Source organism: Anabrus simplex, chromosome 5, assembly GCF_040414725.1.
Source record: "Anabrus simplex isolate iqAnaSimp1 chromosome 5, ASM4041472v1, whole genome shotgun sequence".
Taxonomy (NCBI): Eukaryota; Metazoa; Arthropoda; class Insecta; order Orthoptera; family Tettigoniidae; genus Anabrus; species Anabrus simplex.
This window is the reverse complement of record NC_090269.1, coordinates 98,741,432-98,885,610: the sequence shown is the minus strand read 5'-3', so window position 1 is coordinate 98,885,610 and position 144,179 is coordinate 98,741,432. Positions and strand designations below refer to the sequence as shown.

Sequence of the window (144,179 nt, the reverse complement as noted above, 5' to 3'; positions counted from 1 at the left end):
TACAGTAAACCCCAGAGCAATGGATTACGTCGTAATTACACTAAAAGTGTTGAAGGTACAGTCAAGTGAATCAGTGAGGGAAATATTTCGTATAAATTGTTAAATGTCCGGTCAAGAAGAATTCAAATTCATGCCTAGTTTCAGTCAGTTGCAATGTCATAATTTCATATTCTCATCTGTTTTATCGCAACATGACTCACTATTTTTTGATATATTATTTAAAGAATATATATTGTTCTATCAAACGAATTCAGAGTTTCATTTCATTGACAGTAAAATATCTTAACCTCAAAATTAATGGGGAAACCGAACGCCAATCTCCATTTCCCAGAACTTATATGGTATGTTGTCAAAAGTAAGCTTATTACCCCACACCCTAGAGATGGTCAAGAGTCTCGTTCTATTATTGCTGTACTGAGTGACAGCTGGCGCCCTTCAAATAACGTATGTGTAAGTAAGCAGGTAACAAGTAAGTGTGAGTACAGGGTTCGACGAGTGTGTATTTTATTTAATGAATGTTAATTTTCATAATTTCCATTTTAAATGCAGATATTCAGATTTTTCAAATTAAATTCAGATTTATATGTTTGTAAATTTAGTCAGCAATTTAAGAAAACTCTCAAGGTGGACGACAGCAGTGATGACAACTGCAGTGCGAAAGAGACTGAGAATCCCTATGATATCTTTTCATAAAATACCCCTAGTCATCTGTCGCGATACGAAATCGTACTTATCGATGTTATAAAAGTTTTTTTTAAAGCCAAAAACTACTTGTTACCGTGTAAATGACAAGACTAAAATAAAATATTTTTGACCAAGAATAAGTGGGTTTGGTTCCACTGTGCGTTGGAAGCGGGTTTATTCAACAGTACAGCTGGTCTGCCACGTTCGAAGGCACGGCGCACAGCTCCAGTTCACCCAGCTTCTTTATGCGAGCACTAGGGATCAGCGGTAGAGTGTCGGCCTCCGGATCCCAAGATAGCGGGTTCAAACCCGGCAGAGGTAGTCGGATTTTTGAAGGGCGGAAAAAAGTCCATTCGACACTCCATGTCGTACGATGTCGGCATGTAGAAGATCTCTGGTGGCACATTTGGTGTTCACCCGACAAAATTCATTAAATCTCACCCATAGACGCCCAAGAGAGTTTCGGTTTACTTGGTCTGCTATCTAGTGGGCCTAGAGTAGAACGGAACGTCGAAATTGACGAGCAGACAGCCAGATGGCGTCAAATTGAAATGTCTGCACACGGTAGCTGAGGCCATACGATTATTATTATTATTATTATTATTATTATTATTATTATTATTATTATTATTATTATTATTATTATTATTATTATTAGGGATGAGAATTATTTCAGGCAGAGTCCGGCTGCGAAAATCTCGAAATTCCCATTGTACCGGAAGGTACACTCGCCCCGTTTATTCAAATAAAGCACGTTGAAAAATGTAATCTTAAATCTAAAACTTGCAACAACTAGCGCAAGAATCTTGGACTTTTCTCTACAGATGTCTCTACTAGAAAAGACTGTTGTTATACCCTCTGGTGTGAAGAGGAATTATTAAAATTGTTAAGTATTTTTTTATTTTAAGGTTTACTACACTGAGTTGATTATTCATTGTTTTTGGTATGCTAAAGTTGACAATACTTCGATCTCTTCCCACCAACTTAGGATGCTGGCCAGTAGAAAATTTTGTATACTTATTTTTCAACCAATTACATCTATCTTGTATCTATTTAATTAATCAATGGAAATTGGGTTTGTGTCAGGCCTTAGCCCATAGCTCTCTAGAAACTTCCTCTCGGGTATAAAAGCTAGCACAATTTTCTACCAGGGGCTCCTATTCATCGCTCCAGTCTAGTGTGTGTATAGAGGAGGCGAGGAGCCTCGTCCATCGCAGAGTAATCCATCAGCTCAAGGTAATGGCAGTCCTATCTAAGTGATAGTCTTTGAAAGCTAGCTCGAGGGGAAGGTTTCCAATCTTTACTAATGTAAGTTTAATTTTCTAAAATGTAACTTTCAAACAAGCCAATAGAACTTAGCCGAAATCAGGGAATAGAGAGTGTGGTACCCTCTCTTGTTCCCTATCAACTTGATTTTGAGGTGACTATGATTTGACACTGCTTCAGTTTGAAATCCTTGTAATTTAAATTTTCTCTCCATCTAGTCACCTCGGTAGTTTAGGCTTAGCCTCTGTAACTTCGGGTCAGAAGCCCAAATAGGGTTTTAACCTTTTAATTGCAAATTTTAAGGAGTGCAAGTGTCCGCTCCATATCATTTTGATTTTTGGGCCAGTAACTTTAACCTGTTGTTTTCCTCAAAGGCCCGGTAGAATGGGTATTCGATACCCCTGTAAAATACATTTTTTTAATGTTAAGAAGTTAGACTGTAGAGAAGGGGTTCCCAACCTGGGGGGCGCGCCACCCTAAGGGGGCATGGGGCTTTATCAAGGGGGCGTGAAGTGATTTTCAAATTAATTTTTTTAAACTCGAATATTACAATTTGGTGTAATAAACATTTTTCGAATCTCTCCAAGTGACAGTCGTGCCAAGTCAATCGCTCAAAAGCACTGGTAACTGCAAACTGTCGGCACAAACCTCTGCGGAGCCGCGAGGTTGGAGGTGAAATAAGGAATTTGCTGTGTTGTGAGGAGCAAAATGAAGCCTGAGAGCGGGTGCGGGAACAAGACCACTCAACGCATGTTTAATTGCACACTTTGTGAACCTACTTGTGTGAAAGTAAACTATGACCATACGCGACATGTTTCAAGTCATCGACGGAGTAGTTGCTTTCATTTTCCAGTATTATTGTTACATACTGTACAAGGTTTTTCTCATAAACAAAATATTTTACATGAAGGAGGTACTCATGTCGTATTATATCATATTGATCTAGTAGCGAGAACAACAGGAGATAAGGCAATAATAGTAGGCTGAATTATAATAAATTTATTTGATATAACATGTTAGGCTTTCACGGGTAGCGTGAAATTCTATGTAGGCCTACTGGTATTTTGGGCTACAACGAATTAATGTTTAACCACAGCAATTAATGAAACAGTGACATTTTCTCACCAAGGATCTTAACTGACAATAAGTCACTACAGTCAGGAGTTGGCATTAACTCTGAAGAACAAAGAATATCGGAGTTTCAGAAGCAACAAATGAAGTGGAAGTTCCTCCTTCCCTCTCACTCTGCGGCATATAGGCTCGTTTTGTGGGTAGCTCGTCCTTGAATGCTCTGTTCCCACCCCTACACATTATAATTCTTCCCTTGCAGTCAAATTGGCGAGAGCTTCATAGTACAGCTGTCCCATCAGAGATGGCGCAGTAATGGCCATGACAACACATCGCCGATAGACCATCAGTGGCCAGGCCCTTCGACTGTTGATTCAGTGCCTCATATACTTTAGCAGTGGACGTATCTGTCAAGTTGTTTATTGTGAGTATTGTGTATGCTTCGCTGTAACATTGCGACTGTGTGAATTGTGTTATTTAATATTGTGACTTTTAAAAAATTGATAACGATGTCCAAGAAGAGACTGTACAATGATGACTATATTAAATATGGCTTGACAGTCGTTGAACGGAACGGAATACAACAGCCTCAAAGCGTATTTGCCATTGTGTTCTGAGTAACGATGCGGTGATGCCTGTGCGTTTAGAGAGACATTTAAACACGAATCATTCAGACAAACCCACAGAATTTTTGCAGTAAACTCAACTCACTTAAAACGTATGAAATTAGATTCATCGGGTATTTTTAGCCGAGAAAATGAGAAAGTAGTGGAAGCATCATATGAACTAGCTCTTATGATGGCCAAAGACAAAAAAGCACACACAATTGGGGAAACATTAGTAAAGCCATGTATGTTATTAGCCGCAAATATAATTTTGGGTGAAGGGAGTCGATAGAAATTGTCCAAAATTTCTCTTTCTGATAACTGCAGACTTCAAAAACTGTCAGAAGACATTAAAATGCAAATTTTGGAGAAGGTGAAAGCATCTCCAGTATTTTCAATTCCGTGTGATGAAACAACTGATTTGGCCCATGTTGTCAACTGATTGTATGTTGTAGATTTGTCGACAGTGGAATTTTAAGAGAAGAAATGTTACTCTCCCAATGTTTGAAAACAACTTCGAAAGCTTGCGATGTGTTTTCTGCCATCTATAGTTTTTTCCAAGAACATGTACTTTCCTGGGAAAATGTAGTGGATGTATATGCGGATGGTGCACCTGCTATGATTGGGTCACCTTCTAGGTTTCTCAAATCGGCCAAAGATAAAATTCCAAACATCATGGAAACCCACTGTATAATTCACATGCAGGCTTTGGCGGCCGAAACCTTGCCACAAGATTTTAAATAACACTCTAAAAGTGGCTATTAGAATTGTGAACTCTGTGAAGACAAGTTCTTTACGGACAAGATTATTTGAAGCCCGTTGTGTTGACCTTCAAGCCGATCAGAAAACTCTCCTTTTCCACACAGAGGTTCGCTGGCTATCAAAAGGGAACATGTTGGCTCGGCTGTTTCAATTAAAGTCGGGAGTTGAAATTTTTCTTCTTGATGAAGATAAGAACGATCTGTATGAAGTGTTTACTGATGCCAATTTTATCGTCTCACTGGCATATCTTTGCGATTGTTTGAAACTTTGAACAGTTTGAAATTAAAGCTTGAAGGCAGAAACTCCAATATTATGCTTGCTTATGATGCCATCAGAGCTGTCCTCAAAAACAAATACAGTTATGGAAACGCCGGCTTCAGTTGAACAACTTCTCAACCTTTCACCGCCTTAATGAAATTTTGCCGGAAAATGAACATGATCGTAACAAACTTAAGTTGCTAATTCAGTCGAATTTGGGTTCCTTGGCACAAGAACTCAATTTCTACTTTACTGATATCACGTCAGATGAATGGTCCTGGATGTTAACAAGAAATCCGTTTGTCATTGACATTGTAGCACTGCCAACACAACTTCAAGAAGGAGCTATAGATTTGAAGTGCGATTCAAAGCTAAAAGATTATTACAAAATATTAGGACTGGGCGACTTTTGGGTAAACTCTCTTGCAGTGTATTCTGAAATAGCCAAAGTAGCACTGCGTGTCATTGTCCCATTTTCAACGACATATTTATGCGAGTCAAAATTTTCAACGCTAAGTGTTTCACAGCTAAAAGATGATTACAAAATATTAAGACTGGGCGACTTTGGGGTAAACTGTCCTGTAGTGTATTCTGAAATAGCCAAAGTAGCACTGCGTGTCATTGTCCCATTTTTAACGACATATTTATGCGAGTCAGGATTTTCAACGCTGAGTGTCATAAAAACAAAGCAGCGCTGTCGGCTTGATGTTACAAGTGATCCCCGCTGTGCTCTGTCAAATATCAAACCAAACAAACCGAATCTTGCCGAGAAAAAACAGTGTCAACCCTCTCACTGACATTTGTTGACTAATTTAAGGATTTATTATAAAAGTGTGTTCTTTATATTGTGCTAAAATGAAGTTAGTATGTCATAGATATAAAGACCGTACTTCATATCTTTTTTTCATAAATAATTGAATTTTGGAATAATTCATTATGTAGTGTCATTAGTTTAGGTCTATATCCTCCACGTCAGTATATCGGAGAAGTTATAGAAGAGATGGAGGGTGGGGGGCGATGACCACCCGTATCTGAAAAGGGGGGCATCAGCTGGCAAAGGTTGGGAACTACTGCTATAGAGTATCTAAGACAGTGAATACTGTTTGAATTGTAAAATGTAGGTTGTGCTTTGGATAGGCCTGGATCTTTCTGGAAATAGGTTTCCAAGTGTAAAATTTTAATAGAGCAAAGTCGCTCTTTCTCTGTAATAGTTAAATGGTGCCTTCGGAAGGCCGGTGTGGTATAATGTTTGGAGAGTAGTCACCCAGATAATTTTGTGGAGCAAAAGGGGCTCTGGAAACATTGTATAATTTAAATACTCTGTAAAAGAAATTGCGAGGTCCGCCTCCTTGATTGTTTTTTAAGGATCCGCAGCGCTCATGGAGAGTGTATTATCAGGGAGCTTCAAGCTCAAGGTTGTTGTTATTCGATACTACGCGCATGTAAAAGCGACCCATGGTGTGGTGGTTGTAATTACATGTAGTTCCGTGGTTCTAATTCGATCATACCTTGGTCGCCCCTTTAAGTCGCCTCTTACGACAAGCAGGGGATACCGTGAGTGTATTATTCGTCTGTGGGCCCCACCCACAGGGGGTTGTGTGTTTGGTCCGCAAGAACTATTTTATTTCCCTCCAGTCCGCCGGCAAGCCGCTTAGAACCCCCTATCCGCCACCTGGGACACACCACGTGGGAATATCACCTCTCCCCCTGCTACACCAACGTAGTAGGTTCGTGGGGGTTTCAATTTGTGAACAGTATGAAGTGCAGGGACGTAACAAATGTGATACGGGCCCGCCTGCCAAAATAAAAATTCGGCCCCCCTCATATAAAATAATATAAATGTAATTACAGCAGGCGTAAGTAATGAAATGCATTGTCAAATCATATGAACAAATCGATTGATCGTTATTGTAGGATTAACCATATATTAAAAAGAGTTTACTGAAAACAGATTTGGCAAGTCCGTCCGTTCTACTAGACCGATTTGCTTCAGTTTTGTTTTATTCTCTCCGAAATTATCTGCCAGTGAATCATGAAACCTTGATAGGTCTCTAAGTGCAGCCAACTTTGTGTAATCATAAAATCAAACCATTAACCGATCACTCCAAGCGAAGGCTTACCCTAACCCGCAACATATTCTGTATTACCCGACAAAGGCGAGTGGATCCGCGGAAAGAATGTGAACTATCGCCGTGACATTGTCGCAGCGCATGGAATCAGGTTCAACGAACTAGAATAACATACAGAGGCAGAAGCGCTGCCTGGCTGAAGCTAACTGAACGAACGTCCGCCATGTTTCCAGTGGTCACATAAGCAAGAATGACCAAAAATGTTGAAAATGCTCATTATGGAATCGCCGGTGCAAAATTAAAGACCGTTAGCTCCTTGATCCGTTTAGATGATATGCTGTCTGAGCATTTACGTTGTGACGTTCTTTGACATGCTGTGTTTGTTCGGAGAACTTGAGACATTTGAGGCTGATTTATCTAAACCCATGTGTATCAGTTTTATTGAAAGAGCAGGCATATGATCTATATATTGGAGTGTTTGAATAAATAACCAAGAAAAAGAAATAAACGCGCTGACACGTTCGGACACTCTGCTCGGTCTTCACATCCTAATAACAATTTTATATTTCTCCTAGTGAAGCAGTATTCTGAAAATACTCTTGAACTTCGTCACTCGTCACATTAACACTCACTAATATCGATGGAATATCTACACTAGGTTTTGAGAACACTTAATATCTTTCATAATCACGTAGAACGGGCTCACATTCTTATTGTGAAAGTATGAAATTAGCTTCTTCGTTCCAACGATTAAACTCTTCTTCGTCTCTCTGTAGCTCTTTAGGGTACTTTTCTCCTTGAGGTAAATTAATGTTGTTATGCGAAAGCTAATTGTCGAATACGGTTGAATATGTTTCAGGTGACAATTTAAGATATTTTCGGGAATGCGAATTGGTTCACTATTCTCAACGGGAAAAATATATTTTCGGACAATTAACGTAAGTGTTAAATGTTTGATTCACAGGACAGTTTCATTATACAGTAAAATTCTTGCGATGAATGCACCGAATCTATTTCTCTCGAAATCCTTATCCTTGCATTAGGGCAGAAATACCGAAGAATTTCCCATTTTTGACTTACAGAGAGTTACACTACACGATCGATCCATGCTAACTACATTATATACCAACACTCAAACACAATTATAAAAAAACACTTAACCTGTACGGTACTACGTGCAAACCTCCAGGTATTTTAAGCTTCCACGTAAAAGCACCTAGCGACTCACAAACCTCAAATACATCTTTATCAGTATTGAAAATCACGAAGTACGATCACAAGCAGACTCGAAATAATTATTACTTTAAACTAGTAACAGCCATCAAATATTATATAACCCATGCATGGCCCGCCTTCACGGCCACATTACCGCTAATCGAAACCTGTCTTAAAGTCTGAGTATTGTAGCCGGTCTTTGTTAGTGCTCCAGTTATTCTCCTTGGCTGACTGTACTGCGATGACGTCATGTTTGTTACTAGAGTAGAACGCAGTCCGGAAGGCGGTTTGAAGAGGGTTGCGCAGTAACATTCGCGCGCTTTGTAGTATGACGTGTTTTCCGCTGAGCCAATAGCATCATTTCAGTAAGAGGTGCCTGTTTGTGCGGGTCACGAGTGAATGTTTCGAGTTTTATTTGTGAATATCATAATCAACGAATTTAGGGAACTATTTGCGTGTGTACAATAGATCCAGGAAGAGCAAAAAGACAAGTATTCCGTCGACAGGCGAGGGAAATTGTATTTAAAGTGTATTTGTATTTGGTAAGCATGCAGCAGCAGGCGTTCATAGGCGGACGAAGAAGACAGCACTCGCGTATGGTATCGGCCTGCAAACAGTACAGAAGATAAAACAAGCTTCGGAAATAAAAATAATGCGGTGTTCAGGTCGCCAGAGAAGAACCCTTAGAGGAAGAAGCCAGTGACGGTCCTCGATGATTTCATTAAAAATGTTCTGCGTACAACAATATTTGATATGTATAAAAACGGCGAATATCCTACGGCATTGAAACTGGACCGTCCATTTACCTTCCTTAATATCTCAAAACTTTTCCTCAACACTTTCTCGAGGTTTGATGTTAAAAATTAATTTGGACTTTCACGAAAGTTTTAAGCCCACAAAAAATATAGGTCATCGCTTTGGAATTAAAGATATAACTGGATGAAAAAAATGTTTACACATACATGCTGTTATGAGTAGCCACATTGGCATCACCGCACTTCATACTTCTGTCTCTCTCTGCGCAACGAAACCGCCTTCCGGGCTGCGTTCTACTCTAGTGACGCTGTGCTGTGCAGGACTCCCCTCGCCCTGGTAGGATAATACTTGAAATGAAATGGCGTATGGCTTTTAGTGCCGGGAGTGTCCGAGGACAAGTTCGGCTCGCCAGATGCAAGTCTGTTGATTTGACTCCCGTAGGCGACCTGCGCGCCGTGATGAAGATGAAATGATGATGAAGACGTCACATACACCCAGCCCCCGTGCCAGCGAAATTAACCAATTATGGTTAAAATTCCCGACCCTGCCGGGAATCGAACCCGGGACCCCTGTGGCCAAAGGCCAGCACGCTAACCATTTAGCCATGGAGCCGGACAGGATAATACTTAGCAGGTTGCTATGCGACTGACACTTCCATTAATATTCTGATATATGTGATTGTCATCCTTAGTAACGCCATTGCATCCAGCCATGTTTGATTACTATCTGTCAAACCAGAGAGTACACGTTTCATCTGATGACGGAAGAATACTGTTCCCTGCTACATACTCTTCGATTCTCTAACCTTTCCCAACTTCCAGATATATTTAACAGATGGCAGAGCGTCCCTAATAACTTACAAACTGCTAAGAGAAAAAAGTCTATGAACAAACAGACCCCCATCATGACATATGCCTTAAGCCGCGTATACACTTGAGCATTCGCCCCGAATGAGCATGCGTTTGCCCAGTTTTGCTCAGATGAGTACAGGGCGAACAGAATAGATCCGCATGCCTCAGCCCGATCCGAATGTTGTCGGTACCTCAAAGTGAGCACGTGCTCTGTTCGTGCTCAGTGTGGATGGTTGATGACTAGTGGGGTAGCCCGAACAGTATGAGCCGACTGCTTCCGCTATAAATATGCGATCTCGCGCATGCAAGTGAAGTGAAGGAAGAGTGTGAAAGATAATTGCAAGTTGAAATGGAATTGTCCCAGAATATTTCTCTTATCCTCCTGGGGTACTACCACAAGTGTACCGTTCTGTGGAACCCCAAGAACGACTTCTATTACAGTACCTTAGAAAAGGACGATGCTTGGAGGGATATTGCTGCCCTCATGCAATTTCCAAAGATGAGTGCCGCAAGAAAATCGAAAGCCTGAAGGGTTCCTACCGAAGGGAAAAGGCAAGAATGAAAAGAAGCAACATGACTGGATGGAGTAAATACTGTAGCGTTTCTTTGTTCTTGCAGCTGTGTTAAACAGAATAAATAAATAAAACTAAACTTCCGGAACTTTTGAAATCAATGACATTTGCTTCATCACATTAACGGCTTGTATCAAAAATTTGAAGAGGTACTGCAAACTTGTGTAGGAGTCTCCTGTAGCCAGAAATCGCAAAATCACAGCTAGGCGTTCCTCGGCAGATATGGCTTTCTTAAATGTTGTGTCATCTCCCTCAATCGTAGCCCTGATACTATGCAATATCCATTCAAAATCCTCGGATGACATTCTCGTAAATTTTTTAAATTTTTTATCTGTTTCATATCCGATCATTTTTAACAATTGAGCATTGCATCTCTCTTCATACAGTTTTCTTTGCCACCACCGCTTTCTCGTTTTTGTTTTCAAGGAATGCAATAAATACATATAACAATAACTGGCAACGATTAATTTTTGATTCACCATTGTAGCCTCAGGTCAGACAAAACACTACACTACACCTAAACACAGACGGTGTTCTCGGTCCGCACGAGGTCCGATCACAGTGGAAACTTGCTCAACAGATTGGCATGCGGGTCGTGCTTGTGCGCTCCCGCATCGGCAACGCATGCTCATTCGGGGCGAATGCTCAAGTGTATACGCGGCTTTAGACATTATCTGGAAAAATCTATTGCAGGATAATCAAGCTACGCTAGAGAGAGTGAAGGCCGTGTATCTTAAAAATGTTCTCTGCCTGGCGAAAAAAGAAAGCTCCTTCGAGACTAACCTGTGAATTCACAAGACAACCGTTCTATACAGTAGAACTGCGATTAAAAATACCATTGACTTTTACATCAAGAACTGCAGGATAAAAAAGCGAATATATTGAACCCAATTGGTTTCAATGTCATTGGCATATAAACAAGATGTGATGAAAATAAAATATTGGGAAGAATATTTCGTATTGAGACAGGATGAGTGGAAAAATCCGGCAGCCGAATCATGTCTCCTGAGCTATACGTGTAAAGGAATGGCGGATGTTGCATCATATAGGTCACTAGAAATTAGTTGCTAAGCGACTAACACTTTCTGATATATGTGATTTTCATTCTAAGTAATGTCATTGCATGCAGCCATGTTTGATTACTACTTGTCAAGCCAGAGAGTATACACTTTCTATGATCACGGAAGAATACTATTCCCTGCTAGATACTCTTCGATTCTCCAACCTTTCCCAGCTTCCAAATGCACTCAACAGAGCGGTCCAAATAACTTAAATGTGCTGAGAGGAAAATTCTACGTCCAGACACCACCACATACGCTTTGGACATTATCTGGGAACACCTATCGAAGGATAATCTAGCTATGCAAGTAAAAGTGGAGGCCATGTATCTTTAAAAAAATCTCTGCCTGACAAAAAACGCTCCTTCGAGACTAACCTACGAGCTCACTGGACAACCATTCTATATAGAACTGCCATTGCCTTCTACAGCACAATACCAAGCTTTACGCCCAGAACTGCAGGATTTTTACCAGAATTCAGAATGGATGAATTGTGACTAAGAACTTCGGCATATCACAACGCTCTTCTTATGAAATGTTCATAAAACAATTGAAAAGGGCAGGTAAAAGACTACGACAGATATATCAAGACAAATAATCTGACCTGTTTATTACGAATGGTGTAGAGCAGCACGAGTCCTCTAGTTATTAAAGAATGTTTAATAAGGTTATTTACTGCCTCCGTAGTTTAACTGCTATACACTGCTGAACAGCCAACATGAATCACTTACAGTAGTTGTTCGTACTTAACTTTAATTTGTTATATTTTCCAGTAATTATAGAACTATACTGTCCCCTTTATTGCCAAGCTAAGCCAAGCAGTGAGCGAGAGATCCCAAGGGGGACCGTTCGTTCATGGTTTTCTGTTTTCTAGAGGCATTTAAGGGTAAGAGGTGACGACCAAGCAAAAAAAAATTATAAAACAACATTCTGACATTTATTAACATAAGCATTCATTAAAACAAAAACAAAATATCCTTGCTGAAGTTGAATACATTTGTTCTTTCATGTTGTCTTGACTTCCAGTATTACAATAACAACAACAAATCGATCACCGTCCTTGCAGACAACGGTTAGGCTCTGAAATCAAATAATATCAAAAGGATTAGGCCTTTACTGCCTTAAAAGATTTTTAAATGGAAATATAACTTGAGCCTCCTATAATTCATAATAGCATTTACAAAAATAATCAGCTGGCAGCTATCTCGTCTATTATTTCAGTAACAAAATTTTAACTGAATTTTCCATTAATTCATTAGAACACGTGGTTACTGTTAGCTAATGATCACTTACGTTACTTAAGGTAGGTAACATTCGCTAAATGAAATTCGTAGAAACTCTACTATTATGAGTCAACTCCAAAGTCGTAATTTTTTATTATTATTATTATTATTATTATTATTATTATTATTATTATTATTATTATTATTATTATTATTATTATTATTATTTTCAGTAGATTATCTGGGTAAAATTTTCTTCGATTATCACACGATCGTATTCAAGAAATGTATGCATTTCATTAGATAAACTCTCAATCTAACCATGACACACTTGTCAAATCAATTAATTATTTAATTATTATCATTATTACTCGTTACCTCCTTAACTCACAAATTAAATATGTCGTTTGTAGACGTCTAATTTCTATATTCACAGCATTTAAAGCTTTAGAAATCAGTTAGAAATGCTTCGAAAATTTAATTATAAATGCATTGAAAAACGTTTTTATAACCAGGTGCGAAATTAGTCGAAAACTTATCAATAAAACGCTTGCCTTTACTGATACGTGAACTAAATGTTCTTTCGTCTAAATCAGCATTAAATGAAAATTAAATTCTAATCTAGTCTTACTTGACGTTATTCTCTGCAAATTTTTCCTTAAAGTACACCAAGTAAATTATCATGGTGGCAAATCAACGCTGAAAATAATCTGTGTCGTCGCGATGAACGCACGACCAGATTAAAGCACAATGAACAATTGGACACGTGAAAATATTCCTAACTACATCACACACACACACATCTCATTCACACAAGGGTAACACGTATTTTATGTACAATATTTACAACGAATCCTGACTTAATTTTTTTTATTATTTTTAACATGGTCGCGTCAATAAGATTCCGTAGATAAACTCATGTCCGGTAACATTAGCAACTTAATGAGTGACTAGTGATCGAATTAGAGTTATCACTTTAATTGAAATAATCTTTAAAGAACAACGGAGATCCATCTAGATTTCAGAAATTAACTCGAAGATTCTAATAGAATTCAATAATAATGACCATCACATGGGTTAACAAGTCGCAAGTCTAGCATTCATGAGCCTTAATAACTTTATTATTATTCTCTAAACTCATGAAATGCATTCAACACGTGCTCCGCATTTATTATAATTAACTGTGTTCCAGAGACACAAGCAACAAATTATTCAAATAATATCCCGCAGGATCACCAATTATTCCAGGTGCAATTACGAACAGAGCACATCAATTATTATACGAGAATATTCTAAGTCAGTTTATAGCTCACGACCATTAAATTACATTTTAACCCGGTCTTCTGCTTGAATTTGTTATTATTGTTATTATGAGGGATTATTAGGTCTATCAGTCCTCCTGAAATGTCGTGAAATTAGATGGCACGATCCTAAAGAATTGCAAGCAAATTTCGATGGCACTCAATTCGACACTACTTCTCAAATTTTAGGTACAATTCCATATTAAGATATTTCAAATATCACACGTAAGCAAGTGAAGTTTACCGCGTGGTCAGTGATTTTTACATGGATAAATCCTGCACTTGAGATTTCATTCAAAGAACGACTACAGCAGCTAGTCTAATATATCTCAAATTTCAGTCACACATGTAACTCAACTACCATGACTCCGTGAGAATGAAAAATGGAAATACTCAAACTACCGCAAAAACTAATAGAACTACGATCTAGGGAAGAAAGATCATCGAATTTTACATAGATGAGAAAGATATTAGACAATTAAAAATGGTACTCAAATATTAGCTGATGTTCGATTCCAGGTTGAGGTCCATCATTCCGGCATTTCCCGTCCGTCACCTTCTTCAGCCAGAAATGCCTTACATGTTTAGCAGGTCATGGAAATACAGCAGTAGACGTCCCACGATGAATTTACGGTGAATCTTGTAGAAGAAGAATTCAACTTGAGGTTGATGACGATCCGTTGGGCTGAGTCTTCGCCACGTGCCGGTAGTGGTAAGCTGCAACTAATACAATAAGCATTAAAATTTGCGCACACCAGTTGGAATGTTAAATATTCGCGTGGAGAAATGAACTTGACTTGGATCCACTAAATTCGAAGTACACTTCGTAAAGCTCTATCGTAAATAACTGCAGTCAGTTAGCAGATTAGATTCTCGTCTACGAGGCTGAATTAATTTCCACGTGGTCCTGACGAACAGCAAGTACGTAGTCAGCAGCACAGCGCAGAATAAGCAGGAATAAGAAGAGAAAGATTTAATGCGAGCACGAGGTTTTATAGCTTTAGCTCGGGGGCGTGTCGCTTTTAAAGACGTTCATTGGTTCGCAGTGTCTCTTGTAATTGGTTGTGACTATTCGAGAAAGATTGTGGCTTGCTCGCCCGCTGGTCGGTACACACGCACTTCTCACTCGGGGAACCAGTCTGTCACGTGATCTACCCCTGCACTCAATCGAAGACGGATCAAGACTCGCTCCCTCTGAATTGAGAAAAACAGTCTGGTGCACTAACCCAGCTTTCCAAATGATAAAATCTAACTCTTGGCGAAAAGTACATATACCTGTAGTAAATGATCTAATAATGACCAAATTTGTCGGGGATAATACCTAGTGATGGGCAGTCTGAGGCGAGATCTCGAGATTTCTCGAGACTAGCGCAGGCACCATTTCTCGCGAGAAATTTCGAGAAATCTCGAGAGCGTTGGCCCCCCGCATTGCGTGGCGAGCAGTGTGTCGTGGGCCTACAGGTAGACGGAGCTGAATGTTTGCGCCGAGCAAGCGAATAGCAAACCACGCACCTTCTCCATTCCGTAAATACTTATCAACAAGCGACTAGGGCTTCCATTTCTACCGAACTCTATTTTGACGCAGTATACGAGGTGTGTTCAAAAAAAGACCGAACTTTGTAAATTGCGCGCAAACCGCATTGTCCATCACGAGTTTGTACCCCGAGGCCAGACAGTGAACAAAGAACTGTACTAGAATGTTTTAACGCATTTGAGAGATGCTGTGCGCAGGAAGAGGCCTGAACTGTGGGAAAACAAATCCTGGATGTTGCACCATGACAATGCGCCAGCACATGCCTCTCTCTCGGTCCGCAGTTATCGGGCAAAACACCAAATTCCTGTTGTGCCCCATCCACCCTATTCTCCCGACTTGGCTCCAGCAGACTTTTTCATATTCCCCAAATTGAAAACCACCATGAAAGGACATCGTTTCCAAGACATTGAAGATATCAAGGAGAATGCGACGAGGCAACTTCGCGCCATCAAAGAAAGTGCATTCCAGGAAGCATTCCAAAAGTGGAAGAAACTTTGGCAACACGCTGTTGATAGTGCAGGGGACTATTTTGAAGGGGACAGTCTGTGAAATGATGTAAGCTACATAATAAAGTTTTTCTAGCCACAGTTCGGTCTTTTTTGAACACACCTTGTAACATAATTATAAGGGATACGCATTCTGACATTGTATGCAGTGATAAATACACGAATGAGTAGGCAAAGTACAGAAACTGACGGCTACTGTAGGTACACCTACCTGGATACTGGAGGCGTGCATTATTCGAACTCGAGACGAGGCAAGATCCGCGCTGCTGAATATGCAACCACCATTACGTATGAGTGGTATGTGTAATCTAAAATGCTTGAGTTTGTTCCAATTCTTTCGACAGGTAGGTGTATATCGTTATCAGACCCCACATTCAATATCGTATTATGACCAATACTTGTGTTTACCTATATTTTGGTGACGATGGAAATAATTCCTTACAATGTTATAGAGTATTCGCGTCATGTGTAAAGTTAACACAATTATCCAAGAACAACAAGAGTACAGCAAGCAATTCCATGGGAAGAAAATATTACAAGAAATACTACTAATTTAACATGCTAAATTCGACATTATCATTCACAAATTCAGCATTTCCAGTGCTTAACACTACAGCTTACATTACTATTGGTAGAACTTACTACTAGCTCAACACTACAAGTGGTATTAAAGTAAAGTTAAAACATAACTACCCAACAACTACAGCAAGAGTACAAAAATCAATTCCATGGGCGAAAAATATATTGCAAGAAATATTACCAATTTAACATTCTAAATCCACACACAACTTAAGTATTTCCAGTACTTAAAACCATGGCTTACAATACTATAGGTAGAGATTACTACTAGCTTAACATTACAAGTGATGATAAAGTAAAGTTAAATACATAATTATCCAAACTACAACATTACGAGTACAACAAGCAATTCCATGCAGAGAAAAATATTAGAAGAAATACTACTAGTTTAACATTCTGAATCCAGCAAAAGATCACAAATTCAGTGTCCGTAGTTCACACCTTTTATTTTCACTTTACACTAGCACTACTGGTAATCATCTTCTTAAACGTTTTGATACCGGAAAGGAATCTATCAAAGACTGCTGCAGGTAATTTATTCCATTCCCTTATAGTCCCGTTTACGGAGGAAAACTTGCCCACATCAGTATGCTGTGTATTATTACACTACTGTAAGTGACCATTGCCACCGGAATATTTCCCATTTGTGATGTATTTGTTAATAATAATAATAATAATAACTGTGCCGTAACTCTACCGGCAGGACGACCCAAAGGAGAGCGGGCCAGGGATATGAATTAATAAACGTAAGGGCCAACTTAACCCGTTTCCATCATTCATCCTAGGTAAAACTGAAAGGTAATCCTCTGCTCCCACAAGAGAGCTAACGTGAACACAAACTATTCGACTTGGTACCGGATAAACTTCAAACATATCACTACCAGGCTGCTATGTATACACACTTCACCAGCTACCCCGTCTAAGGTGAACATCAAGTTAACATCCCTTTCGGGTACTATAGCAAACGTAAAACATCCCTTCTCGAACTAAACACCCAGAACATTCTGGAACCTTCATATCATTTGCGTGAGTTCTTTCCTTGGCTCCTACCTTGATTACAAACTAATATCGATAACGCAGGCTCTAGTGGCCACCGATAGCTTACGATACAAGAAACATAGAAATTAAGGGCCATAACACTTCAAGTTCATTACTCAATAATATCTCTGCTGTGCTCTGTTGTGAGTTCACAAACTAAAGTCGCCAGATACATGGCTTTACATATCCGTATCCTAGTTCCTCCCATCATCCTACCAACATATAGAAAACCTGAAGATCTTACCTCCCATGCCCCCCTCACGGTCCTTGGTTCGATGAAGAGAAGTGCTCTGCTCCAAGAGCAGCAGGCGAGTAATTCCGTCCACCGCCCGGCGAGCCGCCCAAGCTCGTTGGGAGGGGAAGGACTCAAGACCAACGTCAGCACGTCCCCTCTCTCGGAGACGCTGGGAGGGGATAAGCGCACGCGAGGGGGCATGGCAGAAGATCGACATCCGAAGAGAAAGGCGAGAACGGAGGGACACCCCAGGACGGAACGAATTCCTTGCCCATGGAGCCATAAGTGAGGAAAAGGGAGCGAACACATTTATTACAACACCTCAATGGCCAAGATAGACAGAAACACGCACAATTAATTACAATAAATTTCAATGAGATCACTAGGAGCGCCGCACATATCAAGTTCGTTAAGGCGGGGGGAGATAAAACTCACGGTTCAGACCTCCCTCACCCAAAACACCAACCTAGGGTTGGAAAACGGTTTTCCCACACAAAAACCAGCCTCGTAAAGTTCAATATCTTGGATACTTGCTGGATATAAAATAGTATTCATGCTTTACAATAAATAATTATGTATAAAAGTAACATCTTGCTGCACATAAAAATGAAGAAGCGAGTCCTTGCCAAGATTATCTATGAAATTAACATTCTTGCTGTACGTCAAAAATGAAGGAGGGAGTCCTTGCCAAGATTATCCATGAAATTAACATTCTTGCTACACATAAAAATGAAGAAGCGAGGCCTTGCCAAGATTATCCCGGGATATGGCAAGAAAATCACGTAGATTAAGTTCAATGAAGATGTCCCCAGCTATCGCCAGGGGAAAGGTGGGCCACCAGGGCCGGCAACACACATAGTTGGGATACAACTCAAACATTGAGCGGCATGCATGGCACTCAGCCGCAGGACAATGGCCACAGTAGCAGACCGCCTCGGAGCCTCCTTAGGCAAATCAGACGCTGGAAAACACAATCCTTCTGAACTAGGTAGCCGTAAGACGCGGCGGCTGGAGTCGATGATCGCCAAGAATCGCAGACATGAGGGGCCCTTCTCATGGAGCAGTGGGCGTAGGTGGATACTCCAGTACACTGCAAAATAAAGCAGAAAGCCAGCAAAGGTGTCGAAAGATATCCATCCACCGCTACAGGGTACAGGGGGCCAAGGCAGTGCAGGTAACCGGACCGGGGGGGGGGTGCATGGGAGCAGTACGGGTACGATAGGACTCCGGGAGGACTCGCATTAAATAATACATCTAGTTTTAAAAAAAAGAACAATCTTAAGCTAACTAAGGGGAGAGCACATCTCCGACGAGAATGAAATTGAGTCAAAACTCCCCAGATAACCAGGTTAGAGCCTCATACCACATGAAACCATGATAACCGTAGCCGAGACAGACTGCCATGCAGCAGTACCGAAATAAAAACGCTAAGCAGGCTTCACCTGCGAAAGATGAACTCGGAAGACTCTCTCCGTCTCCGGATCCTTTACCAACAAGGTGACCGGAGTTAAGAAATCAATAATTTCATACGGTCCTCGGAATCGAGGAGCGAGCTTCCCGGAAGGCACGAAATTCTTAACACAAACATTATCTCCTACAGCGAGATCGGTCGGTCGGCGCCCCTCATTGTAACGTTCTCTCTTCTTCTCATAGGACACCTTAAGGTTTTCCTTAGACTTTTTCCAAATTGCCCTGATGTTAAGGGGGTCAATCCTTTCTGGTAACAGCTCATCAATGTTCCAAAGATTACTGAGTGGAGAGTTGGGAACGAAGGAGAACATAAGAGACACAGGAGAAGACTGATGCGCTTCATGAACAGCGGAATTAAATGCAAAGGAGAGCCATGGCAACGAAGTGTCCCATCTCAAAACATCGTCATGATGGAAGGCGATGAGAGCGGACCGCAAATTACGGTTGACTCTCTCCGCATAAGAGGGTTGGGGGTAATACGGGAACGTTGTCACATGGGTAATGGACAGGCTAAAGCAAAACTTCCTGAATAAATTCCACGTGAACGCCCTCGCATTATCGGACACCAAGTACTGGCTCGGACCAAAAGATGAAAATATGATTTTTAAACACCTTATGGTGGATTCTGCAGTGGCTAACCTGGTCGGAAAAACCAAGAAAAACGAGTGAAGCCGTCTACACAAAAAAAATATAAATCTATTGCCGTCCGTCCTTGGCTTGTGGAGGGGTCATACATAATCTATAAATAGACGTTGCATGGGTCGCGTAGCCCGGGTAGAAGACAACAGGCCGACCCGAGTATTTAAGGAAGGCTTGCTTACCCTACAAATCTTACACGCTTTGACCAATTCACGGACTTCAGCATCACGCCCCTTCCAAATAAAGTTTTCTCAGATTTTCTCCCTGGTCTTAAACACTCCCAGATGACCAGCCAAAGGAGTTTCATGGAAATATTTAAACATCATAGGTACTAATACTGACGGAACAACAACATTCATTTTGTGATCAGAGCGGGAGGGACAGCAAAGGACACCGTTCCTTAACACATATGGGTTAACAATCTTGCCTTCTTTCAACTGCTGGACAATAGTCCCTAAGATAGGATCTTCCACTTGGAATTTAGCAAGATCATGGTATAACAACGGGGCATCAGTCAAGATCGCTCCAGCAAGGGGTAATGAAGTTAGGAACTCAGGGTCAGAGATACATCATCCTGAACAGGCTGATCAGTGAACATGCGGCTAAGAGAATCGGCCACAACATTGTCCGAGCCTCGAATGTGCCGTACATCGAACTGAAACGCCGAGATTCTTATTGCCCACCGAGCTAGACGGCCCGTTTTCCTAGGTTTGCCCAGGACCCAGCTCAACGCTTGGTTATCGGTTTCAAGCTCGAATTTTACATGCTCTAAATACATTCGAAACCTCTCTAAGGTAAACAACACCGCCAAACCCTGTAACTCATAGACTGAGTATTTACTTTCAAGAGGAGTCAAGGTCCTGGAAGCGTAAGCAATAGGTCGTCTGCCCAGGTCGAATTCCTGCAATAAGACAGCTGCAACCACCGAGGCTGAAGCATCGGTCTGAACAATGAAGGTTTTTGAAAAATCGGGCATCGCGAGTATCGGAGTGTTAGCTATAGCCAACTTCAGATCCTCGAAGGCCGCTTGTTGTGAAGTACCCCATTCAAACTTAACCCCTCTACGACGGAGGGCGTTAAGAGGCCCAGCACGCTTAACAAAGTTAGGAATAAACTTACGGAAGAAGTTTACCATCCCGATGAAGCGGGCGACGCCTTTAACGTCCTGTGGGGGTCTGAACTCATCAATGGCTCGGGTGCGAGACTGGTCGACTGAAACTCCATTAGATGACACTATATGTCCTACAAAGGACATCTGCGGCTTTGCAAAGGACACCTTGGACAATTTAACCGTCATCCCAGCGTTACGCAGTCTAGACAACACTTCGCGTAGGTGGTCAAGATGCTCCTCAAAAGTTTCCGAATAGATCACGACTTCATCAAGATAATGATAAATATAACTGAATTTAATATCCGAAAACAATTGATCTAGAAGCCTACTAAGCACAGCAGCGCCAAAGGGCAGACGAAAAATTCGTAGAGATTCCAATCGGTTGCGAAGGCTGTCAAATGACGGGACTCCTCTGCCAAAGGGATTTGATAATATGCCTGGTTTTTAAGTCCAGGACGGTAAAATACCTAGCCTTTCTGAACCACGAAAAGCAGGAATGCAAGTCTGGGAGCGGAACAGATTGCAATACCACCTTAGTCAATGCCCTATAATCCAAAACCGGACGGTAACCTCCCTGAGGCTTACACACGAGAAATACGGGTGATGAGTAAGCTGACGTAGAAGGTCGAATTATTCCCTCATGCAAAATCTTATCGATCTCTTTCAATGCTCGCATTTTTGGGGGAGAAAGACGGTAGGGCGGACTCCTAACAGGAATAGAATCAGAGACCTCATTCTTGTACTCCAACAAGTTAGTCATCCCTAATTTCTCCGTAAGAACATCGGGAAAGGCATCACACAACTCCCTAATGCGCCTGGCCTGATCCTCGGACAAATGGCTAAGATCGTAGCCCTTTTCGTCCTCAGAGGACACCACGGCAAAAGAAGAAACCGAGTTAGACCGCAATACAGGAATTCTAACATCACGACAAAATTCGAACCAGCAGGACCCTTCCTGCATATCCAAAACCAAGTCTGAGTAAGCCAAGAAATCTGATCCAAGGATTACAGGACACGGTAAATCCTTGGCCACATACAAAGGAAATTTCCACGAAAAATTTGCAACACGAATCTTACACTTCACAACTCCCAAAACCCCAACTCGAGAAGAATTAGCTGCCACACAGGTAAAGGAATCCGGGGGGACGACGGGAAATTTACACACAGATTTATGCAGACCAAACCACTTCTCGCTTACAAAGGAAGCAACACTTCTAGTTTCTAAGAGTGCCGTCACTGGCTCATTATTAATCTCGGCCTTGACAAATGGGGCCACCCCTTATTCTCGACCGTTATCTGCAAACATTCGGCGGGGCAGGATGACAAACGTTCACCTGGAGTCGTGCAATGCTTTTGACTAGTCGACGGCGAATTAATGAGCCTGTCCCTGGCATTTTCTCGGACTAGTCAGTTACCTTTCGGCCCTTGCGTGCAATCCCTCGCCACATGACCTGGGGTCCCACAGCGAAAACATACAACATTCGAAACCCTAGGCGGCACCTCGGTGCTCGAACCACGGCTAGGCCCTTGTGCCTGAAGAGATCGAGAAGAGGCATCAAATACAGGCCTAATTGTGATCATATTAGACTCATTACTGGCGGTGAGGGAGGCAGTGACTATAATTCTTGCCGGCTGAGGGTATAATTTCCACTATACCACCCCGCAGCCATTCATAAAAGACTTCATCGAATTCTTCCAACTTACCAATAGTTTCCAGGTTTTAGCTTACTCAATCTCTTCTCAGCTAGATTCTAGTTGACCGGGCGAGTTGGCCGTGCGCGTAGAGGCGCGCGGCTGTGAGCTTGCATCCGGGAGATAGTAGGTTCGAATCCCACTATCGGCAGCCCTGAAGATGGTTTTCCGTGGTTTCCCATTTTCACACCAGGCAAATGCTGGGGCTGTACCTTAATTAAGGCCACGGCCGCTTCCTTCCAACTCCTAGGCCTTTCCTATCCCATCGTCGCCATAAGACCTATCTGTGTCGGTGCGACGTAAAGCAAATAGCAAAAAAAAAAAAAAAAAAGATTCTAGTTGTCCCACAGCTGCGGATGCACCTCCTTCCAGGGTAGGCATACCCCGTATCTTCCTTCTTGGTCAATTTTCACAGCCTTTCCGAAGAATTCAAGTAACTTTGCTACAAGGATTTCTTTGGTTTTGACTTCTGCCGGGTCGCTAATACCTGACTTCCGGATGCTACAAATTAGCTACATCGAAACCTACCATACACAAATGTTAGTTACTGCATTGCAATTGAGTATTCTACGCTACCCCATCGCCGTCCAACATAGTTTCGAGAGAAACCATTGTGCCATCTACCTACTCTGCACCATGTTAGCAGGTGTCCAATTATGTCCACCCCAAGTAATACCTTTACCTCGAGAACATCACAGCCTACATCCGGTATGGTTTCGAAGCACTTGGTGTACAAAGTCACACAAAAATTGCTCTTGATCCAACATAAGAATGGTGCACTCAAATTTTTCATCTAAGCTTGCAAGTCATCTCAAATACCATACACCTTTTGCCCTGTCTACTCCACCAAACAAATTATGTATTCATGTTTCTTCCCCCGTCTTTTTCAGCCCAAGCTTATGAACACTGTCCTTTGTGATGTATGCTCTTTGAGATCGGGAGTCTAGTAATACTCTTGCCAACTTAACAACCATGCTTACGTTTTCTGTTCTACCTGTTTCATTTCCTTTCTCGACTGGAATTACATCCGTTAAGCCCTTGCACTTAGGATGATGCCCCTTACAACAAATCAAGGACTTAAGTACAGCCTTGCACGTTTCTGCACTATGGCCCACCGTGAGGCAATGGAAATTTGCTCCTTTTTCAAGACGTTTTTCTCTGTAGTGAGTCCCTACCTTTAAAACAATTCTGAGACGTGTAGTTCCCTTCATCGCACCAAATACATGCCCTATCACTACTGACCTCTTCACTCGAGAAAATGACTGCTGCTGTGTGTAACATATCTGTTGCAATGAGATGTCCCCCACAGCCACCAAGGAAGTTGGTACGAGCCAGACGTTCTTCACTTTCTATCTCTTGTATCAGAAATATCTCCAGAGAATGTGATTCGTCACCTTTGTTAAATGCCTGCGATGTAAGAGACCATTCCAACGCTTTCAATATGCCATCTGGTAGGGCTGATTCTACAAGTGGGTAAAGCATTGCAGCATACTTGTAACTCCTAGCGACTCTAGTGCCCTTAACTGTGTGTCTAGTTTATCAAAAAGACTATGTAAACCGATATAATTTAGGATGCTACTCTTCTGTAGTAGTCACTGCAAGAGGTAATGAACATAAATCTAAAACAAAAGCTCATTTCATACAAAACTCATATTTTAACTACTCCAGGACTTTCTGATAATTTGATGCCAAGGGTGGGAAAATTTCCGAAAGTTCTCAAGCTGATCCCGGTCTCTCCATATGAGATTTGTGCTAGAAAAAGCGGAGGCGGGACACGTTTTTCTCCGGGTACTCCGGTTTTCCCTGTCATCTTTCATTCATTTCATTTCATTTGAGCTCTATAGGGAAACTGAAGTAATAGATGGTATTAGTAATCGTGAAGCTGTTTTTGTGGTAGTTAAAAATAAATGCGATAGAAAGGAAGGTCTTAAAAGTAGGACTGTTAGGCAGTACCATATGGCTGATAAAGCAGGTATGAGGCAGTTTCTAAAAAGTAACTATGATCGGTGGAAAACGGTAAATAAAAATGTAAACAGACTCTGGGATGGGTTTAAAGAAATTGTTGAGGAATGCGAAAACAGGTTTGTACCTTTAAGGGTGGTAAGGAATGGTAAAGACCCACCTTATTATAATAGAGAAATAAAGAGACTAAGAAGGAGGTGCAGACTGGAAAGAAATAGAGTTAGAAATGGCTGTGGGAGTAAGGAGAAATTGAAGGAACTTACTAGAAAATTGAATCTAGCAAAGAAGGCAGCTAAGGATAACATGATGGCAAGCATAATTGGCAGTCATACAAATTTTAATGAAAAATGGAAGGGTATGTATAGGTATTTTAAGGCAGAAACAGGTTCCAAGAAGGACATTCCAGGAATAATTAATGAACAAGGGGAGTGTGTATGTGAGGATCTTCAAAAGGCGGAAGTATTCAGTCAGCAGTATCTAAAGATTGTTGGTTACAAGGATAATGTCGAGATAGAGGAAGAGACTAAGCCCAAAGAAGTAATAAAATTTACATATGATAACAATGACATTTACAATAAGATACAAAAGTTGAAAACTAGAAAAGCGGCTGGAATTGATCAGATTTCTGGTGATATACTAAAGGCAATGAGTTGGAATATAGTACCATATCTGAAGTACTTATTTGATTATTGTTTGGCCGAAGGAGCTATACCAGATGAATGGAGAGTTGCTATAGTAGCCCCTGTGTATAAAGGAAAGGGTGATAGACAAAGCTGAAAATTACAGGCCAGTAAGTTTGACATGCATTGTATGTAAGCTTTGGGAAGGCATTCTTTCTGATTATATTAGACATGTTTGTGAAATTAATAACTGGTTCGATAGAAGGCAATTCGGTTTTAGGAAAGGTTATTCCACTGAAGCTCAACTTGTAGGATTCCAGCAAGATATAGCAGATATCTTGGATTCTGGAGGTCAAATGGACTGTATCGCGATTGACATGTCTAAAGCATTTGATAGGGTGGATCATGGGAGACTACTGGCAAAAATGAGTGCAATTGGACTAGACAAAAGAGTGACTGAATGGGTTGCTATATTTCTAGAAAATAGATCTCAGAGAGTTAGAGTAGGTGAAGCTTTGTCTGACCCTGTAATAGTTGAGAGGGGAGTTCCTCAGGGCAGCGTTATCGGACCTTTATGTTTTCTTATATATATAAATGATATGAGTAAAGGAGTGGAATCAGAGGTAAGGCTTTTTGCGGATGATGTTATTCTCTATAGAGTGATAAATAAGTTACAAGATTGTGAGCAACTGCAACGTGACCTCGAAAATGTTGTGAGATGGACAGCAGACAATGGTATGTTGATAAACGGGGCTAAAAGTCAGGTTGAGTTTCACAAATAGGAAAAGTCCTCTCAGTTTTAATTACTGCATTGATGGGGTGAAAGTTCCTTTTGGGGATCATTTTAAGTATCTAGGTGTTAATATAAGGAAAGATCTTCACTGGGGTAATCACATAAATGGGATTGTAAATAAAGGGTACCGATCTCTGCACATGGTTATGAGGGTGTTGAGGGGTTGTAGTAAGGATGTAAAGGAGAGTGCATATAAGTCTCTGGTAAGACCCCAACTAGAGTATGGTTCCAGTGTATGGGACCCTCACCAGGATTACCTGATTCAAGAACTGGAAAAAATCCAAAGAAAAGCAGCTCGATTTGTTCTGGGTGATTTCCGACAAAAGAGTAGCGTTACAAAAATGTTGCAATGTTTGGGTTGGGAAGAATTGAGAGAAAGAAGAAGAGCTGCTCGACTAAGTGGTATGTTCCGAGCTGTCAGCGGAGAGATGGCGTGGAATGACAGTAGACGAATAGGTTTGAATGGCGTTTATAAAAGTAGGAAAGATCACAATATGAAGATAAAGTTGGAATTCAAGAGGACAAACTGGGGCAAATATTCATTTATAGGAAGAGGAGTTAGGGATTGGAATAACTTACCAAGGGAGATGTTCAATAAATTTCCAATTTCTTTGAAATCATTTCGGAAAGGGCTAGGAAAGCAACAGATAGGGAATCTGCCACCTGGGCGACTGCCCTAAATGCAGATCAGTATTGATTGATTGATTTTCCAGCAACACACTCCATTATCTTTTCATTTCACCTGTCATCCATTAATCATTGTCCCAGAGGAGTGCAACAGGCTTCGGTAGCCGGCACAGTTCCTATCCTCGCCGCGAAATTGGGGCTTCATTCATTCCATTGCTGATCCGGTCGAATGACTGGAAACAGACTGTGGATTTTAATTTTTCTCTAGCTGACGTCCCAGATACAGTAGTCTGGCGATGTACTGGAATTTATCCTCTTCCTCGATTTAGTCATCCTGCATCGAACTGTTTTCTAGTTTAGGCAATATTTTTTTCACTTCTGGGTGTACCAGAACCAGCAACATATTTGCTCCATTATCACCGAGTATCATTATGCAAACAATTTTTATACCTGGTCTTTAAGGTTAGCCACCTATCATGGTACCCCTCCACGATTTCCTGTTCGGCAAGGGTGCCTTCTTCGTGCCAGACGGAGTACTACACCCCACGAATTCTTTCATCGAGCCCGAATAACCATTCAGTTTTGTCCTCTAAGATCATGAATTATGCAGAAACCTCTTCTCTTGTGGGTTGTTCTACATTTAGTTTCTGCTCTGAGTCATTACCAGCCCATATGAACAATCGGTGCAATTGTGTTCAATCACTTTTCAACTTCTCAATTTCTGCCATATTTACGCAGAAACCTATCCTGTCACTATCGCCAGACGTTGAGGAAAGTGCTTATAATGTAATATGATTTAACCCGCGGTTACTCGCATGGTGAGCGCGGCGCTCACCTTCATAGTATATTGCTTCTTGTTGGAATATTACAAAACCTCCACCTTTGTAAGTCCCTGTACCTTTGTAACAGATTATTATGAAGGGGATGTGTCAGTCATTTTCATTATCTTTGAAGATAAACACCCGCAATTCATTATTAGGCACGGCAGTGTATGTTTGGTGAGCGGTGCGCTCAGTAGCGAGGAACTGTGCTACTTATATTTCGCTCATTGTAATAAGTCAGGTTTTGTTTTATGCTAGTGTTTAATGTGAAATGTTTATACTGTGAGTGTTGTTCGACAATATTTACAAGTTATTGTGGCATCCTGTGATCAGATACTTTCGTGGTTGTGTGGAACGAAGGAGGGAAGGTCTTGAACATCGAGACTGATGGTATGAAACAGATGAGGTTTACGGAAGTGTTTCAGAGTGTCTGCAAGTTCTGGGGAAGGAGAGGAACTTTAGTTTATAGCAAACTGTGATAACAATGTACATAGCTTGTTTTACGACCGGATGCCCTTCCTGACGCCAACCTCAGTAGAAGAGCTAATAAAGATTAAATAAATGATGGTGAACGAAGTTGGCTAAACAGGTGTAAGGAATCGGCTGTAGTCTGTGAATAGAAACTGCCTCGGTATTTGCCTGGAAGCGTAAACAGAAAACCATTCTCAGGACAGCTAACGGTGGGGATCAAACTCGCGCATCTCCCGAATGTTGAGCTTGCCTCCATAGCCACTCCACTCGGCCGTGTTCCTAAATAAATAACTATCTCAACTGGACATATTGAAAATACCTCCATATTCATATGGACATATTATAGCCTTTAGACATAAAGATGAGCGCTGCGCTCACCAGCGAGTAATGGCGCACGTAAAGACCTAGCGAGTAATGCTGGGTTAATATTAACACAGTTGATTCAATATAAACACTAGCTGGTGTCCTTAGCAACGTCCATAGGACGCCATGGGCACAGCCGATGGAATAAATGGTGTTTCTAAACACATCTTAAATAAGTGCTATAAACATTCAGCCACAGAATGATACAGAATTGTGTCAATGCCATGTCAAAGTCATGCCAGTTGACAAAGTACCAACACTGAAAGTAAGTTTACTTAATTCAAGCAATATCTTTAATATTGTGAAGAGTTTAAAGAGTAAATCAACAGAGTGTGAAACAGCAGGTTCACAGAGCCTGATTCTTAATTGAACAATTCATTATAATTGTTATCCACTGTATAGGTTTAAGCATAAATCTGTAAAATGTATTATTTTTCAATAAACAAGGGATAGTGGGAGTCTATCGAGAGAGTGCGGAGCGCACATTTAATACGGCATCTGCGCCAGAAACACATACTAAGCAATTCCCATTACAAATGTATTAGACATACTTAACAAATATTACGTCCTTAAAATTGATGTTTTGATATTCCACGACGTAAGAACTGCTTTGTTTAGCTGATAATCCTCCGGGGGTTAGGAATGAAATAACCACTTAGTTTAATGATCTTAAAAATAATTGAATCAAGTTTTGTTCTGTCATTCCTTTCTGTAAAGCAGCAATCTTCATATGATATGGGGTCAAAGCAAATATTGTGTGTGTTCCATGGCAGATAAATAAAAAAATTTAAAACATGAATTCCACGCTTCTAGCAAGAAGTTCAACACCAACATTTCACTGAAATTCGTAAAAACGTTCGATAGAGGGCAGCTCTCTCTCAAGATGCTTTGAGATTCAAGATGTTGTCTATTTGTCTAGAATTTTGAGCAAGAGAAATGTCCATCTCTGCTGTTCAGTAACTTTAAATGGGAAATAAAGCAGAGGAGTGATTGTTAACAAAGAGCTATTCTCCAGTGACCAACGTTCAGGAGACAAGAGCAGGGGTGCTTATATACGAGTATAACTTGCTGTAAAACTTGCGATATTTCAATTATTTCATTCCCTTGCAGAAACTGTTCAACGCAGCCATCCACTGCAGGCATTCCAACTACCCTTGTTTATTAGCCACCAAGTGTAATTTAGGTATATCAAAAAGAATCAATTGTGATTAATTTTCAAGCACTGCTGTCTAAAAACTCGAGTATGTCTACTCCGTCTTTCAATTTTTTCATTCTGAACTAATACTACAATAAAAATAATGCAAAAGCTACAGGAATAATTGATATTCACAGAAAGTGTTGTGTATGGTCAGCACAACCTAGTCTCCAGCCATTGATCTCATTTTACTAGTTCTACTGCATACTTCAATCCATCCAATTAAGATTTTAAATATTAAGTAAAAGATGTTTTTTTTTTTTTTTTTGACAAAATTGTCTATTAAGACTACCTTATAGAATTTTTCCCAAAATGTTAGAGGAAAATGTAGTGCAGCCATTACAGAAATACAATACCTACAAAAGAAAGCTGTCCAATAAAAAGTTCCACCCACCAAGTTCTCCATTTATTATTGTTTCATAATACAATACACCATTTACAATAAGCAAGTAAAAAATACGTAGAACAAAAACATTTCACGATTATGTGTTTGTATAAATCTTAAAAGAAAATCTGCAAAAAAGAACTAGCCTGAATGAAACAGACAAGTTGAAAATAAATTTTGACTTTTGGATATCTGTTATAGTAGGTGTGTTACAGTGAAGGTACAATGCTGTTCTTCTGTTTTGTCGAGTGTATGACATAACAGAAGTACAGGACTGTACTTCATGCATGCTTATCTGCAGCACCAGAACACTCCATCAAACATCAGCATTGTGTGCTTCATACAGATGCTAGTTTCCCACTGCAGCAGATCTACATGCAGCGATGACATTAATGAAACAACAAACGTGACATTAACCATGTATTTCAAAGTTCGATGGATAATGTGACACACGGCATCACCTAATGCAAATAGAGAAACTTAAGCCTGTCCAACCAACAAGTCGCATTAAATAACAAAACTAGCTTTGTCAAGTACTTGTACTATCATAAGTTACTACCGACTAATTCACTTGATCAATCCCTTGGCTCTGAACACATCTCTCATGAGTCCCTTAAGGTACTTTATCTCACGGGCCAAGTCACTCACTTTCTGGCGCAGTTCGTTGTTCTTATCCTCCAGTCCCTTCTCTTCATTCAAAATTACTTCTATTTCAGCTTTCTTCTTCTGGCGGTATCTTGTAGCAGCATTCTTGTTTTGCTCCTTCTTACGCATGCGCTTCTCCTCCTGCCCAGCACGAGCATAAGGCTTACTGCGCTTGCGACTGTTTGGGGTCTTCTGATTTCCAGGAGCTGGAGACTGCGCAGAAGGAATCCATTCAGAGTCTTCAACTAATTCATCCGAACTTTCAAAGCTGCTGTTTGAGCTGGTACAGGGACTGGGGGGTGCAAGAGAAGATAGTTCAGAAGAACAGGAGTCAACAGACGATGTGGTTACGCTCCATGCATCAGACACCGGCAAACTTGTTTCCAGATCTTCCACACAGGTACGTACAAGTTCATCTACATCTAACTCCTCGCGCACCAGATCAGGTACAATGGTGGTGACTGGTACCATCTGCTCCAACGTAATCAGAGATTCCTTCTTCGGAGGAAGTCTTATGGGAACCACCTGCTGCAATGTAGTGATGAGTAGCTGGCCCCCATTACCATCTTGAGCAAGGATATTCTGATACGAAGGCAGAGTTGGACTCTGAGGAGGCGTAAGCGTACCATTGTTCAGTTCAACTTCTCCATATACAGACTCGAACTCTTGTAGAAGAGCTTGAGTGTCATCGGGGACCATAAGCTGAGGTGGTTGTGGTGGTGGTAGTACAGTATTGCCCTTCGCCTCCACTTCAGCCAATAGTCTAACAGCCTCATTTGTTTCTCTCGAAAAGTGGCCAAATGTATGGGACTCCACTGCAGGCAAGTCCTCAAAAATAGGTAGATTGATTTTCTCCTCCAGCCAATCGGAAAAAGGCTCTGAAACAAAAGACAAATGTTCTCTCAAACTAAAATATCTAGATAAAAACAGGAGAATACTGTACACCAGATAGGTCTCTAGCATTACACTAATTCCATACATTTTATTTCACTCCAACAATAAGGTCTCAGGGAAGTATCATATCTGCTAAGAAAATGTACCTCCAACATACAAATTTCCTTTCTTGCATGCAATGGGAAGAGTTTGAAGTGTTTTGTATGTTCATTCACTGGCTTAAGCAAAAGGTCATAGAATTTTAGAACAAAATATTTTTACTTCACCCTACTATTTCCAAAACTCCTTAAAGATCAATATTGCAGTGATTACTGTAGTTTGTACATTCCTAGTTCACTCAAGGTCATTAAGTTTTCATCATAGTCAAATTTCAATTTTTCTGATAATTCTATCCATTTGAACACTACAAGAAAAAACAAAATGTAGCTTTGAATGATATCAATCTCATTTATGGTTCTGAGTACAAATGGTGATAAGGTACAGTATGTGTGGTATCATGCATTGGAAACTAGTATAATCTGTAGTATGGTTCAGGGAAGAAACCAAAACACTCCAGTTAACCAGATGATATCCAGGGCTGAACACAAATCTAAACATTGTTATGACAGACAGGACAGACAGTAAGGAACCATATACAGCCCAATAGTTCAGAAATTAAATTTGCAGTCCATGGTGACAGCAGACATCATTTGGAGGGTGACAATTACAGGCAATCATAACATGTATTGTACTCAAGTTTCTAAATGATCAACATGGATTTATAATGAACCTCCATCAAACATTTCACGTATGACTAATTATGGTGACTATGTCTTCGTATGAGCTATAACAGGAAGAAAGCTCCAACAAATTCCGTTAAGAGGGCCTAGGATTCAATTCCCAAATGGGCTGGAATTTATGCATGACTGACTAAATGCTCTTGCTAAGGAACTAGGCGATTTGGTTCGTCTTAACATACACCTCTTCATTATTAGTTCGGTACACTCCAGCTCACTCCCAGGGAGGGAGAGATTTCCCCCTACAAAGAAAATATTTAATTACTTGCTTAAAAACTACTTTAGACTAAAATGAACTATATAAGTGCCCTAACAAATATTTAATTGTTGAAAAATCCGGCTTTAATATTTCAATGCAGTACTTTGTACAAGAGCATACGAAGTGCTATCATGCTGTGATACAGAGCTTGTTTCTTCCTAATAACAAAGCTCTGGTTTTCGTTCATACAGTAACTTATACCTTAATACTGCGAGCCGTTTCCCAACAATCTCTGCCTGCACATAACTTTTTTTGTGTACAGGTAAACAGTAATTTACGAAGTTTACACATACTTAAGAGATTTAGAATATAAATTATAATACACTATTTTCTGTTAGGCTGGTTACAGCTTTTGAGGGATATAGTTGATATATGTACAGTTAATAGGTGACGGACTAAATCGCACTACATTACAGGTAATACCTACAGTCTTCACAGTGTTATGTCTTTTACAGCTGTTCATTATGATTGATGGTTATGAATTTCATGTTTTTGGTCCGTATTGAACAATAAATAAGTAATAATAATAATAACTTAAATGTTTCCACCTTTTCAATACAATATATTCACAAAATTACAAAATTATACCCCTAGATGGGTCGAAACTAGTACCGTATAATTTTGTAAATATATTGTATTGAAAAGGTGGAAACATTTAAGTTATTATTATTATTATTACTTATTGTTCATTATGATGCACAAGGAAGCAGATCATTACACACCCTGTCCCGGCTTTGCATAATTTGTGCGATTGAAATAAAAATCGTGTAGGTTCTACCTTGTTCAATACAAACACACTGTTAGATGGTTTTTGCAAGATATTTTTTTTTTATTGCAGAGCTAGTTTCGGCGCTCATTTAGACACCATCATCAGCTGCATAATAAGTAAAGAAAAACTTGGAGATATACCAAAATAAAACAACATATTGATATAATTAACTCCTTAATATCTATTTAATGTTAAGTTTAAAAACTCTAATTTACAACAAGATAACCCTTGTGAGTCAAATATAAAATATAATCTTTAAGTGATGAGTTGTCTTCAATATTCAGTGATGGCTATAATTCTGTACACTTGTAAACATCAAGTTCAAATACAATCTTAAAATGGGAATAATTAGAGCTGAATCAAGTCCTATAATGTTAAAATGTTCATTTCACAGATGCATTGCTAGCCTTGTGTTCATTAAATTGCTAAATTGCACAGTCTTCTGAAGTTTGATATGTGGAATTTTAGTTCTTATATGAAAGCCAAATGTTAATAAAAAGAAGGAAAAATTGATAAAAACCTGACTGGATCAAACTATTCGTGAAGAGGAGTCACCTCAACGACTGTACTTGGTGCAGCGACTGCATCACACCAGGTGTGTCTGCTCATGTCATGTACTAATGAAGCGCTAAGGGGAATGTTTCCGGAACGATGGCAATGTAGGAGAGGGTCTGGGGGGGGGGGGCGTTGTGGACGAAGGCAGTAGTATGAAAAACTTACGTAGAGTTAAAAAGACCCTTGAATTTTCTGGAATTCTTAGCTTGTCAAGTAACAGAATCTTTTTTAGGGGCTTTACGTCGCACCGACACAGATAGGTCTTATGACGACGATGGTATAGGAAAGGCCTAGGAGTTGGAAGGAAGCGGCCGTGGCCTTAATTAAGGTACAGCCCCAGCATTTGCCTGGTGTGAAAATGGGAAACCAAGGAAAACCATCTTCAGGGCTGCCGATAGTGGGATTCGAACCTACTATCTCCCGGATGCAAGCTCACAGCTCCGCGCCTCTACGCGCACGGCCAACTCACCCGGTAGTAACAGAATCAAGCAATCGTATAATACTTCGGGTTTCTCCAAAATTTCATTCAAATTTAGTTTAGCGTTATAATACTCGTCTAAATGTATTAGACACACTTCTGTAATGTCAAGCCTCTGTCTCGTAGCGAGTGTTTCTATGATTGAAATAATAACATTAAGTTATTTATTAGACCACCTAATACAAAATCGTCTTGGATTTTGTATTGATTAGGTGGTCTAATAAATAACTTAATGTTATTATTTCAATCAAATATCATCAATACGGACCAAAAATGATATTTATTACATGTAATGTTTCTATGATCTCAAGATCGTGATCTACGTCTGAATTTAGGTTTGTATTCATGGAAATTTTGGCCTATGGCTGAAAATCGATATTTCACAGCGTTTAGGTGTTCTTGATATCCGACATTAAAGCTACGTCCAGTATGCCCTATATATCTGCTCCCACAGTCTTTGCATTCAAACCCATATACACCTGATTTAGAGTATGGGTTGACCTTATTAACAGTTGTTGCATTATGCAAAACTTCTGTACTTCTGATATCTGTTTTGAACGCAATCCTAATATTACACTTCTTGAAAATATTCGTAACTCTATAAACTGCTTTATTGAATGTGAAGGTCATGATTTCTTTTACTTCTTGTTTAACTTTAGTCAGGGTTGTGTGAGGGCGATATTTAAATTTACTTATTCGCTCTATAAAATTCCCTTTAAAGCCATTAGCCTTAGCCATAGACCAAATAACGTTCAGTTCCTTGTCCAGGTCTCACTTGGACATTGGTACACTAAATGCGCGATTAACCAAGCTGTTATAGGTCGCGCATTTGTGAGCTGTCATATTGTAACAAGTTTGTGCAGGCTTCCTGTAAATGCTAAAAGAAACTGAAGAGGAATAATGCCTACTGATCTTTAGGTCAAGATAATTAATGGATTTTTCTATTTCAGATTCCAAAGTAAATTTTATATCAGTGTCTATTGTGTTGAGATTACTCAGACTCACAAGGGTTATCTTGTTGTAAATTAGAGTTTTTAAACTCAACATTCAACAGATATTAAGGAGTTGCTTATATCAACATGTTTTATATTGTTAAATCTTCAAGTCTTTCTTTACTTATTATGCAGCTGATGATGTCTAAATGAGCGCCGAAACTAGTTCTGCAATAAATAAAAAAGTATATGTTGTAAAACCAACATAACAGTATTTGTATTTAACAAGGTGGAACCTACAAGATTTTTATTCCAATTGTAATCTCAGTTCAATACGGGCAAGTAAGATGAATTTCGTCATGCTTAATAATTTTTACGATGTCATTCTGAAACATCTTTTTTTTGGTATGTGAACTTCCCAACCTACCCACACTTTCCATAAGAAGAGGTTCTCATCAATTGAGACTGCCATCAGGCGTATAAGCTCCAAACATTGTGCTCCAGGTGGTAAAATACTGGCTTTGTCTTGGTAAATTTAGGAAGAAATTAGTCCATTATAGCCTCACTGATAGAGGAATGTAAATAAAACGCTGAGGAGGAGGAACCTCTTCTCTATCATCACCTCATAGAAAATAGACGTAGCCAACAAGTGACTGCGAGGAAAATAATTTCCTAATTTAGGTTTCTGTACAATCCCCTACAGCAGCAGTATGCCCATAAGAAGCTTTATTTCGTCCTTATTTGTCGCGAATCAGTCTTGATCTCTACTCCTTCGTTTCATCTTGTTAAACTGGGGTTTATGTGCGACTTTCTGCTGAGCAAAAAGAATTTGTCTGTTCAACTCAGTCATAAAAAAAATTCAAATATTTTGCTCTGTTTTGTATTCCCTAACAACTCCGCCTTTACCCCATGATGGAATTTTGGATCAAAGCGGGACCTTTTTCCATTTTCGGTCAAATTTGACAAAGAACTTGCATTGGTTGGAATATCAGTATTACCATCACTACTGTCACTGTCATGATAGCTACTTGAACTGGAATCGAATATGTGTTCTCTTTCGCGACTGCTGCTCATTTGCATAAGCTGGGCCCGAACCCTGTACATTCGAGCCAGCAGTACTTGTTCCAGGTAAATTCCTGTCAACTGCAAAATCTCCCTTCAGCAGAACTTACTTCACTAAGATCACTATCCTCTGCACTAAATTCCAACATTTCATTTAATGTTGGCTCATAATAATCCTCTAACAGTGCTGTCCGGTAATTCCTTTTATGCATTTTAGCAAAAAAATGTAAGAAAGTTAGGAAGGAAATCATGAATTGTGCCTGGATCACAGAACACATGCGTGTGATAATGTTATGTAAATTGCAGTAAATACACACTTGTGTTGTGAAGGAAGAACTCAAGCCTGAGGATAATAAATTAAGTCACAATTCTAATGTGTCATCATGAGAAGTTTGTTTAGTATAATTTATGTCCAGAAATCCCTTCTATAGCAATATTATTGCATTCAAGGGATTATACATTGGTACTGGAAGACCATACTTGAAAAAATTCACATCAGAGGGCAGACTCATCCAGAACACGAGGCTGAAAAAGAAACAAACCCCTCCAGGTAGGCAGCTAAGAAAAAGAATCTGCGGATATATATCTGCATTCCGCACTGAGCAAGACTTGTAGCCACAGATCCCGTCGCATCACCCACAGAAAGGGTTAACCACTGATCAAACACGCAATAAGGAATGCATCCCTCAATATAGGATTGTCTGGAAGTGCATCCAGCTTTCAAAATTGGACAAATCCACAAAGTGCCGAACAGAATTATTTCTATTACTGAATCATTTTGTGAAAATTTTCTGCTCAGAAATTTTACTGTGAAATTAGAATCCATATATCTTTCATATTAAATTAAACGTTACACGTACAATTACTCACTATACTAAACCAAATCAAACCAAACCAAGTCCTATCAAGAGACTGCTGCCCAGCCTGAAGACTTGTACATTGTCAGTGATTCAGAGTTAGCAAGAAAAATCCTCTTGGCAGTTATTCTAGGCCTTCTTAATGGGGGTAGGTAAAATTATAATTTAAAAAATCTAAATGAGTAGGAATTTGACATAAAAATGTAGTTTTCAAGATTTGTATTTTTAATCCATTTTTAATGCCCATACTGTAAATGGAAGTACAATATGAAAACTACCAAAATCTACCTTTGCTACTCAAGCACCATCATATGATGGTGACAGTTTCAATTCCTCTCTCAACACAAACAGAAAATAAAAATATTTAGCCAACAAACAAATTTTGAAAATGAGGGAACAATAATAAAACAAATTATCTTAAAAAAGCCAAAATGGACACACATGCATCAAAAGAGAATGCCAGGTACCTGAGTAGAGAACACTTTAAATTTATATGCACTTGCAGAACCCCTTTAACAGAAAGAAGTTGAATGGAAACGCTTCCTTAAAAATGTAGAGGAATTAATTGAAGAGCAGCTTGTCGTAAAAATGAATCGTGAAGGGCTTGAAACATACTGGGTGGGTCTACTTAGCCATTCCCTTCTTCTGCATACATTTTCAAGACTGTTCAGGTAACGTAGTGTACTAAAGGCTAGCATTTAACTCCAGTTTTTGTGCATATAGCAGCACTTCAAACACATACCACACATTACACTACCGATCACCACACAAACACATGAGAGTGAATACATCTTTCAACCTAGGGTAGGCAACAGAAGAGGTAGTGGGGGTGGTGTTGATTGTTTTAAGAGGAAGTACAACTAGGCAACCATCCTCTATATAACACAAAGAGAAAAATGGAAGGGATCCGACACTTCGAAAAATTTAGGTATCGGCCAAAGAAAGATACGGGCCACGAAGGGCATGAAAACGGAACACTCCCCAGCCTTCGGATACCTCATAGCGCCGGGGTCGGAAAAGAAGAGTTGACCAAGGGTGGTTGGATAGGATAGACGAAAATGAGGAGCCTGGCACAAGTAAGTGGAAGCAATGCTACGACTCAGCTAAGGGCCCCATGGTACCAACCCACACTCCAAAGTTCAGAGGCACTGGGGACCCTTTTAGTCTCCTCTTACGGCAGGCAGGGGATATCGTGGATGTCATTCTACCACCCCCACCCACAGGAAGATCGTCTTGTCATTAAACAGGAGCAAGCCCACATGTACAACACTGTTTGCACCCATGACCCCCACCAGGATGTGGGAAAAGCAGTAGCAGAAGGTGATTTGTTACCCTACCTGAAGCCTACAATAAGCAAAATGACCTGTGTATCATATAGTTCAGGTCTTCCTGCAAAGTGAAGACAAAACAAAGATCCCATACTGAGGTAGAATTATGCTAAACCAGGAAATCAATCAGGACAACAGACAGCTAACCAAACCACTTTAACATTAGCGTTAAATCAAACTAAGAGGGTCACTTTCCAACCCAAAGCTACTTAAGACATTAAGAATCTACAGAAGCACTCACAATTCAAACATTTTTTTGAGAATTATTAGAACAGGGTTCAAAATGTGTGTTTATTAGAAATCATGAATTGGTTAGTTCCAGGAAATGAATATTTAAGGATTTCTACACAGTTAAGAACACCACTAAAAAGGGAAGGTCTTCAATTTTTAAAGTTCACCTTCGAACTAAATGCCAACCCCTATTCCTTTTAGTTTCAAGATGGAGAAAAAACGTAATATTACGAAATGGCAAGAGGGTGGTATTGACGGCAGTAGAACTTCTGAATCATTATTTGTTTTTCACTATCACTGAAATAAGTCTTCATACCTTCGTGTGATATACCGACGCATAAAGGAATGAAAAAACAGAGGAAATGCCCAAATCCACAATATGTCACAAAATAGTCTCAAGTTTTACTGTAACTGCTCAGTGACAAAAAAAATGTAGCAATAACACAGCATAACATAAATAATCTTAATTCTTTTGTGAAAAGAAAATGCATGTCTGGAATGAGCACATTTCAAAAAACTTCTAAAAACAGGGTCATAATTATTATGGATTAAACTCAGGCTGCCATGAAAATATCTAGTTTCAATTTTTTCTTTTAGAAAAAATATTCATAATTGGTTAATTGTTGTAAAAAGTAGTTACAACCTGTTTAATGGGACCGGTTTCAACACATTTAGAGTGTCATCATCAGCCAATTAGCCAATTGCCACGATGTGATACAATGTTAATATTTTGCCTATGTTTAATATGTTAGTTATTGTTAAGATCTTCGCTAATTGGCTGATGACACTCTAAATGTGTTGAAACCGGTCCCATTAAACAGGTTGTAACTACTTTTTACTACGGAGTATTGAAAGGTGGATCCTTCCCTATAATTTTGTACATCTTATTTTCTCTATTCAATACGGAACAATCATGAAGTTTTTAACTTTAAATGGTTAATTGTTGGCAAGTACATTCTAGAAGTCTTCATGTTGATATTTTCTACAAATCAGTTACACCACAACAGTATAATCAACCTAAATAATATACACTTTCACTGTTCTAGCAGTCACTAAATTTAAAATCTGCTATTTTGACACATACTTTGCTGTGTAGCTGGTAGTAGGTAGGGACCCCTCTTCAGAGGCAACCCTGCCCAGGGAGTGGCGCCCCTGCCTATGCGAGTCCCAGAGCACACTGACCGAGTGTGTAACATCTGATATGGGTCCCGGATCAGGGTTACTAGTGAAGACCTCAACGGCATCTCCGACAGAGAAGTGGACTTCAGTATGGTGGAGATGGCGGCAGGGGCAAACCTGTAGCGTCTGTACTCCAGAGGAGTCTCCATGTTAGGGGCGGCCTAATTTTGAACCTGGCAGTAGGTATAAAATGCCTTAGGGTATGGCGAGCCCATCGTAACAATGGCCTATATGGATAAAGCAGATAGGGTGCCTCGGAAAAGGTTAGGGCGCCCCCTGCTAAAAGCGACGTGCAGCTCTTTGGGTGTTGGGGGAACTGTGAGCAGCGGGCAACCAGCACCAAACTACATCAAGATTGCAACAGCAAATGTCCTGACACTGACGGGAAAGACAGAAGGACTGGTTGACTTCATGAAAGAAAAAGATACAGCCACACCTGGACTGTGAGTCCAAGAAGAGGGGTACGGAAGAGATAACTCCGAAAGGATACAGGCTGTATTACAGCGGAGGACCTGAGGCAAAAAATGGAGTGGCCATCAAACTTGAAAAGAAATCCATGAATGTGGAATATACAAAACGCATCAGCGATAGGATGATAAGTCATGAGACTCCATTTTGAAAATGGAATGAGAGATCTATTTCAGTTGTATGAACATCTAGAAAATTTTTTAGAGGACATGGAGAGACAGATAAAAGATAAGGAAGTGCTACTGATGCAAGATCTAAATGCAAAAGTTGGAATGAAAAGACAAGGAAAGGAAGATGTTGTAGGGCCCTTTGGATATGGAAATGTAAATCCAGATGGCAAGTTGTTGTTGGATTTTTTGAATGAGGAACCAAATGATTGTTGGAAACACCTGGTTTAAGAAGAACAGTCAGAAGATTACAAGGTATGGTTGGGGAGACAAACAAAGACCATCATTGATTATATAATCATACAGAAAGAACACCAGAAAAACCTTTTAGATGTTCAGCCATGCCTCAAGAAGCCTTTGGGGGAGATCATAAGAGTTATGATGGGAAAACAAAGTGGGAATGATTGAAAAAAACTCATTAAGAAGAAAGAAAAGAAAGTATGGAATATGAAGGAGAAAATCATACAAGAAGAATTTCAAAGGGAAATAATACCCTTGATACCCAGAACGGAGATGGGAAATGTTGAAGATTAATGGAAAAGATTTAAGGAAGCACTGGTTGGATGTGCAGAAAGGATATGTGGTAGAACATCGGGTAATGTGAAAGACAAAGAGGCACACTGGTGGAATGATAGGCTAAAGATTAACCCTTAACACCCGACTGTCCACTTTGCTTTCCGGTCCTTAACGCCCGAAAGCGCCTGGTTACATTATCTGCACACGTGTGCGATATATGCGAAAGTTTTGTACTTTTTTCTGCAGTGAATTGTTTATAAGGCATTTATGAACATGCAGTAAAATCTACATGGCTTAGGAAATGAAAGAGCGATAATCTGTCTTGAAGTTGTCTAGGCAAAACGGTCTTGAACTTCCGCGAGCGCGAGTCAGCTATTTCATACGTAAACACGACAGGATTGAATACTGCAGATATTGAAACTGAGCTGAATACAGGCGAAACTATGACACAGAATCGTTGAGTAGGGGTGGAGGTGAATTTTTAATGAGTAAATAACATATCAACACATAATTTTAGTGATAACAGTGATATAAGTGAAAACCGATATGGAGAATTCAGACATGATGGCGATGTGGCAGCAGTTCAAGTAACACAAACATTTCGTTTCGTTATTCCAAATGATTATATGGATGATGTTGAGCCTGTCCATAATTTTGAAATAGTATTATGGGAAAAAAGATTATTTTTACAAACGTTAGGAGGAGATAATATATTCAATGATATAACCAATTACGTATATATCAAAGCAGCAATCAAACAGGTGCATTCCAGTAAAATAGATATAGAATTGGAAGGCACTTGCTCAGAGGAAATAAAGGCTGATATACATGATCACCATTTCACTTCCAGAATTACATGATTATTGGTTTAGGGCGATTCAGACATGAGAATGTGGCAAATACAGCCTACCACAGTGTCAAGTATCACCAGCAGGTGATGGAGGTTTGAACCAACAACGCTGACTCGAATAGAGAAATGGATGCGATGGTAAGTTTTCTAATATTTGAAAATGTGAATATATTGTGATCAATAGTTTTTATAATATTAAACTTTTTCTGAAACAATGTGCTCTGCTTTAATGTTTCCTAAATAATAGGTTGAAACCTGGGGATAACTGGAGTGAAAATGGGGGCAGGAAAGGGTTAAAGTGAAGGAAAAGAAAATGGCATGGAAAGCACGGAAAACATCTAAGACTGACGAAAAGTAGAAGAAAATATGTGCAGGCAAAGAATTTAACCAAAAAAGTAGCAGAGGAAGAAAAGTGGGGCCTTATTCGCACAGAAATTGAGAGATGACATGCAGGGCAGCAAGAAATTACTGTATGGTAATTTAAGAAACAAGAGATTTGTGAAAGATGAAGGTGGCATAATATTAACAAAGCTAAAAGAAATAATAGATGGAGAGAGTACTTTCAGAAGTTGCTGAACAGGAGAACTAGCCTAATGACAGTCATTCAATGGACAACCAGGAAAGGCAATTAGTTGATGAAGAAATGGATAAAGAAATTACAATGAATGAAATTGAAATGGCAGTAAGAAAGATGAAGAATGAAAAAAACTGCTGGAATAGATGAAATTTCAGTGGAGATTATAAAGGCAAGTGGAGCTGTAGGCCTGCAGTGGACATATCGAGTTCTCAGGATTGTGTGGGAGCATAAGAAGGTCCCTGAGAAATGGCAAAAAGGAATAATCACCCCCATTTTCAAGAAAGGTGATAAAGTATTGAAATACAGGGGAATTACTCTGATGTCCCATGTTGCTAAGATAATGGAGATGATACTGGAAAGTAGGATAAGGTTGAAGATTGAAAATCAGATACAGGAAAATAGGTTTGGTTTCAGAAGTGGAAGGTCAACAATAGAGCCCATTTTCATTATGAGACAACTAACAGAAAAGCAATGGGAGTATGGGAATGATATGGTGATGATGACTTTCATTGACAATGAATTGGCATATGACAAGTGTCTCCAACACTAAAGTTTGGGACAGTCTTGTGCAAAAAGGAATTGGACAGGGATTAATAAAAATGATCAGGGCAGTTTGTAAGGAATGTTGTAGTTGCATGCAAACACAAGTTGGCAGGACAAGTTGGTTCAAAATCACTAGTGGGCTGAGACAGGGAAATGTTCTATTGCCAATCCTGTTTAAAATGGTAATTAACATCATGAGAACAGTAACCAAGATATGGAGGAAGAGGAAATGAAGGTTCAAGAACAGTTGGGTGTGATGAATGGGAAAATTGAAGAATGTAGATTGAAAATAGGTATAGAAAAGAGTAAAACTCTTGGTATGACTAGAGGGGAGAAAGAAGGGAAAGGTCAGATTAGACTTACAGACAAGCCCCTGGAAGTAGTGGAGATGTTCAAATACCAGCGGACTGAATTAATGGAGAATGCTCGACTGGATGCTGAGATTAGTAATGAGATTAGTAAAGAGGATTGAAGCTGGAAGCCGTTTCTATCAGAGTGTAAGAAACATGTTATGGGTCAGAGATGTGCCAATGGAAGCAAAGGAAACTGTACAAGATGTATTATGTACCCATAACAACTTACGGAGCAGAAACTTTGAAAACGACAAACAAGGATGAAAGTCTAATACAGGCAACTGAAATGAAGTTCTTGAGGAGTTTGATACACAAGAGTAGAAGAGACAAAATAAGGAATGAGAAAATCCGGGAAGAAACTGTAGTGGAAAAAATGAACAGAATACAGAAGAGCTGACTAAGATGGTTTGGGCACATAAACCGAATGAGTGATGAAAGAATGCCAAAAAAGGTGATGGAAATGCATATGCAAGGAAGGAGAGGCCGTGGACGACCACAATTGAGATGGAAGGACATAATCCAATGCAGTATTATAGAAAAAGCTGGACTGGAACAGTGTTGGAGGAGTGGTGGAAAGACCGAAGAAAGTGGAGAGGAACCATATTTGCCCCTACCCAGCTACAGCTGGATAAAGGGCAATGATAATTATTACTATCATTCTGCTGTAAGCAGAAAATGGTTCTTTATAGCCTGGTAGAGGTCTAATTCATTTTTACGACGTCCAGATTCATAACTTTTTACTCGAACAAAAGTGGACTCTAGGTAATTACTTCTGCTTGTTTGAAACTTGCAATACCTCTTTGTTAAGTAGAACTTTTGCATATGAAAAAGTAATTACACAATGTTGCACAACAGCTATGTTACTGAACTTCCCTTTTGATGCCAAACTTTGATCAGAAGTTTCAAGAGCCAGGGCATTCTACAATGGAATGGGACAGTATTTGTATTACCACAGATCATTAGGAAGAAATTATGTCTGTTCACTATTCATGACTAAATATCTACACTTTCCAGTTAGCTTTTTCAGCAAGAAGACTCCCACAAAGTGAAAGCACTCAAGTTTGATTATTTCACCCAACTTTCCTCTTTCTCCAGCTCTGTTTTACAAAACAAGATAAAGGACAGCTAAGGAATGAAAGTAAATTTATCATAAAGTATTTCATATTTGAGAAAGACAATCCTGAATTACAGGTATGGGCATTTTGCAACCTATTCTGGAATTACTATTTTTGTCTGAGGTCACACTACAGGAGTCTTTCCCCACATCGGATCAGAAATTAGAGAATTTAATGTCCTTTAGTGATGAAGTCATTCCTGCAGAGTTTTAAGCTTGGTTATCAACAGCCAGAAAAAACAAAGCCATTTATTAGCGGATCTTAAGGAACATTGCAAATAAAGCTTTCCCCAGCCTATCCCAATTATTTCTGGGGTTATGGAGCCACCCAGGCTCATGGTCTGGCCAGGTGTTTAAGATCAGATGCAGTTCCCGATGACACATGCTTTTTGTAATGAAAATCTCATCCCAGCATCGACAGAGATTCAAACCTCAGCCTTCCGAGAAGGATGCCAGCAACAACTAAGCCACTGAGCTAATCATGCCCCATCCCCAGTAAAAAAATGCAATTACAGCCCTAAACCTATGAGGTGTAACAAAACAAAAATAATAAGTACATCATTATGCCATGTACATATTTTAAAGGTTGCACTGAAATAGTAAGATATCTTAAAACTAATTTTGGGCTTAGTGACATCACAACCTTAAGATGCCTCTGTGAATAAGTGACAAGAGTATGGCCTCCAGATCCCGAGATAGCAGTTCAAACCCGGTAGAGGTAGATTTCTGAAGAGCAGAAAAAAGACCATTCGACTCTATATCATAGGATGTCAGCACATGAAAATTATCTGGCAACATATTTGGTGTTTACTTGACTAAATTCATTAAAACTCTGCCAGATACACCCAAGAGAGATTTTGTTTACTCAGTCGTCTACTGTAGTAGGCCTAACATAAAATGGGGCATGAAAATAGACTAGCCAGGAAGACGTCAGATTAAAAGGCATTCTCACACAGTAACCAAGGCCATACAATGATTATTAACACCATCTCCATGCTGTGAGGCATATGTACATTCACAACTATCAGACAACAGATTACACATTTGATTTGGACTGGCATATTAAAATGAGGCTTTCTTATATGCATTCCAACTTGTTTCCAATACCTCATCCAGACAACGCTCTAAAACTAACCAAGGAAAAAAAAAAAAATGTTTGAAAGACTTGCACAGGTGGCTTGCTTTCACCAGCATGATCAAGGAATGTTTAGCAGTCTAAAATCTTTCAAAAGATTTCTACTTTCCTAGGACATTGCCTACAAGTAATAAGTTACCTTTTATTGGCATGTACTGTACATAACTTAAGCCTTGTCCATTTAAAGAGAAAAGGGCAAAGAGAGCTAATATAACGGACTAACTCCTCATTCATATCACACAGCACCCCCCCCCCCCCCCAAAATACTCTAAGACCTAAAGGAAATTCCCTTGGAAGCAAGAGCCGACATCTGTACGTCCTCAGTCTAGCACTGCTACTTTTACTAGGCTCCTCAATTTCATGTTTCCTGACAGCTGTCCCTCTGTCAACTCTTGTTCTCTACAGACATCTATGGTGTTACGATTCCAAGACCTCGTTTCTTCCAATTCCACGTTCTGCGTGGTGCTTTCTTTTGCAGATACCATCATTCTTTGAAGAACTGGACTACTACTGGGTTTTTTTCCTGTAACTAATATTAAGAGAACGGAGTTGACCAATAGTATTTCCTCATAAAACACGGTGGATTCAATACCAAGAAAAATATCTGGCACCTTGGCAAATCGTGCAAGTAGTCTACAGACATAAAATCAGTTTATAATAGATTCATTAGTTCTACTTTTTAAATACAATTCGTGATATACATTAAATCACCAAGGATAATATGTCATGTTAAAATGTAGTACATGTTTCATCCCTCCTTCGGGACATCTTCAACTGCGTATTTTCAATGTACATACACATGAATTTTTAAAGCAAACTCTTTCATTAAAAATGAAATTTTATCAAGCTAAGGGGGTTAAATTTATAGGGGAACATCTCTCAAAGTGGTAGTGAACGACATTCTAGATGTAGCTATGAGCAGAAGGAACTACGTCCTGAAGAGAACTTGGCAAATTGTAAAAGTGAGGTTTCACTAGATATGAAAGGAGTTCCCCACTGGCCCTGGTGAATATGCTGTGACCTTCTGTCACGCCTGAACTCTACTTAACTACTGTCCCAAAAGGACGAAACATATCCTACATTTTAACATGACTTATTATCCTTGGTGATTCAATGTATATCATGAATTGTGAAGATGGAACTAATACTTCTCTTATAAAGTGATTAGTCAACATCAATACACAACTCATGTTTATTACATGCAAATAAAACTGGTAACAAATTTATTACGAACTAGTAGAACATACGTGTCATTGACAAGCTGACAATTGGTAATGTCAACGAATTCTGTCTGCACCCTTCATTTTCAAACAGCAATCTTCGCACACACTGGTTTCCAGTCTGAATTAGCAGGACCTGACAACAGGCCAAATACCCAGTCGAATAGGGCTTGGCTGGCTGATGCTCTTGGAGTGTGTGCTTGGTGATAGGACTGACAATGTGCCCATTATTTTGCTTCTTATTGGATAAAATACTTAAGTTCAGTAAATACCTACACATTATTGGTGCCATTTAGAAGAGGTTCATGAGTGAAAAATCAGAATGGCCTCGTATTTGAACATAATATTTGAGGCATATCCATACAAAATTTGGTCCAAATATTTAGGCATGATTAAACAAGAAATGAAGAGGGACCACTTTAAACCATTAGGCCTATGTGGTTTTAAAAAATAATATCGCGTGTATATTTTCAATTCAAGATCTTGAAACAAAACAATAGAATGTACCCATTCATTAAAACAACATGAGTAACCTATGAGTAACCTTGGGCGCCTTGGTCTCCCTCTACTATTCAGCCTCCAAAGCCAGGCGCATTATTCTCCTAGGCAACATCCTCGATTCACCTCACATAACCCCACTGCCGAAGCTGATCGACAATTTTTACAATCTGCTTTACGTCGCACTGACACAGATAGGTCTTTTGGCGACGATTGGATGTGAAGGAGCTAGGAGTAGAAAGAAAGCAACCGTTGCCTTTATTAAGGTACAGCCCCAGAATTTGCCTGGTGTGAAAATGGAAAACCACCTGCAGGGCTGCTGTTAGTGGGATTCAAACCCACTATCTCCCAAATGCAAAAAAGCTGATGATTTGTACAACTTTCACAGAGTTAATTTATAACAGCCTTTATCTCATCACTTCCAAGTACCCTAGTGCAAATCTTCACACCTATTCGTACCAACAATCATTCTCGCTACTTTCATGCCTGTTCTGACTTATGATTAAGATACCATACATGAGTCCACCAGATTTTAGTCCTGTACAGCAAAGTCAGTCTGAACACAAACCAATGCAAACATAGTTTCATCCAACAGTCCAGCAGCTGTTTGTTATACGAGTGTGTAATATTTTAATGTAACTTTCCGTAACCCTCTAAACTGGGGTATGTGCTTGATATATTTTTCCTAATTTAATGAAGTTCTATGTACTAGGTTTCAAAACTCAAAATTCTAGTGTGTTTTAAAATGATAAACTAAAAACAAGAACAGTAGTCTTAAATTCAAATTTAATTTCTTCCAGATATTTCAGTAACTTTGGGACCTTTCAGTACTCATATCCTATTAAAAATCTGAGGTGAATTAGGGAAGAATTTACTGAAGAATATTTTTCATGTATGAAACATATACACAGGCCAATGTACTTTCACCACGCTTGAGGAATTGGCAAACCTCATACTATAATAATGTTATTGTTTTATGCCCCATTAACCAATTTTTCGGTTTACGGAGACGCCGAGGTACCGGAATTTTGTCCCGCAGAGTTCTTTAACGAGCCAGTGAATCTACCGACACGAGGCTGACTTATCTGAGGACCTTCAAATACCACCAGACTGAGCCAGGATCGAACCTGCGAAGTTTGGCTCAGAAGGCTAGCACTCTACCGTCCGAGCTACTCAGCCCAGTCCACAGACTATCACTGTGTCTGTTATAACCGTTATAGCAACAAACATACGTCTTACCATGCTTGAGTAACCATGGTATCGGGTCTGGGAGTTAACCTATTATGCTACTGTGTAAGCTGTAACATTTTTTGTTTATATTTTAAAATACAGTCATGTGACAGATCCCTCACAATATGTTTAAACACTAGTACTTAAACAAGTTCGAAATTTACAATAAGACGTCCATTTCGCTTGAAAATTTCACCAAGCCATTTATGCCGAAATAAATACTAATTACGGATATTTTTGCGGCCAGACTGACATTCATACCAGCAACGTAAACCCTTCTTTCACAAGTAGTAGTTTTTTTTTGGTTTTTTTTTTTGCTAGTTGCTTTACGTCGCACCGACCCAGATAGGTCTTATGGCGACGATGGGACAGGGAAGGGCTAGGAGTGGGAAGGAAGCGGCCGTGGCCTTAAGGTACAGCCCCAGCATTTGCCTGGTGTGAAAATGGGAAACCACGGAAAACCATTTTCAGGGCTGCCGACAGTGAGGTTCGAACCTACTATCTCCCGAATACTGGATACTGGCCGCACTTAAGCGACTGCAGTTATCGAGCTCGGTAAGTAGTAGTTTTATGAACTAAACAAGCAGAAAGAGAAACTTTTCTTTTCAAAAGCTGCTTTTGGACCGCATGACAGCTCGACCATTATGCGACATTAATAAGAATGAAAAGTACGAAGAAAGAGAAAGCTGGGACGTTGCCAAAAACCTATCACGTGAACAACTACAACCCACTAAGCAAGTTTCTTCCTTTTTTTTCGAAGGAATACTTTGACCACCAAGTGATAATGAGTGAAACTGTTGCTACGCGAAGTCTGGAGATGGTTTATGGCAAATTCGCATAACAAACTTCCATGTAGTACGATCCATAACGCTGTACAAGTGAGACTGCCTACCTGCCAGCCAATGTGGTCAGATCCATCGACACACTGCACAAGAATGGCAAAAATAATCGTTAAAATGGAAATATCAAGACTCATTCTTTCGGATAGCGACATTCAGTATTAGAGCTTAGCACAAAAACAAAAAGCCCCTCCCGAAGTCACTGGCAAATGAATTTAGAATCTACCTAAAATTGCAGAATGACTATTGTGGGTCCCTGGTACTTTGCCTGTGCATCGGGAACTGTGAGATTATTATTTTTTACAATTACCTTTACGTCGCAACGGCATGGATAGGCCTTATGGCGAGACGATGGGAAAGAAAGGTTTATGAATGGGAAGGAAACAGTCGTGCCCTCTAGTAGGGTACAACCCCAGCATTTGCCTAGTGTAACCCGTCCAAATGAGAAACCACGAAAAAACATCTTCAGGGGTGCCGACAGTGGGGTTCGAACCCACAATCTCCCGAATGCAAGATCACAGCAGCGCGGGCCCTAACCGCACAACCACTTGCTCGGTTTGTAAGATTACTCAGTGAAGTTAGGATTGTGAATTGGAAACTGCATGTTGGGAGGCCCAGATCAGCAGAACTACCACTATTTCTGACGTACACGTACTGCACAAACAGGAATAAGATAGAACATAAGAATCTCGAACGTATACGTACCGAAACACGCAACAGCCATTTTTGAAAAATAAGTCTTTCGATTTTCTCCTATAAAAGCCTTTTTAATGAGATCTGATAGGACTTGTTACGAGAGTTCCGATGTATTCTAAAATAAATCAGTCTTTCCGTATTCCGTAGAGAAGAAACTTCGCTCTGCGGTGAAGTTTTTCACTTTTAATTCACCTCCTATTGACCAACTTTTCGGAGTTCACAATAATTTCTCTTGCCCACGTGTATAGATAGTAGTACTGCATGCTATAGAAGCTGGGATAACACATGTGTACACTGCACCATCTAACCTAACACTAACACAGCCACACGCATACCGCACGGTACCGCAGCTGGAAGTTAACTGAAAGCTCGGACAAGCGGCTGCTCCCGACTGGAGCCTCCACAAAGATAACAAAGTTACACAAGAACTGGTTTCCCTCCTCTTTCTCCTCGACGGGAGAAATGCAAAGCACAAACAAATCAAACAACCTTGGCTTGACGACAACAATCTATAAAAATGTTTCTCTTGTCCTTGCCTGTTATCATAATACCCAATTCACTTACGCCAATGTATCGAGAAGCAAGTATAACATGCGAGAAGCACTGCTCACTTTTAAAGTCCACTGACTACTCGCAGGAACATGACCACACCCTCTCAATACATCAACTTCCCTCCAGTCAACAACTAGAAAACCAATCGCCCTGATTTCCACAGAATCAGAATACCATGCCGGCTTTCAATAGGAATAAGTTTAAAAATCAATCTACGCCAGTCCAAAAGGGCGAACTGAAGGTAACATTCTCTTTCGGCGTGATCGAAACGCTTTCCTTCTACCCAACTTCATAGGTCTAAAGGTACGATTAAATGAATGTGAATGAAGAACTGAAATACAACCCACAAACTTCGCAGCTTGCAAGTTCGATTTTCCATATTTTCCACGCCACATGCCACAGTAAGCGTCTAAGTATCAACATTTCGTAAAAAGTAACGACCAAAATTACAGTTAAGAACTCCTGAACTATCACTGCTAAAGACGCAGAAGAAATTTCCTTCGATTCTTCTTACACTTTCCATAATTTTGCCCTCAACACAAACACTGACGCACAATTAAAAAAAAAACGATTATCCGAACTTCAGTTATCCGAAATCGGAAATCTAAAAACACGTACCGTACTGCACGGGAATTATCGCAATATGCAGTATAAACAATTTATATTATCCTTGCCTGTTATCATAATACCCAATTCACCGACGCCAATATATCGGTACGTGCCAGCCCCGTGCTAGCGCCTTTCGGCACTTCCTGGAAGGGGCGAGTGAGTCAGACGAGCGGGGATCTCCCAGCCAGCCTTTCCGTGTATTGTTCTCGTCGGCTGGTTTACCGGCGATGTCTCTAGCCACATCGCCAATATTTTGGTTCACATCATCCGAGCTATACAAAGGGAGGCTTAGCTGCAGATAGTCTGTTAGTATTGGACTCAGTGTGTTGTAGTTCGGTGGCTGGACTAAGGGCGACAGAATTGTCGGCTACCGCTAGTGTCCCACCGAGTTCTGAACAAGGAGTCGTGGTGGTGGTTGTGTCGGAATGTACAGCGAGGAGCTGGACTGAAAGCGGCGTACGGAACGCAAGACTTGTCCTACCTGAGACAACTGTGTGTGTGTGCGTATTTCTGTGGACTGAAGAGCGTCGTGAGTCAGTGAGGGAAACAGCTATGAAAATCCAGAGCCTGTTTCCAGGAATGGAATGAAATGAAATGAATGAAGCCCACATCTAGCAGCGAGGATAGGAATTGTGCCGCCTGCCAAAGCCTGTCGCAATCCTCTGGGGCAATTATTAATGATTGGCAGATGAAATTAAATTATATTGGAGAGTTGCTGGAATGAAAGTAGTACCCGGAGGTAAACCTGTCCCGCCTCCGCTTTGTCCAGCACAAATCTTACAAGGAGTGACCCAGATTTGACCACAGAACCCTGCGGAAAGCGTCCGGCGCACTGCCACCTGAGCCACGGAGGCTCATAAGGAAGCAGTTATCGTGAGTGTAATTGGATCTGTGTTCATAGTCGCTGTTGAATGCTATTGAGCTGTTACTGTTTAGTTGTTTACTGCATGTGACAATTACTGGACTGTCTCTGGAGTGGAACCAAGGAACAATCATCGTGTGTTGTGTGGCGAGTAGCCCTGTGTTCAAACCTGTCCGTACGCAATTACTATGTGGGTTGGCTGGACTGGTGAACGCAAATGAAAAGTCCTGTCAAATAGGATTAGAGCTTCCTTCAGGTAGAGACTGTCGGACTGGAATCCTGCTGTGGGAGACTTGTAAATAGATGAAATCAGCAAGTGTGGCCGTTCATGGTTGAATAGAATTTATGTGTATGTATGCCATTTTAGGGTATTCTTCAGCCGCTCTTAATAAACGGAACAGTCGCTGCTGTAGCCGCCTCTGAGGTACAGGCGCTATCTTCCGCCACCGACACCGTACTGAAGCCGCCCCCCCCCCCCCCCCCCCCCCTCGCCATAAGCTGTAGGTACCGTTGAAGTCATCACTCGTAACGCTGAGCTGGGATCCTTACCAGATGCTGCACACCGGGTTAGTGTGCTCTGGGGTAGTAAATGGTCATAGCTTATCCGAAATGCAACCTCCCCCCACCCCTCTTAGTTCGGTTAACCACGGTTGTAAAAGCAAACCTATCTCTGTATCAGGTCAGGGCTGGCTCGTTTCTTTGACTCTGCGCCACTCAGAGGTTGACGTCACAAGCCAGAAAAGTTACTGTCCGGCAGTTTTAGCTGAGACTTCCCTGTTCTGTTCATCCTCAGTTCTGCGCGAAAACTGTACCTTAAGTGCTGAAGTTGTGTAATTTCGTGTTTGTAGATATTTATAAAGCATTAACTGTGAGAGAGTTTCGTGTAGCAGTGTTACGCAATTTGTTCCGAGAAGTAGAATGAGTTTTGCGGTAGTTATGTGTAAAAAATTATTCTCGAAATACAAACAATAGGAGAATCGACCAGTTCTAAGGGACCGTTGTACCCCTAAGTGATGTTTGTAATCTCGTAATTGTAGATACTTACATACTGTGCGAGTTTCATGTAGAAGTGTTGCCGCCATTAATTTCACCCGAGAGGTAGAATGAGTTATGCGGTAGCTACGTGTAAACATTATTCTCGAAAGACAAAAAGTCTGGGATGGGCAAGGTTTACACCACTTGCAAAATTTGGTTGATTAAATGTAAACAATTGGACTTCATTGTAAAAATGCATAAGTATGTAGCGTACATTTTTCTACCTCTGATTATGAAGATTACTTGAAAAAATAATTTGTTAGGATTAGCTCTAGAGAAAATACTGAAGTCAAGTGCTATACCATGTATGAAACTATCAGGTCATGCGGAACAACAGGATACAAGTAATTCAAATTCGGCTTTGCGACTTAAAGGAAAATAGTTTAGGCTGCCTTGGAAAGACTGGAAAATATAAGCCCAAAGAAACCACGCATAGAAATAGAAGAAACTTTCACGGATATCTCAAGTGAACGAGGACTGTGTTAACTGTATTCATTACGGCCAAGCAGTTCACGTTTTGAAAACAAACTTTTAATGTTTTCAAAGAAGAACGGAAACAAGGTGGGTTCAAAATCAACTGTCGACAGCCCTGAAGATGGTTTTCCGTGGTCATTTTCACACCACACAAATGCTGGGGCTGTATCTTAATTACGGCCACGGTCGCTTCCTTCCCGCTCCTAGTCCTCTCCTATCCATCGTCGCCGTGTCGGTGCAACGTAAAGCAAATGGTAAACAAAATGTAAAACCTTCTGGACAACTTTGGATACCCTTTGCTCTGATAAACAACTTTGAGCAGATGGTGCGCGAAGTTTACTTGCTCTCTCGCCATTCTTGAAAACGTACTGAATTTGGTGTCAAAACGTAGTGAAAATGTACCTACGGCAAATGTTTCCAAAGCTTTGATGAAATGAAAATAAACAGCAAGGTAGTTTATGTTTAAATGGATCAAATTCATGGGCCCCATTCGTAAGTTCAGGTAGCTTGTGTATTTTGATTTCGGTAAGACTGAATCCTTGCCTGCTGTCATTTCTTGATGGATACAGTACTTTTGCATCCATCTCTTGGCACAGGCCAGAGCAAAGTGTAGCTTCCACTAAAGTCCCAGTCTCATCCATGGCTGTGCCAATATGGAAGCTGCTGGGGTATGGGTGGTGCTGAGTAATGGGCTAATGACATTCAGAGCACAACCAGTGTGTCTGAGTGTCATGAAAAGTGTTGCTCATAGGGTTAGTTGTGCTAAAATAGCACTGTCTGGCCGAGTGAGGAAAGCAATGGCAAACTACCTCACTCCTCATCTTGCCTAGTACGCCTCGTTTTGGTACTGCCATTGGTTTTTGTGGTTTCCCTATAACTGCATACCTTTGGTGATGCTATTTGAGGATCCAACCAGCCTCTGGGCTGATGACCTAACAGACAGACAAGACTGAGTCGATCATTACTTTTCAAGAGCACACTGTGGAAGGAAGTCGAAATATCAACAAATTCTGGGGTTTTCCCGACAGGCCCCATATATCAAACCTTTCTGGATAAGGGATCATACTGGCAGATGGTAAGTGAAGTCAATCATCTTGCGCTTACTGTACTGTACGATACGGGCAAAAGTATATACTGTACGTTTATGAACAGCTTTTTAATAAGCTATTGGAATGAAAGCTGTGGTAGCAGAATTCGTTATCAGTAGGGTCCAGAAGTTAGGCAAAATACCTTTTATATCACAGTGGATATATCGAAGTGTCGCAGAGACAAACATGTTACCATACATTTGGGCATTGTACGACCAATTATTTTTAGTTTTTTGCCTATTTCAGCTTCCGTAGTCTATTTTATAGTTAATGCCTTTTTTGGTCTCTTAAGTTGAGGATATTTACGTATTAAAATTAATCAATGGAAAGAAAAAAATATATTTTCAATGTACTGTATTAAAAATAAAGACAAAATTGATTTTAACTTAATAACATTTACACAAACAATATTTTCAATTTACATAAATCACTACCGAAAACTCCACAAGCCAAATGGTCCAGAGGGTTGCCAGGTCCCGTCCTTGCTACGTAAAATTGCTGATGGTGATTGTTGTTTTAAGAGGAAGTACAACTGGGTAAACACCTTCTACTTACACTAATTAGAAGGAAAATAGAAGGGGTCCGATACTTCGAAAAGTTAAGGTATCTGCATAAGAAAGGGAAGGACCACGAAGAGCGTGAAAATGAAAGACTCCCTGGGTCTCGCAAATCTACTACCGGTACCGTCGGGGTCGGAAAAGAACAAGAGTTGACCAAGGGAGGTCAGGCAGGAAAGATAAGAGCGAGGAGTCTGTCACAAGTAAGACTCAGCTAGGGGAACCGTTGTCGCCAACCCACATTCCCAAGTTGAGAGGCTCTGGTCCCCCCTTTTACTCGCCTCCTCTTACGACAGACAGGGAATACCGTTGACATTCTATCATCTCCACCCACAGGGGGATGTAATATTTAGTACTAAAATGTAATGCAGATGTGTGTTACACAGCTTACATTAAAGCATGTTTATTATTTTAGTGCCCATTTTGTCATTATAAATGTCTATTTTAATGGTTTTACTGCCTATTTCCTAAAAGTTACATGCTTCTTTGCCTGCCTATATTAGCAAAAATAAATGCCTAAACTTCCGGACTAGTTATAAGTACAGTAGCATGATGTGGCAATAGCATGAATTAAGCCAGGCCAGAAAGCACCTGGCTTACAGAAGCTCTATCCAGTGCGTGCTGTCCGGCTCATAACAACACGCATTGCTTCAGCAAGAAGACATTTACGCCGCAGTGGGCCAGCCCTTACTAAATGGCCCTGTTTCCGTACAGGCTATCAAATACAGTGGAAACAATACGCGACACTTACGGATTTAGCCTTGTTAAAATGGGAGACAATTCGACGGTGGCGCTTCTAGTGACTTGACCTGAAAAGTCACGCTAAATTCAAATATCAATGGAAATGCATATATGAAAATGGATAAATTACGTTTAGAAAGAAAGTATCATTGAGATATGAACTTCGAAGTTGCTAAAGCAAATGAATGAAGACTTATTTAAAAGGTTATTATTTAAAGACTGAAATTATAATATAAAAAAGATGTGAAATGGACTGCTATGAAATGGCTTGATCTTTCATTTATGCATAACTGTTTTTGCTTCAGCATTCCTGCCTGAACTTTTACGGTTAGATTTGTCTTTTTTCTCATTTAAAAACAGTGTATCATCACATTAGACACTTGTCAAAAATATCCGCACATTCCTTACACACATGATGCAATGAATTAACATTTAAAAGCTGGACTATTTTCCTCTTAGAATGAAGCCTACTAACAGAAAGAAAATCTACAAAATCCCGGCTTTAATCTGAAAAGAGCAATAAAAGAAAGAAAAGTATGAAAATGTTGTCGATAGTGATGCTTTGTGGAATATTTACGTACAATTAAGAGTAAAAATGTAACATCCTTGGTTGTATAGTCGAGGATTTCTAAAGTCGCTGGGCTGGAAATGATCTGAACAGATCTCACAATTCTTATATAAGCGTAAGGTAACTTCTTTCTTGTACACCTTATCCAAATCACTTCTGTAACATTTCAAAACCCACTTGTACACCTTATCCAAATCACTTCTGTAACATTTCAAAACCCACAGATCACACCTACAACACCACATCGGAATTGAAGGTTAACTACTGCACTATACAATAATATATGCGTATTATATTTTAAGCCAGTTAAAGTATGGGTCGAACAGGTCAGAAGATTATGAAGTACTATAAAAATCTCTTTGTCACTGGAAGAATACACATATAAGCAAACACAATATTAATTACATGTTCTTGTCACGAGAGAAGCGAAAGAAAGACCGCGCATTCTTCTCTACTTCATAGTTACTGCAGCCAAACACAGCACATACCTTTCCCCCTGATGTTGAGAGTAGATATCAAGGAATGATACACGCTACTATTTAATTGTGTCAACTCAATGAAGACGCATATATAACACCAAAAACTTCACACACAAATACACGTACTCTTACGAGAGAATCAGTAGTTCTCAGGTCTACCCGCTAGAGAGCTCTAATAGCTGTCCCTCGATATCTCGCCGAGTGTCGCGTATTGTCTCCACTGTATTTGAGGCTATTAAGGCCCTCGGAGGAGTGAAAAGTAAAGGCTTCCACTATTCGTAACCTCAACACTAAGTAAGATAGAGTTGTTAGTTTTTTAAGTCGGGCTGCCTTTATACCCAGGAATTAACCTGGTACTCATTTTTTGTATAGTACGTGAATAATACTGATACGTTCCACGAACTACTTTCATGGATTTTGGACACGCTGATAGGCTGAAATTATACCTCTGAGTTCTTCTGCGTATCGACACAAGGATGGGATATTTGAGCACCTTGACCAGGGACCGAACATGCCAACTTGAACTCAGAAGGGCTCTAATGAGTCAATCAATGTTGACAAAACTTCCGATACAGGTGCCCCTCCAGAAGTAGAAATTCCGTTTTAAATGTTTCGATTTTCAGGCGGGGAATCGAACTCTCATCCTTTCGGGTGAACCGAGCACATCGGCTAGACAGTTCCTTAAACTTTTATATAATATAATTTGTCACGAAACAAAAAATACGAACTACGCCGACTTTTACTACTACTACTACTACTAATAATAATAATAATAATAATAATAATAATAATCAGTGGCGTATCCTAGAGCCGCCACTGAGGCATGCAACTAGTAACGATGCAGTAGCACAATGCAGTACCCGTAAGTAAATTCCAATTCCACTCACCCTAATTACATGTAGGTGAACTCCACCCTGCCATTCTTTTTTGTAGAATTTCTTGGTGACGTCACTACAGAAGTCCTCACGTGATTTCATTTCAACAAAATGATCCTTTGCCATAGACATCATTCCTAATGCAAGTGACGACTGATTTATAAAGCTCGATAAGACCGCCGTGGAGACCATACATCTAATTTTTTATCTGATTTTTGATATGCTCTATTGGCGGAAAAATATCTAATTCCCTCCATGGGAACTTAGAATTTTCATTAGGTCTAAACAGTGCGATCTAGCAGTGCATTCTCAAACACCAAGCAGCTTCTCAGAAAAACTCTTTCAAGCCTCTGAGTATAACGTAGGCAATGGTACTAGTGGTTATCAAAATGATCAGGTAGTGCGATTTAAGCATGCCGTGGCAATCATGCTGAGAGTTAAAGGTAAATCTGTGCTAAATGCCGAACTGCAATTTCTCTACCTGTTTATAGTACCAGATAAACTGAAAAGCAATGTTCGCTGCACCAAATGTTCAGCATTGTTTTCAATAGCAAACCATAGGACAAGCGAGAGTGTACGACATTCGGAAACTAAGAAGCACAAACTCTCTAACAATGCTGCTGTATCCACATCATTTCTCACTAACAGAGCTGAAACGGGGTCAGCTGAACAGAAATTGGCAGCTTCTGAAGCGAGTTTTGCATTTCATACTGTTAAAACACAACCAAACATTTCGCTCGGCAGACTGCACATCTACTACTTCAGAAGCATTTTGAACGAAAATATTCGTGTGAAGCTATTGTCACTAATGCGATTAGTCCATTTGCCATATCAGAAGTGAAAAAGGACTTTGAAAATATGAACTATGTTTGTGTACACAGACTCCTCAGATCATAAATCCAAGAAAATTTTCCCCCCTTCTTGTTCACTGTGTTATTTACAATAGGATACAGCAAAACTGTTAGATAATAAGAACAGCCGACATTATTTCCTCATTTGTCCTCAAAACGCTAAAGGATTTTCATCTTGAAAGTAAATGCGTTTGACTTTGAGCAGACAACACTAAAACTAACTTGTGCCTCATCTCAGAAAGGTTCTAAAAATGTTTATTCCAACATGCACAAGTCTCTTCAGAAACAGATTAATGATGTATGTTGCAGTGCTCACATTGTCCACAACACTATAGAAACTGCTGTGGACTGTCTTCCAGTTTGTGTTTGAAGTGTAGTGCAGAAAATGTACTTGCATATTCACATTTACATGTTATGTGAGGTGGCCATGATTGAATTTTGCAACTTCGTTGAGAATGAGTACATCAAAGGTCTTGGTTTCAGTACAAGGTGGCTTTCCTTGTTACCTGTCATTGAATGAGTAACGTTTCATCCAGCGCTGAAATCATATTTTGAATCACAAAGCAGGAACCAAACTGTAATCAAACGGTTCTTTGATGATCACCTGTGTGAGGGTTGGTTGAATTTTGTGCATACTCAAGCAAAAATTTTTCACAGTGTTATTCAGTCATTAAGAGGGACAACATGGTATGTTGGCTGCTTGTAATGCATTTGAAGACCGGAAAAAACTCTCGAATAGGTTAGACCAGTAGTAAATCCATGAAACACCCCCCCCCCCGGATGGCGTAAACTCCCAAAATCGAATTGTTTTACCTCTGTACCCCGCAGAAGAATATATTGTGATTATACCAGAAATAAAGATTGTTGCTGGATGCCAATTTTCAACACAAAACCTCACCACAACACCAAGAAACAAACCACGGTCGCCAGGATCACAGGCAAGCAGCTAAGCTGTTGCTACACCACAGTGTTCCCCAATAATAATGTACTGTAAATGTGTGTATATATATATATATATATATATATATATATATATATATATATATATATATACATACATTTATTAAATAACACATCTTGACAGATTAATCATCGCCAAGCCAAAACTACTGGTCGTAGAGACATGAAATTTGGGGGATACATTTATATTACAGTGTAGGTACTCGCTTAGGAAGGATTCTTGGATATGCCATCGCTAAGGGGGTGAATGCTTAAAATTAGTGTACCTCTCATCTCAAACTTAAGTCCATGTTGAGGATTGTAAATAGACAGTGCCCCGCCATCTACCGGGGAGTTTAAGTACTATTCATGTATCAACATATCTGTATCGATTCCGACATTTCTGTATCAAGTTGAGTGAATAGCAAATAAATGTATTGAAGGCGTGCTTGGTGTGTCATGTTTTATTCCCTAACATTTTGGTGCCGAAACCCGGGAGTGACTGTTACAATACGCGATACGGCTGTGTGAGAAGACGAACGACAACCTCCAGGAATTTGGACGTCCACGCAGCAAGAGAAGAGTTGAAAACGACGAATGTGTAACCAGCCACTCCAGACGCCACGAACACATCACCACAGAGCTAAGTCGCATGGACTTATATTTGGGACATATACTTTACAGATTAATTGGAAATAATGCACGATTGCAAATGTAATAGAAAAATCGCTAATGCATAAAGATAATGCATCACAACAAGACAATACATTTATATTAACAAAGCATGATACCAGCGATATCTAGTAGCAGTGAGATGTACTAACAAGCACGTTGATTTTCATCGCGATTCTAGCGCCTAAGACGACTCCACGACGAACGTTGCAGATTTAGCGCCATCTATCACCTATTCACTGTACTGTAATCTCAGTCTACGATCTCCATCTAACGGCTACTGAGAGTACCACTGCTGCTAGCCCTCGCAGTTGCTTCATCCCTCTCACGACTACCCTCCTCTTCCAGCGAGCAGGTAGTGAAAGGGATTATAGCCAGCCAGTCCCTTTCTTTACTACTTAAAACATTTCAGCCGACCAGCACACCATGACAGAAGACAAGCCTGATTTACAACTGAGGAATTTGAAAAGGAAAAGGACGACTTCCAGGGCGCTGCTAACTAAACTTAGCACTGCAGTTAACGAGGGTACTGTGGACACAGTAATTGACTACGAATACAATAGCATAAGACTTCAAGATACACTAGATAATCTCATCACCCTGGACTCTGCTATACACGATCTTTTATCCGACAAAGAATATGAAACTGATGCCGCTAAGTGCGAAGAGTACATCGACACAGCCAAGAGAGCAATTCTTAAAGCAAAACGCGTGATCGAAGAGAGACTTTCCTCATCGGTCGCCAGTTTGAACCTCGCTCCAGTCACTCCAGCAGTACAAACACCGCAACCCTTTATGCATACCATGAAACTCCCTGTCATCAGATCAGAGCCCTTCTCTGGGGACGTAGAGAAGTGGTCCCGCTTCTGGGAGCAGTTCCATTCATCAGTAGACAGCAACCCTTCAATCTCTAATATCGACAAACATGTCTTCCTCCGCGGGTACCTAGAGGACGAGCCTAAGGATTTGGTTGATGGAATACCAATAACCGGCGACGCATACGAGGAGACAAAACGGATCCTAGTTTCACGATACGGAGACAAGAATCGTATAATCCAGGCTCATCTGGATTATCTCGAAGCTCTCAAACCCATATCACACGCTTCTCCCGATGCCTTAAATAGCACTTACATTGAATGTAACAGACGCATACAGGCATTACGAGCATTAGGGGAAAGGGTTGACGACTACGGACGGATGCTAGCTCCCAAGATATTACGCGCGTTTCCGGAGGATATCGTCCGCCGGTGGATCATATATTCTAAGAGAGAAATGATCGCAGAAAGTCATAACGAAACTTATGGAATTCCTGAATGACAAAGTGGAAGGTGCCGTGACCTCATACAAAATTAGAGGAGACTGTACCTTTTCAGACACGTTCACACCCACAGCTGCTATGCTTCACGTGAATGTGAAATCGAAAACAGTGGACAGAAGAACGAAGAAAGGACCATTGGCATTCTGCGTATTCTGCGAGTCGCGAGACCACTGGGCACAAGACTGTTCCAAGGTGTCCAACATTAAGGAACGAACTGATAAGCTACGAGCTGCTCATCGATGCTTCTTGTGTTTCAAGCGAGGACACAATACAAAAGACTGCAGCAAAAGAAGCAAGGTAGCTTGTTGAAAATGCAAGAAATCTCATCATGTGTCAATCTGCAACGAAGAACGGGAAGTTTCAGTAGGAAAGATCGACGTAGAATTGCCTCACTTCACGCATCTCCAGACTGCCAGTATTTGGATCATGGGCCCGACTGGGTTAAGGAAACGTACACGTTGCCTATTTGACGCAGGAAGCCAATCCAGCTTCATCAGCATGGAACTGGTAAATCAATTGAAGCTACGCGTCGTGGGACACAAGGCTATAACCGTTACATGTTTCGAATCACCTCACTCTACATCCAGAAATCGTCGTCTCATCCAGTTCAGCATTACCGGAGTTTGGACAAATGCTACAGTAAACCTCTCAGCGTTTGAAAGCGAAAACACGTACTCACCACATCCAGCTGTCCCGCACGACATTCAAGCCTTACCACGAATTAGAAAGCTGCAGCTTGCGGATCCCAATGACGGACATGACCATCCTATTGAAATCCTAATAGGTGGAGATCAGTATTGGAAGGTGATGAAAGATGATGAACTGATTTGCCTTTCAAGTTCCGCAGTGCTCCTTCCATCGATATTTGGTTGGGTTTTAAGTGGCAAAAAATCCGGTATCACTGTAAACCATGTCGCTGTGAATCACGTGCACTTCAACGACGAACCTCCGGCATTGGACCACGAAATTCGCCGCTTCTGGGACCTGGAGACTTTGGGAATTAAGGAACAGCAGGAGCGATCACTAACGACGAAAGACGCTGCCATTCTACAAGACTTTAACGACACCTACCGAACAGAAGATGGACGGAGAGTGGTTTCTTTGATTAGAAAGGAAGACGCACACCCGTCTTCAAACCGCTGCAATGCAGAAAAGCGTTTCCAAACACTTCAAAGAAAACTTAATGGCAATTCCGAGTTCCGCGAAATGTACCATTCTCTAATGATAGACTACATTGGGAGAGGACACGTCGAGATGATCGACACTCAGGACACCACGGACGACATATTCTACCTTCCTCATCACGCAGTGAAGAAAGAGAGACAAGAAACAACCAAATGGAGGATTGTACTCGATGCTTCATCCCACGACAAGGATTCACCATCCCTCAATGATTGTCTGGAGGCAGGGCCTAATCTCTTGCCAGAAATACTGTCGACCCTGATCCGTTTCCGAATGTTTCAACGAACGATCATCGGGGACGGAACTCAAGCATTTTTGCAATTGTCTTTGGACAAGTGTGACAGGAACTTAACCAGGTTCTTCTGGTTTCGCGTCGAGAAGGACGAAAATGGAACTTGGTGTACGACAGATGACGTAATCACGTACAGATTCACTTGTCTACCATTCGGGCTCACGTGTAGTCCCTTCCTCCTCTCTGCTACTCTGCGTGAATTGGCTACCATGTTCAGTGATCAATTCCCCACGGCTGCGAAACTGCTTGACAAGAGTACGTTCATGGACGACTTCGCCGCCAGTTCCGAAGACGACAACGAGGCTATAACCTTGTATTACGAGATGACAGCACTGATGCGGCAAATACGCCTACCAATGGCAAAGTGGGCTACGAACTCCGTGCCACTCAAAGATATATGGAGGGCAGAAGGGCAGGAAATCAAACGGGAAACGACAGTTCTGGGCTTCAGCTGGGACACTGAATCTGACTCACTGCTCTTCGACCATCGCGATGTCACTGACAGGCTGCAGGACGAACCCGCTACCAAGAGACAGGTGCTTCACACTATATCCAGATTTTATGACCCTCTCGGCATCCTCTCTCCAGTATCCATCGAGGGAAAAATCCTTTTCCAAGACACGTGGTGTAGGGGCATAAAATGGGACGATATTCTTCCCTCAGACTTCGCAGCAAGATGGCAAATTTGGATTTCAAGCCTATCTCACTTGTCAGTCATAATGGTCCCTCGTTGGTTAGGGATGTCTAGTCGCACGCAAGAAGCTTTCCAGGTTCATGTTTTCTGCGATGCATCCGAGAGGGCTTACGGAGCTGTGTTGTACGTAAGAACACAACTCGACGATAATATTACGGTTCGTCTAGCATGCAGCAAAAACAGAGTGTCACCAGTAAAGAAAGTGACGCTGCCAAGACTGGAGCTACTGGCCGCCTTGATGGGCTCGCGCTTATTAAAATATTTCTGTAAGTCAACTGGATATGACATCACGAATGCAACAATGTGGAGTGACTCTATGGTAGCATTGGGTTGGATACGCAATGACCCCAATCGATGGAAGATGTTTGTCTGTAACCGTGTCACGGAAATTCAAGAATATCTGACTCCAGCTCAATGGCGACATTGTCCCACGGATAGCAATCCAGCAGATCTCGTGTCACGTGGAATGTCACCGCAAGAAATACAGTCTTCCGTGATGTGGTGGCAGGGACCACCATGGCTCTCCGAACACCCAGATACTTGGCCTCCCAACGTATTCCCCGAGGATTCTCTTCCAGAAATCCGAAAGACGCACCAGCAGGTGCTAACGATGAGTACCTGGGAACCTCCCATCGACGCCTCAAAATACAGTTCCTACTGGAAGATATTACACATGATGGCATGGATTCTACGTTTCATCCATAATGCACGGCACACCGAGAAACTCACGGGCCATCTGACCGCACGCGAATTGGAAGATGCAAGACTGCGTTGGATCCGAATGTCCCAGCAAGAGAGTTTTACCGCCGAGTACAACGCCTTGAGTGACAAAAGAGAACTCCCAGGAAGATCCAAAATTGGACGCTTCAATCCCTTCCTACAGGACGGCCTCATACGACTAGGAGGACGCCTCCAATATGCTGAATTGACTCAGCAGGAAAAACACCCTCTTCTTCTCCTCGATGGTTCCCATCCATTTGTGAAACTACTGATAAAACAGACCCATATACGCCTACATCATTTGGGAGTTAGGATTGTGTTATCGGAGCTACGCAAGGAACTTTGGGTTCTCAAGGCAAGACAGTCAGTCAAGAAGGTCATTCACAGATGTTTACCATGCAAAATTGCCAAGAACGACCAAGGACGTGAAATTGAAGCTCCTTTGCCACCTGCTCGTGTGCAACTCACGCAACCATTTGCCGTCACGGGTGTAGATTTCGCTGGGCCACTTTACATCAAGGTGGGGAGCCGGCCACAGAAATCCTACATCGTCCTCTTCACGTGCGCTACGACAAGAGCTCTGCACCTTAAACTGGCATCGGATATGAGCACAGAGAAATTTTTAATTGCGTTTAGACGGTTCTGCGGTAGAAGAGGAGTACCACATACTATCTACTCTGACAACGCGAAGACGTTCCAAGCAGCTAATAAGGAACTGAACATTCTCACCCAGCTGTTCACCAGCCCACTCACGAGCCAGCACTTTGCTCACCTTCAGGTCTCTTGGTAGTTCATCGCTCCACGGGCGGCTTGGTGGGGAGGCTGGTGGGAAAGGATGGTCGGAACGACCAAACAGTGCCTGAGGAAAGTGTTGGGACGGTCGCAGGTTGACGAAGAGACACTTACAACCTTACTGGTGGAAATAGAAGCCGCCCTAAACTCTCGACCTATTATTCAAGATGGCGCCGAGACACTGACACCAAGCCATTTTTTAAATGGTGAAAAATTGACGACGTTGCCCACTGGTCCAGAGCCCAGTATCCTCAAAGACCTCAGAAGAGAAGTGAGACTCAGACAAAAGCTGCGTGAGGACTTCCTGAAGAGATGGAAGACGGAATATCTTCTCGAACTCAGGAACTACCATGAAGTCCAGAGCCCGAAAGGAAAATTGACGGAGTGCAGAGTAGGAGACGTTGTCCTTCTTCAAGACGACAGGAGACCAAGGCATATGTGGCGGAAAGCTTGCATCACAGAGAGAAGACCCGGACGAGATGGGAAGGTGCGGACACTCATCTTACGGACAGCTGACGGGACCACTATCTGCAGGCCCATACAACTGGTGATCCCCCTCGAGATCGACCAGGGTGGGGAGGATGTTGAGGATTGTAAATAGACAGTGCCCCGCCATCTACCGGGAAGTTTAAGTACTATTCATGTATCGACATATCTGTATCGATTCCGACATTTCTGTATCGAGTTGAGTGAATAGCAAATAAATGTATTGAAGGCGTGCTTGGTGTGTCGCGTTTTATTCCCTAACAGTCTAAAGACGTAAAAATTTGTATTCGGAATCTCCTTTAAAAATAAGGAAAGATGCTTTGTTTTAGGAAAATCCACTTACAGGAACGAGAAGAATTGAAAAATCTGATGAATTTTTAAGAAGAGTTTATCTACAGTATATCTCAAAAAATTAATGTGTTACGGACATGAACATTTGAATTTGGAATCTTTTTTCTTTGTTTTCAACTTAAGAGGACTGTTTCTCATAACAGTTCTATGTCGAATGTTCTAGAATTAGCTCCGCCAGTAGCCTGGTCATCTTAGCCCACCCACGTGGTATACAGAGAAGTATGGGGTAAAAAAACACAATTTCTTGGCGAGTTTTTATACTTCACGTAATTTCAGATAATGTCTTGCTGCAGTACCAAGGAAATCATTTTATCGAACTACAGTATCCACACGAGCAAAGCCAAGGGTAACAGCTAGTCTATACTAATCTATAAAGAGGCAAAGTCTGTTTGTACAAAGGGCACTAGGAAAGTTTTCCAATGTGAGTGAACGCTTTAGTCTTTTTCAAAATAATTTCCACCGCACTCAATACACTTTTCCATACGTCAAAACCAGTGTCTGAACCAACTCTGCCACTTTTCTTCAGTTACATTTTCACACACTGATCCCATGCTGCCAGAAGCTCCTCGTCGGACGCAAAATGCCGCCCTTTCAGCTTCATCTTCACTTCTGGGAAGATAAGAGTGCAAAGTCACATGGGGCAAGATCCGGACTGTATGGAGGGTGATCAAGCAGTCAACCCTGATCTGGCAAGAAAATTCATTGTTACATTAGCACGACTTTCTAGAGCATTTTCGTGATGCAAGAACTAAGTGCTGAGCCGTGACCTTGGACAGAGCTGCTTGAGAGCCTGGATGACCTGAGGCAGACAAGTCTCACTGCACCACTTTGCAGTAACTGTCCTTTGTGTTTCTAGCACAACCCGAGTCAGGATGCCCCGTTTAGTGAAGAATACTGCAATCATCCCTTTCTTCACTGACCTTGACTTTCACACAATCACAGGAGTACCCTCATCTTCAAAAATCCACACCTTGTTCTGGGATTTTGTTGGGACACCATAATAATAAAGAGAAGTTTCGTCACCTGTAATGATGCTATTGACGTTAAGCGAAGCCCCATTTTCAAACTGTTTTAGCATTCGTCGGCACCATTTCACTCGATGTGCCCTTTGTTCCTCTGAAAGTGATGGGGCACCCAAAGGGAACAAACCTTTCTAACATGGAGATGGTCGTGAGGAAATGAATGAATAGCTGGTTCAGGGATGTGGAGGGTCTCTTCTACGTGCCGATATGTCAACCGCCTCTCTTGCTGCAACATTTTCCTCACAGCTTCAATGTTTTCCTCAGTCACTGATTCAGACGGTCACCCAAAACGAGGACCGTCTTCAACCCCAAAATTTCCCCTCTGGAACTCTTTGTACCAGCAGAAAATTGTTGTCCGATGTGGACAGTCTTTCTCCAGCAAAGGAGTCATTCCTCCAGGCACTGGTCAACAGTTAATCCACGAGCAAAATTGTAGCGGATAATTGCGTGACCACACTGATGTCTTAACTTGCTTTCAATCCCACGGCTTGGTAACAACTGGTGTGAAGGTCGCGCCCTGCTGTCTTCTAGACCAGTTTTCACCCCCTCTTTTCATCCCTCACCATAACAGGGGTGTCCAGCCAAACGTTTTTGCATATGGCAAAACTTTCCTAGTGCCCTTTGCATGTAATGGATAATCTCAGGAATTACTCTGGACCGATTCTAAAATTTATTTCACTAATAGAAAGATACATTATCCCTAAGTGCTATAGGCTAAATTTTCTTTTGAATACAATTTGAGGGGGGGGAGACGTGCGAGAATCCGTTATTGAGATATTGGTACCACACTAACACTGCTCTAGGAATCTGATAAAGAAATGAACTGCTGCAACCATGGCAACATCAGCTCCAGTATGCTTACAGCAAAGTTATCTACAATATATCACAAAAACCTCACATGTTACAGACATAAAATTTGGTATTTGGAATCTCCTTTAAAATAAAAGAACAAAAATTTTTTTTTCAGAAAATCCACTTATGGGGTGAGGGTTGAAAAGAAGTGAGGAAGGAGTTGAATTCTTTATATGAGGATACATACATCTCAGAAATGGAAGATGTTACAGATGTAAAAATTGGTAGGCTGTACTTTGAATCTCTTAAAATAAATTAACACTTTTTCTGGAAAACCCACTTAAGAGGGTGACATTTTTTAAAAAGCGCATGATTTTTAAAGTGAGTATCTTCTCTTCTACCGGTTTTCCCACACCTGTAGAGTCACGGGTGCGAACAGTGTTGCACATGTGCATTTAACGCTGTTTCGCGACTGGATGCTCTTCCTGATGCCCACCCTATGTGTAGGGATGTAATTAATATTACATATCCCTGTTGTGGTTGGTAATGTGATGTGTTGAGTCAATAAGAAGAGGAGAGTGTTGGCACAAACACAAACCACCTGTCCTCGAGCCAGAAGAATCACACGCGATTAAAAATCCGACCCAGCCCGGAATCAAAACCGGAACTCTGTGAACCGAAGGTCTCAACGATGAACTGTCAGCCAAGGAGTGGGGCAATTTCTAAAATTAGTACATCTACAGTATATCTAATTAACTGAACACGTTACAGGCGTGAAAATTGGTATTTGTAATCTCCATTTGACAGGCGAGGGACTCCTTGGAAACAACTTGGCAAACGAAATGGAATTCGATGGGGAGCTATCAATATTAATGGGGCTTATGGAAGAAAGAAGGTAGAACTGGCTGAGTCAGCAAAGAGGATGCATCTGGATGTGCTAGGAGTAAGTGATATTCGGGTAAGGGGAGATAATGAGGAAGAGGTGGGAGATAATAAAGTGTACTTGACGGGTGTTAGAAAGGGAAGGGCAGAGTCTGGGGTAGGGCTCTATCAGGAATACCATTGCACGCAACATAGTTTCTGTTAGGCACATAAATGAGCGAATGATGTGGGTAGATTTGTCAGTGGGAGGAATTAGGACAAGAATTGTATCCGTGTATTCACCATGTGAGGGTGCAGATTAGGATGAAGTTGACAAGTTTTATGAAGCATTGAGTGACATCGTGGTCAGGGTCAACAGCAAGGATAGAATAGTGCTAATGGGCAATTTCAATGCGAGAGTTGGGAATAGAACTGAAGGATACGAAAGGGTGATTGGTAAATGTAGGGAAGATATGGAAGCTAATGGGAATGGGAAGCGTTTGCTGGACTTCTGTGCTAGTATGGGTTTAGCTGTTACGAATACATTCTTCAAGCATAAGGCTATTCACCGCTACACATGGGAGGCTAGGGGTACCAGATCCATAATAGACTATATCTTAACAGACTTTGAATTCAGGAAATCTGTTAGGAATGTACGAGTTTTTCGCGGATTTTTCGATGATACAGACCACTATCTGATCTGTAGTGAACTAAGTATCTCTAGGCCTACGGTAGAGAAAGTGAAATCTGTCTGCAAACGAATAAGGGTAGAAAATCTCCAGGACAAGGAAATTAGAAGTACATGGATATGATTAGTGAGAAGTTTCGAACAGTAGACAGTAAGCAGGTTCAGGATATAGAAAGTGAATGGGTGGCATACAGGGATGCTGTAGTAGAAACAGCAAGGGAATGCCTAGGAACAACTGTATGCAAAGATGGGAAAAGGCGAACATCTTGGTGGAATGATGAAGTGAGAGCAGCTTGTAAACGTAAAAAGAAGGCTTATCAGAAATGGCTCCAAACAAAGGCCGCGGCAGACAGGGATTGGTACGTAGATGAAAGAAACAGAACGAAACAAATAGTTGCTGAATCCAAAAAGAAGTCATGGGAAGATTTTGGTAATAACCTGGAAAGGCTAGGTTAAGCAGCAGGGAAACCTTTCTTGACAGTAATAAAGAATCTTAGGAAGGGAGGGAAAAAGGAAATGAACAGTGTTTTGAGTAATTCAGGTGAACTCATAATAGATCCCAGGGAATCACTGGAGAGGTGGAGGGAATATTTTGAACATCATCTCAATGTAAAAGGAAATCATCCTGGTGGTCTTGCAAACAGACAAGCTCATGGGGAGGAGAAAAATGATGTTGGTGAAATTATGCTTGAGGAAGTGGAAAGAATAGTAAATAAACTCCATTGTCATAAGGCAGCAGGAATAGATGAAATTAGACCTGAAATGGTGAAGTATAGTGGGAAGGCAGGGATGAAATGGCTTCATGGAGTAGTAAAATTAGCGTGGAGTGTTAGTAAGGTACCTTCAGATTGGACAAAAGCAGTAACTGCACCTATCTATAAGCAAGGGAACAGGAAGGATTGCAACAACTATCGAGGTACCTCATTGATTAGTATACCAGGCAAAGTATTCACTGGCATCTTGGAAGGGAGGGTGCGATCAGTCGTTGAGAGGAAGCTGGATGAAAACCAGTGTGGTTTCAGACCATAGAGAGGCTGTCAGGATCAGATTTTCAGTATGCGCCAGGTAATTGAAAAATGCTGCAAGAGGAATAGGCAGTTGTGTTTATGTTTCGTAGATCTAGAGAAAGCATATGACAGAGTACCGAGGGAAAAGATGTTCGCCATACTGGGGGACTATGGAATTAAAGGTAGATTATTAAAATCAATCAAAGGCATTTATGTTGACAATTGGGCTTCAGTGAGAATTGATGGTAGAATGAGTTCTTGGTTCAGGGTACTTACAGGGGTTAGACAAGGCTGTAATCTTTCACCTTTGCTGTTCGTAGTTTACATGGATCATCTGCTGAAAGGTATAAAATGGCAGGGAGGGATTCAGTTAGGTGGAAATGTAGTAAGCAGTTTGGTCTATGCTGACGACTTGGTCTTAATAGCAGACTGTGCCGAAAGCCTGCAGTCTAATATCTTGGAACTTGAAAATAGGTGCAATGAGTATGGTATGAAAATTAGCCTCTCGAAGACTAAATTGATGTCAGTAGGTAAGAAATTCAAAAGAACTGAATGTCAGATTGGTGATACAAAGCTAGAACAGGTCGATAATTTAAAGTATTTAGGTTGTGTGTTCTCCCAGGATGGTAATATACTAAGTGAGATTGAATCAAGGTGTAGTAAAGCTAATGCAGTGAGTTCATAGTTGCGATCAGCAGTATTCTGTAAGAAGGAAGTCAGCTCCCAGACGAAACTATCTTTACATCGGTCTGTTTTCAGACCAACTTTGCTGTACGGGAGCGAAAGCTGGGTGGACTCAGGATATCTTATTCATAAGTTAGAAGTAACAGACATGAAAGTAGCAAGAATGATTGCTGGTACAAACAGGTGGGAACAATGGCAGGATGGTACTCGGAATGAAGAGATAAAGGCTAATTTAGGAATGAACTCGATGGATGAAGCTGTACGCATAAACCGGCTTCGGTGGTGGGGTCATGTGAGGCGAATGGAGGAGGATAGGTTACTTAGGAGAATAATGGAATCTGTTATGGAGGGTAAGAGAAGTAGAGGGAGACCAAGACGACGATGGTTAGACTCGGTTTCTAACGATTTAAAGAACGAGGTATAGAACTAAATGAGGCCACAACACTAGTTGCAAATCAAGGATTGTGGCGATGTTTAGTAAATTCCCAGAGGCTTGCAGACTGAACGCTGAAAGGCATAACAGTCTATAATGATAATGTATGTATGTTATGAAATCCTCGCGAGCGAAGCCGTGGGTAACAGCTAGTATATAATACACTGTATGCATATCTTGTCCCTGGGCAAAAGAAACCTTGTAAACTGAGCAGTGAACAATGGTCGAAGAACTTTAGTTGAACTCTCACCACCTTGCAGATCGACAATGCCGATCAAAACCCTGTGTATTTTGAGATGCCTAGGAACACTACAGTTTCTGAGAAGGGATTGGCAAGTGTTCTAATTAAAACTATCGGCAATGAAAAGTTACACTGTACAGTGATGCTGTCCATTACAGCTGCTGGCCATTGAACTACCTCTGTACATTATACCTGAACACAAGACATTACTGAAGAACATCAAATTCGTGATTCGAGGAGAAAATTATGTACGACAAGATCTGTGTGGCAGCAAAGACATGGTGCACTCTTCGAAAAACACGCCTTGCTTGTGCCGGAAAGCTTCAGAGGCCACCTAGTTGATGCTGTGAAACTAGAGCTCTGAGCTAATGAAAACAATCTTGCTGCGATTCAGATTGTCTAACATCGATCTTGTTACCCTTGGACGGGTCAGAACAAGCCATTTAATGACCATATGAGGTGAAAGTATTCTGACTGGATGGCTCCTGGAAACCATGAATATTGGTATATGCCCACAGGTAAGCTCACGGGTCTGTCACTCCAGCTGATCTGTCAATGGATCATTCAGGTTTGAGGTAACATCAGAAGAGTAGCCCCAAGAGCTCCACGAAAACTGGAATTACCAATGCACTTGACGGCACTGAAGGTGATGCTATATGGACTGATGTAAAGAGGAATGATACCGAAGTGACACACGGACAAAAGCGAAATTAGCCACTGATTCTGAGTCAACGTTCATACGCATTGGTTATTTTTAATGAAAACATGTACTGTAAGGTTATATGTATTTTTTCTTCCGAGTTTTTGAAATGTAAATAGTTTCTGTATGGCTGTATCGCTGCTTTCATCACCTAGCTCAAGGATAAGGCTAACAGATGGCATTAAAATCTAAAAATCCATATTTCTCACCCTCCTTGCCTTTTTTTTTCCCTTCATAATGTACAATTTTGTATTGAGACTTAAGGTAAGGTTTCCTGGAAAACATCACATATATTGTTTCATATTCTCTCTTTCGTATAATAACGTGTGTTGTCCTAATGTTTTCCTCAACACCACTGAACACACGGTCAGCCAGCAGAAAGCTGTGGCCTTCCTACTGATAACATAAAAATTTATTCCCTGTAAATATGGGGGCAATTTGTTGACACATCAAAACACAAGTGTGTGGATGATATGGGAGTTTCTTTTATGATCCCCGAATCAATCATAGAACAATCTCCACATTCCTTTCCCATCTAATACTAAAGAATCCAGTGATGCAGGAATGCTGAGCCAATCTCCTTAGCCCTTCTGCCGCCTACGTCCTCAATCCTTTAATGAAACATTGTCTTCCTTCAGTGCTTTCCGACAAAGTAAAGGGTGAAAAAAAGTGATGTGTCGTGCATAAAGTCAAAACAATCATTTGTACACAAGTTATAAAATGCCTTTGCACATAAAGTGTGTACCGGTACTTTTTTCTTCCAGTATCGGAACACACTTCCTGCGAGGATCGGTTTTATCCTTTCTTTTATGTACTAGTAAAACGCATGTACTACAAACATCAGAGGAAGGTGACCGAAAACCAATATTAAAATCGTACGTAAATGCTTCGTGAAAGACCGGTCTTTTAACCAGTAAATGTGAAGGAATTACATCTGTGCATAGGTTCACTTTAAGTTGCAAGACAAATACCTATGTTTGGATTTATGCCTGTTGTAATAGCTCTTGCCAGAAGTTCCTCTAAAATTTCTCTAAATTTTGCCTTCTCAGCTGATTTTAGACTTCCAAAACACTTTCAAAAACAATTCCTAACATACACTTCTATTCTTTCTTTTATCTGCTAGGTAATATGCAATATTAAATGCATATCCTTCCCTTTCCTTTTGATACACTACTTTCTCCTTGCCACCATGCAATTAAACAACTAAGAAACACCTCCTGCGCCAGTTTTAAATGATGTTCAGAAAATCTGGCCCTATTTCAGAGAATGTAAGTCATCAATATTCTTCAATACTGTAGGTTAGCTTATGCTTGCAAGGCAATGAAAAGTCTAATCCTAGAGGATCAACATCACGGTACCTACAAATAAGCAACCCTCACGAATACAACGCAACCTACTTAATAGGAGTAATATACCGTATATACGGTTTACTCACTCCACTGCTGTTTTTCCTTTGTCTTGGTGTTTGCCGCAAGCCCTTTATCTTTCACGGAAGCACATCCTTCACTTTACACCCCACAATACCACAACCATATAACCAACATGTTATGTGTAGGTTCTACAGAGCCATATTACTGAGCCACAACCTTACTAAACTGGAAACAAATTATAGAGGGTCAACACACCTCATACAATAGTATCACAATGCTGCAGAGGACTAACAGACATATTAAGATGTCTAATCAAAACTCAATACATCCACTGCAGGGGAGCACAATCCAGTAACATCCAAGCTGTCAGATCACAAGATACCTCAGTTTTCTTGTGTTTAATATCCGGGTAACAGAGAAATTCTGTTATCAACTAAACTCTCGGAATTGTGTTTCTTGTAACTGTATCACAATGTCCTTTTCATAATCTGTACAACTGACAGCAAATAGAGTTTTTTGCTTCCTGTAATAACAGCACAGGTGGCTTGATCAGTTTTTGTTCTGATGCTCCCTTATACTGGATGTTACAATGAAAATTGTAATTACGACGATTCCAAGAGATCAACATTTCTTCATTTTTCAGATAATTGAGTACAACCTGCTGAGAAACTACTGAACAGATATGAAGATATGTTTTATACATTAGGCCCCAGTACAGATACATTAGGCTCGAGTACGGTGAAACCTCATTAGTGCGTTCCTCATTAACATGTTTTCCCACTTAACATATCGTAAATTTGGAGTTCCAATTCTCCACATTAAATTATAAAAAAATAATTAATTTATCGCTTCATGAATTTTCGCTATTACCCCTTAGTATGATCACATCTTTTCCTAGCCCTGAAAATGTAATTTGTCAGCCCTAGTGAAAGAAACGTGATTTCCAACTAAGGTAAGAGCCGTCATCATACTAAAACTAAAATCTGTCCAAGTGGACTGGCATCAGCATCTTGAAGAGCACAAAGGTCTTGAATGACGAACTCGCACCTTTGAGTTTCAAAATGGGAGCCAAAGTCATGGTCGCACATGGTCAAATGTAACCTCCAATTTACTGTCAAAGTGTAACCAGAAAATAATGTTTAATAACCCACTGCTCCAAAATAAAACTCTTCCAGCATTTCTTTTAGAAAGAGTGATATCTGCAATAATACAGTGATATTTTTATCGGCTCCACTGCACACGTTTTCATATTTGCTGTCTGTAAAGAATTTGGAATGAGAATTAATAAGAAAAAGACAAAATGTATGCTGATAAGCAGAAGAAAAGTGAGGACAACTATAAAGTTAGGGCAGGAAATAATAGAACGGGTGGATGCTTTCAAATACTTGGGAAGTGTAATAACAGAGGACATGATGTGCAGTCGAGAGGTGAAAACACGTATTGCGATTGCGAAGGAAGCATTTAATAAGAGCAGACTTTTTTGTGGAGGCATGGATAGAGACTTGAGGAAGCGATTCGTGAAGTGCTTTGTATGGAGCTGATACTTGGACATTGAGAAAAGAAGACGAAAGAAGACTGGAAGCATCTGAGATGTGGATTTGGAGGAAAATGGAAAGTATACGATGGACAGAAAAGGTAAAGAATGAAGTCTTGAGAAGAGTTGGGGAAGAGAGAAATATATTAAAAGTAATCAAGAAGAGAAAGCACAATTGGATTGGTCATTGGATGAGGAGAGATTGCTTGCTTATAGATGCTATAGAAGGAACGGTAAATGGAAAAAGACAAAGATGACGGAGAAGATATCAGATGCTGGACAGTATCAGGATAGAATACAAGTATGAGGAAACAAAGAGGGTGGCAAGAGACAGGATTGCGTGGAGAGCTGCCATGTGAAGACCTGCCGTATGGCAGAACACTGATGATGGTTTTTTTTTTCACCTTTACGAGTACACTTGTTAATTTATAAGCCCCATATTTGTTCTCTCATGTTTCCCAAATCTTGTAATACTTTTCTCTCACCTTTAGAAAGGGTAGATATAGTTTTCACTGTATCCACGGATACAAGACGTAAAATGCACTCATGTTGGAAAAAATCGTACCTGATCGATAGTATTTATTTGAATATTCAATGGTATGCTTTCTCGCTTAATACATTCCATTTTGTTGTCCCCTGTAGAAACGTGGTAACGAGGTATTACTGTACTCAGTATTTCAAAAAAACCACCTAAAAAGACTAATTTGATTAGTTCCAGGGTTATTTAAACTATTTTTATACAGCTTGCAAACTGAAGCTTTAAATGGCCTCCCACAATGCAGAAGACATTTTTAAGTACTCATTTCACCAGGTATAGGTCAAATAGACCAATTCAGCAGGAGTAAAATATTCACAACATACTTGATACAGCAGAAGTCTGCTATAGCAAGAACTCTAAAGTAACGACAGCACTATGCTGTCCCTTCAAAATTCCTATACAGTAAAATCTCGTTAGATTTTTCTGTAGGGTACAACAAAAAAGTGTTAAGCAATAAAATGTACTACTGAATACAAGAATAAAAACTACCCAACAGGGATATGGAAACACTAAATACAGATTTTTCCGTCACGAGGGCATTTTACGTCGTGTATCTGGAGGTACTGTGTAAACTATATCTACCATAATTATGTAAAGATGAGAGGAAATTATTAAAAGAATAAGAAATCCTTTTCCGCTGGGGCTTACAAAATAAGTGTGCTGAAAGTTGTAAAATACACCAAACAACAAATATGAAAACGTGCACGGGGGCCAATAAAAACATCCGAGTATTATTGCAGTTCACACTCTTTCTAAAACAAATATTAGTAGAAGCCTTTCATTTCGGACCAGTGGGTTCGTGAACATTTTCTGGTCACACTCTTTAACAACGAATAGAAGGTTACACTCGACCATGTGCGACTGGCAGGAATGACTGGCCGCGATTTTGAATCGAACAAAACCTCAAACCAATTGGAGTGATTCAGTCAAATCCCAAGGGTGCAAGTTCAACATTCACGACCTCTGCGTGCTTCAAGATGTGGATGCCAGCCCACCTTCCGACAGATTTTAATTTAGCCTTCATTAGTAAGGAATTTCACGACCTCTTCCCTATCCATAACTAGGCTATCACAATTCACCACACTAGTCAATTTCACACGATTATGTTCTTAATCCAGATGTAGGCTGCCGTATCACACGGCAAATATTCGCTACAGTTCACTGTACCACTCAACAAAAAATAAAATTTCTAAATGGAAAGTGAAATACGTCAAATTAGCTAACTGCGTTATTCAGCAATCTTTCAGCTAACCGTCAAGCAAAACTGAACATTCCTGAGGCTAACGGCTTGCTTCCCGAAGGTACAACTTATCCTGTGAAGTTCAGGAATTCAAGGCCTTTTCCTGTAATCGTGCAACAGCGGCAACGGCTCTTGCCGGAGAAATTACAATTCCTTCAGTTGGATGACAACATTTTCATGGCTAGGAAAAACGTACTTGTACTAAGTAGTAATAGCGTAAATTCGCAATGCAATAATTTAATACAATGAGAATCAGGACTTCGAATTTACATGTTAAGCGGGTAAACATATTAACGAGGAACACATCGATGAGGTTTCACTGTATTCTTCGCTTACAGTAAGAACCCTGCCACTAATGCATACGTCACTACGAACGATTAAGCTTGCATTATTTTTCCCCGTTATCAATACTTACGCAATCCAGCAATTATATTGAATGTGATGGATCATCTTCCGTATAGTTTTCTCTCTACGTGCACTAGCGAGCTCCCGTCTACATTCAAACTCAAAGGCGATGTTGAATCGATTAGTAATACTCCTCGCCTGGTGTTCTATAAAAACAACTCAAAATGAAAGGGAACATTTTTCCGTAATTCATGCGTAAATAACATGAGCGATAGCAGTAGTTAACTCAGAACTAAAGGCTGAAGTAAACGATTGCTAAATTTTAATGCTATGTACTGAAATTAAGAATAAGACACCTCAAAATACAGCGCTGAGTAGATTACTGATTTTGGAGGTTTAAACTAACCTCGTAAAACCATGTTAGGAGTTTCTGCAGGGGACAAGGAAAGAATATGAAGTGAGAAAATATATTATTGAATACACAAATAAAAACTGTCGAAGATACACATGTAAACACTTGATATGGTTTTTCGACATGCGTGCATTTTATGCCGTGTATGTATGGGTACCGTGAAAGATATAGGCTCTCTCCCGTTTCTAAAGACGACACAATAGTATTAAAAGGTGTGAAAAAAAAACTGAGAACAAATACAAAAATCTTTTCCACTGGAGCTTATTAAATAATAGCAGTGCATAAAAGCATCCCACAAGGCCAACCCCTCGTCCACATTGTGGGAGGTGGGCAACGGCATGAAGTAGGGGATTGCCTGTAAGTGTGACGTACAGTGCGGACTGTGTGTGCCCCTTGACCGCTACGGTAGCTGTAAAGGCCCTAAAGGAACCCTGAAAACCGACTGCTAATGGGGCTCCGGTGAAGACCACAATGGCAGCAACGGTGGAGAAGGAGTCCTTTGGTACGGCAAAGCTGGCGGATGAGGCAACCCTTCTTCTTGGGGATAAATAAAGAAGAAACTACTGCCTTGTGGTAAAGAGGGATCTATAAAGGCTAAGGGAGATAAGTGGAGTGGGTGTCTTACTCACAAAGAAAGCAAAAAATAGCATAATGGAATGGACCCCTGTATGACACAGGATAATTACTGTACGAATAAGAACCAAAGTTAGACCTGTGACCATAGTACATTGTTATGCACGAACAGAGGTAGCAGAAGAGGAATAGTTTTATGATAGGCTGACATCAACACTGGCAGGGATAAAGAAAGACATTGTGGTATTGATGGGAGATCTAAATGCAAAAATTGATAATGAAAATGAAGGAAGAGAAATCATTATGGGTAGACAAGGAATAGAAGAAGAAAACAATAATGGCCAGAGATTCATAGACCTACGCAGTAATTTTGGATTGGTCATAGGATCATTGTTTCCACATAAGAACAGCCACAAGATCTCATGGGTGTCACCCGATCTCCAGACAGAAAACCAAACTGATCACTTGGCAATAAGTAAAAGATGGAGACATTCACTTCTAGACTAACTTCGCCACCAATAAAGGCATTATCTAAACGTGGAGCAGATGTAGGGGGCGACCATCACCTTATGACAGCCGATATTAAATTGAAGGTGGCAGCACCAGTAAAACAGGCAGCAGTACGAATGAAACATTTCAACTCCAGGAAATTAGGGAAACTTGAAGTGCAAAATGAATTTGAAGAACAGGTTTGAAGCCCTCACCGAACAACCAGATGATGTAAATACTAAATGGAACACAGTCAAGGAACTCTTTCATGACACATGTGAAGAGATAGTGGGCTACAGAGAGCCAGGGAGGAAAGAATGGATATCGGATGACATCTCAGTAGAACCACCAACACAAGAGATTGCACAAGCAGTGAAACAAATGAAGAGTGGCAAAGCACCAGGTGTAGATAACATTATCCCAGAAGCCCTAAAGGCAGATCCAGATTTAACAGCGGAAATCATGGAGCCACTTCTAACACTAATATGGAACGAAGAACACCTTCCTGAGGAGTGGAAGAAGGGTGCCCTCATCAAGATACCGAAGAAGGGCGACCTCTCGGATTACAATAAATAACTGGAGGGGAATAACGTTGCTCTCATATGGGGGTAAAGAAATTTCAAAAGTCATACTGAACAGAGTAAGCATAGGCGTTGACAGGACACTACGTCAAGAACATGCAGGTTTTAGAGAAGGTCAGTCTACTGTGGATCAGATTAACACACTAAGGCTAATCATTGAACAATTTGCCAAGTATCAGACATATCTGTATATACTTTTCATTGATTCTGAAAAGGCCTTTGACTCTGTCAACCGGAGGAAAAAGTGGAAGGCTATGGAAAAGTTCGGAATTCCACAAAAGATAGTCCGTCTTACACAGGTAATGTATGATGGATATACTTGTCAAGTAGAACATAAAGGGAAGCTGTCTGAACCTTTTGCTGTAAAATCTGGAGTAAGACAAGGAGGTCTACTGTCGCCATTCTTGCTTATCATAACACTGGATTGTATGCTGAGAGAGGCAACGAATAGAAAGCGTGGCATTCAGTGGGGATTAAATACCCGATTGGAAGAACTGGATTATGCGGATGATCTCGGTCTTCTTGCAGAATGTTTTCGGGACATGGAAATCAAACTGAATGACTTAAAAATGGAAGGTAAAGAAGTAGGCTTAAAGAATAATAATAAAAAGACTAAAGAAATGCACATAAACCATCGTACCAATTGTAGCTTGACTCTAGATAAAATGGATATAGAAAGGGTAGGGGAATTTTGCTATAGAGCGTTCCAACCTTAAATTGCAGTACAGCGTAGACGGAGCGCGCTGTTGCAAAATCGACTCGTGAAGATCACGCTCGAGTGTGACTCAAACAGAGCGTCACAGTTCCACATTTTTCGTTTGTAATTTTGTAATTTTAACTTCATTCATTCATAAATTAATATTTGTAGGGTGGTATAATAAATACAACGTACCTTAATCACTGGCGTTGCTCTCAGACATTGGGCGTACATCTTCTATCCTTTCTGCAAGGCCTGATGTTCCCGCGTTGGATGAACCGGCTTCGGGAGATGAACTTGAGGATGATACGGACGATGAAGAAAGTCGTATTAAAAAATTTTCATCATCGACATCGTCCTGTAATTCGTCTGCTTTCCACAAATCTCTTTCATTTTTCTTTACTTCATTCACGTAATTTGCCCAATTGTCTTATGTTTTTATGGCATAAAAATGTTAGTTCAGCATTATGAACAAAACCATGTTCATTACCCGCATTTTCCTTGCATTTTTCTGCCGTCCTCTTTTTTTGCTTTTTTTTGCGGGAGTTCGCAAAGGACCACGTGTGTGTGTTCCTTCCTTATAGCATAGATTGTTCTTTCGGAACAACCTGTAGCTTTAGCTGTTTCACTGACTGCGCTGCTCATAGTCATAGTCTTTAAAAAATAATCCAGGACACTCATAATATTGCTTTCTTTTCCCCTGAGTTTACCTACGGAACGTTTCTTTTTAATTTGACGATCCATTGTACATCCTTCTGCACTTTTTCTTCGAACTAATAACCCCCCGCAAGAGCACAAACTGACAACTACACAGACTACACAAACACAATCCACTTGTCCTCAAGAACTATACATTTATTACTGATCTTGTCCGGCCCCATGGCTTAAATGATTAACGTGCTGGCCTTTGGTCCAGAGGGCCCCGGGTTCGATTTTCGCCCGGGTCGGGGATTTTAACCTTCATTGGTTAATTCCAATGGCTCGGGGGCTGGGTGTGTGTGCCGTCTTCAGCATTAGAATTCATCACAGGTAGGGCCACATTCTTTTAGACGCGCAGGTCGCCTATGTGGCGTCAACTCAAAAGACCTGCACTCGGCCTCCTCGGAGGCCACATGCCATTAAATATTATATATATATCACTGATCTTTATATAATCAATCTTATAATACTGATTAAATGAACACCACTGCACACGGCTGTCAGTATATTTAACAGCTCAGCCAGCCGAGTCACTCGTGAAACGTAAACAAACGAGACGTTCTCCCTGTCATAAATTAAGAGATAACGAGATAAAGACTTGAGGTATGATTTAAAAATAACTTCCATATCCGAAGACCGTTTGCTTTGCTTTAACCACGCCATGATCCTTCTGCACTTTTTCTTAGAAATTAGATCCCCACGCACGAGCACGAACTCACGAACCACACAAACGAAATACACTTGCCCTCAAGAATTGTATATATGTCACTGATATGTATTTAATCACTATTATACATAGTACTGACGAAATGAGCACTGCACTGCATGCGACTGTCTGGAAATGTTAAAAGCGCATATTTGGGAGATCATTACCGTACTTCAGCCAGCCAGCCAGCCGAGTCACGCGCGAAACCAAAATTCAAGGATATATTCTTCCTATCACAAATTAAGAACTAAGCAAGATAAGAACTTCGGGATTGTTTTAAAAATAACTTCCATATCTGAAGACCATTTGCCTCGCTTTGACCCCCCCATGTAAATTCAATAGGAAAGGCGCTGGCCAGCGACTGACTTTTTCGTGCCTGCACATAAAATTCCCGGAACATGACTGAAAATAAACGCATATAACTGCATTTTGTTATTTTTTAAATGTAAAAATAAACTTATCTACACCGAGCTGAAATGTTTCTTTACCAGCAGTGAAAAAATTAGGAAAATTATGAATATAAAATAGGAGTTATGACATGATAAGTTCTATGCAATGAAGATTTTGCATTTGGCGAAACTTTCCATTATATTGCCATTTTCACACTAAATTATTTTTTTACATTTTTTTTTGTTAACGGCATCAAATGCGCCTTGAAATTCTGTACACAACACGATATTCACCCATTTTAAACGATAACATTCTGATTTACGGATATTTGGCAAACCCGCTGCATTAGAGTAGGACAGCGCTACCCGCAAAACACGGGAGAAGGAAAGAGACGGAATTATCCCATTACTGCTGTACTGCAATTCAAGGTTGGAACGTTCTATAGTTAGGAAGCATGGTAAGCCAGGATGGAGGTGCTTTTAGAGATGTGAGTCGTATAAATAAAGCCAAAGGAGCTTTTGCACTGTTACGACCAATATGGAGATCCCCTCACATTCGTATAAAAACGAAGGTAAGGATATTCAACTCAAAATGTTAAATCTGTGTTACTGTATGGAAGTGAGACCTGGAAAGTGACCAAAGACATTACCACAAGGTTACAGACTTTTATAAATCTATGTTTGAGGTACATTATGAGAATATGGTGGCCAAAGACCATCTCAAGGACCTTTGGGAGGCCAAAAGTCAAAGTCCCATACAGTAACAGATAATGAGAAAATGGAGATGGACTGGGCACACCCTGAGAGGACCACAAGGAGGTATTGAGTAGGTATTGAGTTGGAATCCACAAAGCAGTCGCAGGCAAGGCAGACCGAGGATTACCTGGAAGAGAACCGCAGACATGGAGGGAGGTGAAAGCATTGGCGGCAGATAGAACAAGCTGGAGAAATGTTGTCGAGGCCCTATGTTCCACCAGGATTTAAAGGAAATAAGTGAAGTGCATTAAAAGATGTGTAAAACACCTAATAAATACACTGCCTGACACAAAAAAAAAAAAAAAAAAAAAAGCGAAGTAACCAGGAGTGGTCTAATATGATGGAAGTGTGATAAACTGATAGAACTTGAAAAAAATATTCTTTCAACCATGGGTAAGTAATGCAAGTTTCGAGCTCCAACTATTATTATTATTATTATTATTATTATTATTATTCTACGACTACGATTATAATAATTATGACTTGTGATGTACATCTGCTTATTAATATAGTTATAAGTTTACGATCGCATTATTTGTGAGGTTATGTCATGAAACATTTGCTGTATACGAGTTCAGTTAATGTAAGAACCCGTTATATATTACCTGTATGATTTGTAATCCACTAGAGAATTGTAAAAAACACTAACATCCAGAATGGTACTGGGTAGACAAGAACCCTGTAGAATATTCTGTACATTATATCTGGGCCTTAAGCACTTTAGAATTTACATTCAAAGATAAAGGTATAGGATTTTCCACCTGTTCAATACAACTTCAAATGTGATATAAATTAAAATGTCACATTTTATTATTAATTTTTAGGTACCAGTTTCGGCATTTTTTATGCCATTATCAGCCTAAGGTTAAGCAAACAAGGACATTGAGTAAATTACACACACACACACACACACACACACACACCCCCTTCTAAAAGTCTAGCAATTCAAAATCTTGATTCAATTACATTTGACCACCTGACAACACCGTTTCTCATGAACTCGCACCCATCAACCTACGGCCTCAGTCATTCACATCTTTGAATATACTACTGACATATAGATTTAAAAACCATTTTACAGCATGACAGTCAAGCTATTTCAGTAATATTTAAGCACAATACAAGCTATGAAAGCCTTTTGCTTGATTCTAAAAAATTTGACCAGTCTATGATGGCTTTCCGATTATAATCCATAGAGGAACTATCCTTTACAAGCATCGGACAATAATTGCTCTTCTCTCTTATACTATAGTAATACTCTGAAGGAGAAAAAAGAAAAAAAAAATATTTAGCTAATATTGTATATATGCTGAAATCTCATGGTGGAACGTTCAAAAAGTTTTTTTTATATATTACATGAAGGTCAATACTCCAATTTTAATCAGCTGTGTAAATAGTCTAGACAGAAGATTTTACAAAAACTTATTGGCTACTGTAACTCTATACACAAACATAGCATTTAACATCACCAGGTGATAGAAATGCACAGAGCTGTACATAGATCAATTTTACCTTTTGTTCTGAACTTCATTATGATGTACATACGAGAGTTTTATACAGTCAAATGTTTTATGTTGTGACGCAATTTTGAATTGCTAGACTTTTAGAAGGTTTATTTTTGTGTGTGTGCGTGTGTGTGTGTGTGTGTGTGTGTGTGTATAATTTACTCAATGTTCTTGTTTGCTTAACCTTAGGCTGATGATGGCATAAAAAATGCCAAAACTGGTACCTAAAAATTAATAATAAAATGTGACATTTTAATTTATATCACATTTGAAGTTGTATTGAACAGGTGGAAAATCCTATGGTACCTTTATCTTTGAATGTAAAAATCTTTTTTCAATTCGGACCAGTTATGAAGTTTTTGACGTTAAACAGAAAATGTATCTTTCTAGAAGCCTGTCCAGGCACACATACAAAGAGGTGCCAGCATTGGCGACTGAGGGGCGTGGATTCTGCTACGGAGAGCCTGAGTTGCGGGAGGACAACGTCTGGCTGTACGCCTCATCACGGATGGCGAGAACGACGCTCAGGGCCCTAGAAGGGGCAAAATCCCTACGACTGACAGAAATATGGATGATCGAAGATAATCATTTTCAAGAACTCGGACATCAAGGGAAGCCATGGAACCTCCAGCAGAGCAGATCCAGGAGCAAGCACAAGATGGAAAAATGGAGACAGAAGTCTCAATAGGGGAGGCTGTCGCCAAAACAAATAAAGAAATGGCAACAGAAGCTCCAGTAGAGCAGACCGCTACCACAAGCAAATCAGGAACATCCGTAGAGACAGAACTGAAGATTTTCGCATAGAAAATCAACAAATTATATACAGATAGACCACCTCGCAACAGCGCATACTATAAGGAAAGGAAGAGAGCGAGGAAAGAAGCTAAAATAGCGGCTGGAACTTTGACGGAGAAGAAGCCAAGAACACGGATCTGCGAGAGGCTACCCCTCCGATAACATCCCAAGTGCTAAGGTCGGAGGATAGGACGCCATCAAGTTCGGCTACAAAACTGCCCACCAAGAAACAAAGGTCATGTCCTTTTCAGAAAGATTTACTTTAATCAAGGTAGCCATAGTACTTAAACCTTTCCAGATGGGAAACTTACGGAGGAAGAGGTGAAAGAGCTGACATCTATTCTGATAGTGCAGATGAAACCGCTGCCAGACGGATGCCTTCCAGGCTTCCTCGAGTATCCAAGGCTGGAAAGTGGAGCAATGGTACTGATCTGTGCAAATCCAGAAACCAAAAGTTGGCTGGAACAGACAGCAGCCAACTGCAATCCTTGGACAGGGGAGAATTTAGAGGTGGCAGAAGCCAAGAAGGTGCTGAATAATACAAAGGTCATCACAAAGGTCCCACCTCCATTTGACAAGGTGAAGGTTGAAGATGTTCTTGTCAGAATACATCAGCATGCCACAGAACTTCCAATGAAAGAGTGGAGAGTGCTGAATGCGACAACTACCAATGACACAGGAAGGACAATTGTTTTGGCCCTTAAAGAGGCTTTGAAGAGCTCAAGAAGAGAGGTCTTAAGGCCAAGCTTGGACTTGGGCAGATCAAACTCCAAGTAATTACGGGAAAAACAAAACCCCGCGTTGGCAAGGATGGTGCTGCAAGTTCTTGAGCCCAACCTTCAACATAAAAAAGCAGCTGTTGCCAATTTCGTCAGGAAGTTCAAGTCCGAAGTTATTGACGTGGCTCTTCTATACACGGCCATGGGTAGTTAAGGGCAGAGTAGCACGACTGGCGAAATCTGGAGGTAAGCTAATGTACGATACTACATCGAATATGCCCAGCACGTTTACTTGTGAGAAGAAAAAATTTCTTCTCTTACAGGAACATAATTCAAGGGATTAAGTGATACCCAAGATAAAACATGGAAATTGGGAAGGTCCCAGAGAAAGAACAATAGGCTCTGCGTACCTTCCATACAATTTACCCGATCCGCCTCCATCGGAAGACTAAGAATTGATTTGCAAAGCAGTACTCTGAGCAGATGCAAATGCACATCACACTGCACGAGGCAGTACCAACTGCAATACAAGGGGTGAGGCTTTACTAGAGTTTATTATTAAATCAGATTTAATAATACTAAACCTAGGAAATAAACCAACATTCATGAATAAGAATAGTCGAGAGGTAATAGATATCACATTAAGCACCATGCATATGGCAAACTCCATTAAGGATTGGAAGGTGCTGGAGGAGCCATCCTTGGCAGACCACCAGCATATCCAATTTGTGATAGATGCGAGGCAATGTGATACTGAATTGTACAGAGATCCAAAAAGAACAAACTGGGATGGATACAGAGAAGTTCTAGGGCAGGCTTTACGAAAGATCCAAACGAATGTAAGGGGACAGAGGAAACTGGATGAGGCAGTGGAACAATTAGAAGAGGCCATTTTAGCCTCATACCATGATAACTGTCCCCTAAAGGAAAAGAAACCACAAAAAATATTAGGTGGTGGAATAACAACCTAGCAAAATGAAGAAAGAGGTTAGAACATTGTATAAAAAATCAAGAGATGGCATGTGGGACATATGACAGGAAATTCGCTGAGTATAACCTAGAGATATGGAGGTTAAAAAAGCTCTTGGAGACTGTTTTGCGAGAAAGTGGAATCAAGCACTGAAGCAACAAGGCTCCAGACACTGGAAAAACCCAATGGAACATACACTCAGGCGGGAAAGGAGACGCCAGAGGCGTTGCTAGCTTGTTTTCCTCAGGCTGAAGAAGTAGAAGATAAGGTTGAAACAGAGGCCAGACCACAAAGAGCAGATTGGAACTGTGCCAACCAATTAAGCCTAACCATGTGAGGTGGGCAATTAACATCTTCCAGCCCATAAAGACTCCAGAGCCAGATGAGATACTCCCAATACTCCTGCAGGAAGGACGGGAGATAATCATTAAGGCCCTGACAGACCTTTTAGACCAAGTCTAGCTCTGGGGTACGTGCCAAAATCATGGGCTAAGGGTAAGGCGGTGTTTATATCAAAGCCTGGAAGAAACAAATGCCCAAGCCAAAGCCTATAGACCATTACGCTTAAACTCCTCCACGCTAAAAGCAATGTAGAAGATACTGGATAAATACATCCGGAAAACAGTGCAAAAAACGGTGCAACTGAACTCAACCTTTCATGAAAATCAGTTTGCATACAGATCTCGCAGATCCACTGAGACAGCACTCCATCATTTGGTTTGCAAACTAGAGGAAAGCCTAGAATACAAAGAAATAGCTCTGGCAGCATTTTTAGACATAGAAAGGGCCTTCAGTAACAAGCTACAACTCAATGATTAAAGTTGTTGAAGAGAGTAGGGTAAGCAAAACTGTCAAAATGGATTAGATCCATGTTAGACGGGAGGAAAATAAAGGGAACTCTGAAGAGACGTTAATGGTTCGAGCCACCTGACGTTGTGCTTAAGGAATCCTCTCTCTTCTGTGGAACTTTGTGGTGAACAAAATCATAGTCATGCTCAATGAACAGGGATTTTATACACAAGGATACGCAGATGATCTAGTTATTGTGGTAAGAGGTAAGGTGATGAGTGTCATCCAGGACCTCATGCAAAGGTTAACCTTGTGGAGAACTGGTGTCAGGAAGAACAACACTCAAACCCGAGCAAGATAACACTGGTCCCTTTCACAAGAAGGAAGAAATTAGAGGGGACTGGAACACTGAAGCTCTTTGGGCAAGGAATCTATATGGAAGAACAAGTGTTACACTCAGGTGTAATGAAAATTAAAATCCACAATCTATTTCCAGTCATTCGACTTGATCAGGAATGGAATTAATGAAGCCCCGGTCTAGCGGCGAGGAAAGGAAATGTGCCGGCTGCCAAAGCCTGTCGCACTCCTCTGGGGCAATGATCAATGACTGACAGATGAAATGAAATGATCTTGGTGTTGCTGGAATGAAAGGTGACAGGGAAAACCGGAGTACCAGGAGAAAAACCTGTCCCACCTCTGCTTTCTCCAGCACAAATCTCACATGGAGTGCCCACTATTTGAACCACGGAACCCAGCGGTCAGAGGCCAGTGCGCTGCTGCCTGAGCCACACAGGCTCTACACTTAGGTATAATATTAGACCAAAAGTTAACCTCGAATCCTCACATAGAAAGAAACATAACGCAAGATAAGAAAATATTGTATGCATGGAAGAAGGCAGTCGGGACAACATGGGGTCTAAAGCCGGCAATGGTAATGTGGATATACACAATGATCATTAGACCACTGAAGACCTATACAGCAATCATTTGGTGAGTGAGATTAAGTCAAAGAAATGTCAGTAGCGAACTAAATATAGCCTTCAGAGAATGGCATGTATAGCCATAACTCTGGCAATGAAAACTACGCCAACAGAAGCCTTGAATACCCTACTAGATCTCCCTCCATTAAGTAACTTTATAGAGGGACGGGCTAGAATGAGTTTGTATAGATGGAAGGAAATGTATGCTGGAAGGCTCAAAGGCCCAACCTTGGACACTGTAAAATTAACAGAATAACCAGACAAATATCACAAGTGTACATGCAGGTGTACAAAGTTGATCAAGGCCTAGAATCGAAAATTTCAACTGCAGATGACAAAACTTCATCGCAAATTACCGAAGTCACCAATCAATTAACGCAGCAGATATTGGACATCAGGTCACAACTGGGACAGGTCAGATCAATAGTAGGGTATGCCAGCTGGAAGGGGATATCTCGAACTTCAAGGAGGAGGTGGAAACCCAGGTTTCTGGCATAAAGCAACAGGTTGAGGGGAGAATTTCTAGCGTTGAGGGAAATTTTGAGAGCCGAATTTCTGACATTTAGGAAGCCATATTTCCGCTTTTGATGGAAGGTTAGAAAACAATTTTGACCATCAAGGGAAAAGTGCAGAATATAAGGGAACGCATCCTTCACAGAGCAGAAAATAGATTAACTCAAACGGGACATACCGCCACACCTCTAACCCCCTCAAACTTAACCGGCAATACAGGACACCTAGACCCGAAGGTGATTATAGAGAGCCTTCTGGAATTCCATGGACTGGAAGAGAACCTGACCAGGTTCATCGAGGGACCGGTCGGTCTGTTAGGAAGGACTAACCTACCACAGGACATCTTCGTGCAACTCATCACACTGTCATTAAAGGGGGGAAACCGCTACTTGGTGGAATAACTTAAAGGGTCTAAATTTAAACTGGACGGATTTCAAGAGGGAATTCCTCACTAGGTTTAATTCCAAAGGGGTGAAGAGCCCCGTGAATAGGAAGCTACTGAGGCACAATCCACTGGCATGACAACTAGCTCCTTCGTCCTATAGAAGTACCAGTTCTTCTAGAGTCTGCACCCAGAAGGAAGCGCAAACAAGATCTTACCAGACATCACAGAGCTACTCCACGATAAGATTTGACCCCTAGTTAAAGTATCACAACCGAGATCCTTTGATGATCTATGCATAATCATCGCCCAGCTGGAGGAGGAACACAAGAGCAAAGCTACGGAAGAGACCAGCGCAGTTAGGAAGTGCCACCAGTGTGGCCTTGTCATCAGAAAACTAGGTGCGGCCCGTTCTAGATTGAAGGGGGGATGGGACCAGGAACAGGAATGCGCCTCAAGACATGACAGACAAGCAACCCTGGTCAAGTAGGAGAGGGATTGGTCTGATTGTGAGTAGAACAGGCCAACCCCGCCCTGCTATCATCTTAAGGGATAGCAAGGGTTCTAATCTGTGCTGGAAATTGCATTCCTTTCACAAGATGACTAAGAACACTTTCAGGGCTGGGGAAAATGTGATCATACTAAGTGGTAGGTCTAATAGTGAAAAGTTTGTGATGCGATAAGCAAGGTATTTTTAAATAGATTTAATGTGACCTGAATCAGTACTTTGAATTTATGACAACGTAAGCCAGAATTTGTCTTAATGAGAAACATAATAAGAAGGTTTCGCCATATTTTGTGTCAAGTTAAATTTCGGAGAGGCCATTCCCAAGTAAATTTATAGCAAAAAGGGTTTCATTACGCTAGTGGTGCTTGAAATGCGTTTTCTTGATTCATATAAGGTCATTTTATTTACAAGTTGTTTTACGTCACGACACAGGTGGAACTTATGGCAACGATAGGGCAGGAAGGGCTAAGAGTGGGTAGGAAGCAGCCGTGGCCGTAAGGTACAACCCTAGCATCTGCCTGGTGTGAAAATGGGAAACAATGGAAAACCATCTTCAGGGCTATCGACAGTGGGGTTCAAACCCATTAACTCTCAAATACTAGTCAGGTTAAGTGACACTGTTTGAATAAGAAAAACATTTCCTATTCCAATGTTTTAGAATGAAATTAAACATACGCGGTCCGTTCTCTCAGAATTAGAAAAACAGTGAGCAAGCCGTACTATGGAAATCTGAGAAAATGCAAGTTTTGAACAAACTGAATGCCGGTACACACTGATTTTAATGTGTGTGGGGTTTTCCCCGATTTACAAAAAATATAAAGAAAATCCACAACAGCGAGTAAATGAATTCACACTAATGTATTTAATATTTAATAACAATTCCTCAATTTCATCTTCATTGTAATATTACACGTTTTCATTGCATTTCTAGTCGTTCTGAACTTATGACATTAGCCTTGTTTCAAACAATTCAAAAAGAATATTAACTGCAGAGTCTGTTAATATTTGTAAAATGGATGTCGCATTATAAGTTTGATGTTTGAAGTAGATTTTCATTCACAGTGTATTCCTAAATCCACAAATTTCTAGAGCATGTGCAGTTGTTAAACGTTTGGACCAAGTGTTTGGATATTATTTGCTCTATGCATCATTCTATGATGTCATAACCCTTTGGTTATCCTATAAACATGAATGACATGAACAGGTTGTACCCATATATGGTGGAGCATTCAAAGCTGTATACCTCTGGTAACTGAGCAAGGACACAGTAGTTTCACACATTAACTTGCACCCTGTACATTAATGAACACGCGTCACATGGTAAGCAGTTATTTTGGTCTGACGGACGACACATTTAACACAGTGAAATCTTACGCAAAGCAAGTAGACAGGATATAGCAACAACATAGCAGCCGCTTAGTTGATCAATTCTGGGTACCCTCACGAATCCAAAGCATACCCATCTACCACAGACTACTCCTATAACATTTAAAGTACCTGGAAGTAAAATCTGTTTGATAAAGCAAATAATGCTTTAGTCATCACAGTAAGTTATCAATAAAAAGCTGAACTTAAAGCATACATATACAAATTTGCATACAATGTGTATGCAAAAGTTCTGTCTGCAATTTACAGAGGTTGGCATCCTAGCACAGGAATTTGCTAAAAAGCAACACCATCATCCAAGGTCCAGGAATAGAAGATTAAGATCAGTCTACCCGGAATGGGGAGTGAAAGAGACCATTATAGCTGTAATAGCATGGTACAATTGTAACAAGGCTCCAGTGAGGATTTTTGACTTGTAACGACCACTGTTAAGACAAGAAAATTTGTGTATCAAACCTTTAAACAATACAAGAATTCCACTATCCTTTATAGGGTTGGAAGTAGGAAACCAGCAACCTTCAAAATCACCAAGAGAATTCAAAGAAATAAGATCTGCAGGCAAAGAATCACTGCATGGGAAGTAAAATGCCAGTCACAAACGATGTCTTGCATTATTAAAATGATGTCTTGCATTATTAAAATAACTTGAATGTACCAAAATGGCACAGTGCAATAAGTGACAGTATCTGTAGTGTCCAAAGTGAAGCATAAGTTCCGAGTAAGCAGGGCAACAGGAAATAGACCGCAAATCGCACGAGATACGCACCTGCCAAACTTACGTGTTCGCTTTGTATAGGAAAGGAGTGCTCCCTGCTTTGACTAGCGGCATAACCGCAAGGTAAAAACGGCCAGTGCCTGCGCCCCATATTCCCTCAGTCGTGTTTGTCCTGTTACAGTGTGCGGAGTGTAGCCTCGTCGTGAACGTGACAACATAATGGCACAACGATGCCATCTGAACCCCATTTTGCAGGGTAGAACACACTGCCGCATGGAAGCAGGCCAGACACAGACCGAAGTCGCCTAGAATATGCCAAAAAGTGTAATTTCCAGGCTTTGGAGATGACTTCGAGATACAGGAGATGTTAGTCGTAGGCCAGTACCAGGTCGACCAAGGGTAACCACCCCATAGCAGGACCCATATCTGGCCTTCACCGCCCGACGAAATCGGAGTACACCTGCAAGACAATTGTCGGCGGAGCTTTCATCCATCTCGGGGGTTCCAGTTTCCCAACAAACTGTGTACTGGAGGCTCAGAACAACAGAGCTGTTTGCCCGACGTCCAGCGGTGTGCGTCCAGCTCATTCCACCACACAGATGGGCCCGTTTACTGTGGAGCTGTCAGCATTGAAACTGGATCATGAATGAATGGAGGCATGTGCTCTTCACAGATGAATCCCACTTCAGTTTGCAGAACGGTTCCTGTTGCACATTAATCTGGAGAGAATCGGGTAGCCGATACAACCACAGGAACATCGTGAAACGGGACCAGTATAAATTTTTTTTTGCTATTTGCTTTACGTCGCGCCGACACAGATAGGTCTCATGGCGACGATGGGACAGGGAAGGGCTAGGAGTGGGAAGGAAGCGGCCATGTACTTAAGGTACAACCCCAGCATTTGCCTGGTGTGAAAATGGGAAACCACGGAAAACCATTTTCAGGGCTGCCGACAGTGAGGTTTGAACCTACTATCTCCCAAATACTGGATACTGGCCGCACTTAAGCGACTGCAGCCATCGAGCTTTGTACCAGTATAATGGTGGCAGCATCACGGTTGGAGCGGCATCAAGTGAAATTGGCCGTACGGACCTGCACATCTTCATGGGGAGGTCCGAGGAATACTGTTAACACTCTGAGATACAGGGATGAGGTACTGAGGTGCAGTTCGTCCAGACCTCCTGTTAATGGACGATAATGCCCGACCACACTGCGCTGCTCTGGTGGATGAATTTTTGGCTGGGGAAGACATTCATCGTATGGACTGGCTAGCAAGGTCTGCGGATCTGAATCCTATAGAACATGCCTGGGATGCATTGGGGAGGCAAACTGCATCCCGTCAGCCTCCACAAAGGACCCTCCAAGACGTTCGCATTGCCCTTAGGGAGGAATGGGACAGGCTGCCACAAGAGCTCTTGGACCATCCGATAGAGAGCATGGCACGTCGCTGCGAAGCATGTGTGGCCGCTAGGTATTGTTAGTTGTCAAAGGTGTACGTCAGCTATCAAAACCTTTCAGACACCTTTTCTTTTTTTCTTTTTCTTTTTGGCAAGTTGTATGACATATGGTGCGAGAGTCTGCTTCAGTTTGTTCAGCAATCCGTCTGACATTCCTATCAGGCGGTATGGCCTCGTTTAGCAATTATGCTTAACTTTTGGACACTAGAGTAAGTCAGGCATAGCCAGAGTGCCTAGGGATTTACCAAAAAACACAAACGGCACTCGCTGCAAAATTCTCTTTGTGGACAAGAAAATTTTCACTCTGGATGAAACAATGAACAACCACAATGGTGGAGTAATGCTCATAGTTCTTGGGAAGTTGGTCTAATCAACTAAAAATGGGTCACCGCCTAGCATAAAATGATGGTTGAGTGGGGAGTGTCATGTGAGAGTGACATCGCAATTTCTATGAAAGAAGGGTGAAAACACATGCCACCAACTACCAATACAATATTCTGGAAAGTTTTGTGAAGTCCATTAAGCCCCAAGTTGTTAACAGGTAAGCACTAGATTTTGTATCTCAAACTCTGATGTTAATCCAATGGACTACCACTTGTGGAATGTTTTAAGGGGAAAGGCTTGCTCTCATACCTAGCAAAGTATAGAGTTCTTAAAAGCAGAACTGACAAAGGCAGCAGCATGAGTTCTGCTAGAAAGGGTGCACATGGTGATATACAAGTCTGGATCTCTTGAAGTGTGCCATGGCAAAAAGTGAATGTATTGAGTAATTTGTGTATGGTTTACTGTGTGTAGTATGTAATGAATAAATGATCCACATGCACTTGGCAGGTTTGTACACACCACCCACCTTAGTATGAGGGATGGAACATCACTAAGAGACAAGGCGAACCTATAAAATGTCTAATTTACTCTTTACTAACCTTCCTTGATCCATTCATCTAGGTCATCTAATAATTTTGCAGCTACTTCAGCTCTAGTTGGTTGGAAAGGCTTCTCCTCTAGGGAGGCCGAAGATGACAGGTGTGCCAAATCATCCTCGAACAGCCAAGTATCCGATTCATTGTCTGCGAAGAAGGGTGGAGACACAGGCTCCACCTTCCACTGCCATGCTGCTATTGGCGACTCCATTCTGAGCGTTATCCTCTTCAGCAAATATGAAACCCTCAAGTAAATTTGAGTCACGTTTGTTGCTGGATGCTAACGAGTGATCCTCTGACGACGAGGTGAAGTACGAAGATAAGGTATAAAACGCCATATTGGCTCTGAAACAGAAAGTCAAAGGAGCCTCAGCCAGAGTTGTAAGGCAAATAGCACATGAAACACACAAACAAAACTAAATTATTTTAATTTACATTATGAAACATGTTAGGAAGGTAAAATCAGGCCATAAACAACACACTAAAGTCGCCATGATTCTAGGTGACATTTTAATAGCCTTTCAGGATACAAATACTGAAAAATGTGGAAATAATTACAGTATTTTTGAAGGATTATGGAAAATTGACAAAACCTAAAGCATATTTCAGTAGTAATGCACAAGATAATCGATTCAAATGACATTCTGTGTGACATGGGTCAGACCTGCCTTCTCATTAGATCTCCACTGAAACACATTTGTTATGCTCAGTTCCCATTTTTGCAATGTGTTACATTTCAGATACAGTTCATTAACCTTTACCACTCGTCTGTCGGGTGAGGCCCGACAATACGATATTTCCGTTCCGGTCGCATGTCGGGCGAGACCCGACATGACATTTTATCGCCCACCGCTCGTCTGCCGTTTCTTAGCCGACAAAATAAACGGTGCTATACTGTACTGCCATCTTTTGGTTCAGCGTGGAACTTTGTAGAATCCAGATATTATTTGACAATCAGTCAATAATCTATTATTTAGAGGGCAGTGTAAACGTCAGCTGTCAACTCACGCACACGAAAGGTCGAGCGATAGTAAACAAACATGGTCGCCATGTGCTCTTATCAACGAGCTAGAATAACAGAGGGGCTGTATACCTGACATCAGCGCTCCCTGCTTGAAGCAAGTTGATAAGGGGCAGCCATCTTAACGGTTGTCAAAACAAAGCGAATTGGCGCGAGAGCATATGTTGAGGTGACAGGGAGATTGTGCATGCCAATTTAATTCCCTAAGTTTTAAGAAGTGAAAAGATAGATTCTCGCTTTCAAGAATGCCAGCCATAAGCTCAGCGTATGGTTTTACTAATCGGAGTAATAAAACCAAGGATATATCGTACTTTAAGTAAGTATTACTGAATTATAGCCGAGATTCCTTTTTGTAATTAAATCCATTTTATTGTTTACTTAGCGAAAGTACGGATAGCCACGGTAATTATTTGTCGAATTTTGTTTCATATTTCGTTTAAAGAACAAGGAATTAACTGAACAATGCGTTGTGAGGAAGAAAAGAGATAAATGGTATCCCACTCAATTCAGTTGCTTATGCTCTGTACATTTCCAGCCCTATTTAATTTTCATTCACATTTACAAATAAAGGAAATGGAACGCCCACCACCAAGAAAACGTAACCACAAAAAATCACTTATTTCGTTCAAACGTACACCAAGTATGATAAATACAGCATTTTACTGCTATTTTTGAAATGTATACAGCCTTTATTGTAGATGTCTGTTGCCTTGGTTTTTAAAACTATGCCACACTTCATAATGGACAACTTTCAAGCTAGTAATCCCAGTATGATATGGTAATGGGAGAAACATGATATCCCCCCTATATTATAATAAATAATTACACTAAACGATTATTGTGGTAAAGTATTCATGGGCCGCCTCTGTGGTGCACTGGTTAGCGTGAGCAGCTGCCACCCCTGGAAGCCCGGGTTCGATTCCCAGCTCCGCCACGAAATTTGAAAAGGGGCACGAGGGCTGTAACGGGATTCTATCAGTCTGGGGAGGTCAAGTGGGTTCGACTCCCACCTCAGCCATCCTCGAAGTGATTTTCCGTGGTTTCCCACTTCTCCTCCAGGCAAATGCCGGGATGGTACCTAACTTAAGGCCACGGCCGCTTCCTTCTCCCCCCCCCCCACAAGGCCCCTGTTCAGCATAGCAGGTGCAGCCCTCCCTCACAGTTGTATCCCCCGACCCAATATCTCACGCTCCAAAACACTGTCCTTGAGGTGGTAGAGGTGGGATCCGTCGCCGAGTCCGTGGGAAAAACCAACCCGGGAAGGTAAACAGATTAAGAAAGGAACACAGTACTCATGAGGATGCAATAATTTTAAAAATATTAACAGAATGAGGTTGTAACCTATTATAGGTCCCTATGATTTTAAGGTATTTAAGGTATTTATGTCCATCGTTTTTATTCTAATTTACGCTTAACCACAACAGCCAAGCAGGGTAACGCTCTTGTTCCGATTTCGAGGCCTATTCGTATGTCACTGTGCGATGATTTCGAACTAGCCTACAATCAACTGATCGTGATGTTGGCCTCGTGCCGCAATATGACGAAGTGGCGGTATTCGCTTTCATGCTTCAAGCTTTCGGCAACGGACTTTAATTCTCCCCCAGCGATTCTAAAATGAGCATTTTCTACACTTTTCGTCATTAAAAGGCCATGCCCCCTTGCTTGTGTGACAACAGGAAACATGGCGGACGTTCGTTCTATTAGGTTCACCCAGGCAGCGCTTCCGCCTCTCTATGTTATTCTAGCTCGTTGGCTCTTATAGTCATATATAGTTTACTGTTCAATGTTGTATATGTCGGGTAACACACAAAACCACAGTATTTTCGCACCTCTTCATGTTCGGCTTGTGTACCGTAACCCAACATGTGCCTGATACTGACGGCTGGCACAATTATAATCAACTGATCCCGATTTCAAGAAATCGCCGTTTAGCCTAAAATCTACCGTGAGGTGTGAAACCAGAGACTGAATAGAGTTTTTTAATTGCTTTTTACCGATAATTTGTTCATTGAAATAATTAACGAAACCAATCGGTATGCGATAACGATAATAATAATAATAATAATAATGCAAAATAATTTGTCTTAAATTACACATATTGCTTTTATTTGCTCCAGTATAGCTTACTTAAAATGTGTATAGCCTAAATTCATCATTTGAAAGCAAATGTTACCTCGAAAATCGTGAAAGATGAATACAGGTCATATAAGATAAAAATTCACATTTAAAATACGAGTAGTAGAGACAACACAGAGAATTTTAATTCGAGGGGTAAGGGTTAAAGGTTGAACTAAATAGAGAATTCCAAGCACCAACATGCTCACTGTTATTTATTCTTACTTTCAAAGATGTTCCTAGACTGACAAAAAGAAAGATCGTGTTACAAAGAAATGAATTTTTTAACACTGCCAATGTTTTGGGGAAAAGTTACAGTTTACTTACATAAACTACATTAATGATCATGCACAGAAGACAGGAATATGCAATATGAAAAACACAGTGACAGGCCAATGTACGAAGGAGAAATATAAAGCATGAAAAGAATTTCCACATCTTGCACTACCATCGTCAAACAGAATTGGCTCTCTCCTAATCAATCCCATTCTTCTACATCTATTTCTTCTCAGTCTGCAAGGAGCTTGTTTCTGCTTCCCAGCTTCATCGTTTAGTGTTTTCTTTCTATTTCTCCTTACTACATTGACTTGGTGATTTTACTAATACCATTATTTTCCTTTCAATGTCTTCAATTTCATAATCTATAGTCTCACTATAATAGCTTTGATTTGCAATTGTTTGTTCCTTTCCAATATTTATATTGATATGTCAGGTTCCTTTTCTCTTGTGTTTGTGCAGTGTTCCTCGTGTTGCCACCTTACATCATCCTTATAGTTTTTGTGTCTTCCCTTTTCCTGAGGTCATCCAACTTTCTCCTTATCCTATACATTTCCCACATCAGAACTGAAGATCTGTCAAGATGGCCCCTCAACGAATGTTGAAGTCTGCCCTCCTGATGAAGCTAGGAAGTAGAAACGAGCTTGTCTGGGAATGAGAAGAAGGCCAAATCTATTTGAAAATGACAGTGTAAGAACATGGCAAGAACCCCTTTGATATATCTTTCTATATATGGTTTCATTTGCACATGTTTGTTCCTTTCCATTACTTACAGTACTGATCAATCGTACTACAAAAGTGTTAAGTAAAATGACAGTACATCTTTCAATAAAAGAATGACAATTCAAAAGAAAAGCATCTATTGTCCATCAGCAGGCAAACTGCATGTGTGATTCTACAAAGAAAAATTTTGTTTAAAGACTTGTATTCTCTAGTTAAAAGAAAACTGTCCTCTGCTTATATACTCCAGACTTATTCGTTCACTTTTCGTAGCCGACTGGTCAACCCTAACCCTAGGGCTAATCACAAATGGTTAATTCCCTTGGCTTAGGGACTGGGTGCCTGTGCTGTCCTCAATGTCCTTGCAACTCGCACACCACACTAATGAGTAGTTTAGTTTATTACAAATGACAGATGCCACCCACTATCATCAAATGGTCTGCTTATCACGGCCTGCACCAGGCTATTAACAGAAAAAAAAAAAAACATACACACACACACACACACACACACCAAAAAACTTAACTTTTTGAACAACAAAAGTTAATATTAGGTATTGCCTTGTAATGACTAGGTCCAAGAAAGTTTTTAACCTCTTAGCATAAAAGCCTGAGTATACTCGGGATTTTACATAAAATAACCCGAGTATGTCGCTCACTGATCCGTACTTAATTTAAAGCCCTAATATACTTGTTTTTTGTTTTCTAGTATTTCTGCCAGATATTTATACAATTATTACTTCAGGTTCCTACTTTTGCCAAAAGATGTCTGACTCAACTGTGGTGGATGTCTGTCACTCAGACAGCTCATTTTTGCAGCTTTTTCAAGTTTATTGGTATCTAAGTGTACTTCGTCTCTTAGGTGAAAAATGCGAGTGAAAAAGAGCTTAGTGAGTTTGATAGTTCTGTGTGAGCGATGTTAGAGGAAATAGGCACGACAAATCCAGGTACATATGTAACGAGTGCGATGTAGCATTGTGTGTTGATCCTTGTTTTAGGGCATTTCACACAGCCATAAACATATGAACAATGTCTTTCTTGTACAGTACCGAGTGTCATGTTATTTTACTTGCCATCTGTTTAGTGCTGTATGTACGGCAGCTGCAATTTCATCAGTCCACCATGGGACCTGTTTCCAGTGAGGGGTGCCAGAAGAGGAAGGTAATGTTTCCTTTGCAGCAGCCAGAATTCCAGTCGTAATGGAGCAAACATGGTCATGAACAGACTTCGGCACCTCATTGGCCATTACTGCACATTTCATAAACTATGGTCAATTTGCCCAACGAAGTAGCCAACACCTTAGCAATACATTGTTTTTTATTCAGAGGTAATCATGTACTTGACACCATAACAGAACTAGCGCATGGCTGTACAAGGTGACATCCAGGTTAGAGTTGGGCAGACCGGAACAGTCAGTTGTTCCGGAACATTAGGAGCTTGAGGCGGAGTGTTTCAGTACAGTGTGCTGGCATATGACACTAACTGCGCAGTAAGATAACTTCGTGAGGCAATGTGATATGCTCTGCATCAGCGGGAAAGTGCTGCTGTACCAGACGTGCTGTGTGTAGTTATGGCCAACATAAAGCTGCACAGAACGTGAAGGAACAGTCGGAACACTGAAATTCGTGCCAAATAATCATGTTTAAAGGTGGCTTTTAGGTTAAGATTTTTTTGATCAATATGAAATACACATAACACTGTCACAATGGCAGTACAGGTGTTTAAAAGTAACTAATCCAAGGATAATTTCACCAGTTGAATGTATCGGCCTGTATAGTAATCAGGCCCAGGACAAAACTTCGCAGCACGTGAAAAAGCAGTCGGAACTCTGAAATACGCACCCAAAAAATAGTATCTAAATGTTCTTCGGATAAGAATGTTTTCATTCCTTCTGAAATACACCTGTCACAATTACATACACTGGCAGTAAATGTGTTTACAAATGCCACAATGTTATTTTCACCAATTAAAAATATACTCGCAAAGTTGAAGAAACATTCATCATTACTCTATTTACGTACACAATATTCCAGCGGAACACGAAAATAAAAATTAACCCATACATGCAAAACAAGAAGATAAAAATTAAACACTATATACAAGCGGAATAGAAGATTAAAAGTAAAACTATACATGAAGAACATTAAAATAAAACTTAAACACAATATACAAGCATAACACGAAAATAAAAATTGTGGTATGTTAAGTTTCAAATGCCTTGTCATTGTGCCGGTTGAAGATCCCTTCGCAGGCAAAATAGAAGAACAAATTGCATTTCAGCCTGGTTTTATTCTAGTAAAAAAGTCCTACATAGGACTCCGTTGCGACATTATGCAAAGGTTACCGTCTTTCGTACGGTTATATTACTAGGCTTCAATGAAAACGCTCTTACAAAACAGTTGAAAACAAAACAGAACACATTACGTTATTTGCAGGTACCGAAGGCCAGTTGCCAGTGCAACGGAACTCACAGAATAAAGAGGATGTGACAGAACGGAACACTCCAGCAAGTGGCAGCAAACAGCCAGTATAGACAGCTAGTACATGTAATTAATCTCGTAATGGAACCGTATTTAAGTTGATATATTAAAATTATATAATTTTATTTACAACCACCTATTCAATACATTACAATGTACTCATTGGATTGAAGTATAATCATGAAGTATTTTAAATAAGGGGAAGTTTCGTACGGCTACTTGCCAGTTTGCTTCAGATAGCCAACATTAGCGGACGCCTCATACCAGCCCTAGGATTCCAAAATCCAATACGCGCCATAATCTGCTCTCTTTCACTTAAGGATTGCTAGAACTTCCCTTATCTTCAAGATTGTCGTTAATTTAGGAGTCCACTATTTGGTGTTCATCACATACAGTTCCTTTGTCTTATTGCTAGCATGTGCATACTGACTAGCTCAACTTTAACTTTTATGGTATCAAGATTGTGTCTCTCCACTGGAATTCACAAATATTGGTGTTCATGTCATACGTAACCTTAGTCTGTATTGCTGTTGAGTGCCTTTTGACTGGTTCAACGTGGACACACGATGATTCAACAAACCCTATTTTAACTTTCGTTTTTAATTAATTTGAAAGAATTCCAACCTCACGATTTTTAATTTAATGCACGCTTCACGCATTGATGTAGATTTTAATGTCCACAATGCCTACCGTCATACTTTAACAACCCCATGATTAATCTTAATTTACAGATTGTTTATAGTTAATGCATTTCACGAGAAATACTCGTTTTTAATTTGCACACATTTTGTTACAATCTCAATCCTATTGTTCATATTGTGTTGATCGTTGACGATCGCTCTCTTATTATGACACACTTTTGATATGAGGATACTATTTTGATCATATTTAAACTCAGGGCCCTGACCTAGTCTTTGTGCATTAATGGCTGATGATGATCACTATGCCGAACAAAACATGTCCCATTATTTAAGATACTTCATGATTATACTATAATCCAATGAGTATGTTGTAATGTACTGAACAGGTGGTTGTAAATAAAATTTTATAATGTTAAGTCGGCTAGTAGCCGAAGGGCAGTGCATAGTAGCACTTCTGACGGGATAGCGAGTCAATGTCTCGTTTCATGATGTTTCGGAACAATCGGCACACTGTATTCCGGAACAGCGTAACAACTGTGCACCAGCACCCTAATCCCAGTGGGAGAATATGCCATGTGCGCTGTTCAAGAGAATATGTTCACCTGTGGTGAGCACACAAAGATTTAACTGACTGATCTAGCATTCTTCCCATAGCACAGAAAGACAGAGCCCCAGAATGTGTTAAGGGCATTCACATTTCCCAGGAAGAATCAAGGATATGGCAATTGAGCAACCTGATATTGTAGCTCATGAATGTAAAGACCGTAATCCAGTGGAAAGTACACATTGCACACCATTGTTGTTACTGGAGTGAAAACTGAAACTGCATCCAGCTGAGTACGGAGCAGCACTTCTTCACTGAAATGGCGTATGGCTTTTAGTGCTGGGAGTGTCCGAGGACATGTTCGGCTCGCCCGTAGGCGACCTGCGCGCCGTGATGAGGATGAAATGATGAAGCCCCCATATGTCTTATTTAAACGGAAAACAATTCAAACTTTATAAAACTGTAAAGGCAGTTTTGAATTAAAAGTAGTATTTTACAGAATAATTTAAGTTCAAATTTTCTCAGCATCACGATACGAGTCTTCTGGAATGTGCCGGGGTAGGTCTACAGTGTGTTTCATAGTTGCTAAGTTTGAGTGAAATGTTAATTCATTTGTATTCAGCATTTTAAGGAATGCCACATCACATAGCAGGCAGCATGCAGAGAAGCAGAATCCACGAACACGGCAATGCTGACAGTTGGCAAAAAACCGTGTCTCAATTATAATCAATTCATGCACACCGAACAATATTGTCAATGCCGATGAAACTGCATCTTTTTAACGCCAAGATCAACGGACTTATGGTTTTAAAGAAGATGAGGTCACTGTACTGTAATGCAGACTGAAGCGAAAGACTACCTCCCCTCGTCCAAGGAAATTTCAATAAGCCACGATGTTTCCGTGCAAGTACAAGGCATCTAAAGATGCTAACATTATAGTAACCCAAAAAGTAAGGCACTTGCACAGCAAAATTTGCCCTTTTCTTTGAATACTGGTATTTTTTTCTTTTGTTGCATGACTTTGTTTGCCAGCGATTTATCCAATAATGTAATTTCACCTTGTATACATTTCGGAAATAGTCTTTTTCCACGGCATTTAAAAGGTTCTTTTTCTTTTTTGCTATTGGCTTTACGTCGCACCGACACAGATAGGTCTTATGGCGACGATGGGAGAAGAAAGGGCTAGGACTGGGAAGCGGCCGTGGCCTTAATTAAGGTACACACCCAGCATTATTTGCCTGGTGTGAAAATGGGAAACCGTAGAAAACCATCTTCAGGGCTGCTGACAGTGAGGTTCGAACCTACTATCTCCCGAATACTGGATACTGGCCGCACTTAAGCGACTGCAGCTATCGAGCTTGGTATTTTAAAGGTTTAAACTGTGAATCAAGGTGATTGCATGCATTAAATGTGTCTTAGAATACTTTGTGACTCAGCAAGGTTTGGCATTTCTGAATTACGAGAGAAACGCCATGGCGGGAAAAAGGACAAGGATAGAGTCACAGCCCTGTGTTGCAATGCAGACGAAAGCGAGAGACTTCCTACTTCCCTCTTCATAGGAATGTTCAATAAACCACGATGTTTCAAGGGCATCAAGTACTTTCCAAGCAAGCAAAAGGCATCTAAAATGCATACAGTACAGTAATTCAGTGAATAAAGCACTTGCACAGGGGAGGCAGCATGGATTTCTCCTCGTCTTTGAATCATTCTTTCTTTCGTTGTGTGAGGTTATGTTTGTTAGCGAGTTATCCAACTGCATTATTTGAATACTGTAAATGCGCCTTGTTGGATACATTTCAGAAATAGCTTTCTCCATGGCATTTGTGAATCAGTGTTAATTGCTTGCAGTAACGGGTTATACAAGATTTTGTCACGCAGCAAGGGTTGGCATTTTTTAATTGTAACTTGGCGCTCAATTCGAAATCATGTAATTCAAAGTCACATTTTTGCATCCCTACGACTTTGAATTAACGAGGTTTTACTGTATGACAAAACTAACAAACGAGTTTGCAGGTGTGTTTGTTTAAAGTATTTACATTGCATGAAAAAAATTATCCATTACTTGTGTTACTATCCGAGTAAAAAGAGACCACGTGTGAGAAGTGTTTTAGACGTGGAGTGACGAATTTGTAATCTAGGAGAGGATTCTAGTAATGCACGAGACAAAGAATCTTCCGGTCTATAGCAAATCGAGCCTATTGCAAGTTGAGATTAATGAAATATCTGTCACGTAAGAAGGCCTACTTGCTAATTTTCATGGCAAATGCAGGGTCTTTTTTTTTAGCTGGCTCCGCAGCCCCACTCAGAGTAATATTTCTCTCGGCAAATGAGTCACCCGGCTATCGCTTTCCGTGCGTGTTCCCTTGACACACGGAGCAAGCCATAAAAAAGACCCTGTATATTATATAGCAGTGATAATGCATTTTTATCATCTCAAATATGTTCAAGCTAAGTACTGTAGCTATATTCGCCATGTTCATATATGCGTAAATACCACGTGGAACTCAAGAAGTGATATGAAATACGCCTACGTTACTCTTCCGATGGAAGGAATTTTAGTTCATTTCACTCTTTTTCAAAATGGTCCTTCCTGAAATTAGCGTGCAGGGATTATTTGCATAAATACGGTACATGGAGCAGCCTCAAATTTCATAAAACCGAGAAATGTAACAAAAGTACTGAAGCTATATAAAAGCCTCTATGGTGTGAATAAAGCAATCGACAAGCATCTAGAACAAAAGGGCAACCGAGTTGCTAGCTAGTTTGAATTTCAAATGCAGGGCTGCTGATCAACGTCTCTATACTCACAGAAGAGAATGGAAACATCACATACGTTAACATAATGTTAGTGGCAGGCATAACCCCCACAGTTAAGAGTCGAAATAACCAGGAAAACCAGAAGTCATTTTGCCATAAAAGATATGGGAGATGTGAAGCACTACCTCGGAACAGAAGTGGGATGTGGCAGAAGAGTCATTCCTTCTCAGAGAGGAGAAATAGCCAGAATACTCTAAGAATACAGTATTCTTGAACCAAAACTAGTAAGCATTTCAGATGAAAACTTAATTTTTCTGCATTATAGAAAGCAGCCCGAAGCTGCAAAATGATCACTATAAAGGCGGAGTTATGGGCCCACTATTGTATTTAGCGTCAATGTCCAGGCTAGACATTGCAACAGCTGTCTAAATTTTATACAGGAATGTGGAAAACCCAACTGAAAGGGGCTGGAAAGCAGTGAAGAGTGTACTGTGTTACTTAGCGGGGACAAATGATAAATTAAGTTGTGATAGTCAATAGACGTGTGCTCAAAACTGACAGCATGAAACTGCCTTGTGCAGTGACACTGGTGCTTGCGAAGCAACATTAATAAATTGAGGAAAATGATATAACGTAAATAACAAAAATGAATTATGAAAATGATATATATTGACAATTGAATATAGTTTTTAAAGAGCCAGATCTGCAGGGCCGGACGAGTAAGCCGTGCGGTTAAGGGCGCACAGCTGTGAGCTTGCATCTGGGTGATAATGGGTTCGATCCCCACCGAGAATGTTTTAACTTCCCTTATGCTGTCTGAACTGTTGACTGTACTCTTGTACAAATTCAGAAGCCACATGTTCGTGGGAATGACTACATTTACAGAAAAGGCATCCCTAGCATTAATGCACAGGCCACTTGCAATGGAAAGGAAGAATTCAACCAGTGTAGATGTATCACGGCCTGACTGTCTACGACTCCCGAATTTGGAGAAAAAAATTTGGAGAAACTCTGATGTTTGCAGAGTTATGACGCCTCTGTAGGAAGTCAAAGGGATGACAACTTCTGCCCACTGTCAGCAGCCTTGAAGATGGTTTTCTGTGGCTTCCCATTTTCACACTAGGCAAATGCTAGGGTTGTACCTTAAGGCAACAGCCGCTCCCTTCCTACTCCGTCATTCCTATCCCATCGTCATAAGACCTATCTGTGTCGGCGTGACGTAAGCAAGTTGTAAGATCTGCAGAAGTTTAAATGATGAGCTTGATTACAACGTAGTGTCATGCACGAGCGGTGTCTGCATCCGTGTGGGAACTCGCGAGAGCAGTGGATTCCTTGTGATGTCACAAACCCATATGGCACTCCACAGCAACCCGGTGTTTATGAACGAGCAGTAGAACACTAGAACATCTCGTTCGTGAACACTAAAATAGTTCACTTGCCTGAAATTACCGTTAATACCCTCTGTAGATCAGTGGTAGATATAGCAGGTTCGAACCTGGCAGAGGACGCCGGATTTTTGAAGGGCAACAACATCTAGATCTTCAGCCCAGTAATGAGGTGGAAAGTGTGTTTCTTCTTTCTCAATCCTCCCATGCCCACAAATAGTGTGCCTAGAGAATCCAATAATAATTTTTTAAAATTTTGTATGGCTATTTCAAGTCAGGTGCAGCCCTTGTAAGGCAGACCCCCCGATGAGGGTGGGCGGCATCTGCCATGTGTAGGTAACTGCGTGCTATTGTGGTGGAGGATAGTATTGTGTGGTGTACGAGTATGCTTCCGAGTGCCTTGTAATGGCCAGGAGGGGCCCACTCAGAAAGCTGGAGTTGAGTGAGGAAGATCCTGAGAAAGATATTGGACCAATCAGAGAGGAAGGTGGCATTTACAGAATCCACCATAATGATGAACTGTATAAACACCGGGAGGACATTGTCACATCTATAAGGAAAAGGACCTTTATGGACACTTGGCCCGTCTGGATTTCGAAAGACTCACCAACAGAATATTCACAGTAACAGGAAGAGGCAAGGCTTCTAAGAACAAATGTATCATATCAGTTAAGTAGGATATGGAACAACTAGATATCCCACTGGGACAAACTCATGACCGAATACTGTTCCGTCAAGCCATCCAACACTGATTTTTCCCAACGTCCCTTACAATAAGAAGACTACAGAATCTAAGTGGACAGAGGAAAGCTGGCTCATTGTCAGCAAATGAAGGAGTATTGGAAGAAGAAGAACATATACATTGTGCGAGCTCCATCAGAGACAATATGAACATTGCCTTGATGCGATTGATTGAACAGATAGTCTCATGGTTCATGACAGCTAATTGCAGCTGACCAACAACAAAGAAAATGGTTGTATTTTGTACTTTCAGGCAATCTGTTTTAATTCTTTTATAAAATAATACTTTCCGAGACAGACTGGTGGGCCCCACCAATCATCAAGGATCTCTCCTCTATGCTACTCTTCAGGTATAGTAAAAAGTCTTTCTATGACCCCAACATGCAAACTGCTTACCAGAGCACCATACCAATTTTTTCCCACTGTAAAGACTCCTAAGCCATTTAAATGAATCTTCCTTCTTCAAGTCAATGGAAGGAAAGCTGGACACACTATACACCCAACTGCTCTGAAGTCGCAGGTAATTCACAGTGGGTATTATGATCATGAAGCATAAGTAATGTCCTCTGTATATCAAGGGGGAGAGTAAAAAGGTGCCTCATTGCTTTCTCACCATCCATAATAAAAAGGCTTACTGAAAGTAATTTCTAAAATACTGCTTCCTATTTATTTATGTCACACTGGCACGGGCAGGTCTTGTGGCGATGAGATAGGAAAGGTTTAGGACTAGAAAAGAAGCGACCTGTGGCCTTGAACATTTGCCTGATGTGAAAATGGCAAACCATGCAAAACAATCTTTGAAAATAGAAAATCACAGAAAGCCATCTTCAGGGCTGCCTAGTGGGATTCGAACCCACCCTCTTCCGAATACAAGCTCACAGCTACGCAACCGAAACCGCGTGGCCAACTTGCTCTGCAATTTCTAAAACAAAATCCACAGGTCGCAACATGTGATCCAGGAAGTTTTATATAACATGTCTATGCTCTATATATACCAGAAAATGGTTATCTTCAGAATATCATTCAAACAATCAAACAGAACAAGGATGACGAGGGTCTGATAAAGGGTAAATGATATTACAAAGCAGTGACATGTATATACAGATCCAGTCTTAAATCCCTACGTTCTCTTGCAAATCTAGAAATCATTCGCCAAGAGAAATAATTTAGCATAATTGCCAATAATACGAAACTTCCAGTAATGGTACGCCTCATGGGATGTCTACGCTCAATTTGTGTTTCAACAGTGGTTGAAGATTATAATTTGAATGAAATTTCAATTGTCTGGTAAATGCCATTCAAAAAAAAAAAATCAAGTTTCTATGTTTAATAAAAATTCAGACAAAACCGAAAAATCACTATTAGATTCAAACGATTAGTACCAAATTCACAAGTCATGACTATAGAGAGAAAATTTGTGTACACAACTATCGTCGATAGAATTATGAACCCTGACCTACTCCTGACCCTGTTCAGCCTGCCGACTTTGGTATCTAAAGCAGACGTTGACAAAACGTAGCAGGTTACTGTAAACATTGGCTAGCTGCCAACTGCAGTAACTGAACTAGTCCAGAGGGCTTGCAAAGAAGAGAATGTGGATGTAAGGCAGTTTCCGCCCATAAGCAATATGCCACCTAGGAAATGATGTGGAATACCGTACTGTTTTTTGAATACTATACAGGCTACTAAAGGAAGCAAGACAATTGTAACAGCCAGCAACAGACTGAATGTTAGTGACAGCTGCACTGAACAACCGAACTGGATATAGCACTCGGGTATGAAATAAATATGATATGGTAAAATTACTTCCCACATTACACGAATGTCCGATTGAGAGGAATGAATACGTCACGAAGCTTAAATAATACAATGTGGCACAATGAATGTACTTCCGCAGTACCCTGAAAAGTTAGCAAATAAGAATATGCACGTGCAAAATTACGAAGTGTTTATAATAATACGTCCAGAATAGGTTATCATATGACAATTCATTAAATAACATATGATGTACCATGCGAAATCACAGCCACGCAAGTAATCACACTCGTTAACTTTGCTTCACGCTTAATTAACACTAAAACCGACCTTATTTTAATACTTACTCCATCTTTATTAGCTTGTGAAGGCACACTTGCGTGTGCGACGACTTTGGCGACTAGTAACCCATTTTCACCGCTGTTTTAGCCGAGCAGAAAATATTCGTAACGTGCTATTCGGTGGTGTCATGGAGGAAGAATGAAGATGTTTCACAACCAGAGCGAGTGTCGCGCCACATTCCTCCACGCTCCACGCACTACTTTCGTGAAAAGTGGCAAATGAGTTTTCATTGTCAAATAGTAAACGATGCAAATGTTGAATAATATTATAAAGCTATTTTATTTATCCACATACTTCTTGTATATGCTCAATGCCGAAATGAACTATCGTTTCTCGTAAGTACTACTTTCTTGACGTAAAATGGCGGGAGTGGGGTGTAACATATTGCAACAGAAACTTCCTGCGTGACGTCATAATCTTTATAAAACATTACAATTTCGTCTGCTTACTCGGTTCAGTCCGTCGACTTGGAAACTCAAGATGTTTTTATAACTTTAGAAGTTGAGAAGTATTGCTCAATAAACGTCACGATTCCAGTACGAATTGCATTTTATAAGAAAGATAACAGGAAAATAAAGGATAATTTCGACTTCTGAAAAGCGGTGTGTATATTTTTATAGACTACTGGTACGTTCTATTGAGAGGACGTAAAATGGAAAATGTTAAGCACACATAACTTTAGATGATTATTGTTTCCACACCTCAAGTCGTCTTAAAATAATATGCTTTAATGGCAAAAATAATATTAATCACGTACAGTCTGCAAGCTATCTTAGAAGGGCAAAAAAAAAAAGCGCTTGCGCTCTGAATATCCACTATTGACTTTCAGTTAGCGTACATTGACCCCATTGTTTTTTCGTTACCGTAATCTACTTACGAATGCCATTCTATAACGACACTATACTGCAAATTCCAGGTTACGTGACTGCCCAGAACTTTGTCTGGAGTACGTGGTCATTCATAATTATTCAGAGTGCGTACTGTATTACAAACCGGAATACGGTAATTCCTCAGCCGTTTCCAAGATAGTGACTAAGGAGTGGGGCTGGGGGATTAAATACGACATTGGCTTCCTACACGTTACATAACCACCATGAAACAAAATTCCTATATCGGTACTCTGGCGCCTGTTTAGATCCTTGGCAGTTAGAACAGACGTATTTTTGTTTTAATATTTATTCAGCGACAACGAATTTATGTGCGTCACAAGTCGCACCCGCGACCTTTAGGCCTACCGGTACAGAGTAAGCACCTTCCCCCCACCCCTCAAAAAGATTTTTTTTTTTTTTCCACCGACTCAGAAAGTTCTTATGGCGACGATGGGATATGACTGGGAAAGAGCGATAGTGGCCTTAATTAGGGTACCCTACAGCCCCAGGAATTGCCTGGTGTGAAAATGGGAATCCATCTTAAGAGAAGTCGACAGCAGGATTCTCCCAAATGCAAGCTAATGGCTACAGTTCTTGAACTTGTGCAGCCAACTCGACATAAATGTTATGTTTCATGACAAAAATAGTTCAACAGTGGAAATGAACAGTAGACTTGCAATTTCTTTTTAATGAGTGGCGAGAAGACCATTTTTATAGTGCCTTCTGCGTGTATACGCAAGTTCACAAGACAGCTGGCAACGCGGACCAAACGGCCGAAAGTGAGGTGTTGCGGTTTGGCCGTAATTTCCAAACGAATGCGAGAAACACTTTTGCCCGTATAACATACAATTTTATTCATAGTTTGTTTAATATGTAATGTTTTTATTTGAATGATATTAGGATGAACACGTTATACTCACCCCCTGTGTGGGGGGGGGGGGGTTGAATACAGTATCCCCTGCCTGTGTCATAGAAGGCGGCCCCAGGGGCTCTCTATTAGGTGCGTGGGTGGCACCCGCGGGGCCCTAGCTCAGCCTGGTATTACTTATGCCAGTCTTCTCACTTTAATCATTCCTATCCGACCTCCCTTGGTCAACTCTTGCTCCTTTCCGACCCCGACAGTATTTAGTTTTTGAGGCCAAGCGAATCTTTCCCTTTTACGCCCTTTATAACTCTTACCTCTCGTGTATCCTCCTTCGTAGGTCAACAGTTACCGCAATTACTTGCCTTACACGAAGCCCTGTGTTTGATTGCCAGTATTGTGGGGGCGGTAGAATGACATCCACGGTATCCCCTGCCTGTCGTAGGAGGCGGCTAAAAGGGGCCCCAGGGGCTCTTAACTTGACTTGGGAGCGTGGGTTGGCGACCACGGGGCCCTTAGTTGAGTTCTGACATGCTTCCACTTACTTGTGCCACGCTCCTCGCTTTCATCTTTCCTATCCGACCACTTTTGATCAACTCTTGTTCTTTTCCGACCCCGAAGTATTAGGTTTGCGAATCTCAGGGAGGCATTCATTTACATGCTCTCCGTGGCTCTTGCCTTTTTTTTTTTTTTTTTTGTGATACCTTCAGTTTTTTTGGAATGTCAGACCTCTTCCATTGTCCCTGTGATTATTGTTTATAGAGAAAGAATGGTTGCCCAGTTGTATTGATTGCGCATATGTACTTCCTCTGAAAACAATGATCACCATCACCACCACCAACTGAATGCCTATTGTATAACGCAAACTATATATAAAAGGATAATGTTTTAAAAATTAAGCATTGAACCTTCATTAGAAATAATGGTGTAATCAGTGAGAAGGGCTCACAAGGCTAGGGACTTCAGAATCAGAAAAGAATGAGGTAAGTAAGGGCATAGTCCAGTACCGCTCAACTAGCTGTGCCTATGACGCATAGGAATATTGCTGAAATCTTGACCGTTGACTGGCTTTCCAGAGGGTTCGGAGGCCTCACACAATTAGAGAAACTTCGTATATATATTCTAGAAACCCAGTAGAGCTATAAAAAGCAGGGCCCCTCACTTTCATCTATCCGACCTCCCTTGGTCAAATCTTGTTCTTTTCCGACCCTAACGGTATTAGAGCATTGGAGGCCTAGGGAGCCTTGCATTTTCACACCCTTCATGGCCCTTGTCTTTCTTTCGCCGATACCATCATTTTACGAAATGTTGTACCCCTTCATTCTTTCTCTCTTCTGCTTCTTCTTCTTCTACTACTACCTCTTTTCCCACACCTTGTGGGGTCACGGTTGTGAATTGTGTCGCACATGGCCCTGTTTTACGACCGCATGCACTTCCTGACGCCAACCCTATGTGGAGGGATGTAATCACTATTGCGTGTTTCTGTGGTGGTTGGTAGTGTGTTGTGTGAATATGAAGAGTAGAATGTTGGGACAGACACAAACAACGAGTCCCCAAGCCAGACTAAAATCCCCGATCCAGCCGGGAATCAAACCCGGAACCCTCTGAACCGAAGGCCTCAGCACTGACCATTCAACTAAGGATTCGGACTCATTTTTTGTCTCTGATGAGTGTGAATAGAGGATGTTTGCCTTGTTGTGCTTTATCTTAAAACAATAATCACACTACCACCTTATCTGTAGGAATTCATAGGCTTATGAGTAATATTGAAGTCTTTGGGCCTATATTAAGCCAGTTGAAATAGTCATCGGCCTTCTACCTGGCTACACAATACAATTCAGACAGCAGTTTACAATTAAACTGTATAGAGTAAACGCAAAATAAATCTCCTTCCACGGGTAGTTGGACGTTCCAGACCACGATGATGTTCCCAAACCGCTCCGGAGAAACCAACACCCTGATCAGTAGCAATCAAGAGCCTTCAGTTCCTGCCCAGGTTAAGGCAGTTCAAAAGGATTTTAAAGGTGATCGTAACATGGGGAAGAATGTTGTGAGGGGCTATCAGGGTGCTAAAAACTTGTTCCTTCCCTCCCTCCCGCCCACCGATCTCAAACCCAAAAGATTCCTGCGGACGCCCATGACAAGGATACGGGTTTACGTTATATTATTTTCGGCTATACCCTCCTTCTTCCAAGGGTCGAACCGTTCTCATTTTCCCCTTTTTAATGGAGGATGGTTAACCTGCCGTACTTCCTTTTACGACAATAACACGACCACCTCCGCCGGGCTTGAATCAGCAATCATAGAATCTGGAGACCGACACTCCGTCACTGTTCCCCCTTTGTTGCAGGGTCGCGATACGGGTCCGCCTGCAAAAATAGAAACTCGGGCCCCTTCAAATAACATCTTAAACTTTCGGATAACTAGTATAAATTTAATTACAGCAGGAAGAAGTAATGCAGTATATTGCCAAGTTATACGAGTATAAATAAAGGGTCGCGCAGCTGAAGCTTGCATTCGGGAGATAGTGGGTTCGAACCCTACTGTCGGCAGTTCTGAAGATGGCTTTCCGTGGTTTTCCATTTTCACACCAGGAAAATGCTGGGGCTATAACTTAATTAAGGCCACGGCCGCTTCTTCCTTCCCAATCCTAACCCTTTCCTACCCCATCGTCACAATTAAACCTTTGTCGGTGTGGCGTAAAGCAAATTGTACAGTAAATAAAGGGATTATTAATTTTTGTAAGATTGTTAAAAAAATGTTCATTAGGTTGTGTTTGACTGCCTCCGTAGCTTAACGACTAAACAGCTGAACTGCCCTCCACAAGGTCCCGGGTTCAATTCCCAGCTCCGCCATGAATTTAAGACTGGCCGGATGGTTTGGAACGGGCTCGTACGTGCCTCGTGTTGCCAAGCGGTGAATATGGTGGACAAATGAACGTAGTATTTACAGATTTCACAAAAGCATTCGATAAAATTAATCACGATGCCCTGCTAAGTAAGTTCAACCTGTTCGGTTTCTCGAAACAACTGTTGCATGTTTTCAGTTCCTATCTGGGTGACAGGAAACAGTTCATTTCTTTCCAGAGACATTCTTCTCGGGAATATCCTGTAAATTCAGGAATAATTCAGGGGTCAAATTTAGGCCCTTTAGTTTTTCTCGTATTCATCAATGACTTGCCTGAACAAGTGAAATATTTCTGCTGTCTGCTATAGGCCGACGATTTCAAAGTGTTCAAAGCCACTGAAATCATAAACGACTGTAAACAGCTTCAACTAGACTTGAAAAGTTTATTCGAGTGGGCGACTGAAAATAAACTGTACTTAAATGTAGAAAAATGTGTATCGAAGTCGTCCACCAGAAGGAAAACCCCCGTCCACTACACTTACAACTAGGTGACAGTGATTTACGATCGGTTTTTGAGATGAAAGACCTCGGAGTTTTATTCGACCACGAGCTTACATTCAATTAGCACATACTGAAAGTGGTAGCTCAGTCGTCCAAGGCCCTAGGATTCATTATCAGGAATATAAAACCCTTCAAAAACACACAAACTTGCATTCATCTGTTCAGTATCATAGTAAGACCAAAAGTAGAATACTTCTTCTTCTTCTTCTAGCCTATGTCAATCCACTGCTGGATATAGGCCTCTTCCATATGCTTCCATCGTCTTCGGTCTTGAGCAAGCGATTCCAACTGAGGTGCTTCCACGGCCCCGGCAGCAGCCCCGGTGCTGTGCTATAGCACCGTTGAGGTGGTGGGGGAAGGAGGGGAAGTGACAGAGACAGAACCACAGGTCGTCAATCAGCGCGCAGCTTATGAAAACAATATTATTTATGATAGGTCTGTGAACACATCAACACGCAATTTATTCTGCACATACTTTGCGTTTGCCTTAATGTACATTTAGCGTTTAAGTCGATTGCTTACATCGTTTTGCGGCAACTAATTTACCAATAATGGGTACAATCGATTTTTCAGTAGAAATTCTAAGTACAGCCTCTAAGTCCGCATCAGACAGAGAAGTACTAGTTCTCCATTTGTTTAAATTCAGAATTGAAAACTTTTTTTTTTTTTTTTTTGCAATTTTCAGAGCCACAATAGCCCATAACGTGCTCGAACTGCGCCTTCTAAAGTATTGGGTTCAAGTATCTGTGGAACAGGGAGATAAAATAATTAAAATAATTGTCTTTGTGGGTTCTTTTTTTGCAATAGGTCTTATGACGATGATGGGATAGGAAAAGGCTATGAATGGGAAGGAAGCGGCCGTGGGCTTAATTGAGGAACAGCTCCAGCATTTTCTTGGTTTGAAAATGGGAAACCACGGAAACCCATCTTCAGCGCTGCCGACAGTGGGGTTCGAACCCACTATCTCCCAGATGCAAGCTCACAGCTGAGCGCCCCTAACCGCGCCGCCAACTCCGCCGGTGTTTTTTCTTAGCAGCACATCTAAGACTAATTCTAAACAGTTCTTAATAATACAAAACCAAAAACGAAAACAAATCTCCTAAATTGCATGTAAAACAATTCCTAATGAGTAAGTTATTACGTATCTCTGAAGAACTTGGCAATTCCGATTTTAACTTAGCAATTTGTTCGGTTCTTGCTGCGCCAACGATGTCATCACAGGTGGAAACATGTTTATTGTGGTAGTGTCGTCGCACGGTTGAAGACTTTACGCTTAAAATGACATTGCAAATTAAACACTGAGCTTTCCCTTCGGTATTGAGAACAAAATATGAATCTACCCATGAAGGATTAAACGACATTTTAAACGAAGGTGAAACCAACTGCTCCGCTGTCTGTTCTATCGAATAGATTCTACTGAGAATGAAACGCACAGAGAGAGAATGAGAATGAATGTACTGTCTCTTACGTACACATGCACCGACCACTGCGCGGGGTAGATGGGGAAGGAGGGGAACGGTGCTGCTGAGTGCAGCGCTGGTGCGCCCCGGCACTAATTGCTCGAGTTGTAAAGACCTGGTCTTGAGCCGCTTGAAACCAGCGTGTTCCAGCCAACAGCTTTATGTCGTCGAGTCATCTCTTCTGGGGTCTTCCAATGCCTCTCTTGTATTCCCATGGTCTCCAGTGAACAATCCTAGAGGTCCACCTGTTGTAGTCTTGTCGAGCTACGTGTCCTACCCATTGCCCTTTTAGTCTTGCTACTCTCTCTAGGATGTCTGTTACATTAATTCTTCTCCCGATGTCCTCTGAACGGATCTTATCCCTAACGCTGATCCCTAGCATCTGTCGCTCCATGGCTCGTTGTGTTCGCTGAAGCTTGCGAGCACTTTCCTTCGTCAGAGTCATCGTTTCCAGACCGTAAGTAGTAACTGGCAGCACGCACGTATTATAAACCTCGGTCTTCAGGTTAATTGGAACATCCTTGTTGGTGAGGATGAATCTTAGTTTTCGGAATGCTGTCCAACTCATACCTATTCTGCGAGGAATTTCTGCACGTTGGTTCTTTTCCAAGTTTTATCTTGTGGCCAAGATAGATGTACTCATCGACAGCTTCTATATATTGGTTTCCCATTTTAAGTGGTCAACTGTCTTGGCTTAGTATTTTCGTTTTATTAATGTTCATTTCCAAACCAATCTTAGCAGAGGCAGTTTTTAATTCTTCGATCATGCTTTCTAGTTCATCTAGATTTTCACTTATGAGCACAATGTCATCGGCAAAACGCAGGTGGTTCAAATATAACCCGTTGATTTTTATTCCTTTATTATCCCAATGAAGGGTTTTGAATACATCTTCCAAGGTACGGGTAAACAGCTTTGGAGAGATTGTGTCACCTTGTCGAACTCTTTTGCCAACTGGGATTTTATTGGTGATGAGGTCTTCGTCCACTCTGATTACCATTGTTGCTTTTAAATTTCGGAGTGAAGAGTTTAGACACTCGTAGACGGAAGGATGCACTAAAATTTCTTTTTAAAGTCGTAAACTATGCTATTGATAATCCTGAATTACTGTCTCTCCTAAATTTCCATGTACCGCGGTTCAGTTCCAGAAATAACATAAAATTTTTAAATGAAAAAACCAGGACGTGTGCCCATGACAACTCGCCGGTAAACAGGCTCTGTAGTATCTTCAACAGTGCCATTCAGAAAAGTAATGGCCTTGACTTCAGTCTGCCATTGCGTGAGTTTGTAACTGAACTTCATCGCGCAATTGTATGAAGTCCTAAAACTAGGGGAAATTGTAAGGTGAACTTCTATAATATTATGCTTGTAGGTGTGTTGCTTCATTTATTTTGTCATTTTACTTTGTCGTGTGTTGTTCCATCATATTAGCATAAGGTTCTTTAGTTTTTAGAAAAAATACTTTGATATTTTATACACTGACTGACAGAGCATATGCAACACCAAGAAGGAGTGGTTCGAAAGGGATGAAAGTTGGGGAAAAAACAGAGACGGCACGGACGAATAATTGATGTTTATTTCAAACCGATATGCAGGTTACACAATGCGCACGGCATCGACTCAGTAGGATGTAGGACCACCGCGAGCGGCGATGCACGCAGAAACACGTCAAGGTACAGAGTCAATAAGAGTGCGGATGGTGTCCTGAGGGATGGTTCTCCATTCTCTGTCAACCATTTGCCACAGTTGGTCGTCCGTACGAGGCTGGGGCAGAGTTTGCAAAACGGCGTCCAATGAGATCCCACACGTGTTCGATTGGTGAGAGATCCGGAGAGTACGCTGGCCACGGAAGCATCTGTACACCTCGTAGAGCCTGTTGGGAGATGCGAGCAGTGTGTGGGCGGGCATTATCCTGCTGAAACAGAGCATTGGGCAGCCCCTGAAGGTACGGGAGTGCCACCGGCCGCAGCACATGCTGCACGTAGCGGTGGGCATTTAACGTGCCTTGAATACGCACTAGAGGTGACGTGGAATCATACGCAATAGTGCCCCAAATCATGATGCCGCGTTGTCTAGCGGTAGGGCGCTCCACAGTTACTGCCGGATTTGACCTTTCTCCACGCCGACGCCACACTCGTCTGCGGTGACTATCACTGACAGAACAGAAGCGTGACTCATCGGAGAACACGACGTTCCGCCATTCCCTCATCCAAGTCGCTCTAGCCCGGCACCATGCCAGGCGTGCACGTCTATGCTGTGTAGTCAATGGTAGTCTTCTGAGCGGACGCCGGGAGTGCAGGCCTCCTTCAACCAATCGACGGGAAATTGTTCTGGTCGATATTGGAACAGCCAGGGTGTCTTGCACATGCTGAAGAATGGCGGTTGACGTGGCGTGCGGGGCTGCCACCGCTTGGCGGCGGATGCGCCGATCCTCGCGTGCTGACGTCACTCGGGCTGCGCCTGGACCCCTCGCACGTGCCACATGTCCCTGCGCCAACCATCTTTGCCACAGGCGCTGCACCCTATGGGTATCGGCTGCAATTTGACGAAGCGACCAACCTGCCCTTCTCAGCCCGATCACCATACCCCTCGTAAAGTCGTCTGTCTGCTGGAAATGCCTCCGTTGACGGCGACCTGGCATTCTTAGCTATACACGTGTCCTGTGGCACACGACAACACGTTCTACAATGACTGTCGGCTGAGAAATCACGGTACGAAGTGGGCCATTCGCCAACGCCGTGTCCCATTTATCGTTCGCTACGTGCGCAGCACAGCGGCGCATTTCACATCATGAGCATACCTCAGTGACGTCAGTCTACCCTGCAATTGGCATAAAGTTCTGACCACTCCTTCTTGGTGTTGCATTTGCTCTGTCAATCAGTGTATCAATATTATAGGAGATTAGATAAAATTGTAGAATGTAGTTTAGATATAAGTATCATCATGTTAATTGTAGCTTATCTGACTAGTTTCCACTTTATTTGGGACACTAAGTCCTGTAGTGTGCAATAAATAAATAAATAAATAGATATAGGGAACAGAGAAAAGGAACTGGCCATCCTACCTCAAGGATTCTCTCTTCTGTGATGCGAACGTATTGATGATTTCACTGACGTCGGTGGATCTAACCATTTCGCATTCGATACTGAGGAGGCCGAGTTCTCTCTTGGGTCATATAATTTTGTAGATAGTTCTTTATAAGCTTAAGCTTCGAAAATAATCGTTCGGCTGAAACACGGTAACAGGAATAGTCAGAAACAAGTGGAACGCCGTACATAATTCTGGAACGCTAGCAGCTATAATTGAATTATCTATTACTAATAGTGGTTAATGAGGTTACTTCTTTTCTAAGCATTTTTGAAACCGAATACCTGGTCTGGATAAATCTTTGTCATATTCATTTTGAAGAACCACTGTTGCATTATGAATCTCTTCGTCGGAAGCAGAATTTAGAAATTTTAGGAAAATAATTTTGAATAAATGGTTAACATTATGTATACTCGCAAATGTGTTCTTTAATTGTGCTACAATAATGTCCACAGAACCATTAAAATAGTAGTTCTGAAGTATATGTCTTGATGAACTAGCCACTCATACAGACACAATTCACCAAAGGTTATTTGATAGGGTGGATCATGGGAGACTACTGGCAAAAATGAGTGCAATTGGACTAGACAAAAGAGCGACTGAATGGGTTGCTATATTTCTAGAAAATAGATCACAGATAATTAGAGTAGGCGAAGCTTTTTCTGACCCTGTAATTATTAAGAGGGGAATTCCTCAAGGCAATATTACTGGATAAGGCTATTTGTGGATGATGTTATTCTGTATAGACTACCTAATAAATAATTCACAATATTGTGAGCAACTTCAAAATTACCTCGATAATGTTGTGAGATGGACAGAAGGCAACGGTACGGCGATAAATGGGATTGAAAGTCAGGTTGTGAGTTTCACAAATAGGGAAAGTCCTCCCAGTTTTAATTACTGCGTTATGGGGATCACTGTAAGTGCCTAAGTGGTAACATAAGGAAAGCTCTTCATTGGGGTAATCACATAAATGGGATTGTAAATAAAGGACACAGATCTCTGCACATAGGTATGGGATGTTTAGGGGGTTGTAGTAGGGATGAGAGGGCATACAAGTTTCTGGTAGAGTATGGTTGCAGTGTATGGGACCCTCACCATGATTACTTGATTCAAGAACTTGAAAAACCGGGCGAGTTGGCCGTGCGCGTAGAGGCGCTCGGCTGTGAGCTTGCATCCGGGAGATAGTAGGTTCGAATCCCACTATCGGCAGCCCTGAAAATGGTTTTCCGTGGTTTCCCATTTTCACACCAGGCAAATGCTGGGGCTGTACCTTAATTAAGGCCACGGCCGCTTCCTTCCAACTCCAAAGCCTTTCCTATCCCATCGTCGCCATAAGACCTATCTGTGTCGGTGCGACGTAAAGCCCCTAGCAAAAAAAAAAAAAAAAACTTGAAAAATCTAAAGAAAATCACCTCGATTTGTTCTGGGTGGTTGCCGACAAAAGAGTAGCGTTACAAAAATGTTGCAAAGTTTGGGTTGGGAAGAATTGAGAGAAAGAAGAAGAGCTGCTCGACTAAGTGGTATGTTCCGAGCTGTCAGCGGAGAGATGGCGTGGAATGACATTAGTAGACGAATAAGTTTAAGTGGCGTTTATAAAAGTAGGAAAGATCACAACATGAAGATAAAGTTGGAATTCAAGAGAACAAACTGGGGCAAATATTCATTTATAGGAAGGGGAGTTACCAAGGGAGACGTTCAATAAATTTCCAATTTCTTTGAAATCATTTAGGAAAAGGCTAGGAAAACAACAGATAGGGAATCTGCCACCTGGGCGACTGACCTAAATGCAGATCAGTATTGATTGATTGATTGATTGATTGGTTGATTGATTGATTGATTGATTGATTGATTGATTGATTGATTGATTGATTGATTGATTGATTGATTGATTGATTGATTGATTAAGTAAAGTATGTATGTATGTTCAGTCCGTCAGCGATTCCGCTGGTGGGATCCTCAACAGCTCTTCCATCAGCTGTCATAGGTGGCCTAGGCATTACTGAAGAGGCGTACTAGGGAAATGAGGAGTGAGGTAGTTTCCCGTTGCTTTCCTCACCGAGCCAGAGTTTCTATTACATATCAGTCTGCCAAGCCCACTGAAATGCATACACCAACCGACCCTATGAGCAACATTTTCACACCATTCATAGCAGGGACTGGCTGCATAAGGATTGGCATTACTAGCATCGCTCATATCGCAGTCACTTTCATATTGTCAAAGCCAAGGGTAAGACAGAGACAGATCAATGAAAGTAACAAAATTGCTACACCAGAAGACATAGTGCACTGTAAACACTAGGTCCTGCCAGCAAAGGCATAAGTAAAGTATAAACAAAGTATATTATGTTTCCATATGTACTCAATTTCCGTTAGTTCTGAATCCGTGCCCGCGCTGTGTTTGTCTTACGTCATAAATTAAAACAACTCATACATCCAAATGTGCGTGACTGGCTTCGTGTTACGGTATACGTTTGGTTCACCATCCCCTATCTCCGACCCCTTCCCTCGAAGCTGAAGGTGATTTCTGTCCTCCGAAGAGTCAATATGGTTTATAATAAACGGAGTTATTTTTAGAGAACACAACCATTCTCTGCAAATTCCTTATCCTGGCAATGTGCACTTTTCGAAATGCTTTAATGGAAAAGGATCTGTTATCCTGCTTAGCATCTTTTAGGAAAGGACCTGCTGACTGATACCGATTTTGCTTAATAAAGACCTGTTTTGTTTCATTGTCTACATCTAACTCATAATCTGCACGATCATTTTAACACTCCCCGATACTGACAGGCCTTATTATATTTACGGCGATTTTGTCACTATCTTACTTTTCACTTTAGAAGCGTGTCTGGCTCCAAATGTCCAAGGGGTAGCTGGTTCGATTCCCGATTAATTCCTCTGGCTCTGGGGTAGGCTGTTTATGTCGTCTTCGTTCATTAGAATTCATCTAAGGCAGGGCCCCGTTCTCACTGACACACAGGTCGCTTACAGGCCGTCAGCTCGAAAGAGACCTGTACCAGGCAACACGGCATTATTATTAACCTATTTACGCGAGTAATACCCGTATACTTTTTTAAAATAAATTGAGGCACGAAATTGGGGTGCGGGTTTTATTTGAGTCAATGTTGGCAATTTTTTTCCAAAATAAGCCTTCCTAAAGTTAGGGTGTAGGGATTACCCGCATATTTTTTTTAAAAATTGAGGCACTAAATTGGGGTGCGGCTTTTATTTGAGTCAATGTTGGCAAAATCAGCCTTTTTAAAGTTAGGGTGCGGGGACTATTCGGTGGCGGGGATTATTCGCGTAAATACGGTATTATTATTAATTTAGAAGTGCACTCATTGGTGGTATTTCACTAACACTAGAACTAGAGAGAGAAGAAATACATTATTTCACCAATTTGTTTATTGCTTTTTCTAACTTTCGCTTCTCAGTTATAACATTTTATTCGATTACAATGCAGAAAACTATACGAACAAAATTAAATCAGAAACTCTTCAAATAAGGTTTGAGAAATACTGCATAACACAACACAAATCTTTAAATTCGCGCCAAATTGACCTGATTGTTACTACACCAACTTTATACATCGTTGTCTTCTGAGCCCGTCTGGTGGCGGTGATCGTTAAACCGTTGAAGTCTAAACGGTCTGGCACCGCGGTTAGCCGGTTGGAGTCCCGTTGGTCGAAAACAATTTCACCATCAGAATGCTGACCGGTAGGGTTGGGAAGGTGGTGGTATACAATTTCTAATCACTAGATTGCGTGCCAAAGGCCTGGATTAAACTCCAAACCTCTCCGCAGTGACCCCGTGTGGGTGGGGGTGGTAGAATAACATCCACGGTACCCTCTGCCTGTCATAAGAGGCGACTGAAAGGGGCCCCCTGGGCTCTGAACTTTGGAGAGTGGGTTGACGACCACGGAGCCCTTAGCTGAGTCCTGGCATTGCTTCCACTTACTTGTGCCAGGCTTCTCACTTTCATCTATCCTATCCGACCTCCCTTGGTCAACTCTTGTTCTTTCCCGACCCGACGGTGTTACGTATGGAGACCTAGGGAGTCTTTCATTTTCCCGCTCTTCGTGGCTCTTGTCTTCCTTTGGCCGATATCTTCATTTTTTGAAGTGTCGGACCCCTTCCATTTTTTCTCTCTGATTAGTGTTATATAGAGGATAGTTGCCTAGTTCAATCAATCAATCAATCAATCAATCAATCAATCAATCAATCAATCAATCAATCAATCAATCAATCAATCAATCAATCAATCAATCAATACTCATCTGCATTTAGGGCAGTCGCCCAGGTGGCAGATTCCCTATCTGTTGCTTTCCTAGCCTTTTCCGAAATGATTTCAAAGAAATTGGAAATTTATTGAACATCTCCCTTGGTAAGTTATTCCAATCCCTAACTCCCCTTCCTATAAATGAATATTTGCCCCAGTTTGTCCTCTTGAATTCCAACTTTATCTTCATATTGTGATCTTTCCTACTCTTATAAACGCCATTCAAACTTATTCGTCTACTAATGTCATTCCACGCCATCTCTCCGCTGACAGCTCGGAACATACCACTTAGTCGAGCAGCTCTTCTTCTTTCTCTCAATTCTTCCCAACCCAAACATTGCAACATTTTTGTAACGCTACTCCTTTGTCGGAAATCACTCAGAACAAATCGAGCTGCTTTTCTTTGGATTTTTTCCAGTTCTTGAATCAGGTAATCCTGGTGAGGGTCCCATACACTGGAAACATACTCTAGTTGGGGTCTTACCAGAGACTTATATGCCCTCTCCTTTACATTCTTACTACAACCCCTAAACACCCTCATAACCATGTGCAGAAATCGGTACCCTTTATTTACAATCCCATTTATGTGATTACCCCAATGAAGATCTTTCCTTATATTAACACCTAGATACTTACAATGATCCCCAAAAGGAACTTTCACCCCATCAACGCAGTAATTAAAACTGAGAGGACTTTTCCTATTTGTGAAACTCACAACCTGACTTTTAACCCCGTTTATCAACATACCATTGCCTGCTGTCCATCTCACAACATTTTCGAGGTCACGTTGCAGTTGCTCACAATCTTGTAACTTATTTATCACTCTATAGAGAATAACATCATCCGCAAAAAGCCTTACCTCCGATTCCACTCCTTTACTCATATCATTTATATATATAAGAAAACATAAAGGTCCGATAACACTGCCCTGAGGAACTCCCCTCTCAACTATTACAGGGTCAGACAAAACTTCACCTACTCTAACTCTCTGAGATCTATTTTCTAGAAATGTAGCAACCCAATCAGTCACTCTTTTGTCTAGTCCAATTGCACTCATTTTTGCCAGTAGTCTCCCATGATCCACCCTATCAAATGCTTTTGACAGGTCAGTCGCGATACAGTCCATTTGACCTCCAGAATCCAAGATATCTGCTATATCTTGCTGGAATCCTACAAGTTGAGCTTCAGTGGAATAATCTTTCCTAAAACCGAATTGCCTTCTATCGAACCAGTTATTAATTTCACAAACATGTCTAATATAATCAGAAAGAATGCCTTCCCAAAGCTTACATACAATGCATGTCAAACTTACTGGCCTGTAATTTTCAGCTTTATGTCTATCACCCTTTCCTTTATACACAGGGGCTACTATAGCAACTCTCCATTCATCTGGTATAGCTCCTCCGACCAAACAATAATCAAATAAGTACTTCAGATACGGTACTATATCCCAACCCATTGTCTTTAGTATATCCCCAGAAATCTGATCAATTCCAGCCGCTTTTCTAGTTTTCAACTTTTGTATCTTATTGTAAATGTCATTGTTATCATATGTAAATTTTATTACTTCTTTGGCCTTAGTCTTCTCCTCTATCTCGACATTATCCTTGAAACCAACAATCTTTACATACTGCTGACTGAATACTTCTGCCTTTTGAAGATCTTCACATACACACTCCCCTTGTTCATTAATTATTCCTGGAATGTCCTTCTTGGAACCTGTTTCTGCCTTAAAATACCTATACATACCCTTCCATTTTTCACTAAAATTTGTATGACTGCCAATTATGCTTGCCATCATGTTATCCTTAGCTGCCTTCTTTGCTAGATTCAATTTTCTAGTAAGTTCCTTCAATTTCTCCTTACTTCCACAGTCATTTCTAACTCTATTTCTTTCCAGTCTGCACCTCCTTCTTAGTCTCTTTATTTCTCTATTATAATAAGGTGGGTCTTTACCATTCCTTACCACCCTTAAAGGTACAAACCTGTTTTCGCATTCCTCAACAATTTCTTTAAACCCATCCCAGAGTCTGTTTACATTTTTATTTACCGTTCTCCACCGATCATAGTTACTTTTTAGAAACTGCCTCATGCCTGCTTTATCAGCCATATGGTACTGCCTAACAGTCCTACTTTTAAGACCTTCCTTTCTATCAGATTTATTTTTAACTACCACAAAAACAGCTTCATGATCACTAATACCATCTATTACTTCAGTTTCCCTATAGAGCTCATCTGGTTTTATCAGCACCACATCCAGGATATTTTTCCCTCTGGTTGGTTCCATCACTTTCTGAATCAGCTGTCCTTCCCATATTAACTTATTTGCCATTTGTTGGTCATGCTTCCTGTCGTTCGCATTTCCTTCCCAATTTACATCTGGCAAATTCAGATCTCCCGCTACAATCACATTTCTTTCCATGTCGTTTCCCACATAGCTAACTATCCTATCAAATAATTCCGAATCCGCGTCAGTGCTACCCTTTCCCGATCTGTATACTCCAAATATATCAAGTTGCCCATTATCTTTAGAAATGAGCCTTACACCTAGAATTTCATGTATCTCATCTTTAACTTTTTCGTAGCTTACAAATTCTTCTTTCACCAGAATGAACACTCCCCCTCCCACCATTCCTATCCTATCTCTACGATACACACTCCAGTGCCGTGAGAAAATTTCTGCATCCATTATATAATTTCTCAGCCATGATTCAACTCCTATTACAATATCTGGTAAATATATATCTATTAAATTACTTAATTCTATTCCTTTCTTTACAATACTTCTACAGTTCAACACTAACAATTTTATGTCATCCCTACTTGATTTCCAGTTCCCTGTTCCCTTATCACCGCTCCCTAGGCCATCCCATTGTACTTCCTCTTAAAACAATAATCACCAGCACCACCATCTCGGCAGCAGGGGCGCCCATATGACAGTTTGTAGGGGGGAGCCTAGACCTGGGGGTATGTAGTATTTTTAATATTTCGGAAGATAAATGGCGACTTGTATTCTGCGGTAGAATAGCCCACGATATACCCTGCCTGTTGGTGGGAGACGGTACTACCAGTTCTACGTACTACTGACTTTTAAACCATTTTCTTGAAAGGAAAACACCAGACTACATTAGATTTTTGCCTTTCCCTGAGAGCTAGGGGGGTGGGAGGGTGGCGGCCTCACCTTGCCCCCGTGTATGGGCGCCCTTGCTCGGCAGTGCTCATATGGAGTGAGGGTATATGACGCTGTTGATAGTGATTCGACCACCCCCACGCGCAGGGGGTCTGGAAACAGGAACCTTTGAAAGGTCTTCAAGGGAGGAAGCATCGTCAAGCATGAGGAAAAAAACAGGCTAAAGAAAAACCGTTCAAATCCAAGATAAAATCTGTTGGGCCCAGAATGTCCCCTTTGCAACCGTATATTATACGGAGATGGTATCACAGAATTTATAACTCCAATGCATTTAACCTCCTCCTTGGTTACTAGTAAGAAAATTCGGTGCTTCTACAAACAGGGAAGTCATTTGGTGTAGATGTTCTGCTTGAGTGGCTCTTGTGGAGCAGAGAACTTCGCTTTTGGAATCGGATCAAGGAAAGAGAAAGTTGTGTCCATCACGGGGCGAACTCATCTACATTCACTTCGTGGTAGCGAATGGCATTCTTCAGCTGAGTGCATTTTGACAGCTACGCCAACAAAGCAGTGGTGAAACGTTATGGCTTTGCAGTGCCTGCAGTGCAGGTGGGCCCGAGCTTTTAAGGGACCCCGCAGACTTCTAAATATCAACCCTCGACGTGCATAACTTAGTATCTAAGTGCGATGTTTTTGCGCTATGTTAACAGGTATGCATCAACAGTAAAGTAAAACATTTACACATAAGTAACAATATAATACTCGAAGGATTGTAATTAATTAAAATGTACCTGCTTTAATGGACACTGTTACCTCTAAATGTTGCACTTACTGTATTATAAAACTGTTTACATTATTTTGATAAAGACACAGAGAATACTAGGTAGGCCTATTCATAAAATTAAAAAAAAAACAAGTACCGGTAATTATATACCCAAGGGGCCTATCTGATAGAGTACCGAAAGGTGCTGTTAGTTGCTGAGGTTCAACTGCTTACGCGTTCTCACTTTCTCACCAAGTTCATGACCACAGACTTTTTCTCTTGCTCTTTCTCTTCTCCGCAAGCTTTTTAGTTAATTCTAGTGAGGTCTTCTCATTTATCACTTTGGTGTAATTGTTAATGAAAATATTGCACGTTTTAACAATCACTTTCACTGCACAGTTTATCCCCCATCCCCATGGCACTACAACGCTTGAAGGGCCTTGGGCTACCAAGCGACCGCTGCTCAGCCCGAAGGCCTGTAGATTGCAAAGTGTCGTGTGGTCAGCACGACGAATCCTCTCGGCCGTTATTCTTGGCTTTCGAAACCGGGGCCGCTATCTCACCGTCAGATAGCTCCTCAATTCTAATCACGTAGGCTGAGTGGACCTCGAACCAGCCCTCAGGTCCAGGTAAAAATCCCTGACCTGGCCGGGAATCGAACCCGGGGTCTCCGGGTAAGAGGTAGGCACGCTACCCCTACACCACGGGGCAGGCGCACAGTTTATCCAGGTGATCAATATTCAGTTCACAAATCTGAATTCCTAATGTTGTAAATGCATCATGCAGATTACTTAATTTTAGAAATTCGGGTTATCAAAATCTGAAACAGTGCATAGACATTTGAACACTAGGTAATCAAGAATTATTTTAGAAATTCGGCTTACCAAAATCTGAAACAGTGCATAGACATTTGAACACTAGGTAATCAAGAAAGTTGAGGGACATTACGGCCCCCTCGACTTAGTTCTGAGAAGTATGATAAAAAGGTCCCTATCACACACCAACTGCATTTAATCATTGGACTGTAACATTATCCGACACTCATCACCGTTTTTTAATGTTTATTTAATTTCTCAATGACTATCTTGCTAGTGTAACTTGCAATACATATAATAATTTTCTGCGGTTCAGGGGAGATTGGAACATGTGGCATTTTCACACCAGGCAAATGCTGGGGCTGTACCTTAATTAAGGCCACGGCTGCTTCCTTCCAACTCCTAGGCCTTTCTTATCCCATCGTCGCCATAAAACCTATTTGTGTCGGTGCGACGTAAAGCCATTAGCAAAAAAAAAAAAATGTGATATTTCATTTATTGCAGGTTCCAGATATTCTAGATTAGCAGCTACACTTCCTTTACTACCTTTTTGAACTGTCATAGCAAAATCACTTAGTTCGATTCTCCAAATTTAGCAGACTTGAGCTTCAATACACTTAACACTTCCAGTTTCCCTTCAGATTCCAGAACCTGTTCCACAGACACGTTATAGCCACAGCCACTTAATCTTGGTAGGCACTAAACCTTGCTTCTAAACAGTCCTTTTGTAATTCAGCAGTCAGAATGTAGGCCCAACTATATGTATCAAACAGATATCTGCATAATTCGACCAGTGAACTAAGTGCGTGGATCTTTAAATTTTGAAGGAATACAACTTTTGAATCATTAGCCGCACAGATTGGAGTAGCGTAAACATTTTTAGTGCAGTTCCCCTTCATCGGGTGCTTTACGTTGCAAATTGTCCACCACTTCGTGAACATTGTCAAAAATTGGATAGTGCCATTACTAATGTCAACACCCTTTTTAATCACAGTTTCAAGAGCTACTATATTTTTAGAATTAAAAATACTGGCAGATAATGAGACATTTTGACGCTCTATAGAAGTAGGATATAAAGCTTTCCGTGACAACGTAGGTGCAAGTTTCAACAAACATTTTTCTGAATGAAACAAATCTTTTAGATCAGAAAATCTAGCTTGAACTGTTGTGTATTCACACATAGCGGTCTTGCCATCCTCAGTATTTGACAGACTATCTAATACAGGGAAAACCAATTCCACATTGGATATGCTAAATGTTTCCTTACATTTGTTCAACCAATTGTTACGAATGCATTTAAGAATATGCACATTGTTGAACAGAAGAAAAATAGGCTTTGAAGAGCTAGCTGGATTTGATATGCAGCTTTTGAGACTACCAACACACAAGAGTTCAAACATCTTTCTATTTACACGGTTTCTATCAGAAACTAAACAAACAACATGAAAGCAAAGTTCATTCATCACATTCAGTATTTCAATTGTAAGGTTATATAATGTGTCAGTTTGCAGTCCTTTTACAGAAAAAAGGCCAATTACATCTTTGTTTTGAGAATGCGAAGATAAAGACATGAAAACTTGCATAGTGGTGGCTGTATCTCCATCTACACTATTGTCTGCCATACCCAATACCTTCCATCCCTTATATGTTATTTTAGAAAGATACATTTCATGTAACATAACTGATACCACTTTATCCTCACTCTGAAGAAATTTACTTTTTTCTTTCAAAAATGCTTTGTGTGAAGGTCATATGCCTGGGATGATGGGGTCAATTTTACCTAAAAATTGTTTGAAGTAAACATGATGTGGCAAATTCAAAACACTTGTCTGTCTTATGGACCAGGTGCGCCGATTTCGGGTAATTATTGGGGAAGGGGGGGGGGGGAGAGGCATGATTATCATGAACACAGGCATGTGAAATGAGGAACAACTATTAATGTAAACATTCCTATATACAGTAGAACTACGTTTATCCTAAATAAAGGGGGCGGATGACACATGGTAAATATTTTCGGAACTTAAATGTTGAAATAAAATGCACAAACTCTGTTAAGCAAAGGTGCATAGTGTATATTAACATTAAAATGTTTACGTAATGTCACTCATTGTATAAAATGAGTGATTTTCTTGCTACAGCGCTGTCGTGCAGCTATGTTGCGCCACCGTTTAATCAACCATACATCAGCTGGTGTAGATTCATTGCTTTGTTCAACAAAGCGCAAAGCAATCTGAAATAATTAAACAATTGTTTTGTTACTACTGAACTGAATACTGTATTCAGTAATTTTATTACAGTACTGTAATTAAAGCGTGTGGTACTGTATTTTAATAATAACTTCTAAATCAATCTTACCTCCAAAATAACTCATCTAATGTAACTCGATTCTCAGAACTGCTATTGTGGTGGAGGATAGTGTTATGTGTGGCGTGTGAGTTGCAGGGATGTTGGGGACAGAACAAACACCCAGCCCCCGGGCCATTCGAATTAACCAATGAAGGTTAAAATCCCCGACCCGGCCGGGAATCGAACCCGGGACCCTCTGAACCGAAGGCCAGTACGCTGAGCATTCAGCCAACGAGTCGGACATAATGATAATAATACAGTAATAATAATTTATGCTTGTTCAAGAGAAAACGAACTAACTAGAGGGTAATAAACTGTTTTGTTTTATGCTACACGTGTATTCTGGCGTAAGTCATAATATTAAAATAGGATTTGCCTAGTAGCTCTCAGCACATACAGCAAGAGAATTACTAATATCCACGGCTAAGAACGAGAGGGTAAAAACAAAATATTAAAATGCAATTCTCCCAGAGCATTTCGGTTAAGGGAAGTTCTACTGTAATAACAATATTCACAAACAGAAAAACAGAATAATGGCAGAGCTTGTTTCTTAGATACATTTTTGAACGAGTCTTACGAACGGAGTTTTCAATCATATTCACAATTGAACAGAAAAATATAATTTTTTATAAATATTTTGAAGGAATGTTTTATGTACGAAGCAATCAAAATAATTACAAGCAAAAAATTAGAGCCTGATTCATAAATACATTTTCTTAATAAATGTCCTGTTACTGTATATTATTCACTTCATGATATGAAATGCAAAAACTTTAACATCTGACGTATCGCCTGAACAGTCTCCATTGGCAAATGTAGTTCTATGAAGGAATGCCCACTTTATAATCTAATTTCTTGATATAAAACCATCTACCGCCTTCTCCAGATTTAACGTCTTAGCAACCTCCGAAGTCTTCAAAACTCCGCGTTTTAATTAAGGTACAGCCCTAGCATTTTCCTGGTGTGAAAATGGGAAACCACAAAAAACATCTTCAGGGCTGCCGACAGTGGGGCTCGAACCTACTATCTCCCGGATGCAAGCTCACACCTGCGCGCTACTAACTGCACAGCCAACTCGCCCCGTTTTCCTATCTTTAGAGACCTTTACAGTGTGGTAGGAGGGTTGATTGAGAAAAATACTGGGGTAGGCATCATCTCTGAGTTTCGGCTTTTTCCGGAGAGCAATAACTGGTTCAGCGCCAACTACAGGAAGAACGTCCTCTCTAATGATAAATTTATCTTCAGAATGTTTAATACACACTAATGAGTTATCTGTCACTACAAAATCATCATGATGAGTACATTTGAGCTGTGCCTGGCGTAGTACTTTATTCTTAGGAAATCTAAATGCTGAAGTGTCTGTAGCACCGTAATTGGATTTGCATCCCGGCACACAGCACGAACGACCCATTCTAATAAGTCATACCGCACTTGTTTTAAAACGTAGATAAACTAGATTTAAACACATAAGTGTACTAAATGCCTTTGTTGGCGAAATGTAGTGTTTACAGTTCACTATGTCTTCTGGTATGGGCTATATCAAATTTGTTACTTTCATTGACCTGTCTCAGTCTCATCCTTGGCTTTGAAAGTGACTGAGGTATGAGTGATGCTAGTAATACCATTGCTTATGCAGCCAGTCCCTGTTATGAATGGTGTGAAAATATCGCTCATAGGGTCGGTTGGTGCATGCATTTCAGTGCTCTTGGCAGACTGATATGTAATAGCAACGGCTGGCTCGGTGAGGAAAGCAACGGGAAACTACCTCACTCCTCATTTCCCGTGTACGCCTCTTCAGTGACGTCTAAGCTATTTATGACAGCTGTTGGCGGAGCTGCAGAGGATCAAACCAGCCTTCGGGCTGAATACCCAACATACAAAGAAGTGTACTAACCATTGATTTTATGCAACTCGAGGCAAGAACTACACTCGTGTTTCGCACATGTTTACAACCAATCGTGGGGCCATTTTGACTTGTATCGATAGTCGCATTAGGGTCTGATAAAGACCAACTACAATATACAGTGAAACCTCGGAATGCGAGTAACTTGGTCTACGAGTGTTTTGCAAGACAAGCAAATATTTTAAATAAATTGTAACTTGATAAGCGAGTGAGGTTCCGCAATACGAGCGTCACGTGTGCCTAAGTTTTCCCCTCCCCTGTTCGTTTGTTGAATGGATGAACGAGGTCTTTGGTCCTGTAGTGAAGAAATACCTTTCAGAAAATAATCTGCTGCTTAAAGTCTTGCTGGTTGTGAACAATGCCCCTGCTCATCCTCCAGGCCTTACTTACTGGAGGAATTCAAGTTCCTTTAAGGTTAAGTTCCTTCCTCCCAGCACTACTCCACTACTCCAGCCTATGGATCAGCAAGTCATTTCGAACTTCAAGAAGCTATACACCAAAACACTATTTCAGCGATGCTTCGAAGTGACCGAAGAAACAAACCTTATCCTCCGAGAGTTTGGAAGAAATCATTTCCCCATCGTGAACCGCCTGAAGATCATCGATAAAGCCTGGGGTGGAGTCACCAAGACAACTCTCACTTCCGTTTCGGGAAAGCTGTGGCCTGACTGTGTTTTTGGACGTGACTTTGAGGGGGTTGTTGGTGACAATGAGTCGTCGATTGTCGATGAAATTGTGTCCTTAGGGAAGACTATGGGGCTGGAGGTGAATGACGTGGACATTCAAGAGCTGGTGGAAGAACATAGCCAGGAACTGACCACCAACGAACTGATGGACCTGCATCGCGAGTAACAGGTGGAGGTTATGGAGATCTCGTCCGGGGAAGATGAGGAGGATATGTCAGTGGAATCTCTCACTTCAACTGAGATTCGGAGAAGTGCAAAATGTGGGAAACGGTGCAAAATTTTGTAGAAAAACACCACCCGAATAAGGATGTAGCAGTGCGAGCGACGAATCAGTTCAATGACAATGCAATGTCACATTTTCGTGAAATCCTCAAAAAGAGGCAGAGCTACAGTCACTGGACAGGTTCCTCGTTAAAGTTGCATGAAATGAAAACGAATTCCAGTGAGCCAACAGATATAAAAAAATAGCAGTGATTCCCTTAGTGAAATTCGTGCTATACAGTGACTCTTCTCATGTCATCTCTCGTCTCCCTCACACCAACAATGATTCTGTTGTAAGGTAAAATGCACTTTAATTTCTTCTTTTACGCTATATTTTGTTTTAGAAATGGTATGCGAATAAATATTTTCGTGTTGTGGACGAATCATCCGCGTTTCAATTGTTTCTTATGGGAAAACTTGCTTTAATATACGAGCGCTTTGGATTACAAGCATGTTGCCGGAACGAATTATGCTCGCAATCCAAGGTTCCACTGTACCAGACTAGCGTCCTGACCAGACCTTAATGCAGCTATCGATATTAGTTAAAATGGCGCCGAGATCGGTTTGTTCAAATGTAAACACGAGCATGTACGAAGCATCAGTTTAGTTCTTTCTGTTGGTTTGTTTTGATTAGGAAACATTAGTGTACGGTAGCGATGTATTTATTGAAATTTGGTTTAAAACTATTTTGATACATTAGGACGTGTAGATCGTATTTTGTGCCTGGATATATTATCGGCACACTTTATCTTGGTGCATTTGTGTACGGGGGTGAGGAGTAAGGAGGGAGCTGTCCCGGTCCCGGTAGTGCTGCCAACTAAATGAAAATGAAATCTGAATTGAATCGAGAATATGATCGATTGATATGAAGTTTCTAAATCGTTATTATCTTAAGCCAACAACTGTGTCACATACACATTATATAACATTATATAACATTTCTCGATGCGAATCTTGTTCCTAGCATGAATTCTATAGTTTGGCTTTGCTGTGTAAACAACAGTACTAGTACGTAAAGTGTACGCCAGATGTCGCACAACGATGCTTAAGCGATTCATAGTTTGTGTTTCAAAGGTTGCCAGTATGAATCTCTAAGATTGCCGAGGTCGACCGATTCAGCACTAGGGTGTAAATGCATCCAAATAAAGAGTGCCGATAATAATTCGTATTACAGCAGATGCACTCGCATTCAGATGAAGTGTATTTAATGCATCGTGATGATTTCGTAGTTACAAATAATTTATTAGGGCGCATTAAAACATTCGAAGATAATTTTGTCAATAGAGAGGATGCTTTCCGTGTACCTGATGAGCTACTTTTTCTGGATGAGCCCATAACTCTGTGTTGGTGCCTATCCTAGTACATTTCTCAATTACTATACCTTTTGAGGTTTTTAAGTGACGTTATAAAAAGTGATAAAGCTATTTATTTTATCTCTGCATGAAGATTATATTCTCTTTGTTAAATTAGAGGACTAGGTATCAACTGCTATACACTCACTTACAGTACGTATTTACGTTGCCAACGATTTGAGTGTTTTAAAGTGCTTTGTACGAAAATGCATATGCCACCAGAGAACTTCAAATCGATTCTCCTACTGATTATCTGAAGTGAAACAAATGTAGTGTAGCAGTTTGGTGAATCATTATTAGAATCATTGTTATGAGTGAATTGAAATTTGTGACAATGTGGATCAGCGGTAGAGTGTCGGCTTCCGGAACCCAAGATAGCGGGTTCAAACCCGGCAGAAGGAGTCGGATTTTTGAAGGGCGGAAAAAAATCCATTCGACACTCCATGTCGTACGATGTCGGCATGTAAAAGATCTCTGGTAACACATTTGGTGTTTACCCGACAAAATTAATTAAATCTCAGCTATAGACGCCCAAGAGAGTTTCGGTTTACTCCGTCTGCCATCTAGTGGGGGCCTAGAGTAAAACGGAAGGACGAAATTGACGAGCAGACAGCCAGATGGCGTCAAATTGAAATGTCTGCACACGGTAGCTGAGGCCATATGGTTATTTATTTATTTATTTATTTAATTATTTATTTATTTATTTTGTGACAATGTTATGTTTCTAATCAATTTCTTGAACGAGGTAGGCTATTATATGGATTTAAAAGCATATGGTAATAGAAAGGTAATTCAAATAAATTTTTTTCTCAAACAGGTATTGATTTATAGGAAGAAGAATTACGGTCTGGAATAATTTACCAAGGGTGCCCCCTACTATATCTACATAAATTCGATAAATTTCCAACTTCTTTGAAATCGTTTAAGAAAAGACTAGGTAGACAATTGATACGTAATCTGCTACTTGGACTACAGCTCAAAATTCAGATCATTGGTGATTGATTGATTGATTGATTAATTGATTGAATTGAAACTGTCACACATTGAAACGCATCAGATATTCCCCCAGGACTGTTATTTTAGAACGAAATCCTATACTACCTAATTCCTGGACCATACTATTTCATAGAAGAGAATTATATTTTGAATTGTCCACATGTTGCTTATCTAAATATAGGCTACTTCTAGACAATGTTGTCTATTACCCATTGTCTATTCTATTCGTTGTTACTGACAACTTAGCAATTCAATACAATAATCAGAAGGTTATTTTTACATGTCACAGGGTTGTTTACATTCAACCGATGCGTCGGCCATGTTGATTTTGTATTAAGGTCTGATATTGTAGATGGTTTTGGCTAACACCCTCGTAGCCGTGTCAATGAACCAGGCTGCCAAAGAAGGTTACAATGTGCTTCTGAATCTCCTAGCTAAACAGATCTGGAAACAGAGGTGCACTTCGACTTGAAATTCGCCTTACGCAAGCATAAATTCTACTTGACTGCCATTGCAATAAACTGTTAGCATGCACCTATCCATCGCGGTTTTGGGAGGCGATTGGGAATTAGAAGTGGTCGCAGGAGGGGAGGGGGGAGACGGGGCAGAAAAGTTTACTGACAGCAAAAACTACCCGGGTCTGTGGTTATGGCGCGAGGTGCGGGGGCGGGGATGTGAGGGTAGATATCAAAACTGAAAACAAATAGCTATAAAATGGTAAGGTTTGGATGCTCTCTGAACGAATTTCGATAGACTTAATGATTGACAGTCAACCAACTTGAATGCGATAATAGCAAGTAGTGATAAAAGACCGCTTCTGGCCCAGGGGCTAATGGGCAAGATGGCCGCCGCGCGCAATCTACCTCTAGGGCTACCGCGCAAGATGGCCGCCACGCGCAATCTACCTCTAGCTACGCGCTACGTCCTCGGACACCTTCAGAAAATAGCTAGAGGTAGATTGCGCGTGGCGGCCATCTTGCGCGGTAGCCCTAGAGGTAGATTGCGCGCGGCGGCCATCTTGCCCATTAGCCCCTGGGCCAGAAGCGGTCTTTTATCACTACTATAGCAGTACTATACAATGAAACTTTCACCAAAGGGACAATATTTACGCATGTGTTACGATTAAATAGAAGTACGGCGTGACTATACAATTAACATATAATTTCGTATTTGACTACACAGTAACAAAGTAACAGACACTGGGTAGAACTGAACAGACACATTGATTGAGTGAGATTGCCAGACAGACGAATGCGCACGGCTAGCTGGTGACCATGGAAAAAAACATACTCCTGCTACCCTTCGTCGCAGAACATGCTACATCTTGCTCCGCGGGTCTCCACTATTATCGGCACACTTTATCTTGGTGCATTTACACCCTAGTGCTGAATCAGTCGACCTCGGAAATCTTCGAGATTCGTACTGGCAACGTTTGAAACACAAACTATGAATCGCTTAAGCATCGTTGTGCGACATCTGGCGTACTAGTACTGTTGTTGTTTACATAGCAAAGCCAAACTATAGAATTCATGCTAGGAACAAGATTCGCATCGAGAAATGTTATATAATGTTATATAATGTGTATGTGACACAGTTATTGCCCTAAGATAATAACGGTTTAGAAACTTCATATCGATCGATCATATTTTCGATTCAATTCAGATTTCATTTTCATTCAGTTGGCAGCACTAGCGGAACCGGAACAGCTCCCTCCTTACTCCTCACCCCCGTACACAAATGCACCAAGATAAAGTGTGCGATAATACTTGCTGTTGCGCTGTACAATTCGGTTAGCCGCGATGAACGATATTTTGTGCGTATTTCAGCTAAGTATTTTTCTTAATAATTAGAGAAATTAAAGGAAAGTATTAGCTGAAAAAACAACACGGTTTGTACAAATTGCTTTTATTTTTATAATTCCTAGTCTCAAGTAGATAAAATGGAATAACAATCTAATTTTTTCTCCACAAAAGTGGGGGGGGGGGGAATTTCGCCCCGCTCCCTTCGCCCATCCTAATCGCCTTCACCGAGCGTTAGTGGCTTTAACTGAACATAATACAGAAAGAATAATACCAAGTTGGAACTTATTTCCAGTACAGATATTTGGACCGTAGAATTAAAAGATTAAAAATTACTGATTTTTTGAACAAAAATTTGGTACTTAATATACATACACAGGTGAAGTAACGCTTCAGTAGCTTCACTCCAACGGCTACTACTAGTAATTCGTGTTTTGTGTATCAACGAATATTTAAGGTATTTCCGATAGATGCGATTTCATTGCCCTCCCCTCGTCTTTTCATTGTGAGAATACCGTGTTCCAACTCCCGTGGCAATCGAACTCGGGCAAGCCAGTGAGCCTTAGAGCTAGATTACAATAAAGACTGCTCCTTAGAATTCTCGGAAAAGAACGTCATGTCAGTTTCTCCATAGGTATCCACTATTTACAGTGACTCAGCAAATGTAGGCTTTACGTAATCGCTTCACTTAGCTCCTGTGATGTGAGATGGTTATACTTAGAGATGAGAATTATAGGCACTAAAACCAGTTAAAATAGGCAGGCGTATAGGCTCTTAAATTAGCCAAAATAGGCATTTAAATACGCACTAACGTGTAAAATAGGCAACGAAATAGGCATGACAAATACGTATAATTTAATAACACATTCAATTACTATAAAAGGAATTTACAAGCACGTTTGAATGTATACCGGTAACAATCTTGTTCTCCTGTCATGCATAATATTTTTGTACTGAGAGAAAAGATCTTTCAACATCACATGAAGTGATTGGACAAAACTTCAATGAAGTCACTTCATCTGGTCTTATTTCGCTGACAGCGGCTGCCTTCCCAGAGCTAGAAATGGCAATAATGCTTAGTATATATCATGCATTTGTTTCATAAAAAAAGACTATTAGAGGTGATGTTTCTAGAAGTACAAAACTTTAAAGTAGGAACAAGGGAATTCGTAATTTACATGGAAATATGTCCTCAAAGATTTTCAGTTATAATTTGGCAGTATCGTGTCGAGTTCACCGGGTGAAAAATATAATAAAAAAGAGACGATACCGGAGTAGCGTAGAAGAGAGATCCGTCCTTTATGCTTGCCAAGGACCCACCAAGCTGCCCCTAGCAATATTCTTACTTATATAGAAGAATGAAAACGGAGACACTATGAATCTCAGACTTGTGAACATTTTACAGTATTTGTTGCTATTCGCCGGCTTTGGTCAGCCAAGTCAACTGCCATGAAGACTATTTTCTGTTGCCTGCAATAGATCCTGCATCATGTGTGCCCACAAGGTCGCCACCCTCGTTCAAAATGAAATAAATAATGTTACTTGCTTTACGTCTCACGAAGTACTTTTACGGTTTTCGGAGACGCCGAGGTGTCGGAATTTAGTCCCGCAGGAGGTTTTTACGTGCCAGTAAATCTACCGACACGAGGCTGACGTATTTTAGCATCTTCAAATACCGCCGGACTGAGCCAGAATCGAACCTGCCAAGTTGGGGTCAGAAGGCCAGTGCCTCAACCGTCTAAGCCACTCAGCCCGGCTGAAAATTAAAAATAGCGTAATTTGAAATTGGTGAGGCATGCGCCCATAATCTTATTTTTGTCACAATTTAGCAAGACTCTAGAGGGGATGCTAGAGGCTTGTTGGCGACTTCGCGGGGTTAACCTGCTAGTGGCTTTACGTCGCACCGACAAAGATAGGTCTTATGGCGACGATTCGATAGGAAAGACCTAGTTGTAGGAAGGAAGCGGCCGTGGCCTTAATTAAGATTCAGCCCCAGCATTTGCCTGGTGTGAAAATGGGAAACCACGGAAAACTATCTTCAGGGCTGCCGACAGTGGGATTCGAACCCACTATCTCCTGGATGCAAGCTCAGAGACGCGCGCTCCTAACCGCACGGCCAACTCGCCCTGGGAGGTTACACCCCTCAGACTCTCTTTGCTCCCCACTTCCCCGGAAGCACAACGGTTACTAACCGGACCTCACTAATCCAGACCAACGGTTTCTTCGCTGGCCTGGTCTTGTAAAGATAGTCTTGGTAACCTTGTAAAACACGCAATGGCATCGTCCTAGCCAGGCTACATTGGATCTGCAACCTGTATTTCACGAAGTCTTAGCGTGTAATACAATTAACGATTTTTTTTAAAGAGAGTTTTAAAAATTGTATTTCAGTTGTAAATCTCTATTTTCACAGGAAATGAATCACAGTTCAAAATATCGATTTAATTTCCATCCATTCTGTGATAAGAGACCACGGGCGTTCTAACTCCTCGTTCAGTAATTTAATGATTATATACATTTTAGCAATATAAATTACTGAAAGTTCCCGACTAATACAGCATTGCAACAAAAAAACTTGCCACAATACATTAATAGGCCTATAAATGCTAGAATGAAATGCGATCGTAGTTTTCAATCACAAAAAAAAAAAAAAAAAAAAAAATGATAAAAGGAACTTACCTCCTTAGAGAAAGCTTGACAGACTACCCTTCCATTCGTAGTGAAATTGGGATCCCCTGTGATCTACGGCTTCAGCCAGTAGGACTTCGACGATTTTTGTTTAGGCATTTCCGCAAACACACTTCTTTTTCTTCTTCTTTTTCACAATAAATCACAACACGTTCTGAACATTAAGCGTATGCGTACAACAGTTCGCATCGAAAGGGAGGTACAGGATATATGGGTTGTGCAACATACAGTAGTTCGACGTTGACTGGTTCTCGTATATGTCTTAGGAGGTTGGAGGGGTTGAAGTCTTCAAGGTCAAATTGTTCCTTGTTTCTCCTGATGGAAATTTCCCTTAGAACTGTTTCTGGTGACTTCTGAGAATTCAAATTTTTCTTCGTGGGGTAAACAGGTATTGAGAAAAGAGAAGATAATTCTGTCGAGCATGCTAGCTTTTTTAAAAATACAATCAAAAGGCATCATATATTCCAAATAGGCACAAGCCCCTGAAATAGGCATTTATAGGCACAATAAAACCAACGAAATATAGCTAAAAATACCCTAAAACGGATTTATATCTCAAAAGCCTACGTTTCTGAACACAGGAATAAAATAGGCAAATAGGCAAATTACCGTCTCTAGTTATAATATTTAGGTAAATAAGACCGTAGTATAATATCCTCCAGGGACCCTCGGAAGATAATTTATTATTATAATTTGTTATTATTATTATTATTTCCAAGGGTAGGAGGAGAGGTGGGTTCGATTCCCACCTCAGCCACCCTGGAAGTAGTTTTCCGTGGTTTCCCACTTCTCCTCCAGGCAAATGCCGGGATGGTACCTAACTGAAGGCCACGGCCGCTTCCTTCCCTCTTCCTTGTCTATCTCTTCCAATCTCCCCGCCCGCAAGGCCCCTGTTCAGCAAAGCAGGTGAGGCCGCCTCGGCGAGGCACTGGTCATCCTCCCTAGTTGCATACTCCGACCATGAGTCTGAAGCTCCAGGACACTGCCCTTGAGGCGGTAGAGGTGGGATCCCTCGCCGAGTCCGAGGGAAAACCGACCCTGGAAAATAAACAGATGAAATTGTAATCACGTAGGCTGAGTGGACCTACTGTAAAACCAGCCCTCAGATTCAGTTAAAAATCCCTGACTTGGCCCGGAATCGACCCCGGTGCCTCCGGGTAAGAGGCAGGCACGCTACCCCTACACCGCGGGGCCGGCTTTTAAAATTACTTAGTCTTCTTAAAGTTCAACTTGTTTCCGCAAGACTTCACAATATTCAGATGTTTAAGGTGTTGCCTAACACTAGGGAGAGGACTAACATTTGCCTTTATTATTATTATTATTATTATTATTATTATTATTATTATTATTATTATTATTATTACTATTATTATTAATTACCTTACCTTGCCTTCTTCTTCCGCTTCTTTTCCCGCACCTTGCAGGGTTGCGGGTGCGAACTGTGACGCACATGTGGATTTGGTCCTGTTTTACGGCCGGATGCCCTTCTTGACGCCAATCCGATATGGAGGGCTGTAGTCACTATTGCATGTTTCTGTGGTGGTTGGTCTGAATATGAAGTGGAAAGTGTTGGGACAAACACAAACAACCAGTCCCCGGCTAGAAGAATTAATCACGCGAGACGCGATCGAAATCCCCGACTCGGCCTGGAATCGAACCCGGAAACCTCTGAACCGAAATCCTCAACGCTGACCATTCAGCCAATGAGTCGGACATTATAAAGTTATATTATACACCTTACTTATCTTCAGTTTGAGCTGTTCCTGGAACGACGGTGTCCTCAAAGTTTCTTTTGAAGAGGATCACGATCATTGTCATCAGTGTCATCACTTATTGGCGGATGTTGAATACCTGAACATCACTGAAAATGATCAATGAAAAGCCCTTAAATGTATGGAAAATGCTATAATATAAGCAAAATAGAATTTAAAATATTTGACCAATGCTGTCTGACCACACTGAGAAGAAACCAGTCTGGGCAGATCACGCAGCTCGAAGACTCGGAAGTTCAAGTGACTCAGTCAGTGGCACACTGTTGCTAATACATGCATTGGTTCTATTATAGGCATATATTTATTGTAAAGGCATACCTTAATTGCTCCATTACTGCTTCTAACAAGAGCACTGCAGAGATGCGGATATCCGCGAAGTTAGTGTCTGAGCGGATGCAAACTCTATGGGAGGGCGGACCACTTTTCTGATAATTTCTAAATAATGTTTATTGATTTTCACTCAGGTATACTCTAGAAATCTCAACAAGCCAGTCTTTCATGTATTTCATGCTGTTATTTTTTATTGTGGTAGGTCACCCTTGATATTGCCGTGGAAGAATGGTGATATATGAAGAGCCGTGAGTCCATAAAGCTATAAATCAGTTCCAAGCCTAACTGGCTCCTACCCGCAATTAGTGAAAGGAAGGAAAAAAGGTTCCGAAAGAGAACCACTAAATATGTCAGTAAATATGAAAGATAAACCTGTGACTGTACGGGGTTGGTGCCGCGTATCAGGCCAATTGTATTGTCCCTTTTAATCCTTTGAGGGTAATATAGTTAAATAGTTACAATATCCGTGGTTGCGGATGAAGGAAGAAGGGTTCTAAGCAGGCTCAGTTCATTAGAATCATTTCTTCAGTGATAATAATAATAAAGTTTACCCCTATATGAGGCGATTGATATAAATGACAAGAGATGCACATCATTACCACTCGCAGACGTACAGTTTGGCCCTATGGAGAATTGTATTTCAATCGATCAACGCAGTATGATGTGGAGGCAAAAAATAACTTCATGGTGCACATCCCCCATTACGTCGACCGTGTATTGTCGAAATTATAGCTGAAACATACTCAGTGAATGAAATGGCGTATGGCTTTTAGTGCCGGGAGTGTCGGAGGACTTCGGCTCGCCAGGTGCAGGTCTTTTTATTTGACACCCGTAGGCGACCTGCGCGTAGTGATGAGGATGAAATGATGATGAAGACGACACATAAACCCAGCCCCCGTGGCAGCGGAATTATCCAAATGTGTTTAAATTTCCTGATTTTGCCGGGAATCGAAGCCGGGACTCATCTGATGAAAGGCCAGTACGCTAATCATTTAGCCATGGAAATGAAATGGCGTATGGCTTTCAGTTCCGGGAGATGTCCGAGGACTTCGGCTCGCTAGGTGTAGGTCTTTTTATTTGACACCCGTAGGCGACCTGCGCGTAGTGATGAGGATGAAATGATGATGAAGACGACACATAAACCCAGCCCCCATGGCAGCGGAATTATCCAAATGTGTTTAAATTTCCTGACTCTGCCGGGAATCGAAGCCGGGACTCATCTGATGAAAGGCCAGTACGCTAATCATTCAGCCATGGAAATGAAATGGCGTATGGCTTTCAGTTCCGGGAGATGTCCGAGGACTTCGGCTCGCTAGGTGTAGTTCCTCGTGATGAGGATGAAATGATGATGAAGACGACATATACACCCAGCCCCCTTGCCAGCGGAATTAACCAATTATTGTTAAAGGTACCGACCCTGCCGGGAATCGAACCCACGACCCCTGTGACCGAAGACCAGCACGCTAACCGTTTAGCCGTGGAACCGTACACATACTCAGTGAAAGAGGGGAATTAGGCATTACAATCCAAGGCCGTGTCATAGCTATAAGGAGCAAGAAGGCATTTTTTCTGGTGGTTTTACGTCGCACCTACACAGATAGGTCTTATGGCGACGATGGGATAGGAAAGGCCTAGACTTAATTATGGTACAGCCCCAGCATTTGCCTGGTGTGAAAATGGGAAACCACGGAAAACCATCTTCATGGCTGCCGACACCGGGATTCGAACCCACAGCCGCGCGCCTCTAACCGCACGGCCAACTCGCTCGGTAAGGTATATTTTAAAAGAGAAGTTATCAGATAAACGAGGCCACAGATGAACCTCGGCACTAGAAACCATCAATCATATAATTGGTAGCTGTCTCGTGCTGACTGGCGTGGAATACACTAAGAGGCACAATGATATAGCCTATCGAAAATCCTGCACCAAGAACTGGCAGTGAAATGTGGACTCCTAGAATTGAGCGCGGACTACTCCGACTTATGAGCCGTCTAACATGCTTGAAAACGACGAACATAAAATATACTGCGACAGATCTGTTTTAAATGACCAGACAAACTTGGCAAATGGCCTGATGATGTCCTTCTGGATACAAGTACCGAAATGGCCTATTTGATAGACATTGCTGTCCCACTGAACGACAACATTCAAACCACCTAGGCGGAGAAAAGT

The 144,179-nt window shown here is 41.0% G+C and overlaps 1 protein-coding gene across 2 annotated transcripts; it reads right to left on the bottom strand.

Moving 5' to 3' along the window:
- Positions 1 to 29,721: 29,721 nt before the first annotated feature.
- crc (bZIP transcription factor crc) lies at positions 29,722 to 109,372 on the bottom strand. Of its 2 annotated transcripts, XM_067147046.2 has the most exons (3): positions 109,215 to 109,372; positions 94,437 to 94,778; positions 29,722 to 31,252 (listed from the first exon to the last, which is right to left on the bottom strand). In XM_067147046.2, exons 2-3 carry the CDS (start codon positions 94,642 to 94,644, stop codon positions 30,297 to 30,299), a joined length of 1,164 nt encoding a protein of 387 aa, XP_067003147.2. In that variant the 5' UTR covers positions 94,645 to 94,778; positions 109,215 to 109,372; the 3' UTR covers positions 29,722 to 30,296. The 2 variants fall into 2 exon arrangements, with proteins under 2 accessions (XP_067003147.2, XP_067003148.2); XM_067147047.2 differs by lacking the exons at positions 94,437 to 94,778; positions 109,215 to 109,372 and adding an exon at positions 49,910 to 50,264.
- Positions 109,373 to 144,179: the final 34,807 nt, after the last annotated feature.

Coding starts and splice junctions, on each gene's coding strand:
- crc (XM_067147046.2), bottom strand. CDS start 94,644: ATGGAGTCGCCAATAGCAGCATGGCAGTGGAAGGTGGAGCCTGTGTCT. Junction 31,253..94,436: donor AGATGAATGGATCAAGGAAG/GTTAGTAAAGAG, acceptor CTTTTGTTTCAG/AGCCTTTTTCCGATTGGCTG.